The sequence below is a fragment of the Pelobates fuscus genome, chromosome 3 (genome assembly GCF_036172605.1).
Source record: "Pelobates fuscus isolate aPelFus1 chromosome 3, aPelFus1.pri, whole genome shotgun sequence".
In the NCBI taxonomy this organism is placed as follows: domain Eukaryota; kingdom Metazoa; phylum Chordata; class Amphibia; order Anura; family Pelobatidae; genus Pelobates; species Pelobates fuscus.
This window is the reverse complement of record NC_086319.1, coordinates 244,888,472-245,032,650: the sequence shown is the minus strand read 5'-3', so window position 1 is coordinate 245,032,650 and position 144,179 is coordinate 244,888,472. Positions and strand designations below refer to the sequence as shown.

Below are 144,179 nucleotides of genomic sequence, written 5' to 3'. Positions count from 1 at the left end.
CATGGGTGAGTGACAGGATTGGAGGAGTTATAGTAAGTGTGGCAGGGTGAAGGGGGTGACAGTGTGTGGTAGGGTGACAGTTACACAGACACACAGGTGCATACACTGACACACATGCAGATATACACTCAAACCCACACTGACATGCATGCAGATACACACCATATAACACATACAGATACATACATGGACACACATGCTGATACACAGACACACATATACACACTGACACACATGCAAATACAGACAGACAAACTAACACACATATACATATATACACACAGACACACATGCAGATACACAGACACATAGAATGACATACTGTGAGATACACAGAATGACACTGCTATAGATACAAACACTGACACAAATACAGATACACAGACACACACCAACACACATGCGGATACACAGACTGACATACAGACAGATTCACAAACACTTATGGGCAAACATTCAAATACACAGAAAAAAAACATTCAAATACACAGAATGACACTCATATAGATACAAACAGTGACATACATAAAGATACATAGGGCACAGACTGACATACAAATACGCACACATACAGATACACATACACAAACACACACACAGACACACACATACATACAGAGACACTCACACATACATACAGAGACACAAATACATACATACAGAGACACACACACACACATACAAACATACATACACACACATATGCAAAATGTTTTAGTCATCCTCCTATTTCCTACCTTTTAGGTGCAGGAGGGATCCAGTGGCTGGCTCAGGCTGATGGAAGTCAAAGTCCCCACTCTTACTCCCTCCTCTCATACTCCTCTTCCTCCTGCGTGGAGCTCTGTGTAAGCTGGGAGGAGTGATAAGGGCAGTCACTTCCTCCCAGCATCTGATCTCGCCACAGGTAGCCCGGTTACGCTGTTAAATCGCCGCAGTGCTGACCGGGCCCCCTGGAAATACTTTGCCATCGGGTAGCCCTAGCAGCATGGGCCACCTGATGGGCTCCTGAATGCGCGGCAATGGCGGTTCTACAGTTTGGGCCGGGGCTACAACACATGGCCAACAGGCACCCCGGTCTCAGGAGTTCACAGGGTGGCCGGGCCCCCTGGAGTGACAGGCCCGTCACAGCTGCGACCCCTACGACCACGTAGTTCCGCCACTGCACTTGAACACATAAAGTGGACCACATGTAATCAGCATGCATTCATTATTTATGCTGTTTTCAGTTAGTGAAAAAGTATTTTTTTTTTCTCCCAATTTATTAATGACAGTGGCAGAACTAATGTAGAGAGGGCCCTGGTGCAAGATATTTTTGGAGGGGGCCCTTCGAGCGAAGGGTGGACAAAAGGTAAATCCCAATTTGTCATACAACTCCCTTGATGCTATGCCAGTTGGAGATCTATCATTCTCCCTCCTTGCAGGATTTTATTTGTGAGCAGTTTTTGTGAGTTTGAATGGAAGAATGTTTTTGCATATTTATGTGTGTGCATGTAGGTATGTATTTATATGTATCTCTCATGCCACTGTTCGGTTCTTCCAAACACCAGTTTTAACAGCTTATTTCAACCAGTTTATAATCAATCTATCCCTTCTCCCTCTGACATGTTGTTATTTCTCTTGTGTGTCTTTACCCATTCCTTATAGATTGTTGACTCTTGTCTGTTTTATATTCCGTAGGTAAATTACTTGTTGTCAAATATCCTCATTTTATAATTGTAGAATGCCATGGAATATGTAGGCGCTATATAAATGATAATAGTAATAATACAATGGTGTACTTGTGTGTAGTGTTTGCATTTGAATGCAGGGGTGTGTTGGTAGTGTTGGCATTGTAATGCAGGTGTATATTGCTGTGTAGTATTGGTGTTTGATGCAAGGGTGTGTTTGCATGTAGTATTGGCATTTGATTGCTGGGATGCATGCAAATATACACCGCCGCATACACACATATGTACACAGATATACAGACACAGGTACACACACTGACACACAGATGTACACACACATAAGGATGCACACATTGACACATACGTATGCACATAAATGTCTTACGTTTTATATTTATAACATTAACTTTTGTATGCAGAATGGTATCTGTAACGGCTACCCAGGTAGAGAGAGGGTATCTGCCGTTAGAGACGTCCTTTTCCCTGCAAGCTGCTGTGGAGAAGTAAAGCTGGCGTAATCCCATCCACGATATCCAGAGTGAGAGTCAGGTTCAGCTGAAACAGAGCAGAGTAATATTCCCAAATAATCCCCTTCCAAGAACGAGACGAGGCTACGTTTTGAAGGGTCAAGAAGAACTGAGGACTGGAACATCCAGCCTGCTTTTTATTACAAAAAAGTACACACAGGACACACCCAGGGGGAGGTTGAAAATAACCAATCATATGCATGGTAACACCCCCACGTCTCCTCCCCTCAGATAAACATATAACATAATTATAACATACAGAATTTTACCCAAGTTCTGGATGTACCCCAAAAACAGGGGGTACACCTTTAAGTCCAGCACCGCTTGATAGGTCTTGGTTAGGGGAACAACATGTCCAAAGTTCAGCTCATTCGGTTGAGGGGTTCGGGAGTTATGGGTCTTTGAAGTTTTGACCGACCGCATGGATTTTCTAGCCGAAAAGAGTTCCACAAGTTTAGACCCTGCGGTCGGTCTTCGTTCGCCTGTTAAAACTCCACGAAATCCTTGACATCCATAATTATCTGGGTGTTCGCTGAACTCCCCATAGAAGATTAAGTGTAACTAGCGAACGGCCCGTTGTTCGGTAGTTCCAGCACGAAGTTCTGGGCGCATGGAGGTCTCAGCGGTGTTCGCCTGTTTGCGTATCCGTTTTTAGTTCCATGCGTTCACAGGCAAACACCGCTGTTTGTGTGCAAGATGGCCGCGAACACGTGTAAGTCCCGAAATGGCGGCAACCTATATTTTACACACGAAGTTCGTGCTGAATGATACGAACGGCTGGGAACAAGCTGGGAGGTAAAACATGCTTTTATCACACATCAAGGCAGTCCGGTGTTCGGTAGAAATATACTGATAAATAAACGAATCAAACTACCGATTTATACTGTCATTCGCTGTCTTATTCCACAGGGCTTAGGGGATGATGGAGTTCTGTTACAGTATCTTTCCTGTAGTCCTGCTGGTAGGGACTGATGAGAGTGTGTGTCTGGGCTCTCCTTGTTCTCCCCACTTCTGCCTTTGCCTCGTCCTCCTCTCTCTCCCATGCGTGCTCTGTATGTATCTGGGAGGCAGTGACAGGCTATTACTTTCTCCCAGCGATGTTTAGAAATGGCCAATGGGTGGCCCTAAGCCACCTAATGGGCACACCCAGAGTGGCTGCACCATCAATAATACCAACTCTGATGTATGACACAATAAAGTTAAATTTTTTATAAAAAAAAAAAAAAAAAAAGCTTATCAGAATGTTTCTTTGGAAGCTTTTACTGCCAGGCTGTAGCTTACAACTGCAATAAATAATTCACTTAAAGGACTAGAACACCTAAAGTGTTTTGGCTTGAAGTGCTTTATGTAGGAAGAGTGTGTTCTCAATTTTAATTTTAAAAAACTGCAGATTTCTATAGAAATTGGCTTTTTTTTTTTTTTTTTTAATTAGCCTTGTTACACTCCCTGTCTGTCAATGAGACAATCGGTCCTGTTGCTTCAGAGCACCGGCCTTTCAAAGACTTCTCATTGAGCTGAATTGGGAAGTCTGTGATTGGACAGCCACAGAAAGTCTGGGCTGGTGATGAAGGCTTGCAAAGGCTTGCAAAGGCAGCAGACAAGAGATCTGCAGCTTTTACAAGCATTTTTTAGATCTATCTCAATAAAAAAAAGAATAATTAAATGCATGCATTCTTTCATTCCTTAAATAGTGTTTTTCCCCTTTTTATTTGGGCAGTGGAGTGCCCCTTTAATAACGTATAATTCAAAGAAGTTTAACTGTTTTCAAGTTCATAAGATTGTTTATGGAAGTCACTTTGTTTCATGATTCATAGTTCATATTACCGTATATACTCGAGTATAAGCCGAGTTTTTTAGCACATTTTTTGTGCTGAAAAACCCCAACTCGGCTTATACTCGAGTCAATAGTCTGTATTATGGCAATTTGCATTGCCATAATACAGGCAGGGGCTGTGGGGGCTGTGAGAGAGCGTTACTTACCTCTCCTGCAGCTCCTGTCAGCTCTCTCCTCCTCCGCGCCGTCCGTTCAGCACCTCGGTCAGCTCCCAGTGTAAGTCTCGCGAGAGCCGCGGCTCTCGAGAGACTCACAGTGTGAGCTGACAGAAGAGCTAACCGGACGGCGCGGAGGAGGAGAGAGCTGACAGGAGCTGCAGGAGAGGTAAGTAACGCTCTCTCACAGCCCCCACAGCCCCCACAGCCCCCACTGAACTGCCAATGCTGGACCACCAGGGAAGGAGAGCCCCCCTCCCTGCCATATATCAAGCAGGGAGGGGGGACAAAAAAAATATATATTAAGAATAATAATAATGAAATTAAATAATAATAAAACAATAATAATAATGAAATTAAATAAAAATAATAATAAATAATAATAAAAAAAATTAAAATAATAAAAAAAAATGAAAAACAATTGCCCACCCCCCCACCAAGGCTCTGCAACACACACTGCACACACACACACACACACACACACACACTGCACACACACACACACACACACTGCACTCATATACACACACTGCATTCATACACACACACTGCATTCATACACACACTGCATTCATACACACACACTGCATTCATACACATACACACGCTGCACTCATACACACGCGGCACTCATACACACACGCGACACTCATACACACACGCGACATTCATACACTCACACTGCATTCATACACTCACACTGCATTCATACACACACACTGCATTCATTATACACACACTGTAAATAAATATTCAATTAATATATTTTTTTAGGATCTAATTTTATTTAGAAATTTACCAGTAGCTGCTGCATTTCCCACCCTAGTCTTATACTCGAGTCAATACGTTTTCCCAGTTTTTTGGGGTAAAATTAGGGGCCTCAGCTTATATTCGGGTCGGCTTATACTCGAGTATATACGGTAATTAATATTTCAACTGAGCACATTAAAACATACCCCTTCTCTCTTTCTTTGCTTCCCTCAGTGGCCCCACCTTAAATCTACAACTTGATGCAGATCAGCAAAACAGCAGTTTCAAAACATGAAATGCATTAAACACAATTGGAGTTACCTTATTCAATAAATCATGAATCAGAGGGAACTTCAAATGGAATTGCAAATGTTATGCCAAAATAGCAGTTTGAAATTGTCAGTAATTTGGCTATTAACCCATTGTGTCCATTTGTATTTCAAATTTACGGTTGTTTTCATGATTAATAAATAAAACTCTGTATCTTTAGCTTGAGTTAAAGTGATATTTTCAAAATAAATAAATATATTTAAATTAATAAATATCTTTAATGAGAACCTATTCCTCATAAGTGACCATATTATTTATTAGGTTTTTTTTTTGTGTGCTATTATTTATTCTATTTATTTAGAGTGCTACATCTGGTACGTTTTAAGGTAATCACTGTAAAACAAAGAGAATTCTTAGTCGCCAAGCCCAGAACCTGACTTATTTATCTATCATACACAGAACAATATGATTTATTCTTTCAGGAATATGACCCCGAATTGTATGCAGGTGGGAAAATAACCTTTTTCCTTCCCGTCTTACAGTCTTGAGATATTTTACTGAGTTATAAGAAATGAAAAGTGCAATTAGGAATGCCACCAATGGGTGTTGTAAACGGTTTTATCTACACACTGAGGAAACACATTGAATCGAGTTGATGTAACTTGGCACAAACCCCAAAGACTTAGAGGCTTGTGCTTTGCTCTTGAGAGACTTCTGTCCAACAGAGAATAACAACAACAGCATTTATAGGAAATTTCTGTACTAAGTGGTGACAGCCAGATTATACACAATTGCACAATTAGAGGGAGCTATGGCAACTTCTAAAACCTAAGAACGTCAAACTTCTGAGTCTTCAGATAGTCCTGGTGTAAAGTAAAATATAGGGAAATGGCTTGGTTCTGAATTATACTGCACTAAAGTGTGAATTCAAAGTGGATTTCAAATTTAAGGCCAGAGAAGCTGGCATAGCTGAGTTTTAGAATGATTCCAGTTTGGATATTTTGACCTTAAATTTAAAATTCACTTTTGCCACGTAATATTTATGAATACTGGGAACTCCCAGTCCTCCCTTCATCACCCCATAACACATTGATGATAATGAAACCCTTGGTGTTTTTTTTTTCCCCAAATGTGGGCATTAATTCGTTTCTGAAATCTATTTAAAATTATTTTGGGAATTAATATGGGTATTGTACGGAATAGAAACAAAATTGTAGGTAATAAAATCATCTTCACTGAGTTTATGCAGCATAACCAAGAAGTTCCCCTCTCTTCCATTGTTCTATAGTTTTATTAATAAACTACCAAAGAAATTCTCCACAATTTTTTTTTGTTTGGAAGTCGCCAGATGAATACCTAAGTATGTAAGTGTATCCTTCCTCCATTCAAATGGATATGCTGTAGTTAAATGTACCTTGATTTTACTTGGTAATTGTATTGGCAAAACACGAGTTTTGACAACGTTATTTTTATACGTAGAAGCAAACTTCCCCATATTGGATAAGTAGTTTCAATATTGCTGGGAGTGAACTAAAAGGCTGGGTAACTAGGAGAAGGACATCGTCCACAAAGAGAGCAATTTTTGGGGGACCAGTTTTTGTTTCAATGCCTTTTATTGCCTGGTGTTGTTTTACATGTTGGATGAATGCTTCTCAGGCTAAAATGAAAATCAATGGTGAAAGAGGACATCCCTGCCTTGACTCATTTGTTATAGAGAACTCCCGTGATGTAAACCCTGTGAGTAATATTTTCGCAGTTGGAGCTGAATATAATGATAGTATCCCCTTTCTAAATCTAGCAGGCCAATGTAGATGGTCAAAGGCCTTCTTGGCATCAAGGGCTAATATGAGTCCTTGTTTCTCCTCTCTTTTCATAATTTCTATTAAGTCTAAAAATCTTCTAGAGTTGTCCCCTACCTGTCTTCCTGTCCCCTACCTGTCTTCCGGGAAAAAAACTTGCCTGTTCAGGTGATACAAGCCCAGATGATAGGGGCTTTATCCTTTGGGCCATAACTTTGGCAAATCATTTTGTATCTGCATAAAGCAAAGATATTGGGGCGAAGGAATGGGCAGCTAGTTGGAAGTTTACCGGGTTTGGGAATAGTAATTATATTTGCTTCTAGCATCTCCTTATATATTTGTCCCGTATCTAAGATGTTATTAAATAAAGCAGTTAAGTGGGGAACGATTAATTCCCTAAATTTAGTATAATAAAATGAGGAGAATCCATCAGGTCCTGGAGCTTTGTGTCTTGGAGTATTTAATAATGCCATTTGAACCTCCTGTTCTGAAAACAGGATATTAAATGCCTTTGCCTGTGTTGAGGTTATCTGGGGCAAATTTATAATTGGCAAGAATTGATCTATGGTTTGCTGTGTGGGTTGTATCACCTCTTTATTTTGTTCGAAATTATACAGTTGTTCAAAGAAAACTTCCCATTCCTCAAGCATTTGTATCGGGTTATCTACTCTAGTGCAATCTAATCTTTCCAAGTATGGAATCTTAGATTGTAGGGGCTTTTTGATTAATGAGATTTTTTTTATTTCCTCATTTGCCTCTCTGTAACCTGGAATTAAAGTTTATCTATCATGGTTCTCACCGTAACATCCAAACAAGGTCGCCCAGAAGTGCCCATAGAAGTGCCCAAGTTTCATAGATGCTTCCCACCAATCTTTGCAGATAAGCCATGGGAATCTGTGGCCCACCTGTGGATTGTCAGAGGGGGAAGAGATCAAATTATTACCTTGAGATCTAATAGATCTAGTGACTGAGGCCAATTATCCATTTAGAGCTGCCCTTTTTTTTTTTTTTCTTTTCCTGTCTTTCAGATTAGTTTTATTTATTTTATTTTTTTCCCTTCTTTCCCCTCTTTTTTTTTTTTACATTCCCTTTTTGGTTCAAATTTTCTTAAAGGGAAAGGTTTAAACACACTTAAGTCCATCTTTTCCAATACAGTTGAGTCAAGCCTTTATTTAAGTTTCTGTACCCTTGTCCACTCCACAGGTAGCTTCCTTTTCGATAGTGTTTTCGGAGTGTCTCTTTCCTCTTCCAGAAGTCCCCAAGAGCATTAAAGTTTGTAACCTTCTTCCGGGCTGTTCATTATATTAAAGGTGCCATTCTGCCATATAAGCACTGTAGTAGGGAATCCCCATCTATAAGCCACTTTGTTGGTGCAACGACATTTAGTGATATCTGCAAATACTCTGTGACGTGCCATTGTGGTGTCTGATAAATCAGAAAATAAAGACACCTATGAGTATTTTACTGGTACCATTTCCATGTACTGGACTGACAGCACAGCTTCTCTTGTAGTATAATAATGTAAACAAATGATAATCTCTCAGCACTTCCACTACCATATTCTTTGGTTTAGAAACTCTATGCGCCCTATCGATACGAAGATCTTCTTTCTCTAATGTCGGCACTAATGCCTTAAACAGGGCCTTCAAATAGTTCATTATTTTGGATTGATTCAGGTACCACTCGCAGGCGTAAGTTATTGCGGCGGGATCGAACCTCCAGATCTGTCACCTTTTCTTGCAAGTGCCTCAAATCTGTTTTTATATTTTTTAATGTATTCACTAACTCATTATTTACTGCACAAAGCTCCACTGTGTGTTATTTCAGGGCCCCTGTCCGGCCCCCGCAAACTCATGAAGGTCTGCTTTTAATGTAGTGCGTAGATCAGCTAGCATCTTTGTTTATTTTCTTTCAGAGACAGAAATCTCCTCAGACTGTTTTAAGGGACTCTCTGATTCAGAACCTCCCTCTGACTCATGATGAAAACACAGTACACCCCCATCCACTCCTCGCTTAGCCTTTTCCCTCTCTTTTTTTTACCTTGGCAGAAAAGGTCTGTGTTCCTTTGGGCCTTTTGTGGGGCCATCTCTGTTCAATCTGGGTAAGTAGTTTTCTTTTTTCCAGGTGGTGGGTGGTTTTCAACCATGGTAGCACACCAGCGCACAACTTGGTCAGCAGCTCCAACAAGCAGTGCCAAATACCAGTCTCCCGTCTGGACAGCAGCCCTGGCTAGTAGTGTCTCCACCTGCAAATATCCTCTCCGATAGTTCATCAGCAGGCAACAAACTGCTGTCTGACAGTGGCAACACAGTGGCAATACAGTGGCTACACGTCCAGGGCAACAGCTTCAGCAATGAGTCTTGATGGTAAATTATTTTTCTAATTGCACAATAGTGGGAAAACTCTCTCATAGCAGCTCGAACACACTCTGTGTAAACTCACAGCCTCCTCTGCCATGGAGAAATGCTACATACGTCTGCTCCCGCATGCCAGAAGTCCCACCCCCGGCATCACCCGACAAGCTACAGAACCCCCAGAGTTCCGAGATCCAATCATGGACTGACACTACTGCTGTCACACAGAAAATTGCTAGCACAAGCAGGACTTTCAGAGAATACAAAAAGATCTTATGATAGAGTCCATTTCTGATTTCCAGATAACAAATATGTTCTTGTTCAAGACCCTGGTTGCGTTGACTACTTTTTGTCATTTCACACTTAAACTTTCTCATAATACTATCAAATTATATCTCACCGGAATTAAACTTCACATGCTCAGCTCCTTTCCCAATACTAAACCTTTCCTATCCTCTTATCCTATTAAGAGTGTACTTGAAAAAAATTCAGAAGCTTAACTTCACTCAAACCCCAAAACGTTACATATTGATTTCAAGTTCCTAGCAATCTCAGACTTACTGGACCCCACCCCCTTCAAACAACATCTTAACGTTCTCATTTATGCAGCTACTTACTTGGCTTATGGTTCACAGGAATTCACAGTTGCTAAGTATTCAGATTCTAGTAAATGCCTTAAAAAACAAGATTTAGTAAAGACTAATAATCACTACATTCTATATCTCATACAAACAAAGACTAGTCAAACAGGTCCTTAGGTTGAAATTCAATTTTATACATCCATTTTTTTTTTTTTTAAACCTTTATTTTTGAGTCTTAAAAATATTGTATGTATTCGGTGGAAACACACCGACAAAACAGTTTGTTACAGAAACAAAAAACATAACAAGGATGCGATTAGCAAACCAGCATATAGTATGGATATAGCGGCAATCGTTCATTAACATGCATCCGGATTTAAATGGTGTTCAGTAAAAATACTAAGTGATCTCGCCAAGTCCCTTGCAGACAAATTTTTGCACGTGTCTCCTCTCTCCAAACCTAAATTTATCCTTTGCGTTAGTATTCTGATAGGTTAGGGATTAACACTTCCTCTATCTCAGGACACGCCTTTAATACTATTGCATTGTAATATGTTTAAATACTTTTTTTGTGCATATATATTCTTTTTGCCCTCTTTCTTATGGGTCTAACTGCCAATCGATTTCTGCACATCATAACCGACTTGCACCCTTCTACTAACTCACTTCCTAATTTTATTCTTATCTTTATTCTGTCCCCAACCACAAATTATATATCATTTATTTATATAGCGGATTATAGCGTGCATATGTCTGCTGTGTATAGATTGCATATATTCCATGTAGCATATATATGTAAATATCAAATATTGAATATTGTGTATAGCCTATATGTATTGTACATTCATATATTGCATTGTGTATATATATAGTATATAATGCACATAAGGATAATTATAGTACATAGGTATCTGTGTGACTTTAATATGTCACATGGAACAAGAGGCAGAGCCTCCCCCCTCCAGCTGGGACCAAAAACAGATTGTGTTACAGTCTGTCAGGCTGAGATATCTGCCTGGTCGATCTAGATATACTGTTGTTGTCAAGGAAGACTTGCAGATGGGGGAAGTGAAGTGTAGATATAATGGTGCAGTTTGTATATCCTGATGTAAAGTGAAACATAAAGTCAGTTGCTCCTGCTTACATCAAGAAGAAGTTTGCTTGTCTCGTTCTTTGCTGTAACTATCTAAGTTCTGCTATAATGTGATCGCTCATAGGATAATCGCTAGCAGTTTTTAGTTAGATAGGATATCCTGGGGAGATCAGGGTAGTATGTCATGTTTTTTGCATGTGGATAAAGCGATTCCAAGCCCAGGTCATAGCGATTAGCTGTGCAAGCTGACGCAAGTACCCACGGACAATATTAGACCTGAATTAAGTAAGAGGCAATTATTTTTTTATTTTATTTTTTTATGAATAAAGATAAGGGGATTTCCCAGGGCTTACATTTTTTTTTATTGCAACAGGAATTAGGTTTATTTTAGAACATAATAATTTTTTCTTTGAGGGGTCTTTTTATTTACAGATCATGGGTAACACCACGGGTGCCTGGTTCGCCCCAGTTATGCCAACACCTACATGAGGAGATAGGAGGATCTTTGTGTGGTCGGGGCATGACTGGAGGGAGAGCCTGGTCCTATGGAAGAGATACATAGATGACATTATCATGTGTGAAGGGGTTCAAGTTCATCGTTTCAGTCTTGTGTTAACTATATTTAAACCAAAATGAATATAATTCAACCAAAGGGAAATTCATTTTTTGGACATCACTCTTTTCTGTGAAGGTCAGCTCAAAACTAAATGTTTTTTAACATGTACAGATGGGAACAGTTACGTCCATAAAAAAATAGTTGCCACCATCAACCCTGGTTAAAAGGAACGTAACTGTTCTTTTAGAGGATCCCATTTTTGGAGAATTGTTACCAAAATGACAAACTTATATACAAGAAAAATACAAACGTAAAAAATCTGTTGGAACCTAGTTATGCCAATAAAAGAAATTACAAGACAACAGAAATAAAGGACTCTAGGGGATGCAATAAATGTAAGGCATGTTCTTCTGTAAATTTGGGTAAAACCACCGCCTTTGTTAGTTCAGTTACGGTACAATCTTTTCAGTCTCAGTTGTGTCGGTTTTAAGAGTCTTTCCCACTGAGATTACCTCTAATTGAAATTCTTTGTATGTAACTTTATTAGAAGTATTTGAGAACCAGAGGAGAAAATGCGTAAAAAGTATATAGAAGAGAAATTGTGTATAGTAAAATGTGAAAGACCAATCTTTAGTTGGTCCAGTTTTAAAGGGAAGTTAGTCCCTCCTTCTTCGATGGCTTAGCCAATAATTGCTATGTTTTGCAATCGGGGGCGTAATACAATTCCTCAAACACATATCCATATCCTTCTGGAGATACGGTCTCCAGTACTGCGTACAACACTCCAAGTGAGGTCTCTCCAGTGTTCTGTACAATGGCATTAACACTTCCCTCTTCCTATTGCTAATACCATTCTCTATACAACCAAGCATTCTGCTAGCATTTCCTGTTGTTCTATTACATTGCCTGCCGACCTTTAAGTCATCAGAAATAATCACCCCTAAATCCCTTTCCTGTTGAGATTAGGACTCTATCAAATATTCTGTACTCTGATCTGGGTTTTTACGTCCAAGATGCATTATCTTGTACTTATCTACATTAAATGTCAGTTGCCACAACTCTGACCATTTTTCTAGTTCACTTAAATCATTTGCCATTTGGCTTATTCCTCCTGGAACATCAACCCTGTTACATATCTTAGTATCAACAGCAAAAAGACATACCTTACAATCAAGACCTTCTGTAATATGACTAATAACATTTTTAAAGAGAATGGGTCAAAGTACAGATCCCTGAGGTACCCCACTGGTGACAAGCCCATGCTTTGAATATACTCCATTGACTACATCCCTCTGTTGCCTGTTACTCAGCCACTGCCTTACCCATTCAACAATATTGGAATCCAAACTTAAAGATTGCAGTTTATTGATAAGCCTTCTATGTGCAACAGTGTCAAAAGCCTTACTGAAATCTAGGTAAGCAATGTCCACCCTGATCTATTATTTTATATATGTATATTGTTATTTATACATTTATGATTTCACTATTTTATTCTGTTCAGTAGTTACAAATTATTAGATATGTATTCAAGTTATAAGGATATGAGATTAACACTATTTATGTTTAGGCTAATGGGGGTTTTGTCTCTACTTGGGAACACCAGGGGAAGATCGTGACTTTGCTTTCCTCCATTTGGCTGAGATCGAGAAGGGAACACATAGAAGTGAGTCACGAAACATGGCAGTACCATTCTAAACAATGTCGGAGGACACAACTGATGGCGATCGGAGACTGTTGCTGTAAGAGAGCCATCAACCTATCTGGAGGCGAAAGGAGAAGACGTCCACCACACCACTAAGAACTTCTTAGGGGTTATCCCTATTTAAAGATATATGGGGGTAATGAGATTTGGCTGTGAGGGTTATTTTATAATTGTGATTGTTTTTAACTATATTGAGCCCTGATGAAGTTCTCAGACGAGAACCTCTTTTAAATTTATATGCCAATAAATATCCGTTTGGAAGATACTTCTGGATTGAGTTGTTGAAAAATCTGTCAGTCCATTCTGTGGCAAGCACAAAGGAGGAGTTTCAGCCCCAAATTGATATCGAGGGTGGCACCCCTAGGTCGTTTTAATCATCTCAAATTTGTGAGTGCAATTGAAAAATCTGTTTCTTTGTTACAGACAATATTGCACTGTTATATCCTTGTTTTTAGGTACATCAGCGGGATCCTTACATTTTCTGTGTTGTATATATCTTTGTTGGTCGGTTACCACCTAGGAGATAACCTTGGGAGGCTGTGTACCTATAAGTTACGTTGATTTATATTTTTTTACAATTAACTGGGGTCACAGGTGGAATTGTTATATTTGTACATGTTTGTAGAACAATCTCAATTTTTTAAGAAGCAATTTTATCAAAAGGGGTGTAAAAAGGAAAATGTGGAAAAACAATTTCATAAAAAGAAGCTAATCGGTGGTTGATGCCTCGTTACGTTGACAGCTAGCTCGACGGCTCCTCCTTTTCTCCTCGCATGAAGATGGCCGGCGGGACTTTGTACACATACCCTGATAACTGGAGGGCATACAAACCCCTCATCGCTGCCCAGTATTCAGGGCTTCCCATCAAGGTCGCTTCCTCGCCTCCAGAATTTCAATTTGGCGTAACAAATAAGACACCAGAATTCCTTAAGAAATTCCCACTTGGCAAGGTCCCAGCGTTTGAGGACATTGACAGCTTCTGTCTGTTTGAAAGCAGTGCTATCGCTCACTATGTGGGTAACGATGAACTCCGTGGAACATCCCGTGTACACCAGGCTCATATCATTCAGTGGGTCAGCTTCACTGAAAGCCACATTGTCCCACCAGCTAGTGCCTGGGTGTTCCCACTGGGCATTATGTAATACAAAAAGTAGGCAACAGAACAGGCCAAGGAGGAGATGAAGCAAGTGCTGGCTGCACTAGATTCCCATCTGCAGACACTAACCTTCCTGGTTGCGAGAGAATCACTTTGGCTGACATTAATGTAGTGTGCTCACTCCTGTGGCTTTACAAACAGGTTTTGGATCCGTCCTTCCGCCAACCATTTGGCAATGTCACACAATGGTTTGTAACTTGTGTAAATCAACCACAGGTCTGTGCCATTCTTGGAGAGGTGAAGCTCTGTGACAAAATGGCTCAGTTTGATGCTAAGAACTTTTCAGAGCTTCAGCCGAAGAAAGAGACCCCCAAGAAGGAGAAACCACCAAAGGAGCCAAAGAAAGAAAAGGAAGAAGAGAAGCAGCCTCCTGCTCCAGCTCCTGAGGAGGAGATGAATGAGGCAGACCAGGCTTTGGCAGCAGAGCCCAAATCAAAGGACCCATATGCCCACCTCCCTAAGAGCCTTTTTGTTATGGATGAATTCAAGAGGAAATATTCTAATGTAGACACCCTGACTGTGGCTCTTCCTTATTTCTGGGAACATTTTGACAAAGAAGGATGGTCAATCTGGTACTCTGAGTATCGCTTCCCTGATGAACTGACTCAGGCATTCATGAGCTGCAATTTCATTACAGGTATGTTCCAGCCACTGGACAAGCTACGTAAAACTGCCTTTGCCAGTGTCATTCTCTTTGGCACCAACAATGACAGTACTAGCTCCCGAGTGTGGGTATTCCGAGGTCATGACCTTGCATTTACACTGAGCGAGGACTGGCAAATTGACTATGAATCGTACAACTGGAGGAAACTGGATTCCGATAGTGAGGAGTGCAAGACTCTTGTGAAAGAATATTTCTCATTGGAGGGAGAATTCAAAAATGTAGGAAAGCCTTTCAACCAGGGCAAAATCTTCAAGTGAGGTCCTCAAGGAGGGCAAGCAGAACTGTCATCTAGAGAAATGTGGAGATGTATTGAAAAATATTCTTTTCATGCCCAATGTTTTAATTTAACAAAGGCGATAAACGGAAAATAAACTCAGTAAAAACATTTTTTCAAAAAAAGAAGCTAATCAAAAACGAGAAGAGCTATCAAAATATAAAGAAAAGCAACATCTTTTAGTAGCTGATCATATTAGTTTTATTTTTTTAATTCACATAGTTATGATCTCAAAAAAATGTAAACAAACACTGGCACATCCTCAAACAAAATAAAGAAATAGATGTCTATACTGGATAAAAATAAAAAAGAAATGGTATTCAGAGGAGCTAGCAATCTGAAACAAGTTTTAACGAAAAGCTGCATTTTAAAAGACAATTTAGGGTACACGGGTCTTACAGGTAAATACATTAAAGGTTTCTTTCATTGTGGACACTGTAAGGCTTGCCAGGTAACACCAGTCAACACCAAGAAGATACATTATCCTCCAAAACTAACAATAAAGAGTATAGGATCAATTTCTTTATTATGTGTAACATATGTCACGTTATGTCTATTAAAGGTGGGCTACAATATGTGGGAAGGACCACAAGACCACTAAAGATAAGAATGAATGATTACCCCCCTCCTGTTTGCCCTCACCCTGGAACCCTTCCTGGAGGCGGTCAGACGAGACGGGGGTATCACGGGGTACAGGCTTGACCACACGGTACATAAAGTAGCCGCATACGCGGACGACATGCTATTTTTCCTGGACAACCCCACAATCTCATTCCCCAACCTCCTCCGAGCCTTCAGGAGCTATGGCGACGTCTCCAACCTTAAGCTGAATATGAGCAAGTCAGAAGCCCTGCCGATCTCGCTCACAACAGAGAGAATCACACATCTACGTTCGCAGTTCCACTTCTCATGGTGCGACTCCAAAATAAAATATCTCGGCGTCTGGCTGCCCAACGACCTGACACTCCTATATCAGTTGAACTTCCTCACCATACTCTCAGTCTTACAGTCGGACCTACGGCGATGGAAGGGCCTCTACGTCTCCTGGTTCGGCCGGATTAATGCCGTAAAGATGAATGTGCTCCCGCGCCTTCTGTTCCTATTCCAAATGATCCCCATTACTATACCCAGAACGTTCTTCCAAACACTAAACGCGGCGATACGACAATTCGTATGGAGCAGGAAAGTGAGCAGAGTAAGCAAGACGCTGCTAGAGCGACCTAAATCCCGTGGGGGCGCGGGTCTTCCGTCCTTCCAGGGATATTACCACGCAACACATTTACTCAGGGTGATAGATTGGCATGCACGTCCCACAGCAAAGCTATGGGTCCCCATGGAACAAGTGCAAGCTGGCGGCACGCTCCCCTCCCACCTCTGGCTCAGCTCCCTCACGCTGGGATCGGGACAACCCGCTCCGGGTCTGGTGCTCACTACGTTACTCACACCAACTCACCACCACAGACGGCCCCCTCACACCCATCACACACAACCCAAGGGTTGGGGGGGGACTCACGCCCGCAGACCTACACTCATATACTGACACAGACTGGCTCAGCTTCCAACAGCTACTGCAAGGTAACCGACTCAAATCCTTGACGGATATCCTGGGAGATAAGACGCCCACAGGCCTAGATCTCCTCCACTATTTTCAAATACGGGCATACTATGCGACCTTCCCAAACAAACAGGGCCTTCACAGACCCCCCACACAGTTTGAAACCCTATGCACAACCCGATCTCACCTGGAAAGGGGAGTCTCCATGCTATACGCAACCCTCCTTAACAGTGAACACCAGACACACCCCAGATACGTAACTAGATGGGAGAAAGAGTCAGGGACCATGCTCACAGACCAGGAATGGGATAAGATATTTATATTGACGCATAAATGCTCCATCAGCTCCAAATTCCAGGAGACAAGCTTTAAGATTCTCACACACTGGTATAGGACCCCAGATGTTCTGCACCGTATAGACCCAGAGATGCCAGACGAATGCTGGAGATGCGGAGCCCCTGACGGCTCCTTTATCCACATCTGGTGGAGCTGCCCCGGCATTGCCCCCTTCTGGACAATGATTAGAGAGTCCATCCGACTCATAACAGACATTGCCCTGCCGCTCCATCCCCTCACCATGCTCCTACATCACACAGACATGTCCATCTCAGCATACAAAAAATCCCTAATAAAACAACGACCGACAGCAGCCATTACAATAATCCCAACTAGGTGGAAACAAAAGGATGCGCCCACACTCCGGCAGTGGATGGACAGGGTGGGGGAGATATACCACTTGGAATCACTCACGGCAGCACTACATGACAGACAAGAGAAATGCACCCGCACTTGGACGCCATGGCTATGGTACCTCACGATGGACGGGGCGGGGAACCGAAGGCCCTCACCTCTCCCCTCCTTACCCTCCCTTTAACCCCCTCCCCCCCCTTCTCTACCCAACTGACCTGAGGGACGGTTATGCCACCGCCCAAGAACTGTCCATCCCAACCCGCCACACGCCCCCTCAAGGTTGACCCCGTGATAACACTCACGAGTCGAACCCTGGAAAGGTGGACGTCAGACCCCCCGAACCGAAGAGCCACTCATACCAGAACCACCTCGATAAGACACCACACATTTCCTGTTCACACAGACCCCATTAGCTGTGCCACATATACCAGCTTAACCCACGGATCCCAGACCAAGGGGCTGCTGTCCCTGCCACCACACCGATCCGAACTCCAAGGTTGGAGTACACCGACCCTTCCGCACCCTTCCGCAGGGACCATACCCCGACACGACCTGTACCACGGAAGACAGATGCTATCACCCTGATTTTACACAGCTGATTGACCCGACCTCAAGCTCCGCAGTAACACCTCCCCAACACGACTCACCCACACCCCCTGAAACGCCTTGATCACACTAATCTATCTTTAAGTCACCAAGATGCCGAACGGCCCCCCACACTTACCACAGCTCGTTCACTGTACGCTGTTCGATAGTGTAATGTATAAGGGATTATACCTACGTTCCCCCCCTGGTTTGATCATCCGTTTGTGAAAACAGTTAACTGCACTTGAACTACCATTAGTGACTACTTGTTCCCTATTATATCTTCTAAGAGGTGCCCTGTGCCTCGAGTTTATTGTCTTGCTTGTTGTACAACCGCTTTAACCTATCTTGTTGCTGTTGTTTGGTATGACTGCATTTTACATCACCTGTACAACGTGAACTAAAATAAAGATTGTCAAAAAAAAAAATGAATGAATGATTACATAATAAAATGTAAAAATTAAGTTTTAACTCATTCAGTTTCAGCTCATTTTAATAAAATCCATAATGGTGATTGTAGCTCACTATAGGCTCTGGAGACGGGGTGACTGTGGCATAACTACTACTCATTTGTATGGTTTTTTATTTCCCCTTGTTCGCAAATCATGTTTGAGCTTGATTAGAAGAGTGTGCCTGTCCCATTCTGAATGTAATAGAAATGAGGCTTAGTTATTAATCTGTGGGTAAGTGTTAGTGTCTCTTTAATATGATACTGGAGCACTGGGGGGTTTCTTGAGGGCTGATGACTATTCATATCAAAGGACACCTTATCTAGGAGGAAATAGGACATTTGGCAAGTGAGAGAGTTGGTTTATACTGAAGCCAGACTTCCAGGCCACTTGTGAGACTTCTTACACCTTGTGGAGTGGCTCAGTTGGGGTCCCAGCTTCAAAGAGGAGTTTGGATTGTAAGCTCTGATCTCCCATGTAATCATGGAGGAAAAGCCCAGTATTAGTATGGGAGACCCCATGTAGGGGTCTGTGCTTAAAAGCCGTGTGTGTTTCAATAAAACTCAGTTCTGTTGACTCCCAGGACTGGACAGGATGTTTCATCAGGTTACTGGGGGAATGGATGTCTGCTTGTTTTAATGGTAATAGAGTGGTTGAAGGAAAGGAATTAGCAGAGGTAACCAGCCGGGTTACATGTGGTCCCCTACAGTGACCATTTGAACTTATTGAATAAAACAGAAATTAAGTGAATTTTTGAATTGGAGACCCACTCTCCAGAAGGCTTAAACATTGATTTTAAAATGTATAATTATATTAGCTGAACAGAAATGAGTAACATATTGGATGTGGATTTTATTATTATGTTGGTTTATATATTATTGTTTTAGCTGTTTATTTTAAAAAAAAATATTGCTATCATATGAGATGTATATGTATGTATGTGTGTATGTGTGTGTGTGTGTGTGTGTATATATATATATATATATATATATTACAAAATCCAGAGCACTCACCTATCCACTAAAGCGCAACTTCAATGTTGACAGATTTTATAAGGTTTTTTTTTTTAAATCACCTAATCTAGGCAAAAAATTATGGGGGTTTATTTACATTATATGAGCATACATTGCATAAGCCTGCCACAACGTCAATGTACCCCATCTTTCACAGGTCCTACTTCTCTTGAGATTAACCCACCTACTTGGGGGAAAAGTTCCATCTGGGGCTCTCTGCAGTACAAGGCTAAATAGGGCCCTGGGATGAGGCACCTGTGACAGAGAGGGGTGCAAAACCAAGGAGTCCCAATATGGCCGTTATAGCTGAGGTGATAAACTCATGCAGCCGAAAGAAGTTCCAAGATGGCCACTGCGGCATTTCCGGCAGAAGCTACAAATGCCTTGATGGCCATGACGATGTGAGCACAACAGCTGCAAGATGGCTGAGGTAGCTCTTCAGAAGGAAGTCAAAAATTAAATAGTACACCTTCGGGTGTGCCAATATGGCCACCAAAGAAGCAGAATCAGCACATGGCGGAACCAGAAGTGATGTCAGCAGGAACAGAGATATAATATATACCCTGATCAGCCACAATATTAAAACCACTGACAGGTGATGTGAATAACATTGTTTGCATTGTTACAATGGCACCTGTCGAGGAGTGGGATATTTTATGCAGCAAGTGAACAGTCTAGAATTTTATGTTTTGGAAGCAGATAAAATGGGCAAGCAGAAAGATCTTAGTGGCTTTGACAAAGGCCAAATAGTGATGGCTAGATGACTGGGTCAAAGCTATTCCAAAACTGCAAACCTTGTGGGGCATTCCCGGTATGCAGTGATTAGGACCAACCAAAAATGGTGCAAGGAAGGACAACTGGTGAACCAGTCAGGGCCATGGGTGCCTAAGACTCATTGATACAAGTAGGGATCAAAGGTTCTCCCAGTGATTCCCAAGCTAGTCCTCAAGTCACCCCTACCAGACCAGAATTTAGAGATTACCCAGTTGTGTCTAAGGTGTTTTTAGAAAAGAAAAAAAGCACCTTAGACACAACCGAGTAATCCCTAAATCCTGAACTTGTCGGGGCTAGCTCATCTGGTCCCACCATACAGAACAGCTGTAGCTCCAATTGCTGAAAAATGCAACGCTGAAAATGATGAAAAGGTGTCAGAACACACAGTGCATCACAGTTTAATGTGTGTGGGACTGTGTAGTTGCAGACCGGTCAGAGAGTCTATGATGACCCCTTAACCACCACCAAAAGTGACTTCAACAGGGACATGAGCATCAGAACTGGGCCATGGAGCAACAAAAGAAAGTTGCCTTATCTGATGAATCATGTTTTCTTTTAAAACAGGTGGATGGTTTGGTGTGTGTATGTTGTTTACCTGTGGAAGAGGACAGGAAGATGCACTATGTGAAGAAGGCAGGCCCGAGAAGGCAGTGTTTTACTCTGGGCAATGTTCTGCTGGGAAACTTGGATGTTACTTTGACATGTACCATCTATCTAGACATTGTTGCAGACCATGTATACTCCTTCATGGCAATGGTGTTCCCTAATGTTAGTGGCCTCTTTCATCAAGATAATGCCCCCTGCCACACTGCAAACATTTTAATCAATGGTTTGAGGAACATGGCAAGAGATCAAGTTGTTGTCTTGGCCTCCAAATTCCCCAGATCTCAATCAGATTGAGCATCTGTGGGATGTGCCGGAACAACAAATTCAATTAATGCATGGAGGCACCACCTCGAAACATGCAGGACTTAAAGGATCTACTGCTAATGTCTTCTGTCTAATGACCTCTGAATGTGTATTGTGGAGTCCATGTCTCAACGCATCAAAGCTGTTTTGGCAGCATGAGTGGGATCTACATGATATTAGGCAAGTGGTTTTAATGTTGTGGCTGATCAATATAAATATAGATTTATTTATTATACTGCATCTCCTGTTTTTTCCTCATATTCCTCATTTTTTCACTGGATCTTTGAATAAAATTAACATTTAGTGTCTAGCCCCCAGCCATCAGTCATCTTTTTTCCCATCAATCAACTCTTTTTGCTGGCAATACGGGAGTAATTCAGAATACTGACTCCCCCATAAAATGTTCTGCATTGTGCGAATCGGATACTCAGTAACTCTGATCACCGATCGGCGCAAATTTAGCCGAATTTCAGTTCAGTCTGAAACAATTCTCTAAGTCTACTGATTTATATTACATACCCCAAGTACCCAAGCAGTGTTAGAATAAATTATATAGTGAGAAAGGCGTCCGGTTTATGACATCTATTAAGTGCTCCTTAAGTGATTGATTTTACAAACCTGGATTTACACTTAGAACATCTCTATTACAGTCTTGTTAGCATTTTAGCAAATAACATGTGTGTCTCTATGTTTATATATATATATATATATATATATATATATGTATGTATGTATGTATTTGTATATGTGTACATAATTTGTAGTGTAAGGAAACTATCACATAAAACTCTTAAGTCCTCCTTCATTAATAGCAAAGACATGTCTGCAGACTGGGATAAGGACAAAGGTATTCCATATTAGTATGCTCAGACACATAGAATGAAGCAATGCATAAAAACACTTGAAGAATTCCACAAATACCTATGTTTAAAGTGGCAGGCATGCCAGTTCTGTGTAACCCCTTAACTGCTGTCAAAAAATCAAATACATGGAGGCACCACCTCGAAACATGCAGGACTTAAAGGATCTACTGCTAATGTCTTCTGTCTAATGACCTCTGAATGTGTATTGTGGAGTCCATGTCTCAACGCATCAAAGCTGTTTTGGCAGCATGAGTGGGATCTACATGATATTAGGCAAGTGGTTTTAATGTTGTGGCTGATCAATATAAATATAGATTTATTTATTATACTGCATCTCCTGTTTTTTCCTCATATTCCTCATTTTTTCACTGGATCTTTGAATAAAATTAACATTTAGTGTCTAGCCCCCAGCCATCAGTCATCTTTTTTCCCATCAATCAACTCTTTTTGCTGGCAATACGGGAGTAATTCAGAATACTGACTCCCCCATAAAATGTTCTGCATTGTGCGAATCGGATACTCAGTAACTCTGATCACCGATCGGCGCAAATTTAGCCGAATTTCAGTTCAGTCTGAAACAATTCTCTAAGTCTACTGATTTATATTACATACCCCAAGTACCCAAGCAGTGTTAGAATAAATTATATAGTGAGAAAGGCGTCCGGTTTATGACATCTATTAAGTGCTCCTTAAGTGATTGATTTTACAAACCTGGATTTACACTTAGAACATCTCTATTACAGTCTTGTTAGCATTTTAGCAAATAACATGTGTGTCTCTATGTTTATATATATATATATATATATATATATATATATATATATGTATGTATGTATGTATTTGTATATGTGTACATAATTTGTAGTGTAAGGAAACTATCACATAAAACTCTTAAGTCCTCCTTCATTAATAGCAAAGACATGTCTGCAGACTGGGATAAGGACAAAGGTATTCCATATTAGTATGCTCAGACACATAGAATGAAGCAATGCATAAAAACACTTGAAGAATTCCACAAATACCTATGTTTAAAGTGGCAGGCATGCCAGTTCTGTGTAACCCCTTAACTGCTGTCAAAAAATCAAATACCGTAGCTAGCATTGTAACAAATAAAAGAAAATGTAAACATGTTAAATCCTGATACATTTTATATCAATAGAATTACTATTGTAGTTTGTATTATTTTATATTAACATTTAATCTTTTTTTATGTACATCAGAGTGAATATTCCACAAATTTTTTTGTAGGCAGACACTTGTAGATTTGGTTGTTTTTAAAAAAGCATAGTTACCTTAAAAATTATATTATAGATAGGTTAGACGGTATCGATTCACATAACTAACATAACTGCAATTCCAAATGCCGCTGGACATCTGAAATCTGGACTGAATATTGACCAGCTGAAAAAAATACTATTGGCTCACCTGCAGATAAAGCAGCCGATGGGAAACCTTTAAATAACTCTTGGTGGTTTGAGGGTTAATTATGTGGTGGTTGGACAGACCTTGCATGTGGCAGGTGAAAATATATCTACTAATTAGTTAAAACTAGAAGGCCCCCATCCCATGGAGATGGTGTCAGTTAACCCCTTAAGGACCAAACTTCTGGAATAAAAGGGAATCATGACATGTCACACATGTCATGTGTCCTTAAGGGGTTAAATAAATAACAGAAGAGAACATAGTTCCTCCCATCAATAATAGGAGGTGGGCAGATCACTGTCCACCTGCCTGTCCCCACCTGTGGCCAGCGGTTGTGGGCTACTTAAGAAAATAAAATGGGGGAACATCCTAATGTCCCTGCTGTGCGCCAACACAGGGTCAGCAGGTACGGGATATTACAATTATACCAGGGGAGTACATGGTATTCCCTCTCAAGTCCTCACCCATAGGTAGCAGGTGGGGACTATTATAATAAGAACTGGGGGGACTTGTGAAATTTTCATTAGTTGCATCACTTATGGATTTTAAGGAAATTGGGGAATTCTGGTGGCCTGAAAAAAATAAGAGTTAGAAGAAAAAAAGATTTTAGGTGGTAAGTATAATTTTTTTGACAGGTCTTAATGCCTTGCTATAATCAGGGCTAGGAGGCAGGTAGGGTAACCTGGTGTAAGGAAGGGGAACCTTAGTCACCTAAGGATAGGTAGGAGGGTGGCATTACCATTAATTGGGTGGGTTGAAAATGGCATACCCCCTCCCATTGTATTATTATTTAGAGCCACCGCCCTCCAGTGGTGGCTGTGGGGAGGACATTAGGATATGAATATTATAATGAAGGAACCCACAACCAATGGGTGGGGACTATTATTATTATGGCTCCCACCCACAACTCCTAGGTGAGTCCTGCTATTGAAGGGCCATGGCGGCTGATCAAAGATGAATAGTGAACCACAGGAAACAACTCCCCCTGCACTCAACTTCCTCAGGGCTATCCGACCATCCATCGGAGAGGTGCTCCGTGTAGGACAAACACCACATATCTGTCCAGTAAACTAAGAAATTAGAAGACAGAGGCGACTCTCACAGGTATTGATGGTGATAAAGGCTCCATAGAGCTGAAACATTGCACCTTTTTTTAGGGAGTGGATAACTCTCCAATAAATCCACCATCAATACCTGTGAGTGTCACCTGTGTCTTCTACTTCCCTGATCAAAGATGTCCATTGGGTGGCCCTAAGTGCATGGAATATACCTAATGGGTCATCTGTGTTTGCAGGCCCCTGTGCAGGAGCACCATCTACACCAATGGTAGTTCAATCACTGAGTAAGCTTAAGATCTGATTGAAAAATAAACTTTCATGCAGGTAGTGTGAGTCACACAGCTACACAGAGCTACATTCATGTATTCACATCCCTACAGTGTCAGGGTGTCAGGGCACCGCGGGCGGCTGTAAGGGGAGGCTGCAATCCACTTGCAGCACTCACCCTCAGTCCCTCGCCACCCGCGGTCTCCCCTTCCCCTACCTGTCAGCAAGCGGCGTCCTCTCAGCTCCAGGTGCCGCTCGCGTCCTCCTCCTCGCCTCCCAGCGGCAGCATGTATAACGCTGCACGCTGGGAGCCCGCACGTTTTTAAGAACGCCAGGGTCGGTCATGTGACCCGGCGTTAAAGTCACAGTACCATAATCACAGTGGGAGGTGTAAATATCTCCCACGTGTGATTGTTAATTCTGATTGGAAGTTATCCAATCAGAATTAACCATAGGATTTATATACTTACCTTTCCTGTCTCTCAGTGCCCTGTTGTGGTCTTGTGATACCTGTATTATAGTCTGTTCATGCGTCTCTCTGGTTACTGATTATTTGGCTTGTTATTCCGATTTTCCTGTATTCTCCATTCCTTTGACCTCGGCTTGTTTCTCGTTCTCCTGTTTAATGGCTCCCTTTACTTGGCTTGTCTCCTGACTATTTTTAGTGTGCTTAACCCGGCCATTCTAAGGACCGGTATTGCACCCTTTACTTTCTGTGACCTGTTAGCGTGTTAGGTTCCCGAATCGTGACACAGGGCAACTCATCAATGCGACAATATAATTAACCAGTGATTCCCATCTTCTGCCCACTATATGTAAAGTAGTTCTATAACAGGTCTGTTCAGCTTCACACACAAAAATATACAGATTAAGCTATTTTAAGTAGTTGATTGTAATGGAAACCAGATCCTTTAGTGTCAAAGTGCTGATTCTGCTGCTGACCCTGAGTGCAATCCAGATTTAATTACAGCTGTCATACTCCCTTGGGATGACAAGCGATGCATGGTTTTAAACATTGTGAAACTAGGTGTTGCTGCACTTACATTTGGGTAGGTTGAAATACATATTAACAAGTAGTGGAGTTTAAAAAGATTATGCAAAATTTGGTTAAAAAAAACACCAGGCTTCATATCTGATTGCTACTAAAATCTATTTTATGATTTTTTATTTATTACTGGCATTTATAAAGCGCCAACAAATTCTGCAGCGCTGTACAATTGGGAAAAAGACAAAGCACAATAAGAACAGACCGATACAACAGGTAGAGGGCCCTGCATGTGTCTCTCCAACCCTCTGAGTGTCTCTGCCACCCCCAACCCCGGTGATCTCTTCCACCTCCATATGTCTCTCCCACACACCAGAGTCTTAATCTGTCTCTCCCATGCCCCAAGTATCTCTGCCACCCTCTGTGTCCCTTCAACCCCTCTATTTATTTCACCCACCCCCAGCCCCTTCATGTGTCTCTCCCACCCATGTGTGACAGACCGTGAGCTTACAATCTAAAGGTTAAAATGGGGAGATGAGACAAGAGGTAGCAGAGGAATTTGTATGTGATGACAGAGAAAGTTAATGGTATAACTGCAGCAGCTGATAACATGTGAAGGTAATAGAGAGGTGATTGACTTTGGTTTCAAACAGCTTGAGATGCATGCTATTTAGTTAGAAGGAACCAGGGCGGTTGGGTAGAGCAGAGTCAAATTGAATGGCTTTCATTTAGCAGGGACGAATGGTTTGGGTCTTTTAAGGCTGCAGTGTTCAAAATTAAATGATTAATGTAATGCCTCCACTTGTGGTACAATTAATGGTCGATGGCTGTACAAATATATAGTAAATCTTGCCATATCCTAAAGAGGTTTTCTGACAATGATTTAATAGGAACAAGCTAAAACAGTGCACAAGAGAATACTGAGAATGGACAGCTGAAATAGCTTGCCCTTCAGTGGGTTCCAGTCACTTTCTCTTTGAAAGCTTGAAGCTCTCTTTGAGCTAAGCCCAGTGGAGGAGGACTATGATGAGTTGTAAATTGACACATGCATTAAAATTTTATTTACTATTAACGGTGTCACACTATTTGTTATAATTCTCTTTTTTTACATGTGGAGCAATATACATTTGAATCTACATTTAAGAAAATTTGGGTCCAGATATGAATAACATCTGTTTTATTTTATTATTCTATTTATATAATTTAATTATTATTGCTTTATACACGCTCCACTATTTTCTAAGTTTAAGGTGCTTTTTTTGTTGTTTTACCAACACCAAATTGTGTGTATATAGGAGGATTATATAAATGTGTTTGTAGCATTTTTATGCACGAAGTATCAATACACTATGTTTTTAACTTTTTTTTTTTACAGTTCCAGGTTGACTAATGTAAATTCTTTGTAACTGAGTGGTCAGTTGACGCTCTTAGCCAATGAATGTCGGCTACTCCTTCCCCAATGCAGATACTGGAAGTGCATCACTGGGCCACCAGGGAACATTGAAGCCCAGTGGGTTCAGGTAAGAGGGAAAACAGTTGCTAAATGGTGTCAGGGTACTTTTGGCATCATAAATATTACAGTGGCTTTATTGGTAATGATGCTTGGAGTAACTCTTTAAGACAAATAGAAAAGGATAACAAATGAATCCAATTTAATACAATCACAAGATCTCAGAAAATTTGTGTATACGCAAAAACAGTGTTCATCTTAAAAATCAAACATTTCTTTATTAAGCAGTAATAACCCTATATATTGGATAAGTTCATAACACAAATTAATCCAAAGTGAAACTCCAGTTTCTAATTCTATCTGGAAATATTGCATATTGATAGATGTCTGCATCCTGTTTTATGTGTGGCTACAAATGCAGAATAGCCCTATATAAAAGTATGCACTTCGCTTTCAGAAACATCCTGGGATTCCTGACTCCAACAGGAAAAGCTACATGTCTTTCAAGTTTCGTGCTCCCCTAGCCTCCCTCTTTCTTGCCTCTGGTAAGGGCATCATATTTTTGCTCTTATCATTAACTATTACGGTAGCTTTATTTACAATTTTCACAGCTCTATGAAATGGTACAAAACATTGCAACCAAGGTTCCCTTACTAGCATGCAGAGCTCTGTCTTCATAGGTATTGTTTACAAGAAATACTAATAAAATGCCTTCCAATCCCTAAACCAAAGATTACTGTAATTAACCACCTCATAACTGTAGAAAACCTACTTATCCCTACCCGGTGGAAAAATTCTGTAGCCCCATCAGTGCGAGAGTGGATTCAAAAAGTAGAGTCCTTAAGACTGATGGAAGAAATCAATTATTTTCTAAATCACAAATAAACTCAATATACCAGCATTTGGGAGCCCTTACTGAAATTTCTTAGGCAGAACACTGGTTTTTAACAGACATCATTTGAGACCTGATCGCAATACCTACCTTCAATTATTGTTAGCATTGAAATTTAGACATTAATCTCAGTTACTAATAAAATTCCTCACAAAAAACTGGAAATTTGCCTACACCTCCAACTTTCCCCTAAGCAGCCTGGGACACTTTTGGTCACTTGGTTAACCCCTTAAGGACACAGCTTCAGAAGCTTGACTTACGCTTAATGACACAAGCTATTTTTGCATTTTCTTGCTGTTTGCGTTCAACTGCAATTTGCATCTCTCTCATTTATTGCACCGGCACATATTATATACTGTTTTTTAAAGGACAGAAAGGGCTTTAATTTGATATAACATATATATATATAAATGCTTACTTATTATAAAAAAATACAGAAAAATGCAAAAAAAATGAAAAATATTGTTTTTTTTTACAGTTTTTGCAATCATAATGTGTGCCTAATTAGTGCAGGTTAAGGAAAGTAATTAAAAATAAATTCATTTATTTGTTCTGATTTACAGAATATATAATGTGTCTGGGATTTTCAGGTTTGTTTGGTAGTTACAGGTCACAAAGCACAAGGAGTAAAATAAAATTTGAATGTGGAGCGATTTTAGAATTTGGTATGTTTGTCTTGTAAGCCTAATGGCCATAAAAGAAAACAAAATTCCCACACAAAAGTATATATTTATATAAAGTAGACATCACAGGCTATTTACCTAAGGTTGTTTTGACACTTTCTACGTAGCCATTTTACCGCCAACCTCTGCTAAATATTGGAGTAAAATTGTGTTTTTGGGGGGTTTTCGCACACAAACGTATAACAAAGAACTTCTCATGTGTATTTTGTAAAGTTGGTGTGTGCTATTCCTGTACAAAGTTTTATTATGTGTTCAGTTTCTTCTGCTGAGTACAACGGTACCCCCATTGTATGTCTTTGGCACTATTTTGTGAAGCTACAGTGCCATATAGGAGACCTGTCCTTTTCAGTATTCACAGTAGAATTTTGAGAGAGGGATTTAATGAGCCTATGCTTCCATTTGGGGTATTATAACAGTTTGACTGTTCAAAACCCCCCACAAAGGCCTACCATTTGTAAAAGTAGACACTCCAGGGTATCTCATAAGGTGCATATTGTGCCTTAACATGCCCCCATTTTTTTACCATTACATGTCAAAGTATGTGGTAAAAAATAATTTTGTGCATTTTTTACATACGGATTGCATTTTTGCTGGGCATTTTGTATATTTCATATGTGCCACTAAGTTCAAACCCCCCAAATTATGCTCAGCTAAGTCTTCTGAGTAAAAGGACACCCCCATTGTATGTCTATGGCACTATTTCGTGAAGCTACAGTGCCATACAGGAGACCTGTTCTTTTCAGTATTCACAGTAGAATTTTGAGAGACGGATTTAATGAGCCTATGCTTCCATTTGGGGTATTATAATAGTTTAACTGTTCAAAAAAAAAAACCACAAAGGCCTACCATTTGTAAAAGTAGACACTCCAGGGTATATCATAAGGTGCATATTGTGCCTTAGCATGCCCCCATTTTTTCACCAATATATGCCAAAGTATGTGGTAAAAAATAATTTTGTGCATTTTTTGACATACGGATTGCATTTTTGCTGGGCATTTTGTATATTTCATATGTGCCACTAAGTTCAAAACCTCCAAATTATGCTCAGCTAAGTCTTCTGAGTAAAAAGACATCCCCAATGATTGTCTTTGGCACTATTTTGTGAAGCTACAGTGGCATATTGGAGACCAAGCCATATCAGTTTTTACAGAACTTTGAATTTTGACGCTGGGCCTATGTGCAATTTCCAAGCATCTTCACAGGTTTTAAATTCAAACTACCCCACAAAGGCCTACCATTTCTTAAAGTAGACACCCCAGGGTATTTCAAAAGGCATATTTTGAACCTTAGCGTGGGATCATTTTTCCGCTAGCTTGTACCAGGTGTAGTGGTCATAAGCGTTTTATCTGCCTTTTTGACACACAAAGTGAGTTTGCACAGTATATTTTGCAAACCTTATGTGTACCACCACTCTATAATACTTTATATGTTGCTCAGCTATGTCGGCTGAGTACAAAAATACCCCCGTATGTACCTTTGCCAGGTATATGTGGACATCGGAGGGGCACATTTGGGACACAGCCATTCCATTTTTTTCAAACTTTAAATTTTTACGCTGTGCCCATGTCCCATTTTAGAGTATTTTACCAGGCTATATAATCCAAATACCCCAATAAAGCCATACCATTTCTTAAAGAAGACATCCCAGGGTATTTCAAAAGGCATATTTTGAACCTTAGTGTGGGATCATTTTTCCGCTAGCTTGTACCAGGTGTAATGGTAATAAGCGTTTTTTCTGCCTTTTTGACACACAAAGTGAGTTTGCACAGTATATTTTGCAAACCTTATGTGTACCACCACTCTATAATACATTATATGTTGCTCAGCTATGTCAGCTGAGTACAAAAATACCCCCGTATGTACCTTTACCAGGTATATGTGGACATCGGAGGGGCACATTTGGGACACAGCCATTCAATTTTTTTTCAAACTTTACATTTTTACGCTGTGCCCATGTCCCATTTTAGAGTATTTTACCAGGCTATATAATCCAAATACCCTATAAAGCCATACCATTTCTTAAAGAAGACATCCCAGGGTATTTCAAAAGGCATATTTTGAACCTTAGCGTGGGATCATTTTTCCGCTAGCTTGTACCAGGTGTAGTGGTAATGAGCATTATTAAATAATTTTTTTTAACTTTTTAAAACTTTTTTTACTTTTTAAAACTATTTTTTAAACTTTTGTTTTGCTTATTAATTTTTTTAAAGTTTCCTAAACTTTCGTAAAACTTTTTTTTACAGATTTAACATTTTTCTAAGCTTTTTCTTTTACCGTTAACCCCTAACTAGCAGTAAGCAGCACTAACAGTAAATTCCCCATTTTCCCATAACTCCCACCCACCCCAGCTAGCAAAATATTTAATTATACAATATTTAAATTAGTTAATTAAATAAATTTAACCCCTGAGGGTTAACAAATAAATAAAAGTTAATCGTCAGGGGTTAAAAAAAAATTAGATCACAGTATAATACTGTGATCTGTATTTTGATCACTGTTGGCAGTGATAGACTGGCAGGGAAGGGGTTAATTTTTATTTGGACTGGGTAAAGGGTTTATTTTTTTTAATTTTTTACTTAAACGTTATTAAAGCTTTTTTTTTACTTAATTTTTTAACTTTTTAAAGCTTATTTTAACTTTTTTTAACGTTAACCCCTAGTTAGCCTAACACTAATTCCCCCAATTCCCCGCTAACTTCCACCCTCCCCAGCTAGCTAAATTTATAATTTTAAAATATTTAAATTAATTAATAAAATAAATTTAACCCCTGAGGGTTAAAAAAAAAAGAATTAACCCTCAGGGGTTAAAAAAAAATCAGATCATATTAAAAAGTAATCCCTGCCAATTGATCACTGTAGCCAGTGATCAATTGGCAGGGAAGGGGTTAATTTTTTATTAATATGGGTAAAGGGGGGTAAAGAGGGGTGGGATTTTAATTGTACTTTATTTTTTTAACACCAGGGGGCAGGATCACTGAAGATCCGTCTCCCTGCACTTCACACTGAACCCGGAAGTGCAGGGAGGCGGAGGTGAGTATGCAGAGCACATGTGCCCGCTCAGACATGCTGTCAGAGCGGGCACATGTACAGGGGCAGCCCGATCCGGTGCTCCCGGTCTGCCTCTAATGCAGAGGCAGACCGGAGCACCATTAACCCCACGATCGCCGCGATTGCGGCGATCTGGGGTTAATTTTACCGCGTGACGGACGAGGTCCGTCATCCGTTGTTAAGGGTATCCCCTGGATGACGGACCTCGTCCGTCACCCGTCCTGAAGGGGTTAAACTAAGAATAGTCAAGAATGTTATTGACGCTAATATTTAGTTCATTTTTTGTATTGTTCAACACTCTGAAATATCATATCATAGTCTAAGTTGCTTTTATCGATCAATTTTATCGATCAAACATCAGAAGATGTCACATTATCTTTAATTGCAACCAGGATTGTAAAACGACACCCATTTGACACCATTTGACACCATGTTCATAGTTTCAGACCTTGTAGTATCTCATTGTACAATGGTCTTTCTGTGATGCACTCTACAAACCTAAATACTGTCTGGGGATGTATATCTTTGGTGAATATAATAAAATGTAAAAAATAAAATACAAATAAATACTATGCACAAGGGATATAGCAACACCAGGTTATCATTTCAGTCATTAGTTATGGTCAGTGAGGTAAAGCTGTTACACTCTAAGCAAAGAGAGCAATTGGTCAACATCTGGAGTCAACATCCATCCTTTACCGTTAATGAGAGCAAATAAACTAAAACAGGGCGCAACATGACATGCTCAGTCCTCGCTTTTCACGTCTTTAAGTTTGAAAATATTTAGCAATTCCCTAGATGCTCTGACTCTCTGGGAACTGTACCTAAGACACTTGGGACTAGATTGTTCTCTTTTATGAGGAGTTCCAGTATTTATTTAGTGAATTCAGCTGAATAACACACCATGGAAAAGAAATTCTACAATATCTTGATTTCAAGGCATCATTGCATCATACATATGCCTTTACATCTTCAGAACCAGGGACAAATTCTTGGTTTCAGTGATATGTTATCACCATACTCACTGCAACTTGTTGTAGAGGCATATGGAATCTTTTCCTGCAAAACTTAGAAAACTTCACCATTTTCATTATCTTTTTAAAGCATCGCTGTCACTGTCTGGGGACTTCGCTGAATTCGCAAAGACCCCAAAGGTGACATTGCCACTGTTGGTCCAGTACCTGTGGGGATCAGGTAATGGTGAGAATAATTAGCTGAACCTGTCCCTTTCTTGCGTTATCTTTCTTTAATGCTTCAGAGCCAGGAGCTGACATCACTGCTGTACACTCGGTACAGCATTAAAGGCCTAAACACAGCATTAAAGGCCTAAACTTCAAAATTTGACCCCTGCATCAATGGGCTGCCGGAAGGTGGGGGCGCCAAGAAGGGCCCTATCACACAGTTTGTGTGTGTGTGTTTGGGTTTCTGTCAGTGTGTGTCTGTGTGTATGTCTGTCAGTTTGTGTGTGTGTATGTGTCTGTCAGTTTGTGTGTGTGTGTATGTGTCTGTCTGTCAGTGAGTGTTTGTGTGTCTGTCAGTGTGTATATGTCTGTCAGTGTGTGTGTCTGTCACACATGGGAGAGACACATGGAGGGGCTGGTGGTGGGTGAAACAAATAGAGGGGCTGGGAGGGACAATGTGGGTGATAGAGATACTTGGGGCGTGGGAGAGACATATGGAGGTGGAAGAGACCACCGGTGTTGGGGGGTGTGAGAGACACACGGAGGGTTTGAGAGACACATGCAGGAGCTGGGGGGGATGAGACATGTGGAGAAACTGGGGGAGAAATTAGATACATGGATGGGCTTGCTGGGGGGGGGGGGGGTGAGACACATGGGATGGATGGGGGGATGAGACACCAGGGCCAGGTGGTTTCTAGTTACACCTCTGTATCTCTCGACTGGGTGGGAATTTCAGTGAAATTCCAATACAGTCAAAATGAGTATTTCATAAAGATTCTATCTTTCTGAAATACTATTTTTTTCTTGGGTATGGTGACAGTGTCACTTTAAGCCACAACAAGTCAACCCCCCTTTTTAACTAATGTCATATCAAGCATTGTTCTTCACTGGTCAGTGATCACACTAGCAGTACAGTGTAATGAACGCACTTCCTGTTTATTATGTGCAAGTCAGCCTCTGTCATGAGTAGGAGCTGTGGTGTGGGCACTATACTTGCCCAGTTAAAATATTGTTATTTTTAGGATTTATATAGCGCTAACCTGTGATGGACCTTCCGGTCACCTAAACTGGATACATGTCTCCCCGACCCTTTACCTTCTACCAAAGAGACTAAATTCACTATGGACAAGCCCTCCAACCCATGTCCCCGTGCACAGCACCCCTTCCTGGACTATTCCATTGTGTGAGTCACCCTGTGTCCATTGTGGGTGCAGGGTGTGTGTGTAATGTGGTTATTTGGGGTTAAATGATAGTGTGCTCCCCTGTCTTGCTAATGCTTGCAATCAACTAGGTGGATTTGGTTGTGGAGCCTGTACAGTGCCACCTGTTGGTTGCAAAGATCTAGCAACGGCTGTATGCACTACCTGAATGGCAAGAAGTGCTCATATTCAGTTAGATTTGCATATTGCTAATTCTGCAGGCAGGAGAGATGTTTGGTGTTTAATATTGTCTTCCCCACCCCTTTATAAATATGTTGTTATGTTATTATAACTGCCTGTATGTTTTCTGACATGTTTTGGTTATTTGTATTTTATTAAATGTGTCACAGCAAGCTTTATGTAATGAACGTATGGGCTAGTCCCAAGTTAAATATAGTAATGCATGTTTGTTCCATTTGGAACTGAGTGTTGTGTGTGGATTCAGTTACGAATCCAGTCAGGCTTTGTCAACTTGTGCTGAAGCATTCTAGGGTCCCTGCAAGCAGCTAGGAAGTGTGTGGGATGGAGTACAGGAGCTCCATCACACAACCTATTCCCCAGCGCTATACATTATGGAAGGGGAGATTTACCAATGAAAGCGACAGTTAGAAAATGTTACAGGAACAATAGATTGATGGAGAACCTGCTGGAAAAAAATAACAATCTAGATAAGCGATTACGGTCATTGTGCTTGAAGCGTCCCACATAGAGTCAGGATTACTATACAACAAGGCAATAACTAGAGAAAGTGATCACCTGCTAACAGCATGTTGGGTGTCTAGTACAGAGAAGATTTGTTAAATCACTTTCTGACTCACCATTATAGCCTGGTGGTGCAATGTTTATAGAGTTTCTGCCTTTTACTATTTAAACATAACTCTCACAAAATGTTATCAAGATTTGAACGTCTATAAAGCATTTTTAAAAGAAGGGTTGTAATAAATTGCTGTACATGCAAATTCCCAAAATATACACTTTGCTAGTACAGCTGAACACACCATTAGAGTAAGTCAATGAATTCTGTTATGGAACAGCAAGACCTTTAATAGAGAGTGAAATTGGAGAAGAATGTGTGGGGTTTACAGCTTTTATCTCTAAAACAAACAGAGAATTCCTTAGAACTGGTGCAGGAATTAAACAATGATCCACTTGGGGAGGATATAAGCTGTTACCATGGGAATTTACAAGCTGCTCTGGTTGAGCTGGGTGGGGGGGGGGTGGAGATTGTGTTCAAAAGGGCAAGTGGTCTTTGTGTGAAATAATTTGCATTTGGTGGGATATACTTAAACCCAAGCCTTTCCTACACTATTTGCAAACCAAGGTATTCTATTAAGAAATAATTTATTTTAGTATAATTTGGCTGTAGAAGGAGGTTGATGTGTTAAATAGGCATAATATAGATGATTACACCATTCCCCTTTGCAAAATTTTAAATAGACACCAAACTCTGTTGTAAATTGTAGGCAAAATTTGCTCATTTGTCAAAATCTCTCCAAGTCACCTACATAGAAACATAGTAACATAGAATGAGACAGCAGATAAGAACCATTTGGCCCACCTAGTCTGCCCAATTTCTTTTTTTAAATACTTTTTAGTCCCTGGCCTTATCTTAAGTCTAGAATAGCCTTATGCCCCACGCATGCTTAAACTCCATCACTGTGTTAACCTCTACCACTTCAGCTGGAAGTCTTTTCCATGCGTCCACTACCTTCTCTGTAAAGTAATACTTCCTGAAATTCTTTTTAAACCTTTGTCCCTCTAATTTAAGACTATGTCCTCTTGGTGTGGTAGTTTTTCTTCTTTTAAATATAGTCTCCTCCTTTACTGTGTTGATTCCCTTTATGTAATTAAATGTTTCTATCACATCCCCCCTGTCTCATCTTTCCTCCAAGCTACACCTGTTAAGATCCTTTAACCTTTCCTGGTAAGTTTTCATGAACCAGTTTAGTAACCCTTCTCTGGACTCTTTCCAAAGTATCAATACCCTTCTGAAGATATGGTCTCCAGTACTGCGCACAATACTCCAAGTGAGCTCTCACCAGTGTTCTGTACATGAGCACTTCTCTCTTTCTACTGTTAATGCCTCTCCATACACAACCAAGCTCACATTGCTTGACAGCAGACTCTATTAAGTAGACTCTTTCAAGTAGGAGTTAGAAAATCAGGAGTTCATTAGAGAGTGGTTTGTATTTTATTTTTGTTTAATCTAATTTATTGCCCAAGTTTTAAAAAAATATATATTATTATATTAATTTAATTTTTTCTGTGTTCTGTTTTTCCCCTCCTTTGTGCTGCTGCTTGTTTAATTGGGGGGAGTGTTCATTAATTGCCACCTGTGTGGGATTTGTATTCCCATATAAGCACACCCCTAACTCACTGAGCTTGCTCACATTGCTTGAAAGCAGACTCTGTTAAGTAGACTCTTTCAAGTAGGAGTTAGAAAATCAGGAGTTCAAACAAGGGGTTTAAACTAACAATGTAATTGTTTTACTGTTCTGTATCTGGGGAAATGAGTGTTAGCAAGATTGCTGGTTTGACTCAACCCACACATTGTTGCATGTATGCATGTCTGGATGTACCCGTCCAGGGTCTATACCTCTGTGATGGTTGTGTGCGAGAGGCTTTTCTGGAAGCTCAAATTGAAGATCTCGAGAAGCAAATTGCAACATTGAGGGAGATCGACAATCTTGAGAGGAGTCTGCTGCTCACTGAGCAGAGTTTAGTGGGGACAGGTAGTGGAGAGGGAGGAGATAAGACAGATGGGGAACAGACACATAACTAAGTGACAGTGGGGCGAGGAAGCGGGGGGGAGGGAAGAATAAAAGGATAGCTAGTCCTGATTTAGTGCAACCTACCAGATTTGCCCATTTGAGTGAAGATATTGGGAGCATCAGCTCAGGAGTAGCTGTATTTGAGGAAGCTGTTACTTTTAAAAGCCGAGGTAACAGCCCCTCTAGTACGGGTGAGGATGAAAATGTAAGGAAGGCTTGACAGGTTGTGGGGACTATATCATTAGGAGAGTAGATAGGGCAATCTGCCGCTCTGATCGGCTCAACCGGACAGTTTGCTGTCTGGCGGGTCCTCGGGTCCGGCATATTGCTGACAGAGTGGATGGATTATTGGGAGGGGCTGGGGATGAACCAGCGGTCATGGTTCATGTTGGTACCAATGACAAAGTAAGAGGAAGATGGAAGGTCCTAAAGAATGATTTCATGGAATTAGGTAGCAAACTTAAGAAAAGGCCCTCCAAGGTGGTATTCTCTGCCAATCATTCTGACGTAGCGGTTCACTCCGCCCACCCTTCTCACACGTGATCGCACTAGCGACACGTCATCAATGACGTCTTTGACGTTCACTTCAGGGATTGGCCAGCCTACATTTAAATACCGAGGGGAGACCGGGCGGCAAATTCTAGCCCCTGACGAAGGAGTATCATACTCCGAAACGCGCGTCGGGTTTCGTTGCAGGTGGATTCCTCACTCACTGAGCACTCACTGAGCACTATGCACGTGGGAATCCCCTTCTGATCACTTTTATTATTTTTCCTTTTTTCGTTAATTTGATGTTTGTTCATTTGAACTTACAAGCTGGACTAGTGTAACGGCAGCTCAAGGGGACAGTCTGCAGGGCTTACTAGCGATAGAACACCCACGAAGGTGTTGGGGGGAGTTTATAGGAGATGAGATTTAGAGGATCACTGGGTATTGTAACCTAACTCTAACATATAAACCATCACACATCCGTTTAACCTCTTACACCCCATAACTATCCTATTAAGCCTCTGTACAATGGACACTTGATGTCCTTTTTATTACTGTGCAACTCTGTCCCTCTTTACCTAACCGTCCAACCTCTGTAAGATTCAAAGGTATCTAATCTACTACGTTTTTCCCTTCGTTTCTCCTATGTGGACACCGAACAGGGATATTTACACAGTATAGCATTTTTTATGCTTTAATTCCTACCCTGGTGTTCAAACATATCCACTGGGAATTTCGCAGTTGGTTTCACCAACATTTATTAGACACTGCCCCATGTATTCTTTCTCCAGTCTGCTCAAATAAAGTTACAGTTTTTACTGTTTATGCCAGGATACATATCTTGCTAGTGTTTCTAATATTGTTGTGTGTAACTTTTAGATACCTAGTTACTTGGACTTAACTATAGGCATATCTCTATATTATACATTGCTTTATTTTTTCTTTAATATACCAGGTTGATTGATAGCTCTTTCTCTCCCTTCGCTTGGCTCTGCAAGTGAGAGTGGGGGGAGCTGTCTAATCTGTTCTATCCTTTGTAAATTGTTTATCCATATCTGGGTTCAAGCCCAATCTAGGTGGAACTGGTACCACCACCCTGGCCCGTCACCCCAGTCTCAGATTCAACAGTTTGCTGGTCAGAGACAGGGGTACTTCGTATCTAAACCTCTCATTCTCTGAGATATTACCTGTGCCACGCGCTACAGTAGAAAGGCAGCTGGAGATTAGAGAGGTCAATGCATGGCTGAAGTCTTGGTGCATGAAGGAGGATTTGGGGTTTTTAGAGCACTGGGCCGACTTTGTGCTTGGGTACAACCTTTATAGCAGTGATGGGTTGCACCTAAACGGGAGAGGGTCTGCAGTGCTGGGGGATAGGATGGCTAGAAGGTTGGAGGAGATTTTAAACTAGTAGTAGGGGGGGGGGGGGTCATAGCAATCTACAAAATGGAGATAGGACAGAAAGAAGATGGGCTTTAACTCAGTATAAGGGGTGGAGACGGGGGAAGGGGCAAGCTCAGAACAGAGAAGGTATGTAATGTTGATAATTTACAAAAAGTACAAGTGACTCATGATATTAAATGTATGCTTACTAATGCAAGGAGCCTAAATAACAAAATGGGGGAACTAGAGGCAATAGCATACACTAAACCATGGGTCGTCAACCTGGTCCCTACTACCCATTAGTGGGTGTTTCAGGATTCCAGGTGGGAGGTAGGGATTTCGGCTGCTAAATCCTGCGTTTGAGAGAGTGGGTGGCAGGGCCAGACTGGCCCAGCTGGGGCTGGGCTGACAGACCTAATGATCATTCTGATAAATCCTCCCCTCGGATTGTGCCAGCCTGTCAGTCCGAGGGGAGTGAGGATGGAGGAGCTGGGTGCTGGTGTGGCTGCCAGCGGCCGCAAGGAGACCTGTCAGTCTCCCTGCACAGTCTCCCTGCACAGTCTAAAATCATTTCAGCCGCATTCCCCGCCCCCAAACGGGAAGCTCCGCCTCCCACCCACAAGCTCCATCCCCATGCACATTACTGGAAAGCTGCCTACCGGACCAAGAGGACACTGAAAAGTATTTACCTTTTTACAGCCCCCTACCCACCATTCAGATGCCCCCCACCTCACAGACAGTCACCCTACCCACTATACAGCCCCCTATCCACCTCACAGCCCCCCTACCCTCTATACAGCCCCCCTACCCACCTCACAGCCCCCCTACCCGCTATACTGCCCGTACCCGCTATACTGCCCGTACCCACTATACTGCCCTTACCCACTATACTGCCCCCCTACCCATCTCACAGCCCCCCTACCCACTATAGAGACCCCCTACCCACTATAGAGACCCCCTACCCACTATAGAGACCCCTACCCACCTCACAGCCCCCCTACCCACTATACAGCACCCCTACCCACCTCACAGCCCTCCTACCCACTATAAAGCCCCCCTACCCACTATACAGCCCCCTACCCACTATACTGCCCCCTACCCACTATACTGCCCTCTACCTGCTATAGAGCCCCACTACCCACCTCACTGCCCCCCTACCCACTATACAGCCCCCTACTCACTATACAACCCCCTACCCACCTCACAGCCCCCCTACCCTCCTCACAGACCCCCTACCCACTATACATCAGCCTTACTTTTGTACATTGCCCTTAGGAAGGTAAAAGAAAAGCCTAAAAAAGGAGATAAAAAGGAAAAGATCAAAAAAATAAAAAAAGGGAAGAAAAATAGAAAGGAGGGAATAAAATAAAGGTGGAGAGTACTTGTAAAAAAGGAGAACAAAGGAGCAGAGTACTTGTAGCATAGGAGAAAGAAGCAAAATAAAAAGGAAAAGGAGAGAATTGTTGTGGGCTAGTAATAGCCTTCCTGCTGGGCATTTCTATAACAAAGGTTAAAAAATAGGAAAAAGGGGGAAAAAAGGCGGGGAGGGGAATTGAGGAGGGAGAGGAGGGGAGCTGACGCACAGATGAGAAATCATATTATGAGCAAACAGAGAAATCGTCTGAATATCACCGAAAGAGGAGACCTTTGTTTGTTCCTTACGAAAATCGAACCAGATATCGAATATTTAGTCTCGCAGCATCAACCTCAAGGATCTACTTTTATCACTAGTGAAGGTAATTTCAATTTACTTTATTTTCTCATTGAACTTTATACAGTTAAAAACATTTTAAACATGCATAAAGTAGAAATAAAAAGATTAATGTACATACATTTATTTTATTTTTTAAAACACCCTCCTTTCTAAAAAATATTCTGCACTTGCACGAAAACTGGTGGGCGGTAAGGAAATTTCTCCATAAAGAAAGATGCATTAGTGGGCGGTAGGTAGAAAAAGGTTGACTGCACTAAACAATATGACATAATAGGAATAACTGAAACACGGTGGGATGAGACACATGAATGGGCAGTTAACTTAAATGGGTACATGTTATTTAGGAAGGATAGGAAAAACAAGAAGGGTGGAATGTGATGAGGAAAATGGAATGGAATGGAAGCTTTGTGGGTAAATATCTGCTTGGGGCAAAAGAAGGGAAATCAACTATTGGTTGGGATATGTTATAAACCACCTAATATTAATATTGATGAGAAACAACAGCTGTTTGAGCAAATTGAGAAAGCTGCAAATCTGGGTAATACTTTAATTATTGGAGATTTTAATTACCCGGACATAAATTGGGACTGTGGGACTAGTAGCTCAGCAAAGGGAAATAGGTTTTTAAACTTGTCAAATGACACCTTCATGTCACAACTTTTACACGCACCAACAAGAAAGTAGGTGAGCACTTGGGAAATAGTGATCACAATATAGTGTCCTTTGAAATAAACTCAAAAAAACTAAAGCACATGGGGTATACTAAAACATATAATTTTAAAAAGGCAAATATCTATCTGGCTTAAAAATAGAGTACAAAGAGTTGTCATTAATGGTAAATTTTCAAGCTGGACAGAGGTGGCAAGTGGTGTCCCTTAGGGTTCTGTTCTGGGACCCCTTCTAATTAACATGTTTATAAATGATCTTCAAAAAAGCATTGAAAGTCATGTTTCAGTGTTTGCAGATAACACAAAACTCTGTAAAGTAATACAATGTGAGCAAGATATTACTTTGCTGCAGGGCGATTTAGATAGACTGTGGGACTGAGCACTCAAATGGCAGATGAAATTTAATGTTGAAAAATGCAAAGTTTGCACTTCGGCGTAAAGATTGCACAAGCAAAGTATACTCTTAATGGAAGCGAATTAGGGATTACAACACACAAAAATTGTTGGGAATTGTTATAGACAACATACTATGCAACAATGTGCAATATCAATCCGCAATGTCAATCAGCAAGGTCAGTAAGGTATTGTCATGCTAGATAAAGGGCATTCATTCTCAGTATGAGAATATAATTTTGACTCTTTATAAATCACTGGTAAGACTACATATTGAATATGATGTGCAATTTTGGGCACCTATTCTAAAAAAGGATATTATGGCACTAGAAAAAGTGCAGAGGCGGGCTACAAAATTAAAACAAGGAATGGAACATATCAGCTATGAAGAAAGGTTAGCAAATTTAAACCTCTTTAGCTTAGAAAAACATTGCATGAGAGGGGATATGGTAACATTATCCAAATATATTCGGGGCCAATACAAGCCATTGTGTGGAAATCTATTCACAAACTGGACTTAACATAGGACACGAGGTCATGCGTTTAGACTGAAAAAAAGAAGATTTCGTCTAAGGCAAAGGAAAGGTTTTTTTACTGTAAGAACAATAAGGATGTGGAATTCTCTGCCTGAAGGAGTGGTTTTATCAGAGTCCATACAGATGTACAAACAGCAACTAGATGCATACTTGCAAAAACAGTATATTCAAGGGTATCATTTTTCAATGTACGGTAATAGCTGCTTGATCCAAGGATAAATCTGACAATCTGCCATTCTGGGGTCAATAAGGAATTTTTTTCCTAGTTTGTTGCAAAATTGGAAGTGCTTAAAACTGGGTTATATTTGCCTTCTTTTGGATCAACAGCAAAAAACAAATGTGAGGAAGGCTGAACTTGATGGACGCAAGTCTCTTTTCAGCTATGTAACTATGTAAGCATTCTGCTAGCATATACAACCAAGCATTCTGCTAGCGGAATGCTTGATTGTATAGGAAGAGGCATTAGCGGTAGATAAAATAATCAATTGGCTATTTTTGCCTACATTTTGCAATTTGGTTTTCAATTCAATATCATTGAGTGTTATGTAAATAAAACCTACAATGCATAAGAAATATTCAGCCTTAAAGCCTTAAATTATAATTGTTGGATATTTCCAAATGATTTAATCATTTTGGATAAACTTTTAAAATTATTTAATATCATGAAGAAAATGTTTACATTTTATATCATTTTGATATATATTTTTTTATATCTGATTTTTTTTATATATCTTTTTAAACAAAAATATCTAATAATTTGGGAAGCTTATCTAACAATATTAAATTGGGGCCTAGATTTGGCAGAATTAAATTACTCACTGAGAGTAGATCATGAGAAGAAAACATTTGAAAATGAAGTCAAAATGTATATTTGAAGTGTAAAGTAAATAACATATTAAAACATATATACAGAACTTTCTCAGGATGTTCACTTAGTTTAGCTCAAAGTTAAAGGGATTTGTTGTCAAGCAAAGTTATTCATCAAACCATTCTATTCAGGCCAAAATAGCCATACTAGAAAAATTCTCAAACTCATCTGGTTCCAGCTCTGCTTTTGCCTAAAATTTGCTAATCTTGGCAACTCCCCAACTAATCCCTTGTAAAGTGGATAACTCCCAAAGTCTAATCATGCTATGCCTAGCTATAGCTCTGTTTTATTATTATGTTTAACTCCTTCTGCACAATGGTTTCAGCAAATACAATGATTTATTTTAGTTATTTATTACTGGTATTTATAAAGTGCCAACATTTTCCACAGCGCTGTACTATTGGGAAAATTCAATACAATAAGAACAGACCAATACAACAGATAGAGGGCCCTGCCCGTAAGCTTACAATGATATTTTGAAACTTGCAGCAGATCTATCATGAAAGGGTTAAACATAAAAAATGCAACATTTCCAATTTATATTGCCCACAGTATACTTAAAATCCTATTAATATTGTTGCAGAGCACATTTTAATAATTTTTTTGCTATTAGCTTTCAACCTCAATAAACTGTTGTTACTTTATTCAGATATGGTCACATTTTGTCAGTCTAATGCAGCGTTTCCCCATTGGTGTTCCGCGGAACACCAATGGGGAAATGCTGCACTAGAGAACAAAACTGGGGTTCCGCCGTGAATTGCCACATCAGAGATGGCCGCCACTTATTAAGAGATTGCAAGATGCAGATCTGCATGCCTGCCCTCAGCCCACCCTCTGTCAGCCCGCCCTACGTCAGCCCCTCCTCCTCAGCCCGCCCTCTGTCAGCCATCAGCCACTTCATATCCACTCGGTGATAGGAAGCATTCAGGCACTCAGATTACAATTCAAAGGGAAAATTATTTATTTTACTTTCATTTACACTGATTACTACCCTTTAGATTAGTGTCCATTGTGGCATATGTGGATAGGGTTTTTTTTTTATGGTTTTTATGACTGTGTGAAAACAAGTTACTTGGGTTGGGCTTCTTATACTTTACTTTTGTTAAACTGTTTTAAAAATTATTTTATTTAAAATATACATATATATATATATATATATATATATATATATATGTAGTCTGCTTACTCTCTGTATACATTAGTGATATGCTAAAAAAAACTATCTATAATGTTATCTGCCAGTTTTGACCCAAATTGTCTGATTTTGCCCTCTTCCTCTTCCTGTGCCTCATTAACCCCTTAACGACCAAACTTCTGGAATAAAAGGGAATCATGACATGTCCTACATGTCATGTGTCCTTAAGGGGTTAAAGGCACTATTGAAAGTAACACTATAGTCACCAGTACAACTACAGCTTATTGTATTTGTTCTGGTGAGTGTGGTCAGTTCCTGCAGGCTTTTTGCAGTAAACACTATCTTTTCAGAGAAAATTCTGTGTTTACATTACAGCCTAGTGATTACTCCACTGGCCACTTCTCAGATTGCTACTAGAGGTACTTCCTGGGGCAGTGCTGCACAGTGTGTAGCCCTGACATTCAGTGTCTTCATCCTCTGCATGGAGACACTTTGATTCAATGCATCTCTACGAGGAGATGCTGATTGGCCAGGGTGGCATTTGGCTTTGCCCCTAGGCCTGCCTTCTTTGGCTGAATTGACAATGTCAGCCAATTCAATGTTTTCCTATGGTAATGCATTGTCATTGGCTGAGATCATCACTTCTAATTATGTCAGCCAAGGAGGTAGATCAGGGGCAGAACCAGCACCAGCAGACTGGAATAAAGGTTATGGTGAGGAGGGGGAAGCTATATAGTGGTTTGTTTGTTTTAGGGTCAGGAATATGTGTGTGTGTGTTCCTGACCCTATAGTGTTTCTTTAACCCCTTAAGGACCCACGACATGTGTGACATGTCATAATTCCCTTTTATTCCAGAAGTTTGGTCCTTAAGGGGTTAAACCTTGAACTATGAGTTCCCATGAAACATGGCAGACACAGCTTTTCCTTCTAGGTCAGGAATCCCAGGATGTTCCTGTAAGGGAAGTGCAGACTTTAAAATAGGGCTATCCTAAATTTGTAGCCAACCATAAAACAGGATGTAGACATCTATCAGTATGCACTATTTTCAGACAGAAACAGGAGCTTCACTTTGGAATAATTTGCATCCATTCTTAGTATATAAAGTTATTACTGCTTTATAAAGAAATGTCTTAATAAAATGTTGGCTTTTTAAAAGGAACATTGTTTTGCATATATAGGGATACTCTGAGAGCTTGCAATTGTATTATATAGGATTCATTCATTATCCTCTTCTATTTGTCTTAAAGAGTTACTCCAAACCACTGCAGTACTTAAGCTGGACTGCCCTGGCCTAGTTTAGCTACAGTTTGCCCCATTACCTGGGTTCCTACTGGGCTTCAATGCTCCCTGCTGGCACAGTGATGCACTTCCAGCTTCTGCAGAGCTGTAGAAGCCACAGCAGTCAACATGTATTGGCTGACAGCGTCAGCTGACCACTATCCCTCTTACTTGCATAGAATTTACATTAGCCAACCTGGAACGCTAAAAAATAAAATAAAACAACACTGTGTAGTGATATTTATTGCATAAAAATGGTACAAACATGCGTATAATCCTCCTATATACACACACTTTGGTGTTGGTAAAACATTTTTTTTATAAATAATGGCGTGTGTATAAAACAATAATAATAAGCCAATAGTTACTCACTGTGCACAACTCCTCCAGGTCAGAACCATTTATGATATGTGTAGTTGTTCACACAGCCTGCTTTCTCTGCCACTATGTCAACAGATATTAAAGGAAATAGAGACGTGTCTGGTCTCCGCATATGTGCCTGTCTTTTTGTATGTCTGCTTGTGTGTGCTTGGCAGTGTATGTGTGTTGTTACGGCAGCCCTGCCTGAATTCAGGTCACTTCCTTCCAGCTAACCAGGATACAGTGCGGTGACAGCAAAGGGAGAGAAGAGGGCAGAAAGAGAAGTGGAGAATGAATTGCGAGAGCTGGAGAGCAGCCTCAGACTCCCAACAGCTTCTGCTGATTCAGATCCAAGTGGTCTCCTAGGGAAGCCACCCTCCTGCACCAAAATGATATGGAAACAGGAAGGTGGCTACAAAAACGTGAATTATGACCTGAGTGAGTGAGTGTGTGTGCCGTTGTGTGCATTTGTGTGTGTGTCTCAGTGTATCTGTATGTAAGTGTGTATCTGTGTCAGTGTGTGTCAGTGCATACATTCCAGCATGCTAATGCCGTCATTACACCCAAATGCATGCCTGCATACAAGTCTCAACACTACATCCAAACACACCACTAAATTCAAATGCAAACTCAACATAAAAACACACCACTGCTTTCAAGGGGCAACAGTACATACAAAATCAACTCTACATTCACACACACATACATCATACACAAACATGTTTACATTCAAACACACAAATGCTGCTCGGTGCTCATAAATTCAACTCTGCAAGGTTAAACAAATTGTGTATCCTCAGCTGGCAATGCAGTATGGGAGATGTACAACAGATGGGGATCTACCTGTGTCCATTCTTGGACACAAAAATGTCTTGAAACAGGGCCTCTCTACATTAATTCCACCACTGAAGCACACATATGCGGTCCCACAGTTATCAGTAAGCTATTGCTTCTGCCAGCTCTACGAAAGAAAAAGGAAGGAATCTGCAGCTCAGATTTAAGCCAGGGCCCTCACATGCCCTACATCTTTTTTCCTGCACTACTCCTCATTTCTTCTTTAAACTTATTTAGGAATACAAAAAATAATTTTACCACCATTGCATGGCTGGCTGTGGTGGTTCTGAAGCCAGTCACAGCTCTTCCTTTGGTGGTTATCTGCTGAGGGGACTTAGCCCTCTGCTCTGCTGGGGCTGACAGTGTCAGTAATACAGCAGGTTGTGAGAGGTTATGATTAGTGTCGGAACTGCAGCGGTCACAGAGGTCGCAGCTGCGTCACTCCAGGGGGCCCGGACTGGCTGCGGACCCATGTGACCGGGTGTCCGCAGCCATGGGTTCCAGCCCTGGCCCGCGCGGTGTAACCGCCATGGCCACGTGTTCAGGGGCCCATTGGGTGGCCAATGCTGTTAGGGTCACCCGATCGAAATGAATTTCCAGTGGGCCTGGTCAGTGCTGCGCTTTAACAGCGCGACAGCTCCCTCTGATGTCAGCCGCTGACACGCTGGGAGGAAGTGACTGCCCCGGTCACTCCTCCCAACAACCACCGGGAGTCGCGCGGGAGGAATGAGATGAGGGAGTCAGAGTGGGAACTCTGACTCCCATCAGCTTTAGCCACTGAACCCTAAAAGGTAGGAAACCGGAGGGTGACTTAAACATTTTGCATGTGTGTGTATGTGTTTGTGTGTCTGTATGTAAGTTATGCCCAGTTTGCGCATTGGCAGATAGTGCAGCTGATCACTCTTAGTGCTGCACCACTAGGCTTAGCTCATTTGAAATAGCCTCTGCCTTACACTGAGCTGTAGTGGAGGAAGGAAGAAGCACCTAGGAGACCCCAAGTAAGAAGTCAAACTGTTCTAAAATGGTTGACTCCTTATAATAGGGAGTAACAAACAGAAACGTGTCAAAATGCAGCTGTGACACTTTTTATACATAGTTTCTAAACACAGGGCTGATTCTAGGGTCACAGACGGCTGGGTGCAGAAATATTTTTGGTGCCATTACCCCACCCACGCCCCCATATGGGCGTGGTCATGTTACTAACACCTCCCCCTTTGCAAATGTCCAGGCATGCATGTTTCTATGGCAACGACTCCACCTCTCCATTTATAAGCCCAACCTGTTTTTCTAATCAGACACACACTCACTGATAGTGACATACACTCACTAAGAGACAAATACTGACAGACGCACACTTTCAATGACAAACACACAATCTCACTGATTTTAAACACACTCACTGGCTGAAAGATAGACCCACTCACCTACAGACACACTCACTGACAGACACACTCACACATTCTTGCACACGTTATTGCACACTCTTACAAATTAATTTTATTGTTTTTGATTTCTTTTTTTTATGCCCATCCAGCCTCCCTACCTCTCCTTGGAGTTCAGCGTGGGGCAGTGCTGTAATCCTGCCTTACTGAATAAGTGCCACTTTGGGGGGTGTTAAGATGGCCAGATGGCCACTTCCTGGGCACCCTGTGAAAGGGCTACTATCAGTGCCCCCCACCTGTGGGTGTCCAATCACAGTGCACCCCGTGCACCCACCTAAGATCGGTGCTGCCCAAAAAGATCATTAGGGGTCTATTGAGAGGGGATGGTATAGCAGTTTAGCCATGCATTAGGGTGTGCCTGGAAACACCTCTTGCACACCTCTATGCTCTTCTTCAATCTATAGAGAATCATCAAACATCAAAGTTTAATTAATTAAAAAGCAAGTTGCAACATTTTGGCAAAATTGCCAAGCTGACCTAAGGAGACTTAAAGAACCTTTCCATATATGCTTTTTGCTTAAATTTTGCAATTAGAGTTTTTAATTCACTGCCACTTGAAATTTAATATATAAACCCTTGGTTTTTGCTGTGTAGAACAGTTTAGTTCAGAGACGGGAAGAGTTGCATGTACATTTCGTGTTAACTTTTCAGCATTTTTTATTTACAAATTGATGAAATCAAAACATTTCAAAGGGCTATTCACTAATTTCAAAATTCAAAGTGAATTTCAAATGTAAGCTCAGGATAGATGAAATGGAAAAAAAAAAAAAACATAATTCGGCTATGCTTCCACATCAGCTACTTTGACCTTAAATTTGAAATTAACTTTGAATTCTCACTTTACTGAATAACCCTTTAAGTTGAAAATAAAAACATACTAAACAAAGCATAACCACAATAAAAAGAAAGCACTTTTTAGTTAGAAAAAAACATTGTATTTTAAATGTTATTTTTGCTATGGAAGGATTGGAATACGTTTAGATTATCCAAAGCCTCAGAAGAGACACAGTGTGTACATTTGCAGGTAGCTGGAGTAACACAGCAATTAATACACAAAGAGCACATAATCCTATAACCCTTTGTGTTGCAAAGTCCATGTGATAATGCTTTCTGGAAGATCAGCAGTGCATGAGTCCTTGGTAAATTCATCCAGTCCTTCTCTGGTTAAATAAGTGAATTAACGAATGCTTCCAATTAATCCCACTCCTTATAGCACAGGGGTCCAGATGTTTGGAGCAGATTAGAGCAGCGTGTCTGCCACAGTATTTCAATGAGAAAAGGCAATATATATATATTTGACATATTTAAACTCTGTTGAACACCCTATCCTCTCTAATTATTGTTTTCCCAAAGAACTTCCTCCCCTGTTCCTTTCATGAGTAATTTCCATTGAACTCGCGTCCTGCAGCTATCTCGATGTTCACTGCAGAAGGAGGAGTTTCCTATGTTATTGTTTTTGGGGGGAAGGGTCCACCCAATTTTCCTATTGGAGAGAAGGAAAGATCTGTCTATGTCAGATTTCCCTTTTTTATCCTCCCAAGGAGCAGTGAGGCAGGACCAGTGATACATTCTGCTTGGAGATCAGATGTACATTCTATTCAGGCAGTCTGCATCAGCAGCCGGGGATCTTCATCACTCTAGCAACCTGGCCAAACATTATTGCACTTAGAGCACCTTCTGGATCACAGTGGACACAGAGAGATCCAAGGGACTAGGACTGGTGGAAGAAGAGATCAGGTGGCGGTGACTGAGCAACTGGAGGACAAAGTAAAAGAGAACTGTGCAGAGGGACCCCTGGATATTATAGGGTCCTGTTTAGGGAGCTTGTACGTTGGAGAAGCTTCAAAACAATTTAGAAGCTCATCAGCTGGCGACAAGCTTGCAAAGACAAGTGTTTGAAGAGCAGAGATGGCTAACGTGAAGCTCTTGCTGGGACTCCTGTGGGCAATAGGTAGGTGCATGGACATCCTCCTTTGAAATACTTTGTTAAAACTTCCCGCTCCACAGAGCCCATCTTCTCTCGTGTTGTGCTGATTAGTCACACAGCCATGCAGTGAGCTGATACCCAGTGCATGGTAAATAGGGGGAGCTTATTGTCATGCTTTCCCTGTTGTAGAAGGAGTGTTGGGTAGTGCTGCTAGTGCAGCATGTGGGATTCCTCTCACCCCCTTCCTATTGTCCCTGTGTCTGGTTGCCTTTAACCCCTTAAGGACACATGACATGTGTGACATGTCATGATTCCCTTTTATTCCAGAAGTTTGGTCCTTAAGGGGTTAAGATTAAAGTCTGACATGAAATGCAAAGAACTCGTTTTTGTTATCAGTCTGGCTGTATAGTTTGATAAAATTGTATATATAAAGTATCGTATCGTGGTCACTTTTGTAAGCAACACTTTGTTTAAACAGATTTACTTACCTTTAGTATGCAGCATCCTTTTTTTTAATGGATACTGCAGGGGGACATGCATACAGATTTGTAGTGTTATTTATAAAAAAAAATATATACAATTCAGAGATGAGTTTTTAAATAGGAGCAAGCATCAGAAACAGTGATATTCCACCCGCTGCACGTTTAAAGTTTATTCCCAAAGTTGATCTTTGTGCGCAGTTTCACCTGTCTTCTTGCGAGCAATAAGTTCAACATGTTTAATAGCAGTCCGGGGGTAAAAATCTAAAAGTGGTGCAATCACTATGGAAACCAGTGGAATGCTTGTGCTGATTGGTCAACATTTTTCTTGGCTTGCACTTTATAAATAAAATCAGATAACAATAGTCTAAACTGGTCTCTCTCTCTCTCTCTCTCTCTCTCTCTCTCTCTCTCTCTCTCCCCATCTCTCTCTCTATATATATATATATATATATATATATATATACATATACACACACACATAGCCCTGCCTTATGAATATATATATTCACAAGGCAGGGCTATTTAAATGAAGAAGCAAATCAGTTCTAGTATGGCACTCATCCACAGCGTTTTATGATTTTTGTCAAATAACATTGGTAATTATACAAACTGAATACATATTTAGTGACACTGCCTATGGGTTTGCAATCTAGATGTATGTAATCAAATGTATCATTGATTGTGCCAGTATAAGCAGTACATTATAACAATTAGTATACTATGCACAGTCAGTATGATGAAGATGGAATCTGGAAGCAAGTCTCTGCAGTCACTTTGCACTGAATGTGGAGAAAACTGTGAGGCACTGAGTGTACAGTAGTAATGTATAGAATAGAGACAAAATTAGGCTGATATGCAAGAAGTCCATTGATTACGAGGGATGGATACACTGAAAATATTGAATTAGTTCACAAAATTGTTTTCTAATTTGTTTACTTGAGGACAAGTGGAAATACTTTCAGAATGTTATGTTTTCAAATTGCACAAAAGCTAAAGTTTCAAAACTTCTCTTTAATTACTTCTTGCTATTTGGAGTTGGCATTGTAGATTTCTGATGTGTAAAAAAAAGTACAGGGGGATATTTCACTAAATTGTAAATGGTTAGGAATTCAAAGTACATTTCAAATTTAGTGCAGAAGATCAAGTGAAAATGGAGATGAATTGGATAATTCACTAAGAGGATTATTGGCCCCAGAACAGAATCAACTTTTTCTATTTCAGCTATTTTTGCCTAAATTTAGAAACTTACAGTGAATTAACTTTAAATTCCCAGTAATTCTCCCTGAATATCCGGTCAGTGTTTCTGATCTTTCACACTGTAGTAAATAACCTTTACAGGATTTAATATTCGTATTATATTTAATGTAACTGCATCGCACCCAATTAGTTCAGTTGCTGACATCAAATATGGAATTATTTGAACTAGAAACTGAGGTGAATTGACAAAAAAAAATTAAGAATTATATGCCAAAATATTTAAAAAAAATTGTCATTCTGGCTGTTTTTTTTTTCACAGAGATTTCTAACAGGTGTCAGTATTTTAGATTTTCAGTGAGAGAAAACATCTGTTTCACTTGACACATGCGTCAAAATCACAAAAAGACTATCTATATCCTTAGCCTAAACATGCACTGTTGGAGCATACGCATCAATTTTGAGAAGTGAGATATTTAAGAGGGTATATTTTTGTTAAGTTTGTATCACGACACCCTATTTTATGTGTTTCTGTGTGAATGTGACTAAACTAATTTATAAACTGTATGTGTGAGTCTATAAACCATTTGATAAGATCTTGTATTTTTCTACACCTTAGTTTTAAAAATGTAAAATGTGTCATTTTTATACAGTACTTTGAGATCCTTCTGACTTCTGAAAATAATTTTTTAGAAGTAGTTCCACATTTAGTTGTAGAATACAAAGAATAAGAAAATATTGTGCTGGTTTGAAAAATCAGTGTGAAGTAGAAATGGTGCAGATTTTTCTAATTCAAAATGTTATCCGAAAGAATTTTTTAGCCTAAACTGTGTGAATCAGTTCTCCTGTTACCGCAAATTCCTACCTAATGAATACAACTCAGCCTATTTGGAAACAATTTATCAATATGGAGGTTGTTTTATTGAGGGAAATTCACAAATCTAATGTACAGAGCTCTCTAGTATCCATCCAAGAAATCACTAATTGAATATCTGCCACTTTCTCCATGATCCGTACACTGTTAACACCGAAAACAACCAAAATATGAATCCTTTTTCTCATAATGTCCCAACTGGATTATTACAACTCCGTGTTAATGAGATTACCTTTCCATTGCCTATCCCCTTCAACCTTTCATAAACACCTCTGCTTTTGCCCCACTCATCGGTCATCTTCCGCTTTGCCCCTTTCGTCATGTTCCTTACAGGTTCTGTCACTTGCAGAATAAAATACAAAGTTCTGACCACTGATTGCTGAGCTGTGATACTGCAAATCTAAAAACTCTGCTCTTCTTTTCACAAACTTTATCACCTGCCCTCTTCATTCTATCTAGGACTTGCACCTCTCGTCTTCTCTTCCATTTCTGTTTCCAGGACATCTCCCCACATTCCATAAAATTAGGCAATCGTTGAAAACTCACCTATTCAGAGAAGCTTACTACATCCGTATCATCTGAGACCTATACAGAATTCTAATCCACAGAGTAAATCCCCTATCTGTTCCTACCTTGGTCATCACTTCCAGAAGTGTCCCCTGCAACCTGACTTTCCACTACTTCACAACACCCTTACTAGGGCTTAAAATTTAAAAATGTATAGTACTCTGCTACTAGTCAGGTCTTAAAAGCTACTCACCATTGCAAACCATAGTATACCCTTCAAGGGTGCTTTTCTACTTGCCAGGGCTAAATTTTCACTCGCCAATATAGATAGTGGAAATTTTGAATCCTGTTGTTCTTACCTTTTGCTTCTGTCATTCATTTCCCTTTGTAGATTTTGGGCTTGCAGCAGTAGGGCTATCAGTTTTTCTATTCCAGTATGTAGCCTTGTGAATGTTATGTTTTACAGTATCTAATGTTAATCGTCATTAACATTAGATACTGTAAAACATAACATACAACACTGAAACACTGGGTTATTGTGTTAATAACCCAGTGTTTCACAACATTTATTCCTATTTACATCTTTACACATTTGATTTAATCAAAGGCAACATTGAAATGCCTTTTCATTCATTACATTAAGGATGCCATGGTCCTTGAGAGCTATAATCCTCTAAGATATTTAGGTATTCTCTACTAAATAGGTAAACAGTTAAATAGACAGTCCAGACACTATTAGCATAAGTAAGACAGTAGTTATAGTGCTAGGACGTTGTCCCTTTTCAACACAATGAATGCTTCAAGTGGTTTCCCAACTGAAATTGCAACTTATAATGACTTCTCCAGTCTCAACATTTTTCAACCCAATAGAATCCCTTACAACAGCACAAATGCAAAACAGGTATTGTCTCAAGCATACCTGATGCAACTAATCAAGGCTTCAACACTTGAAATACCTGAACTGGTTAGGGGTTGTTGAGTGTCACATTTGACTGCATGTTAGAAGTTAAGAGAATATATCATCAGCCTTCACAAACAAGAAATAGTATACAAAAATATAGTAAAGGCCCTGAATGTTCCTAGAGACACAGTTGTAAGCATAATTTGCAAGTTCAAAGTTCAAAGAACAGTGGTTACACTACCTGGACCAGTCAGAAAAAGGAAGCTATCAATGGCTGCTACCAGATTTCTGAGAAGGCACCTTGTAAAAAATCCTCGAGTGACTGCAAATGATCTGCTTGGTGATAATAGGAACTGAAGTCTTAGTAAGCACAGTAAGGCGCGTACTAAAAGTAGGTGGTTTCCATGCCAGAACTCGTAATACGTATACAACTGCTGATCCAAAAGTACAGGAAAAGTGTACTCCAATATGCCCAAAATCATATAAATAAGCCACAGAAGTTTTGGAATTCTGTGCTGTGGAGCGATGAAACAAAACTGGAACTTTTTGACCCAATGGATCAGCGGTATGTCTGGAGGAAAAATAATGAATCAAATGCTGAAAAGAACACTCTGCATACAGTAAAGCATTGTGGTGATTTGATGATGTTCTGGGGCTGCTTTGCATCCTCTGGTATTGGAAACAAGATGGATTCATTGAAGTATCAGGAAATCCTAGGAGAAAACATTATGCTATCTGTGAGAAAGCTGAAGCTTGGGCGTCATTGGACCTTCCAACAAGACAATGGTTTCGTGCATCTCTCAAATTTCACCAAGGATTGGTTGCAGATAAAGTCCTGGAAAATTCTACAGTGGCCATCACAGTCACCTGACTTAAACCCCATAGAGAATCTCTGGTGAGATTTTTAAAGAAGACAGTTGTAACACGCAAACCCAAGAATAATACTGAACTGGAGGCCATTGCTCATGAGCAATGGGCTAAGATTCCTCAGAAACACTTCCAGAAGTTGGTATCTGGCTATGCATCTCATTTGCAGCTGGTCATAACAGCAAAAGAGTGCTCCACTAAGTACTAAATATGCTTGCCATGAAGGGGTTGACTACATTTGAGAGTGGAGAAGTCTTTATAAGTTGCATTTTCAGTTCAATTTGGTTAAACCACTTAAAGCATTTGTTGTGCTGAGCTATTTCAGTTGCTTTTGTTTGATTTGTTCATTGCAAACACGTGAGAGTCTGTAAATTTTGACACTAAATCTGATTTATAAATGTAGGATGAATAATTTTGACTTCAACTGTATATCCTAAAATGGTCCAAATCATAACTCCACTCAGCTAGTGCCAGGGATATGTGCGTCCTCATTTAACTGTACAGATATTTAACCAGTCTAGTTGATCAGGGCTCTTGCGTGAACAATGAAGGTGGGCAATGGACAGGGGAATGGTGCTGTGTGCATGCTCATTGACAGACTAGCTTTATATAAAGTAAAGGTGGATTTCTGTGGTCTGAGTATGCAATGACTGCTCATTCTATAGATATATTTGGATGGCCAAATAAAGAAGTTTCCTTTAAGGACCTTAGAGACTAAGGGTGCAGTTATAATGCTCAATATATTATGACGTTAAAGGAACACTTCAACCACCATAACCACTACAGCAGGCTGAAGATAGTCAAACAGTTTACTAACAGGTTAATTTCTTATCTGGGATCTGCCAACTGCCTCTCCTTGCCTCTCCTCTGTGTGGAGAGCCTTCTAGGAGCTTCCGGTAGCACTCTTGAACTAAGCACTGCAATTTATGACCATCTCATTTGCTGAGAGCATCAGCCAGTGGGAACTTCCAAGAGAACATCTGGCTGCAGAGAGACAAGGATTGATGCCCAATAGACTCGAGGTAAGGAGTCAAATCGTTAGCAAGCAATTGAATACTTACAGTGGGGGAGAGGGTGTACCAGGGCACTCATAGCATTAAATCCACTATAGAGAGTGCTTTAAAATGTGAGCTTGCGAGAGCATGCTCTTTACACTATACCAAAATAATAAACTGTAGTGTTTATGGTATTGGAATTTTTTTTTTAAATTATTTATCAATTGGCAATGCATGTCTCCCAACCATCCCAAATTTGTCAGGACAGTCTCAATTTTCTGGTCCTGTCCCACCTTAGTTCCCTCATGTCATGCTAGGAATGGTTTTCAGTAGACGTGCTTGTGCTATGATTAGCACATTAGGACTCGAGCACTGAAATTGTGCTCCATGCAGAGTCTGCCCTCAGTGGACCAGCCTGCATGATGGACAGGTAGCCTGGTGTGCATTCACATCAGGCTGACCTGCCATTAACTCTGATGACTCTCCCGCCCCCTTTCTGGATGGGTTTTTACCCTTTGGAGGTGGATACTCCCTCCCACCCATCATCCTGAAGAATTACATTGCTATTGCTTTCATTTAAAATCTATTGTGAAGTTGAATCTTTTCTTAAATTGGCAATGTCACTGTTTGGTGACTTTTCCAAATTTGCATAGTCCTCCGATGGTGACATGGCTGGTGGTGATCCGGTGGTGTTCGCCACCATCTTGATTCAGCAGGGTCTTCTTCGGCACCAACGTCACTGCTGTACTGTCGCACATGTGTAAGAATACAGCATTGAGGTCTATGGGGGCGCAGGATCCTCCATAGAAGCAGATAATTCCCTGCAGCCATAACTGATGAAGGCTGCAAGGATTGACTCTGTGCTCCACCTGAGTCAAAGAAAGTCAGGTGGAGGAGAAATACAGAGTACCTAATTTCAGTGAACTTCCAACACAGTCAAAAGTAGTTGTAATGGAACTCCCTGTACCCCTGGCTGGGTACCTCTGTCAAGGACCGTTTCCTAGCTGGAAACCTCAGCACTTCTGCCTGCAGTCGCCGTGGCTTGACTGGGGTCCGTGAGCCGTTCCCTCCTGGAACCGAATGTGGAACTCGCTCTAGCAACCCCCAGGCACTGGACGACACTCAGTCCTGTGAGCTCTAGTCCGTACAAGGACTTTTCCCATTGAATCCTCCACACTGGAACAGTGATCAGTTATTAGCCCTTTCTCCTCCCAGTAACCAGACGACACATAGTCCTGGGAGTACAAGCTGGAATCTTTTAATCTAGCCAGATGGCTTGCTTTTATACGATAATCCCTTTCCTGGACCTGAGAGGGGATTCGTTACCAGTCCCAAACTCCTCCCCTGTGCCTAGGAGATAATTGAGTCAGGAACTGAACTAACTCAATTATCTCCAGACACAAAAAAACACAATTCACAGACATCCCAAAAATCCCTTTAAAATACACAAAATAAAACAAAAAGTTGCATCCCCTGATAGCGCCGATCTGGGTGACCAACATATCGAAAAATCACCCAGATCGGTTCCGGGTTCGCAAATTTCCTGGAAGTCCTAATTTGACCAACCATACATGAGGTTCCTGCCCAAAATAGTTCCATAAGATCAGGGCTAGCAGTCGGTCTAGTTCGGTAGTTTGAAACCGAACAAACTACCGAACATAGTCAATATTCTTACCCTGGAGCTTGTTTCCCTTGTTCGTGGGAACGTTTCCACCTAACAGTGTCCTCCTAAGTGTTGTAGAACCGAACGCAGGTGATGCTGGAAGTCCAGCTGTGTTCAGGAGTTTCTGTGTCCGTTTTCAGTTCCATGAACTCGACAACCAAACACCGCTGCCTGTGTTCGTGCGAACAAGATTGCCACCACCTCTTGTTCGTCCATAGGAAATGCAGCCACCCAGACAAACACTTAGAACACTGCGGTGGAAATTGCTACAAAGTAGCAATTAGGCTTAACAAGCTACCGGGTGGTCTCCGGTTCGTGCGGCTGTTCGGTTCCCAAACCATATAGTCCAAATACACGAACAAAGACTTTTACAGTGCAAATTACAGGGCCTATAGTCTAAGGGCAGAAGGCAGGCAAGCAGGCTCCTCCAGGAGCTCGTGGCAAACTAACGTGGGAAGGGGAGTTTGTCACAGTAGTATTTCATAAATATTCTATCTTTATGAAATACTCATTTTTGTCGGGTAGGGGGCTGACCGTGTCACTTTAAATAGTTTATTGAATTAATAATGAAATTGTAAAAGGAAATTTGTAGATTATACAGTCAACTGTGGTGAATTGAAAACTGAACTTTAAAAATTCAAATTGTCAATTGGCTATCAATTGGGGTCTAGAAAGTGAGAATGTGGGTTGCTGCTTGAAACCTTTGTTCCAAAAATTGAAATAGTGGGAGTGTGTTGGGATGACTGCACAGTTCTGCAGAAGTAAGGCTGCAGACAGGAATTTTTGCTGTCCCAACACAGACTGGGACGGCTTATTAGGATGGTATCTGAGACTGACCAGGCTGCCAGATTGATATCGCTGGAGGTATTTTCCACTGTCAATGAGTGAGATTAGACAGTGATATTTATTATATTTATAACACACTCTGTTATATAGGATTGAGCAAATCTTTACTGTGAGTAAATATGTGAGTAAATATAATACCTTTTCGCATATGATTAAAACCGAGACAAAGATTAGCATATCCACAGACGCAAATTTTTCCATTCAAGCACACATATCTGGAGCTTATTTTAAGCTCCACAAAAAGGTTATAAGTGCATTTCCTTTGTTTTACTTGTAATCACCATCAGAAATACTACACCATATTCCGTTTTAGTTGTCCTCTTGTTTTACATATTGCTTCATCTTTATTTAAGTTGAGGACACTTGTGAAGGCGCTGCTTCCCTGCATTCCCTTTCTATTTGTTTATATTTGCCCACCTGGCCAAAGGTTGCCAGCCTTTCCTTGCCAATCAGTGTCTATAACTGACTTGAAAAATGTGTCAACCACAGCTAATTATGGATAAATGTTGCAATAAAGTTTTCAATGCACCAATCTAATCTAATTTAATGAAGCTAAATGTCAATCAAATAAAATCCAACTATCAACAGAAATGTTAAAGGGACACAATAGTCACCTGAACAACTTTAGCTCAATGAAGCAGTTTCGGTGTATAGAACATGCCCCTGCAGCCTCACTGCTCAATCCTCTGCCATTTAGGAGTTAAATCCCTTTGTTTATAAACCCTAGTCACACCTCCCTGCATTAGACTTGCACAGCCTTCCATAAACACTTCCTGTAAAGAGAGCCCTATTTAGGCTTTCTTTATTGCAAGTTCTGTTTAATTAAGATTTTCTTATCCCCTGCTAATGTTAATAGCTTTCTAGACCCTGCAAGAGCCTCCTGTATGTGATTAAAGTTCAATTTAGAGCTTGAGATACAATTATTTAAGGTAAATTACATCTGTTTGAAAGTGAAACCAGTTTGTTTTTTTCATGCAGGCTCTGTCAATCATAGCCAGGGGAGGTGTGGCTAGGGCTGCATGAACAGAAACAAAGTGATTTAACTCCTAAATGACAGTGAATTGAGCAGTGAAATTGCAGGGGAATGATCTATACACTAAAACTGCTTTATTTAGCTAAAGTAATTTAGGTGACAATAGTGTTCCTTTAAAGAAACCTAAAAAGAAAAGTTACATTATGTTACATTGTCCCATCACTTTAATCAGCTGTCATACTCAGCTAATCAATGCCATCCAAATTTGGATAAAATTGTTATCTAGTGACATCTGGGTCCATGGTATCTGGGGGACTCTGCTTGTATCAAAACTGCTGTACAATGGTTTAATACTGGGCTAGAGGATGGTGCCAGCAGCCTAATAGCGCCATAATAGTGGTCCACCACACCCCTTTGTACGCTACCGCCTACCCACCAACATTGGGAGACATTCTTGTCACCAGTGAAGCTCAAAATGACCAAGTCTTCCCAAAAAAGGGTCTGGCTCCTTACTGACAGGACCTGGCAGGGAGAGTTGCTGAAGAACTCTCTGCAGGATCCAACTACTCGCTGCACAGTGCATTTGCGTGTTCTGATGCTAGACACCGGGGAACTAAAGCGGGAGGGAGGATGGGACAGGACCCTAAAAACTAAACTGCCCTGCTGTGACTGTTGGGAGGCATGAAACTGGGCTAGACTAGGTGGGTTTGCAGTGCAAAATAAAATGTAGCATTTGTGTGCAAGGTACTGGAAGGAAAGGAATTACCAGACATATTCCCTTTTGAGTCAAATGATTTGAAGAAAAATTAATACATTTTCCCTTTAAAACTAAATGTCGTTCATAATAGCAATTACTTCATCTAATTTAGATTTCAGTGAAGTGCACCTGGCGTGTTATATAACTGCATACAGGGTTCATACAGTGGCAGACATGTAGCCTATGGCTCTCAGTCCTAAGATACCTCACAACACTTAAAAAAAAAAAAAAAAAAACACTGAAGAGAAATAGGAGGTTTTTTTTAAGTTATCTTTTTCACCTTTATAAGTGCACGCTATGCTGGCTCAACACATTATTGGACTAGTATAAAAAAACTTTTGTGCAGGGCTGCTTTTAGTTCCCAGTCCGACCCTCTTTTTCTCCTTTTTTCTTGTACCCACCTGCCTCAACATTCGACTACTTTGTCTTATAATATCAGGGCTTAATTTTAATCATAACAAACTTAAAGAATAAATTGCAAATTAAATGATATTTCATAGTTACCATTAAATTAGATATATTTAAAGATAGAGCATAATGTTTACAGTGATAAAATAAACATACAAGAGTATTAAGTGTTTATTTAGTGATCATCATTTAGGGGTTAATTTGGCAAGAACAACATGTGATTTACATCAGAACTCTGGATGTTGAAAGATAACTTACTAACTAATGAATTGCTAGTATTATTTTGATTCTATGCCACTCATAGAGATCTATTCAAACTATACCTTTATAAACCCTGTGCTTTTATCAATAAATTGATGAATTGTCACATTAGACTAGAAACTCTGTCAGTTTGATTATTCTTCCCAACCGGTTGAATAAACAAGGGTCTATCCATAAATTGTTCCATTCTCCAGGTTAAGAGATGGTTGGCTAACCATAAGAGGAGTCAGGGCAGGAAAGAACCCTAACAGGGTGCTAGGCAGCTGATTTGTAAAATCTGTGTGAGATCAATTAAGGGCAAGAAAAGTGGTAAAATTAAATAAATCCTTGCTGCCAGGCTCCCAGAAGACACCCCTTGATATACTGTTGCTCAGGGGCTCTGTGAGTTTTCAACCCACTTCTGCCTTATTGTACCATAACTACTACATTAATCTGTAGTGGAGATGGTGTGCGGTGTGTACCTTTAATTGCCCTATAATTGTGTTATACAGCAGAGTCTGTAATTTAAGGAGGGATGGACTTTCCTGCACTTTGCTAGGTAAGGTCAGGCTAAACATTCTCTTCCTGTCTGCAGTACATTCCCAGTTGAACAGGATGTATGTGCTCAACACAATGTTACTTAGTAACACACTATGTACTACAACAACAAAAAAAGGATACACAGCAGATAACTCATTTCGTGTTTGGATAGTGTCACTATAGCTAGTGTAGTTATCAAGCTGAGGGAGACATTTATGGGTTTTATATATTAAATTTAAAATGTGTAACATGCATGATTCAGTGAATAAATGTGGCAATTATGTGGCAATGGTGGCCTCTACCCATTACTAAATAATTGTTTTAATTACTGTCTTGTCATGTCCCAGCCAAATTCATCCACATTTCTACGAGAATCATAATTTTGGTGGCAAATAGGATTTTCATATTTTCAATTCATCTAAAGCTCTATATGAATGATTAAACATGGCCTAATAAGATAAATAGCATATATTATTGGTGAATATGTATGCACACATTCTGTACATTATGCTGGCTATTGGAATGTGTGAGTGGCTGCATGCCTAAATCACTTGCGCAGTGTCCCCAAAGCATGATGTATGATGTTGTTTGCTTGGTCAGCTACCAGAGTGTCGTTGTCATTATAGCCACTGTGGCAGCTGTTAATACATTCTGACCTATACATATGCCAGCCTTTTAGCTAAGCCAATACAGAGCAAAATATTAGCACTACAAGAAAGGACAAACCTGCATGAGACATGGATTGTAAGGTGCCAAATACATTAAGGAAATAGGTACGAATAGTCTAGTCCAGTGTTTCCCAATTGGTGTTCCGAGAACAAAATTGGGGTTCTGCAGTGATTTGCCAATCGACTGGCCCATTAACTTAGGGCCACCCGATCGGTATCACTGAAATTATTATGTATTATTGGATGCTGGGAGGAGCTGACAGTGTGTCACTTCCTCCCAGACTTGGAGCGCGCCGAGCAGGACAGAGAGAAGGCAGTAGCCAGCAGCACCCAGGGCCAGTGCCTCCGTTAGGTGAACTAGGCATTCGCCTAGGGCGCCGGCCTGCTGGGGGCCCCCACAGGCATATTTCCTGGTGGGCTCCCCCTGTCTGGGTCCACAGTGCTGGGAGAGCGGCTCTTGAGCTGCCCCCTCCCCAGTGCCGAGCTGCACCTCCAGGCGCCCAAATGTGGGGGTGCCCAGAGGATCCCTGTCACAAGGGGACCAGGAGGTGGCCATCTGGCCACTTCAGGTCACCCCCGAAGCTCTGCTAGGTAAGGCAGAGCAGGCATCTGCTTACCTCGATGGCAGGTGCCTGCTCTGCCAAGAAATACCGGTCAGCGGAGGAGAGGGGGACAGGAGTCAGGCTGCTCTATTGTGAGAGGCGAGGGAGGCTGTTCTTGCAGCTTCCCACTCCTCCTTCGCATGCCCTGTGTGATACCGGGAGCCGGAATATGGCATCATTCCGGCCCCGGCATACTAAACAGCGCGCTGGAGGAGTGAGGAGCTGCCCCACGCTGGACCCCAGGAAGGTAGGGAGGCTGGATGTCTGAGTATGTGTGTCAGTGAGTGTGTGTGTCCATCTGTGTCTGTCTGTCAGTGAGTGTTTGAATGTCAGTGAGTGTGTGTGTCACTGTGTGTGTGTTTGTCAGTGAGTGAGTGAGTGTATGTATGCCAGTGAGTATGTCAGTGAGTGTATGTATGCCAGTGAGTGTCTGTGTGTGTCTGTCTGTCAGTGAGTGTATGTCTGTGTGTGTGTCTGTCAGTGAGTGTGTTCGTGTCTGTCAGTGAGCGTGTCTGTCTGTCAGTAAGTGAGTGACATGAGGGGGCGGCAAAAATTATCTATGCCTAGGGCGGCAGAAATCCTTGCACCAGCCCTGGCAGCACCCCAGTTCCCCAGCATCCCACTCCAAGACCCAGCAGCAGCAATCCAATACCCAGCTCCAGCACTTCCACACCCAGCACTCCAACACCCAGCAGCAGCACACAGCACACAGCAGCAGCACTCCAGCACTCAGCTCCAACACCCAGCAGCTGCACTCCAACACCCAGCATCCAACACTCCAAAACCCAGCAGCATCACCCAGCACTCCAGCACCCAGCAGCAGCACTCCAACACCCAGCATCCAGCACTCCAATACCCACGAGCAGCACTCCAGCAGCAGCACTCCAGCATCCAGCACTCAAACACCCAGCATGCAGCACTCCAACACCCAACACTCCAACACCGAACAGCAGCACCCAGCACTCCAGTTCCAGCACCCAGCAGCAGCACTCCAGCACTTATCTCCAACACCCAGTATCAAGCACTCCAGCACCCAACAGCAACACTCCAACACCCAGAATCCAGCACTCCAACACCCAGCACTCCAACACCCAGCAGCAGCACTCCAGCACCCAGCATTCCAACACCCATAATTTCAGCACTCCAACACCCAGCACATCAGCACCCAGCACTCCAACACCCAGTACTTTAGCATCCAGCACTCCAACACCCAGCATCCAGCACTTCGGCATCCAGCAGCAGCACCCAGCACTCCAGCAGCAGCAGCACTCTAACACCCAGCAGCAGCACACAGCTCCAACACCCAACAGCAGCACTCCAACACACAGCATCCATCACTCCAACACCCAGCACTCCAATGCCCAGCATCCAGCACCCAGCAGCAGCACTCCAGCACTTAGCTCCAGAACCCAGTATCCAGCACTCCAACACCCAGCACTCCAGCGCCCAGCATCCAGCACTCCAACACCCAGTACTCCAACATCCAGCACTCCAACACCCAGCTTGCAGCACTTCAACATCCAACATTCAGCACAACAACATCCAGCAACAGCACTCAGCAGCAGCACTCCAGCATCCAGCACCTCAATACCCAGCATCCAGCACTCCAACACCCTGCAGCAGCACTCCAGCAACCAGCATCCAACACCCCAACACCCAGCACTCCAACCCAGCAGCACTCCAGCAAACCAACAACACTCCAAGCAAGTCACCCTCCTGCAGATAAAAGGTAACTTAATGGAGGGTGACTGCAAATATAAATATTATGACCGGTGTGTGTGTGTATCTGTGTGTCAGTGTGTTAACCTGAGTGTGTGTATGTGCCGGTGTGTGTAACTAGGTGTCAATGTGTGTATCTGTCAGTGTGTGCATCTGTGTCAGTGTATCTGTCAGTGTTTCCATATGCCAGTGTGTGTATCTCTGTGTCAATGTGTAAGTGCCAGTGTGTATCTCTGTGTCAATGTGTGTATCTGATTGTCAATGTGTGTATCTACGTGTATGTGCCAGTGTGGATCTGTGCCAGTCTGTCAGTGTGCATGTATGTACCAGTGTGTGTATCTGTGTGCCAGTGTGTATCTGGCAGTGTGTAACTGTCAGTGTGTGTACCTGTGTGTCAGTGTGCATGTTCCAGTGTGTATCTGAGTGTCAATGTGTGTATGTGTGTATGTGCCAGTGTGTATTTGAGTGTGTATGTGTGTCAGTGTGTGTAGCTGTTTGTGTATGTCAGTGTATCTAAATATGTGTGTATCTTTGTGCCACTGTATGTATCTGTGTGTCAGTGTATTTGTCAGTGTGGATATCTGCCAGTGTGTGTGTATGTGCAAATGTGTCTCAGTGGGTGTGGATATGTCAGCCTATTTCTATGTGCGTTTCTCTTTTTAATGTGCATGTATATCTATGTAAGTGTGTATGTGCAGACATCCCAGCAATCAAACACCAACACAACATGCAAACATAAACATGAGATACAAAGACACCCCTGAACTCCAAATCTAAAATTAGATACTAACACTAAAACACACCCTTCACTCAAACACCAATACTACACACAAATATACATCCGCATTAAAATCCAACACTACATCCAAACACACCACTGCATGTAATTGTTAGCATAACATACAAACTCACCCCTGTATTAAAATGCTAAACTGATGTACAAACACCAACTCTACACACAGAAGCACAAGGCTGCTCCTAAGTACTTCAATCTGTTTACTGTCCGTAGAAATTTGCCAAATATATAAAACATTACGCTCTGTTAACTAAAAGGTTTATGCTACGGCACAAATGTTTTTGGGGGGTGCCACGATGTTGATACACTATGTCAAAGGGTTCCACAGGAAAAGTTAATTAGGATCCCCTGGTCTAGTCACGTAGTTAAATATTGTTTTCGTTTCTGTGAAATAAACAACCTGTAGAGCATTTTAAGATCAAATCCACACAGGAAAAAAAAAAAAAAACAAGCAAACAATGAACATATTTCTCCATAAAACATGGGTTCATCTACAGTAGTGAATGGACAAAATGCTGTGAAAATTGCCAAAATCTGACAGGAATACCAATGCTTATAATAACTAAAGCCATCTTGAAATTCGCTCAAATCAACTGAATCTGCACCAGTCAGCTGGATGCATTAGGTGTCTGGATTAAAACCAGAGCTTTTTACATCCAACCCATATATAACATATCCTGAATGTTCATCAAGCACCAATTTTAAACTAAATGGGAACCAAATGCATCCAACTTGATGCATATTTGCAAATTAGAAGAAAGCAAGAGAAACAACAATTTTAAGTAGTATTTGCCCACTGACAGTACCAGCAAGCAAATAGTTTGGATTCTTAAATTCCAAGCCCTGATTTTAAACATCCAGACTTAAGCTATCTTTTGTTCCGGCTGAAATTCATGCTCGTTTGGAGCCTGCTCTGCAAAGTAAAAAAAATGGTGGTGTGAACATTGTCTAAAATTTTGCAGTCTAAATGGCCATTTGGTGTAAATAAATAGATTGGCGAATAGACCCCTTAGACCGGAAACCTATCGTATGCAGGATGCAAAAGGAGGAGAAAAAAAAAGTATAATTTATTATTATTATTTTTAAATGTGTATAAACCCTGGGAAATGCACTGGTAGACAGAGTTCATGTGTTCTCCATACGTGTCTAACAAAATAACAATCATCCGATTGAGAAGGCTGTAGAATGCAAGCCCCGTTAATCACATGAAAAACAAAGAACAATGTTTTACTCAGTCACAGAGCAGGTGACAAATCTTTACTATTCAAAGAAAATACGTGGAAAATCTGGAGCATACATAATATAAACAAAATAAGAACTACGTGGAAAATCTGAGCAAAGTACCGCACTGGAAACTTTTTTTTATGATTATAGACAACAGGTTATACAGACATTTGCCACCTGCAGATTTTAATCCACGGATAGCAACAGGGTTTCCACGATTAACACAATAAATAGTTGGGGGGTTTATTACTGTACATGGTAAATGATCTTTTTCAATGGTATACAAATGGTGACATTTTGCATTATATAGCAAAAACAAAAAAGTAAAGACAATAGTTATTGTTGTGTTAAATACCTGTTTAGTAACTATTTGTAGAAAATAAATTGCCTGCATGTCAGGGAATTAACTTGCAGCTATATTTACTTAAGCCTGGGGTATAGGTGAATGTCTGGATAGCTAAAAGCGAAAAGCTGAAAACAGCTGTGTGTGCATGATCAGCTATTCACTATTGTCAGAGTAACTCTTTTGGCCTTAACCCAAAAAGGACCAATGACATTTGAGGACTGTTGGAATATGTAGAGTGGTTAATAAAGACTTGGTTGAGGAGCTGAACACAGGGAAATTGAGATATCAGTTTTCTACCCAGTTTAGAGTAGTCCTCCATTTGTATTGAATTGGATTGGGTCAACAAAAAGTTTAGATGTCGAATATTGTAAAAGTGCATTGATTTATGACAAATGTTACTGTCTGGTGTAGGTGCAGAATAACAGTAATAAGCAATCCTAGGAGTATTTGCAGGGGTGTTGCTAATGGGGACTAAATGGAGTCCTGAAAAGCCCCATGTATAATTTCTTTATAAAATTGTTATGTTATTACTACTTTTTTTAGTACAAGTTTTTCTCAGCAGAACTCAGCAGAAGCTTTTTACAATAATACATTCTCCACATTCTACATAAGAGCTCATCTCTACTATAAGGGACTCTCACAAACTAACTTTGTTTTGGATCATCCCCAAAATGCTTTGAACTTTTTGGAAAGTGAAGCTGGAAAATGTGGTTCATTTTATCTGTGAATAATGGTGGGAATGAAATCGCACAACATGCTTTCGCTATCATGAAAAAGCTTAGTGCTCTGTCCAGCAAAGATACGGTATGTCCAGTCTGACAAATTGGATGTTTCTGGAAAAAAATGTTTTGTTTTTTTTTCCTTTTTCTGGATTTTATGAGATAAAAGAGATCAGTAACATTGTATAACCAGCTACCATAAATAATACAAGTATTTGTTTTCATTATAAAATCTGGAAGAAAAAAAAACCTTTTACTGTTGCCTTCATGTAATATTGGAAAAATGTGGTGGAGGCAGGTGGGGTACACAATAAAAAGAGTGGGTACCACTCTTGATGTATGGATGTGATTTCTCTTGTAGTACTTTAAGAAAGGAAAATGATCACCCAATAAGACTAAATATACTAAAAGCAGTAATAATATCAATACAGCTTTTTGGTTATGTGACTGTATTAAGACAGAGATCCCCTACTTCAGGGACCAGTCTGTACTATGTTTAAAGTTAGCCTGCTTGGGCCTAAAACTTTACATTCACATTGAATTCCCAGCTATTCATAATTTAGCAAGTAACCCTGTACTACATTGTACTGTTATCTTGTGCAAGTCTATTGAGGGTTCAGCAGTTTTAAAAAAAAAAAAAAAAACATTCTCATAACACCACTGCCACCAGCATGTGCCATTGACTTATGGATACAACTAGTTTACACAAAAATCTAGCCCTACCATACGCAAACCATACAAGAAATCACATTTTGCCTGCTTAGACATTTTTTAATGATCTGACCCTGACAATTTTCTAAATATTAACACTTTATGCTTAGCAAGATACTATCGAATGACCAAACCATTCTAAAACCAATAAATGCAAACACATAGCTCACCAGAATGTTAATATATATGTCATCTACCTCTACTGTTTGAGTAGATATTTCAGTTATGTACTTCAGGTATGTACTTCACAAGTAACGCCAAGCCTCCATAGCAAGCCCGTAACCAACCAACAAAATGGTTGTCCATGAGTGGTTTACTGACTTTGCTCCTCTTCCTGAGTTGTGTTTCAAAGCTGTTGTATACAGCAGACACATACGCAACCCATGTATAAAGTGGAATTATGGCAAAAATGTGTCTCTTTGTTAAGCTCATCTGCATACGCCTACCCAGAATCCCTTGCAATAGTCAGAGGGAAAAACAAGACTCATGGCTTGACTGGTGCAATGTATTATATATATATATATATATATATATATATATATATATAAACAGAAAATATATCGGCACTCCTAGGTTTTCCAAGACAATATTCTTTATTCCAGATCAGTACATCAACGTTTCAGCTCCAGCCTGGCTGTCCTGATGAAAGCTCCACAATGGAGCTGAAACGTTGATGTACTGATTTGGAATAAAGAATATTGTCTTGGAAAACCTAGGAGTGCGGTTTTCTGTTTATATCTTTGAGCAACCAGAGCACCAGGTACTATCACAATTTTGTTAGAGTGCAAGAGCTTTTTTGATTTATGATATATATATATATATATATATATATATATGACTTAAAGAAAATTGTCCAAAGAAGAAGATGACTTTTTTCATGTGGATATGAGTTGTCACCCTATGTGGATGCACATCAATATAAAACAATTCTAAAGCACCAATTTTGGATGTTGAATAATGAACTGTGCAGCTTCAAAGGACAATATACAGAATGCTGTGTAATGATTCATGAAAGCCAAATTCTGTCCGTGCAGCTTAATCCACCCAAGGAAATGACTTACATAGTTGAGGTTCGCTGACTCAGAACGTGCAGCATTGGATTTTCTGGATGTAATGTCCCATAATACTAATTGTTTCTTCTTTATACCTGTATAATAATGTTACTTGCCAATAGTATTTAACTAAACAAATGTATAGGGTCCACATTAAGGTTGGCAAAAATGACAAATGAACATGGGTTCTAAGAACAGATAGATTTTTTTTTTCGTAGGGACACTTGGGAGGTTTGGTAAATTGTCAAAGCAAACTGGTTATTTCTTTATATTGTTTTTTTTTTTCTGGGGTACTCTGTTTTTTAACATCTTTGCTGTTTATCTATATGTTTCCGATCTGCAAATATTTAGCTTCACCAGCATTTGGTTCCCATTCCTCTAATAAATAAACTTATCTTTGTCAATCAAACATTCCGTATGCACATCTAGCACAATATCTCCATGAATCTCATCTACAGTTTAACGAACATGTTACATTTGAATGTTTGCATGTTTGAGTGGTTACTACTCTCTATCCTGCATTCTAGACTTAGGCTTACCATTATCTGGATCAGAACTAGATTCTCTCAAACAGAGGAGAGGTGTGTTATTAAATACTGAAGCTAGTGATGTAGCTATAAGCATATATATCTAAGTCAGTGTGTTAGCAACAGCATTGGGTATAGTTGTGACATATGGTCCTGAAATTGCCTGACCTAGAAAAAACATATGAATTCTTTTAAAACACTCACCTCCTGAATATTTGCTTTGTTGGTGGCAGTATTTGCTGTGTTTTCAAAGACGTATATAAATATACAGTTAAATATATATTACATAAACTCAACCTAATGACCTCAACTACTGTATAAGTAAATATCGCCTATCGCATAACATACAAAAAACAAGTAAGACTTATTCATTAAAACCAAAAATAATTACTTGGGGTGTAAAAATAAAAATAAAATTAACATAACAGATTTAAATGGAGGATGAAATCAATGAGAAAATAGGTTTGTTCACTAATAAGTTGACAATAGAACTGTAAACTGGGCTTGTTCATAATATATACTAAATTCTACATCAAAAGAGGACTGGATCTTGGCTTGGATTCACTTTTATACAAGGTAATTTTAAAGTTTGTGGAGACTCGCAAATCTTCCATTAGTATCAAACTCCAACAATCTGACTCCAAGTCTCTTACCTCGTGGTACACACTACCTGCAGCTTAGATTTAAAAAGGGGAACCAAAGCTATCTACTTGAGGTGTAGTCACCAGGGAGCTACCCTGCATTATATCTGGTGGTTATACACCACTCTACTTAGCCTTACTCAGAATCTGAAACGATGATATGAAATATATGTCTATTTAATACTTTTGGACACTCTACGTGGAGTCTCTGTGTCGGACTCTCCACTGGGAGCTTTGACAATAGGCCATTGCTATCACATAAAAGGGGGACTTAATGACCCAGTGTCTCTGCCATTACCCAGTGTTTCTAAATTGCATGCATGTGTAGTTGACATACAAGCTTTTCCCATTCCACGTATGTTTTTGAGAAGAGTTTAAAAAGGCAAAAGTGCTCTCCTGTCCATTTCCTTCCCCTTTTTTTCTCTTTTATTATCCCTCCTTGCGATATCGTCTTTGCATGCAATGTTTTTTTTTCCACAGCTCTTCCTCTTCGCTGTCTTCTAGATCCATATTTCCTTTTCCTTGAAAAAACATTTGTGTTACTTACAAACTTTGTTTTATAGTTTGCACTATGCCATTTTAAAACGGCAAACTCAAATCATTTTTTCTGATATACACATAAAGCCTCATTATAGTAATAATTTTGCAAACAATAATTCAGGACACTTTTTGTATATATATATATTTCAACTTACTCAATAAAAATATCAGCTTTAAAGAAATATTGTTATAATATCAATAATAAAAGTGTTGTTGTATTTTTAATTATTTTGCCAGTGTATAGCCCACAACAGTAAAGATTTCCACAGCCTCCAGTTCATCTTGCCATAAACTAGCTATACAGTATTTCGATAAAGCAAATGTTAGATTAGTGAATTATGTTTGTGACACATCAGAAGTTATACGCAATCGTCAAGATGCACTGGTTAAAATTTGTTCACTATGTGTTCCTATCATGTGCTGCAATTGTTACAGTAAAGTAGGCTGGGTTTACATCTACATCCGGCCTTTATGTAATTGTTTCTTTATTTAGAGAACTGCCAATTGTTCCTGAAGATTTTGGACATTGTAGAATCCTACAGAATAATTTAGCTATTCCTGTGCCCTTGTTCACCTCTTGCCCCTTTCCTTTTGAAAGAGTTATTTTTACAACATATTCAGGAAATGAATCAAATAGGTTCCCTCCCTTTGGCAAACTCCCTTGAATTGTATGAAGAGCCATGAAAAAAGATCAATTACGGGTACCTTTTGAACTTGGATGGTATATTTAAAGCATATATATCATTTGTAAGAGACAAGTATACAGTCATGGAAAAATGCACTCTTTTTTTAATTTTATGTTTTTTCATATCAGGACACAGCAATCACTGTTCCTTACCAGGTCTTTAAATTAGGTAAATACAAGCTAAGACGAACAACAGCAACACATGACATATTACACTGTGTGATGATTTATTTAACAAAAATAATGCCAAAATGGAGAAGCCATGTACTAAGTACACCTTATGACTCAATAGCTGGTCGAACCACCTTTAGCAGCAATTACCTGAAGTAATCGTTTTCTGTATGACTTTATAAATCTCTTGCATTGTAATTTTGTCACACTTTTCTTTACAACGGTGCTTCAGTTCATTGAGGTTTTCAGCTCTCTTAAGGTCTTGCCACAGTATTTCAATGTGGTTGAGGTCTGGACTTTGACTTGGTGATTACAGCAGCCATTCTGTCGTAGATTTGCTGGTGTGCCAGAGATCATTGTCCTGTTGCATGACTCAGTCTCGGGAAGGCTTTAGCTGTCAGACAGAGAGGCTTACATTTGCCTCTAGAATACTTTGGTATACAGAGGAGTTCATGGTCGACACAATGGCTGCAAGGTTACTTGGACATGTGGCTGCAAAACAAGCCCAAATCATCACCCCTCCATCACCATGCTTGACAATTGGTATTTCGCCAAACATGGCATTGTGCATTATAGCCAAACATCTCCACTTTGGTCTTCTCTGTCCAAAGGACATTGTTCCAGAAGTCTTGTGGTTTGTTAAGATGTAACTCTGCAAACATAAGCTGTGCTGCCATGTACTTTTTAGAGAGAAGGCATTTTAAAGTAAACACTGATTTTTAGAGAAAAGGAAGTGTTTTCATTACTGCCTAGTAACACCTCCCCGCAAAGATGCACTGATTTAATGCATCACTATGAGGAGATGCTGACTGTTGCAGGACGTATTTTTGCATGCGCAATAAACCCCCTAATGCGTTCCTGTAGAAAAGCATTGGATTGGCTGAGATCATCAGTTTGATGATCTCAGCCACGGATGCAGAGCAAGGTGGGCCAGAATTGGCGAGACCGGTGACTAAAGTCACCCTTTTACGACAGGGGGTCCAGAATACCGGTTTGTGTTCCTGACAGTATAGAGTTTCTTTAATGTGTGTAGAAACTGCTCCACGATATTTAGATTTGCGACTAAACACAAATCTCAGTGTGTATTCAACGCATATTTCCTAATAATATAATTCTTAAAACATATAAGCAACTACATCTGGTAGTACCCCTTCATCTAAACACACCACCAGAAATTCTCCTTTAGGTGTAAATCTCACAGGAATCATTCTCTAATACAAAGGGAAGATTGAATTATAGATAGACTTAATATGGATGACCGTAGTTTTGGGTGGCAATACACATTTAATCCTACCTTAAAGGGGCTTTCTCACCAACACACCCACTACAGCTAGATCTAATTATTAGGTTGCCTACAATCCCGTGACTCTGTCTCCCAGTTTAATATCAAACTTCTGAATTACAGTTTGATAAAAACTGGGTCTCTTTCCGGCATCTGCATTGATAATGCTACATTAATACATTCAATGTCAATATCATTAAATCTGGACAACCTTGATTTACTGAGAATGCTAGGGGCAGGTGAACTTGGAAGAGTCTCAGTCTATATCAAACCTTTCTTAAAGGATATTTCCATGCACTATGACAACTATAACACACTGGTAGCCCCCCTTTCCCTCAAAATATGTTGTCAAACTGTTTTAGAACATTTTAACGGCTTACTTGGCATGTGTTCTCCACTTCTCTGCAACTTCCAGGTGGGCTTGAAGCTATTAACTCTCCTGAACTAAGCCCTATAGGGCAAGCTCAGCCTCCAGGAATGTTTAAAGCTGTTAGCTGTCTTAAATTAAGCCCATTTGCTGATTGCTCTTTCAATGAGATAATCATTGTATCAGGCTTACCTTGGCGGAGCTGATTAAACCTCCTTCCAGGAGCTTCTGGCTCCACATGAGGACATGACTGACCAGTCCACTGCCTGACCATCCTCAATTGGTTTCAGTACTTACCTCGGAGGGTTCAAGGGCACTCCAGGCACCATAACCACTATAACATTCTGAATACCATACGTCATATATAAATCACTGATTCCTCAGATAAATATTATTGTCAGAAATGAGTTATCCAAATCAGTAGTTACACAAAGGTTATACATGTTTGTGTAGTGGCTACAGATGTAATCTAACAATAGGATTTGTCAGTGATGCAGAGGGAGAAAGTAGGCTCTTTGTAACAATGTACTTATTTAGTCCTCTCTGGGCCTGCTGGCTTTAGGATATTCTGTAGTCACAGGAAATTTTGACAAGTTTCTACAAATTCCAATTATATTAGTTTTACAAGTTTTTCATTTTAATAAAATACATTATATTTCTTCAAAGGTCTCCTGTGATTCCTTTCCTGTCTACAGTGTCTGTCATCCGGTAAAGGAAGCAGTGTAATTAACCCAGGGAGGTGTCTGCTGTTTGTCCCTAATGTGACATTATTCATTTTTTTTTATTATAACAATGGTTATGTTTCTATAAATTACATATCCAGTTTCAAAAACTAATTTTTAGAAGCAACATTTCTAGCTTATAGTGATAAGCTGGAAAAAATGTGATCCTATGCATTCCAGTCTCGACATAAACAATGACTTCATTTGAATGATCAATATGGTTCGTACATAGGGTTGACTGTAGTGAAAACAAGAAGTGCCAAAAGGTTTCCCCCAGATATTGTAGAAGTGCAACTCCTATAAAGAAAGGTTATGTGTTATCCGTTACTGGATCTGTAGACCGGAATTTACAATAAAAGTTAGGGGCTGAGCACCATATGGTACCATTACTTTGTTTAATCCAGAGATGAGCTTCTGACTACAATAGCGGTATCTTCTTTTATTGTAGTGCTACTTAAACTCCTGTTTTCTTATTTAGTATGCATCTTTCAATTCATACAAATTACTACCATTTCAAAGTTACATGCTTTACTAACCACTTTATTAATAATTAAACTAATTACTGTTTTGTCATATTAATAAAAATGTTTTCCATTACTAGATCTAAACCTGGACACGAATAAAGCATTTTAATGTATTTTCTGTAAATACCTATCTACAGTGTGAATAAATGGATGTAGAATAAACTATAATATTACAAGAAAATGTTGCACAGTAGATAACTAAATCCTAAGAAATTTAAATAACTTACATTTGTATTTTTTTTTGTACCAACTCTGTAAATAGTAGACCAAGTCAATATATGTAGAAGACATAGCTAGCTTCTTGCCCCATTACCTATTTAATAGTTGGTCCCCAATGCATCAGATCTCAGTAAAGTGTCATAATGTTTAATTATTATTGAAAATAGAAGATTGCATGTATCATAACTTCTGTGGATATTCATTTATTTGTAATGCATACTTTTAAGTAAATTTCTATTTTCTGTGCATCTCCTGGCTTAACATTGCTCTGGAAGAGGCCACCTTTAAAAACCATTTGTCCAGAACTGCCAGGTACTGGATAAGTGGTGCAGTGCTTATGACCAAAGAAGATTTTAAAATAGTTGTGTCCATATAACAGAACTAAGCTGCAAAAAACTGCAAGTAATGTATGCATTATAAAATAATACACACAGGAGCTATAATACATATTATTTAAAGCAGCTTTGTCACTTCTCACTATTCATAAAGATACATGCGTTGGGTAACTAAATCTATTTTTCAGTGCACCCCCAGACTCTAAATGGAGATGTCACCTTTGAGGGACTTTACAAAAGTTCATGTTTAAAGTATTACCGTTTTCCTTTTTCGTTCAAACTGATCACAACAAAATTTGCAAGTCGCCAAAAAACAAAGAGGTGATTATGTTTCAAGTTCACTTTAAACATAAATTGGGCTACAAAACATTGTGTGGTCTTCCAGCTGACTTAGAACAATGAAAGAATGCAAGGGGATGTGAGGAATTCAAAAGAATGGAAAACAAAAAGTTTTGCTTTTCAAAATGAAGTGCTATTGGGACAGGGGAAGAAAAGCCTTTCTAATTTTGGTTTGCTTATCAATGGGGACCAATCAGCTTCTGATTACCCTTTTACAACGTAATGATTACGTGGAAATCTGTTCAAAAAGATCTATGCCTTTAATTGTGAACATTTGCTTTTAACTGTGGATATTAAGTATTTTATTCTTAACTTCTAAAGTAGCTAAATAGTGTGCTTTGTGATCAGCTGATTTCCACCACATATTAGCACATATTGCTCGGAACAAAAAAAAAAAAGTATTGCTAAAACCTTATTAAACCGCTTATTAGAGACCCCTTTTAATACTGAAAGAGGAATTAAGCAGGGATATAAGAAATAGCACTAAAATTACATATTGGTAAGGTCTGCTTTGGAATACAAATACATAAGAAATTCAGGCATTTTGGAACTAGAATGTGCTCTCAGTTTAACTTTTAACACCTTAGTTGGGCAAGTTTATCTCCACGTTGAAACTGTAATTACCTTAGGTTTTTTTGTTTTTTTTTTTGGTCCTATTTTGTTTGTTGTGTCCTGTAATGCTTGTCAGTTTGTCTAACATGAGCGTTTTGTTTCTGTCTTGTTCTCCTATAGGGCTTTCTGAGCTCTTATGTCACAGAGTTAAGGGAGATCTCATTAGGAATTTGAACAATCCAGTGTTGCTGTAGCACACCAGAGACAATTAGTGCTTTTTCTGAAATATTTTACAAAAATGTTTCTAAACATACACTTTATTCACTAAACACCTGATTTTGTTTGAATGGACAAAATCCGTTGAAAACGACCAAAGTCCGACTGCACTGGCAATTGTCGGAGATCCTAAAGTCAGATGATTCTGTATCATTTGTTCAAAAGCATTTAAAAAATCAGTAATAACTGCAATATAAAGCATAGAAATTGGACATTAATCAACAACTGCACTGTGTTTTGCAAGTGAATTGGTAACTTAAAGTACTTTTTGGCTGCTGGCAGAACTAGCAGCTAGAGGGCAGATAGTTAAAAAAGAAAGCTAATTAATTGTGTGGCAGCTAGCCAGCAAATGCTAGGCAGCCTCCACATTAACCCCTTAAGACCGCAGCCAAATGTACAAGTTGTGATCAAAACAAAACGTAAACAAAGCCTGGCATTTGCGCTATATGTCTGTGCAACCATAATTCACCTCTTTCATATTACATGCACCCCCCCTTATTATATATCATTTTATTCAGGGGAAACAGGGCTTTCATTTAATATCAAATATTTAGCTATGAAACATAATTTAAAAAAATGGGAGAAAATAAGAAATGTTATTTTTTTAGTTCTACGTGACATTTTAACTGTCAATGTCATAATACTGTTTGCTTTTACTGCAATAAAATACACATATTTGTATTCAGCAAAGTCTCACGTGTAAAACAGTACCCCCTATGTACAGGTTTTACGGTGTTTTGGGAAGTTACAGGGTCAAATATAGCACGTTACATTTGAAATTGAAATTCGCCAGATTGGTTACGTTGCCTTTGAGACTGTATAGTAGCCCAGGAATTAAATTTACACCCATAATGGCATGCCATTTGCAATAGTAGACAACCCAAGGTATTGCAAATGGGGTATGTCCAGTCGCGAGACTTACACTGGGAGCTGACCGAGGTGCTGAACAGACCGCCGCGGAGGAGGAGAGAGCTGCAGGAGCTGCAGGAAAGGTAAGTAAACTCTCTGCCAGCCCCTGTCTGTATTATGGCAATGTAAATTGCCATAATACAGACATTGACTCGAGTATAAGCCGAGTTGTGGTTTTTCACCACAAAAGATGTGCTGAAAAACTCGGCTTATACTCGAGTATATACGGTATATATATAGTGATATATACGTATATATTTATGTATATAGATATATATATTATTTAGTTCTACGTGTATTTTGATATAAATATATATATATATATATATATATAACGGAAGATTCAAAGATAGCACTCCAGGGACTTGATAAAATGTAACTTTTATTTTACTCACTAAAACATCAAAGGTGTCAACGTTTCAGCTTGATCCCCTCAAGCTTTCGTCAGGACATGTCCTGACGAAAGCTTGAGGGGATCAAGCTGAAACGTTGACACCTTTGATGTTTTAGTGAGTAAAATAAAAGTTACATTTTATCAAGTCCCTGGAGTGCTATCTTTGAATCTTCCGTTGTATTTTGGCTGACAAGCACCGGGCATTGGACTACGGATCAGGTGGAGTGCAAGATTATTTGGTTTTTTTATATATATATATATATATATATTAATATCACAATACAGTTAGAACGAAATAACACACATCTATATATTTTTTTATTATTTATTTTTAATTATTTTTAAAATTGTATTTTTTTACGTATTTACAAATTTATTTTTTTAAATTATATATAAATATATATATATATATAACAATAATTATATATATATTTAATCAGTATCAGTCTACGTGTAATTTGATATTAATATATATAACAATAATTATATATATATTAATAGTAAAATACACCTAGACAGTGTATGTGTGTGTATGTATATGTGTATATATATATATATATACTTAGATCATATATATATATAATATATATATATATATATGATCTAAGTATATATATATTTTTTACACTTATTTTAACATTTTTTTATTTGATTTCAGCCAGCAGGGGGACTACCTGTCATTACAATGCAGTGTAGTGGCAATGCAGCAGGCAGCTATCCCGGGCATGTGATTGTGAGGTCCTCGCAAGGACCTCACTCTCACATGGCCGGGGGGGCTGCTGGAGGGCGGACATGCCGCGGGGGGCTCCCTGGGTGTCCCCCCAACCTCGATCGCCGGCGTGGTATCGCCGGCGACTGGGTAAGTAAAAAAAAAAAACGAGGGCGTACAATTACACCCGGCGCGTTTAGAGCCACTTAAAAAAGGACGTAATTTTACGCCCTCCGGTCTTAAAGGGTTAAAGAAAGTTTTTTTAAAATATTGATTAATAAAAAATATTATGAGGGTCATTGAGACCCCCATATTACTATACTGGGTGTATTTTACATCTATAAGCCCCCACTTGCCATGCGACCAATCAGAGAACTCATATTGTGTCCTTCTCGGTTTACTATTATAATTAGGGCCCCCACCCACCAATAGGTCCTTCCCTATGATATCAGAATTATCCCCACCAAATCCCCATAGTATGGGGCATTTTCTAGAGACTGGACAGCAAACATTTAACAGACATGTTTGCTGAATTCCTTGATTTTGCAGTCTGAATGCCCCTGTACCAAACGGGGCAAAGCCATTTGCAACTGTATGGGGTCATTCAAAGTTTAATGTATAACCCCGATGGATAAAGACATTAACAGGGTTATTTACTAAAGTAAGAATTCAATGTGAATTCAAGGTGAATTTAAAATCTAAGGTCAAAAGAGCAGATCTGGCTTTCAGTTCAACTTTGTATATTGTATATTGTACAAAGTATATTCAACTTTGTATAACTGTATATTGTTCTAGTTATTATGAAGATGGGATGAGAATGCAAAATATATAGGTGTATATGTATATATAAATGTGCGTATATAGATGACATGATCTGTCCACTGCCTAGGCAGATATCATATTTTTCGAAACTGACACTCCATGGTAGTTAACATGTGTGTTGATTATGTAATGCACAGTTTAACAACATCATGCAGCATGGGCCACCTATATAGACTGGTTAGAGAAGTGGTAATGCTAATGCCTTAGAACTGGGAAAATCAGGTATGATTCTGGTCAGACCACCTCTCCAGTAAGTGTCCTTAGGCACGACACCTAGCAATATATATCTGCCTACCTCAAATCGTAATGGATTGTATGAGCAGGGCCTTCTTTTCTTCTAAAAATTGTAAAGCCCTGTTGAATATGTTGGAACCATATAAATACTAATAATATTCACGGGGCAAAGCTGACAGCCCGGCATACATGTCCTATTTTGCCACAGATAACCACAGAAGTCAGAAATGACTCTTATTTTTGGTCCATTTCCTCTCCTGATTTCTCATTATCAGGAAACTAAATAGCAGCTCCTATCTGGGTAGACCAGAGTTTATATGTAATTTATAAATGATAACTCTCTGGGTTTTGATGACATTGATAAATCACTCACTCTTCCATATGATCTATACAGGGCTCAACATTTTATTTTGTACTTTCACTAACTGGTAGAAAATGAGCCCTTGTGAGTTAATTTTGCAGTGTTTTGTCAATTTAATGGTCTTAATATATAAAGCGGAAGCAGTGACCTTCTCAGTTGCATGCACAGCACACAGCAGAAGAGGTTTGGCACTGGGAGCATTTCGCCACCAGTAAACTCAATGTATGGGTTGTAGCCTCTTAGAATCAATTGTTCTTCTGTTTAAGAAACGTTATGTCGGTTAACAGAGTACTGCAGGAGTGAGGCAGCAGACAGGAATTATGCAGGACTTATGCTAATCCAGCACTGGGTGGATTTGTGCTTGGGCTGGTGGTCTCAATCTTAAATGAACTCTAAAGGCACGATAGCCGAGAGGCCAATTTACACAGTTTTTAATGCCACCTCTAGTCAATCTGACAGCAACTATAGGGACTTCCTGGATTCAATTCAGCAAAGTTTGCATGATTGACGCTCACTGACACTGGATGCTACCCATGGAGCTACACCGATTCAATGCACCTCTATGAGGTGATTACCTCACATGCACAGTAGCCTCCCAAACTTCACTTATGCCAAAATCTTGACAATCTTGGTGTAACAGTGCAAAAAAATGAAAACAAAAGGTACTCTATGAACTACATATTTCTCGCCCTATATTCTCTTTTTATACCCCTGCATAGCTGAAGGAAGTAATTGCTATGTAAACTCTTCATCATCATATTACACATGGGTAAACAACTACAATATTTAGGCCTGTATTATTTCCTAAAAAATAGAACAAAAAAGTGCAATATAAAATTAAATCGTCTGTATGACACCAAATATTAAAAGTCCAAAGATAAAAATTATTTATTTTTTTAGCTGCCAGACATAAAAGGTTATTCCAAAACCTATGTGATAGAATGTCCAAAAGTAGATAAATGTCAGCGCTGTGCAATAGTCCCAAATAAGGGTTTGTGGGGAAGCTGAGTATTGTGGTAAATGTGTATGATTTCCACCTCCACAGTGGTGGTTTAGGAAATTAGGAGTATTCTGTGTAAACTTTGTATCCAACAGCAGTGATCACAGTAACGTATCCTCAAAGATACAAACCAAGCAAAGAAAGTGCAACACAGTTTATTAATATCATATAAAAATAAAACTCCAAATACACAGTAAAAAAAAATGGTGGAAATCATACACATTTACCTCAATACCTCAATACCCAGCTTCCCCACAAACACTTATTTGGGGCTATTGCACAGCGCTGACATTTATCTACTTCTGTATTATTTCCTGTTTACTAAGCCACACCTACACCTCCTAAACCATATTAAAACACAATACCATATGCTAATAAATACATTCTAAAATACACTTCCAAACACACAGAGCAGGGAAGGAAAAAAAAAAAGAATATAAAAAAAAAAAACAGAAAAAAAAAAGCTATGTAATGTTTCTTATAGCGTTCTGGCACTTTTTATGCATAAATAAATCTGTTAGAGGATCAAGTAGGTAAAAGGAATAAGATTAACACAAAGATTTCAAATTTAATTATTTTTTATATATGTATTATACTATTAGTTTGTCAAATTGCATCTCTTAGATGGTCAGCACCTTTCATATATCCTATGAGCACGACAGCAATACATATAGACAAGCCTAATCAAGTAATCTACTAATAACTACATTAAGCTTGTCTTACTAGCAACTGCCAGTCAGGGGAAGGGGCAAGTCTCGTGGTAGTCCTGAGGGGATCAAATATTAAAAACAAAGACCTTCATTAAAGCATGGGAACCCTGGGAAACATATGAGAACACCTGATGGGAAGCATCCGCTGTGCTCCTCCCCCCACTCCCCTCCACCTAGAGGACCTATGGATGCTCCATGTGCTGATGCCGACCAGAGACCCCTGACCCTTTTCTTCTCTACACTCTTTTCTTCCCTTTCTTTTCTCCCCTTTGTCTCCTCTTGACTCTCTCATATCCGAGCTCTTGGGATTCTTTATTTCTCCTAAAATCCCCGAAACTCGGGACAGATGGTTGTTCAGGTTCCATCTTGGCATGACTACAAACCTAGTGAAGACAATCTCTTATTCTCAGAGCTATGTTTCTGTATTAACATCGCTAGCAACCTAGATCTTATACTCCCTTACCCGGGGGAAACCTTAATGCCACTACTGCAACGCTTGTACCATAAGTGATCAATGTTCACCCTCCTCTGATGTCTATTGTCGCACATCTTGTTCTTTTATAATGCGACCCTATATTTCTATTATATATGCTGAGATATATACCCTCTATGATGTCTCCCATGCTTTTTGGGGGGAAAAAAGAAGTTGGGAGTTTTCCTTCAAACATTTGTTAAAAATTTGGTGGTGAGAAACTTTTAATTCTGGCTGGCATCTTAGGACTTCTTAGAGGTTATTATTTACAAAGTACTTAACCTCCTACGTCTTCTCTAGTCTGGTCAGCCTATGATTGATAGTAGAGCTGCAGGAGCTGCTATACAGTGTGTATTACTCATTGCTGTCCCTGCTCCTTTTGCTAGGCATTTCCTGTGTGAGAGGCTGTTAATGGGCAGATGGAAAGTGATCACTTTCTGTCCAGCCTTCTTGTCCAGCCTCACACACACCCTCTATAACTGTTCCTGCAGCCATGCTGTCAAGCATTGGAAGCGGACTAGACTATAGAGGACACTGGAAATGGCTCTTAGAACCTATCTCTCAAATAAAAGGCACATTATAAGTGCTGAAAACAGGCGCTTCCTACAGAACATGCCCCTGTAGGTAGATGCCTTCTCTGCTTAATAGGTAATCAGGCTCTGTTGATATCTCTATACTGTATGAGGTATGTCCAATTTTCCATTCCTCCCAAAAATATATAAATCCAAAGTATAATTATGTTACTTGTTTGTATCACATATAAATCTCTTATTAACAGGTAAGTATTTGAATTAGTTGAGCAGGCAATAAACTAGGGTTATTAGTGAGTAGCCTACAAACCAAAGTCTGTTTCCTGGTGATGTCACGTATTCTGAGTCGAAAATTAAACATCTTTGATCTGCAGACCCCCGAGGCTTCAAATTGTTTACTAGTAACAAACTGCCCATAAGTAGGAGTAGCACCCATTTAATTTTTGATGACAGATACACATTCAATGGTACTTATTTTTTTATATAAACATATGTTTTATGGTGTAAAAACTGCATTGAGAATGCCCTATAACTAGTAGACTGAAACATTTATATTTTTAAATAAAAGATCACAGTGTGTCTGCATTCACCATTCTATGTTCAAATGGCCAACAAGTACACATATAAGCATATGAAGTTCATTGATTATATTTTTTATTGTATTTTTTTCATTTTAATTGCATTTGATTATGAATGTGTATGTTTCATATAAAATTTTGACTTGATTATGTGAAATGTGTTAATTGTTCATCTTGCACTCAAAAAAGCAAGGGTGCTTTGAATTTCTCAGTGCATGAATTGTTGGCAAAAGATAAAAAAAAAAAGGCTAATCCAGATTAATTGAATTTAAGACATCTCCAAACCTTCTCAAAGTCTTATCCACAGTTAATGCTGATGCTGTTTTCATTATATTTCAGTCAGTGAATAACCTTAAAAAGCATTGAAAACAAATATTACTAGGAAATAACTGACTATGAAAAACTTCTTTAGTTATAATTCAGTTAAAAATAATTGTTTGGAATAAACTTTCATTAAAGAAAACACTACAATGACAGAAATAAAAACATGTATTCCTGTCACTATAGTTCTAAAGTTACTATTTAGGTTCCTGGTCCCTCTGTAACCAGTGTAGAAGGTGAGTTTACTCACCTTTATTCCAGCGCTACGCGGGACTGCCGTGACTGACTCCGACCCTGGCCCCGATCCACCTTCCTGGCTGAGGTCATCAAAATTGATGATCTCAGTCAATCTAATGCTTTCCCATAAGAAAGCATTGGGAGGCTATTGCGAATGCGCGGCAAAACGCTGCACTGGCCAATCAGCATCTCCTCATAGAGATGCATTGAATTAATGCATCTCTATGGGGAATGTTTAGCGTCTCCATGCAGAGCGTGGAGACACTGAACATCACTACTGCACAACCAGGAAGCCCCTGTAGTGGCTGTTAGAGTGACTGCCACTAGAGGTGTTCCTAAGCAGTAATGTAAACACTGTATTTTCTCTTAAAAGGCAGGGTTTACATTAAAAAGCCTGCAGGGACATGCCAAAGACATCATAACAACTACATTAAGCTGTAGATATTCTCGTGACTATAGTGTCCCTTTAAGAGCAGTGGCATGAGGATAAAGTATGACCCAGGATCTATCTAATGAGAGATAATTAAATGTAAGTAGAGAGTGCTCCCTGATAGGATCTCTAATAACAATTTGTAATTAACATTTGACTCCAATTAATCACAAAAACACTACATATTGCCTTCCCTCTTTCTCCATCTGGTGGGATGTAGGGTGGAGGAGGGTAATAAGGTCAGGGGACCTCTGGCCCAGAAGTGGTTACAAGGACCATAAATTGGCCATGCTCCTAGTCACCTACCCTAAAAAAGACATATTAAGTGTTATATACACTGATTAGCCACAACATTAAAACTACTGACATCAAAAACAAAAGCAAAACCAAATGTGAGAAAGGCTGAACTTGATGGACACGTCTCTTTTCAGCTATGTAACTATATAAGATGAAGTGAACAACATTGCTTTGGGGACAAAGAGTTCAGGGTGTTCATTTGGCCTCTAAATTCCCCAGATCTTAATCTGATTGAGCATCTGTGGGATGTGCAGGAAAAAAATGCCAATACATGGAGGCACCACTTTGCAACTTGTAAGACTCTGCCACTCAGCATAGTTAATGGAAGAGGAGAAAGAGAATCTCTTATTTTATTCACTTTTTTTAAAAAAAATCTTTATCAAGTACATTACATATATTTTATGTTTTCATCTTTTTATAATAAATACATCTCAATATAATTGTATACAAAAATGTTCAGATTGTATCTTGAGTCATTTTAATTAGACAAATGCATTACCCTTCCCCCTACCCCCCACTCCCTCCACACCCTCTGCTGTCAATCAGGGAATATTGCTCAAATAAAACATCAGAAAACCTTTATAGCCCTACCAATTAAATTTTCTCCTGTGACCCAATTTCTCCAAATATAAGCTTAGTATATTAGAATTCATATTTTGTATCCACAAACCTCTCTTCATCCCTATTTGATATAACAACTGGTTATCCGCTTCCTGCCAAATAGGAGTATCCATTGTCCTCCAATGTCTGGCAATAACAATCTTAGCCACCATAAGAATATGTATAGCAAAGTCATGACTATATTTCGACCATGATCTTAAACCTATGTGGAATACAAATAATTCTGGAAAAGAAGTAATCTTCTTCTCACTAAGGTAGGCCATTTTAGTCCTTATCATTTCCCAATATAACTGTATTGATGGGCACCACCACCATATATGCATATAATCTCCATTATTAATTCCACATCTCCAACAGTTATTTGATAATACTGGGTATATCCTAGATAGAAGCGTAGGTACTCTATACCACCTATTCCTAATCTTATAATGAGTCTCAATTATATTTAAATTATGTATAAGCTTGTTAATATAGCTTAAACGGTACATACATTCTTCTTCATTGATTAATATATTTAAATCTCTTTGCTATTTTTCCATGGTTTTTTATTTTTATATTTTCCTCCACCCCTTCCATTATTCTACTACAATGTGCAAGCAAACCCTTATTGTTCTTTTTTGAAGAAGATGATTAGTTAATCTATCTATTTGATCTGTATCTCCAAGATATAAGTGTTTTTTTTTTAATATCCTTTTTCTCTCAGATAGTTAAATATTTAGTTGTTTGATAAACCATATTCCAGTTGTATCTGACAGAAGGGCTTTATATCATTATGAGCTATAATATTCTTAATTTAATTTAACTATTCTTAATTTTAGCTACACCCAGTACTTTCCATCATTCTAATTGTATATTTTGTATGTTATATTTTAAAATCTCAATATCATTGTCCAAATCACCTTATTATTTAGGCCCATGCTTATTCTGATCTTGTTCCAATTTTGGGATATATCCAATATGGTTCTCGGGAACAAATTTTGATTTTGACTTTTTCTTTTTATTTATTTTTTGTTGGATTTTATCCAACTGTCGGTAGTTATCCAAAAAAATATATTTAGATTTTGATTATTCAATACATTTTGTTAAATTTTATACCAAGTTGCCAAAGCACTACTATTTTGTTGAGTTATTATAGCATTGTTTAGGTTTTAGGTTTTAACATCAATGTCCTAGCATTTATTCTTGGATTTTTCCCCTACCACACAAATTTTCTGAATGCTGTCTGTATCATTTTTAACCAGGCCTCTGTGAAATTTAGCGTAATAAGTCTGAAGAGTAGTGATGTCGCGAACATAAAATTTGTTTGCGAACGGGCGAACCGCCATAGACTTCAATAGGCAGGCGAATTTTAAAACCCACAGGGACTCTTTCTGGCCACAATAGTGATGGAAAAGTTGTTTCAAGGGGACTAACACCTGGACTGTGGCATGCCGGAGGGGGATCCATGGCAAAACTCCCATGGAAAATTACATAGTTGATGCAGAGTCTGGTTTTAATCCATAAAGGGCATAAATCACCTAACATTCCTAAATTGTTTGGAATAACGTGCTTTAAAACATCAGGTATGATGTTGTATCGATCAGGTAGTGTAAGGGTTACGCCCGCTTCACAGGGACAGGCCAAACTCCCCGTTTAATGCACCGCAAACAACCTTGTCCTCACTGATGTCATTGAAGGTATTTTCCTCCACCCAGCCACGCACAACACCAAGGGTCCCTGAAAGGTGACAACAAGCCCCCCTGTATTTTTTTTTTTTTTAAATGTACACTACTGTTACACCAGATATGAGTTGCACTGGTGTGACACTGTGCTCTGGCAGGCCCTGAAACACACACGTGTGAAGGAAACTGAATGCTATTATATTACAGTCAAAAAAGTTGTTGTTTTTTAAATGCAAGCTATTGTGACACCAGATATGAGTGGTGGCACTGGGCAAGTGGGCACAGGCAACTGCAATTCAATTACACAGAAAAAAAAAAAAAGCAGACTGATGTTCTAGCCCTGAAAAGGGCTTTTTGGGGTGCTGTCCTTACAGCAGAGATCAGATGAGTCCTTCAGGACTGTAGTGGACAATTGTCAGGATCGGGACAGGGATCCAACACGCAGAGTACAAACAGTAGCCAGATACGTATACCGGACCTTAGAATGGCCGGACTAACGTAAGTAGTACAGTATAGAATGGTCAAAGACAAGCCGAGGTCGAGGGTAACAGAAGACAGGTAAGCGAGAGACAAGCCGAATCAAGGGTAACAGAGATAAGCAGAGTAAGGTAAACAAGCCGGGTCAAAACCAAAAGGGATAATAGAATACACAAGCACTGAGTGACTAGAACAAGCTAGAACCACGACAGGGCAATGAGCTAATGAAAGAAGCTCTGTTAAATACCCTGTTCAGAGCAGTAACCACACCTCCAAGGCGTCCTGATTGGTCCTGCAGCCATTGACTGACAGGTTGTTCCGGGGGAGTGTCCTGATGACTACTTCCTGCCTAGATGCTGTAAAAGGCAGTCACTCCCTCGCGGCCGGCCTAGCATGACCGGATAGACCGCGGGGAAGGGAGCCATCAGACCGTCTGGATGGAGGAACAGCTAAGTCTCTACCTCTTTCGGAGGTAGAGACCACAGGTACCCTGACAGTACCCCCCCTCTCAGATACGCCCACCGGGCGGAATGAACCGGGACGAGATGGGAAGTGAGAGTGATACGCCCTGCGGAGACGGGGAGCATGAACATCCTCCTGAGGTACCCAACTCCTCTCCTCAGGACCATATCCCTTCCAATCAACCAGATATTGTACTCTCCCCCGGGAGATTCGAGAATCAATAATAGAGTTAACCTCATACTCCTCCTGACCCTCCACCTGAACGGGGCGAGGAGGGGCTATTGTGGAGGAAAATCTGTTACATATGAGTGGTTTCAGCAATGAAACGTGAAACGAGTTCGGGATGCGTAAGGTATTAGGAAGAGCTAAACGATACGCAACTGGATTGACACGGGTCAGCACCCTGTAGGGTCCAATATAACGAGGAGCGAACTTCATGGAGGGCACTTTTAAACGGATGTTCCTCGTGCTCAGCCATACCCTATCACCTGGAACAAAGACCGGAGCCACCCTTCTACGTTTATCAGCGTGTTTCTTGACCAACATAGAGTTGTGCACAAGGATTTGTCGAGTTTGATCCCACAACTTCCTCAAATTGGCAACATGAACATCAACCGACGGCACCCCCTGGGAAGGGGAATCCGAAGGAAGAATAGACGGATGAAAACCATAATTCATGAAGAAGGGGCTTGAATGAGTAGAATCGCAAACGAGATTGTTGTGTGCAAACTCCGCCCAAGGAATCAAACCGACCCAATCATCCTGGTGTTCAGAAACAAAGCATCGTAAATATTGTTCAATTTTCTGGTTGGTACGTTCAACAGCTCCGTTAGACTGAGGATGATAGGCAGAAGAAAAGTTTAATTTAATACCAAGTTGAGAGCAGAAGGACCTCCAAAAGCGGGAAACAAATTGGGAGCCTCTGTCCGATACAATTTGAGAGGGTATCCCATGTAGGCGAAAAATCTCCTTAGCGAATATCTCTGCCATATCGGGAGAAGACGGGAGTTTAGGCAGGGGAATGAAGTGTGCCATCTTAGTAAACCTGTCAACCACGGTGAGGATAACAGTCTGTCTTTTAGAGATAGGTAGATCGACAATAAAGTCCATGGCCAAACAGGACCATGGTTTTTCTGGAACCTCCAAGGGTTGCAGGAATCCACATGGAAGCGTATGGGGTTGTTTGGTTTTAGTACAAACTTCACATGCAGCGATGAACTCCTCAATATCCCTCCGTAAAGCAGGCCACCAGAAGTCCTTAGAGATCAACGCGTAAGTTTTGCGAATACCAGGATGTCCCGCCATCTTGCTATTATGTAAACACTGTAAAAGTTCCAGTTGAAGAGCAGGAGGAACTAAATGACGGCCCGCAGGAGTCTGTTTAGGTGCTAGATGTTGCAACTTAATGATCTCGGCCAGTAATGGAGAATGAATCCTGAGATTCGTATTAGCAATGATATTGCATTTCGGAACTATAGAAGAAAGAACTGGTTCAGGTACAGTAGAAGGTTCATATTGGCGAGATAATGCATCGGCTTTAGAGTTTTTAGAACCAGGTCTGTAAGTCAGTACATAATTGAAGTGAGTCAGGAATAAGGACCAACGAGCTTGTCTAGAGGATAAGCGCTTAGCCTCCCCAATATAGGACAAGTTTTTGTGGTCCGTCAAAATCGTAATAGGGTGTAGGGTCCCCTCCAACAAATGTCTCCACTCCTTTAAGGCTTTAATGACTGCTAACAGTTCCCTTTCCCCGATGTCATATCTGCTCTCAGGCCCAGAAAATTTCTTAGAGAAGAAACCACAAGGGTGTAACGGTTTATCCACCCCTAACCTTTGAGACAGAACAGCCCCAACTCCTGTCTCAGAGGCATCGACCTCGAGCAAGAAAGGCAGAGTCGTATCAGGATGGACTAGAATGGGAGCCGAGGCAAAAAGTTCCTTGAGAGTCTTGAAAGCACCCAGAGCTTCCTTAGACCAGAACTTAGTATCAGCCCCTTGTTTGGTCATATTGGTAATAGGCGCAATGATAGAGGAATATCCTTTAATGAAGCGCCTATAGTAGTTGGAAAAACCAATAAACCTTTGGATAGCCTTGAGTCCTTTGGGCAAGGGCCAGTCTAAAATAGATTGAAGTTTTACAGGATCCATTTTAAAACCCTCCCCAGAAATCACGTATCCAAGAAAGTCTACCTGAGACTGATCAAAACTGCACTTCTCCAATTTGCAATATAGACCATGTTGCAGCAGCTTGTGTAATACCTTTCTGACCTGTCTATGGTGAGTCTCAATCTCCTTAGAGTGAATTAGTATGTCGTCCAGGTAAACAATAACACAATCATGCTGAAACTCCCTAAGTACCTCATTAATCAAATCTTGAAATACTGCAGGAGCATTGCATAGTCCAAATGGCATAACAGTGTATTCGTAATGGCCATACCGGGTATTGAATGCCGTCATCCACTCGTGACCTTGCTGGATTCTCACCAAATTGTAAGCCCCTCTGAGATCTAACTTGGTGAAGATTTTGGAGCCCTTAAGACAATCAAATAACTCGGTAATCAGTGGGATAGGATAGGCATTTCTGACAGTTATTTTATTCAAGCCTCGGTAATCGATACAAGGTCTCAGCGTGCCATCCTTCTTCTTAATGAAAAAGAACCCAGCCCCGGCCGGAGAAGAAGACCTCCTGATGAATCCCTTTTCTAAATTCTCCCGAATATACTCCTCTAGAACCGAGTTTTCCTGAACAGACAAAGGATATACATGGCCCCTCGGAGGCATAGTGCCGGGTAGAAGCTTAATCTTACAGTCAAATGACCTGTGTGGAGGCAAAGAATCGGCATTCTTCTTGTCAAACACTGCCCTTAAGTCTAGGTAAAGGTCTGGTATTTGTCTTTCGGTGGACTGAGTAGGATTCTCCGGTATGTTAATATTAGCTAATGGAGAAACCTTGCACAAACACCGATCCTGGCAGCCCTGGCCCCACGAGAGTATCTCTCCTAACTCCCAATCGATAATAGGGTTATGTTTCTTCAACCATGGGTACCCCAGAACTATGGGAACGGAAGGAGACGAAATGAGCAGAAGAGATAAATTCTCCACGTGTAGGATACCCACATTTAAATTAATGGGTATGGTCTCACGAAAGATAACAGGGTCTAGTAGTGGTCTACCATCTATGGCCTCAACGGCCAAAGGTGTCTCCCTTAGCTGGGATGGGAAATTGTTCTTACTAGCAAAGGCTTGGTCGATAAAATTCTCAGCAGCACCGGAATCTATCAATGCCATAGCCCTTACTACTTCCTTCCCCCAAGTTAAGGAAACTGGTAGCAGAAGCCTGTGATCTTTATAATCAGGAGTAGAGGACAAAATAGAAACACCCAAGGCCTGTCCTCTAGAGAGACTTAGGTGCGAGCGTTTCCCGGGCGGTTAGAACAGTTCGAGAGTAAATGACCCTTGGCTCCACAATACATACACAAACCCTCTCTTCTCCTGTGCTGTCTTTCCTCCTCAGAGAGGCGGGTATACCCTATCTGCATAGGTTCAGTAAGCAAAGATATCGTGGAGTCAGGACTTGGAACAGCGGGAGCTAACCTAAAAGAAGGTTCCTCTCTCGAGTGTTCTGTCTCTCTCTTAGACGTTCATCTATACGAGAGATGAACGAAATTAAATCCTCTAAATTCTCAGGGAGTTCTCTGGTAGCAACCTCATCAAGGATTACATCAGATAGGCCATTCAAAAATACATCCATATACGCCTGCTCATTCCACTTGATTTCTGCCGCCAGAGACCTGAACTCTAGTGCATAATCCACCAGTGTTTGGTTCTCCTGTCTCAGGCGCAACAGTAATCTGGCTGCATTAACCTTTCTACCTGGAGGGTCAAATGTTCTTCTAAAAGCAGCTACAAATGCGTTATAGTTATAAACTAATGGATTATCGTTCTCCCATAGTGGGTTGGCCCATCTCAGAGCTTTCTCAATGAGTAGGGTGATAATAAATCCTACTTTTGCCCTATCTGTAGGATAAGAGCGAGGTTGCAATTCAAAGTGGATACTAATTTGGTTTAAAAAACCACGACACTTCTCAGGAGCCCCACCATAGCGTACTGGGGGGGTAATGTGAGAAGAAGCACCCACTGTGGCTACCTCTAGACCTGAACCGACAGGAGAAACATGGGTATTACGTATCTCCTCTGGTGGGTTATTGGCACAAGCTAATAGAGCCTGTAGCGCAAGCGCCATCTGATCCATTGGCCCTGTCGTAATGTCAGGATCGGGACAGGGATCCAACACGCAGAGTACAAACAGTAGCCAGATACATATACCGGACCTTAGAATGGCCGGACTAACGTAAGTAGTACAGTATAGAATGGTCAAAGACAAGCCGAGGTCGAGGGTAACAGAAGACAGGTAAGCGAGAGACAAGCCGAATCAAGGGTAACAGAGATAAGCAGAGTAAGGTAAACAAGCCGGGTCAAAACCAAAAGGGATAATAGAATACACAAGCACTGAGTGACTAGAACAAGCTAGAACCACGACAGGGCAATGAGCTAATGAAAGAAGCTCTGTTAAATACCCTGTTCAGAGCAGTAACCACACCTCCAAGGCGTCCTGATTGGTCCTGCAGCCATTGACTGACAGGTTGTTCCGGGGGAGTGTCCTGATGACTACTTCCTGCCTAGATGCTGTAAAAGGCAGTCACTCCCTCGCGGCCGGCCTAGCATGACCGGATAGACCGCGGGGAAGGGAGCCATCAGACCGTCTGGATGGAGGAACAGCTAAGTCTCTACCTCTTTCGGAGGTAGAGACCACAGGTACCCTGACAACAATGAATACACTAGCCTAGCTATCGATTTCCCTATTAAATCAGCAGCAGCTACACTGTCCCTCCTCTCACTAAGAATGCAGCTTCCGGGGGTGGGGCCTAGCTGTCATGGAGGAAAGACGCACTTCGTGTGAGCTCCCTCAATATCTCACTTTAAGCAGCTATCAACAAGCGAATTTCACCCCAGAAGGGGATGACCCAGCAATGTTGCTCCTACCTGACCGACCCGACATGCTTAATAGCGGTCAGCAACTCGACAGAGTCTTACTTACCTCCGCGTGGCAAGTGGGGCCTGGTGCTCACCGGGCGGGAGAGGCGGCCGATCTCCCGATCCTGGGATGCCCAGGAGCAGCTACTTCCTGGCAGGAGCTCCGTTACCCCCCCCCCCCTCAGACCGGTGGGGGTTATCCCGGTCCACCTCTGAGAGGCTGTCTTGAGCTAATGGACGCACAGAGCACAGCCGCCCAGGCTGACATACTCATCTGCGACTCTCCCAATATGGCGGCAGCCGCGTGTCCTCCTGGTACCAGCAAAGCATGGCAGGATATTGAGTCTAAGCTGGACAGACTCTTTAATCAATTTTGGAAGCAAATAACAAGCAGGAAGCCCCAACAAGCTCCACCACAGCCCCAACAAGCTCCACAACAGCTAAGCGAAGCAGTCCCCATTAAAATCCACCAACGCAAAAGGCGTCGAAGACGGGACCGGAGGCACAAACAGAAATGCAGAGCCTGCCCCACGTCAAGCACTCGCCTCCACCTTAAGCCACCACAATCCCGCACCGGACGTGAAGCCCCACCAGGACAGATCCGACCACCCGACAAAACAAGTTTCCACCACCTCAAGCCGCGAACCCGGCACTCAGCCAGAGACTTGCCTTTGTTGTTCCAGGTATCAGGGACTCCCAGGGTCTGCACCTGGTGCCCAGAAGGGATCGGATGAGCACAAGCAGTAAACAGCAGCCTGCCAAGCATGTCCCACTATAGCCGATCCTCCACACCATGCCTTTTATCACATGAACTGCTCTCTGCATATTAACTAATCGTAAAGTAGCAAGCGTTTAAACATGTCATTATTTCACCTCCTAATGAGTTTATTGTCGTAGTTCCTTACATGCCTTTACCTTAACCGTTCATGTATTATGTTATTCACTAGTCTCATCTCATGGGGCGACTCACACTTGATTTTCAACTAGTGGTGGAGCTGCTGATATAAATACACAGTTGATAACGTGCAAGCTACACCCTAAACATGACAGCCATCTTTCACAACAATGTACTGCTATATACTCATACCCTCAGTGCAACTAGCCATGATATACGCACATTCAGCCTAGCATGCTCAAATATAACACACTTCTGTCTAAAAAAAAACAAAAAAGAATGCAGCTTCAGAATTAATCTAAATTGTATGCTGTCTAGGAGGTGGGAGGGTTTGGGAGGGAGGGTCTGCTGCTGATTGGCTGGAATGTGTCTGCTGACTGTGAGGTACAGGGTCCAAGTTTCCTCAATGATGACGAATAGGGGGCGGACCGAACATCGCATATGTTCGCCATCCGTGGCGAACGCGAACAAGCTATGTTCGCCAGGAACTATTCGCCAGCGAACCGTTCGGGACATCACTACTGAAGAGGTATACCCATTTTGGCAAGATATAAGATTTCAGTATATTTACTCTACCCCACCATGAAATTGGGATCTTTTTCCAATCATTTAATTTTTTTATTCATCTGTTTTAACAAGGGTAAAAAGTTTGGTCCGACAATTGTTGTGATATCTGAGCTAATTTGGATTCCTAAATAATTTATTGAGTTTGATTCCCACCTAAATCCATATTTATTTCTCAATATTTCTCTACCAAGCGCAATTGATTTTTCAATATTCAATTTACAACCTGATATCTTTTTTCACAATATTCATTTTGGCCTCCATAGAGCTACATGGGTCTTGTAGTGTTAAGATAACATCATCTGCATATAAATATAGCTGAGCTTGCATCTGACCATATATAAATCCTCTAATTTCCTTATCTTCCCTTATGGTAGCTGCCAAAGGTTCCAATGACATTATGTACAATAGAGGGGACAATGGGCAGCCCTGTCTAGTTCCATTTCTCAATGTGAACCATTCAGAGCTAAACCTTCGCCAATGGACTTGAATACAATGCCATAACTGCATAAAAAAATTGGTCCCTCTAAACCATATGCCATCAGTGAATACCATAGATATCTCCAGCCAACCCTGTCAAAAGCTTTCTCTGCATCTAATGACAGGGTTAGGAGAGAGTTCTTGTTTTTTTGTTTTTTTTTAACTATTTCCAGGATATTTATTAGTTTCCGAATACTAGTTGTTGAGGACCTGCCTTGAACAAACCCCACCTGGTCCGGATGGATTATTTCCCCAATAATTGTATTTAAACGAACTGCTATGATTGAAGAGTACAATTTTATATCAATATTTGAAGCACGATTGAAAGATAATTAGAAACATCCAAGCTGTTTTTATCTTGTTTCAAAATTGGTACTATATTTGATTGCAGCATTTCTACTGGGATTGGATTTCTATTTTCAAAATCATTAAAAAGTTCAACAAGTTGGAGTTTAATATTTTATTTAAAAATGTTATAGAATGTATTCAAAAATCCATCCGTGCTTCCCAGTTTTTCTCAGTTCCCAAACTTCCCAGTTTTGAGGTTCCCAATAGCTTTATATCCCTCTTCAGCTGTAAAAGGCAAATTTAACAATATCAGTTGCTCTTGCGTTATATTGGGGATTTTACACTTCATTAAAAATTCCTTAATCTCGATCTTAGAAGGCGCTATTGTTAAATTATATAAACTTTTACAGTAATCTTGAGAAGCCCACCCTATTTTCTCAGGTATCATAAGAGTTTTTTTCTTCATATTTTATTTTAGAAATAAACTTATTAGATTTTTCTTTTTTTATTTGATTAGACAATAATTTATCTGGTTTATTACCCTTGTAATACCATATTCTTTTTCTATTATTTAGCCTTTCATTTATACTTATTATTAATGCCTCGTTGATTTGTTTTTCTATTTCAATGATTTTTAATGTATTATCCCTGGAGGGAGTCTCTTTATTTTGAAGGCTTAAGGACTCTAACTGTAAGTATAGTTCAGCCCCAATTTTTATTAGGTGACCACGTATTACACTTTTATAGGCACTCCATATTGTAGACGATCATATCTCTTCATTTTTATTTTCTTTAAAATATAGATCAATTTCTGTTTTAAATGGTCTACATGTTGCGATTTATTTAATAAGTAGTCATTTAATCTCCATGTAGAGCGTTTATTACGAAAATCAACTTTTATTTGAACCATAACAGCGCTATGGTCTGTCCAGGGTGTAGTAATTATTTTTACTTTCTTTACTTTTTTAATGAACCCAATATTTGACATTATATAATCTATTCTGGAGTAGGTATACATCGTCTTGGAAAAACAAGAAAGATCTTCCATATTGGAATTAAAAACGTTCCATACATCCAGTAGAGCAGAGGTCTTAATCAACTCTCTTAATCTTTGTACGTTCTTGCATGCATTTCTATCTATACTTCTCCCTCCTATAGAGTTTCTGTCCCTATCTGGATCCATTAAGCAATTAAAATCTCCCAATAGTAAGGTATCTCCCTGTTTAATTATCCCTACTTTACTCAACACTTTTTAAATAAATTTAATTGGAGAATGGTTAGGTTTTTAAAGGGACACTATAGTCACCAGAACCATTACAGCTTAATGTAGCGGTTCTGGTTTCTATGGCCTGTCCCTGCATGCTTTTCAATGTAAACACTGTCTTTTCAGAGAAAATAAAGTATTTATATTTCTGTCTTAGAACACCTCTAGTGGCAGTCACTCAGATAGCCACACACTCCACATAGATTTATTTTAACCCCATAGTGCTAGGAATACGTTTGAATTCCTGACACTATAGTGTTCCTTTTATGTGTTTATAATGGTGTAATTTCCAGAGAAATGGCGTTTCCCTTTTAGACATTAATTTAATTTGTATTCAGACATATTATCTCTCCTCTTCTTTTTGTACTTTGACATTCTATCTTTGTGTTTTGGTAACAAATGTAAAATGATTTAAATGATGAATCATTTATTTTATAGTCAAACTCAAAGCATCTTTCAATGATAGCTTCTAGAATAAGTGTAAGGAACATGTCAGTACTATTTATTCAACAAAATAAAAATTAGATAAAATGTTTTGTTTACTGCTAGAAAGGTAGGCATGTCAACAAATATGGTGATAAAAGCCATGACAGCAACAATCTTTACCGAATACAGTGTCGGAAAAAGGTTTCATGCGTTCTAACATGGTGGACCAGAGTGATAAGAATAGTACAATGCATGATGCAACATTGCCTGGCTAATAACAAAAAGGCTTGTCTTATCAGGGCTAGTCTGCATGTTTTAAATTGGTTTAAAAGGGAAAAAATACAATTCTGTTATTATCCAAAAAGCGTTGTCATTGAAAAGACATCCATTTAATATTTTTGGATACACTTTTGAAATTATGTAATATTTTATTTCAAAAACGTTAATATTTTTATATTTTTTTAAAATATTTTTTTAATTTATATTTTGAAAATTTATATTAAAAGCTATTCCAAAAAGAATAAATCAATTGAAAAGCTTATAAACACATATTAAATCGAGGCCTCTGTACATTATTGGTAGGTATCTTAGATTGCACAAGTCTCTTACATATAATTTCATTTCCCCACTGTAAAATGTATGTAGTTCCAGTAGAGCACATTACTGCCCAGCATGAATTCCACATAAAGGAAAATGCAGCTCAGTGTTTATATTAAAGGAACACTCCAAGCACCATAGCTACTGCAGCACACTGTAGTGTTTAAGGTGCCACGGTGCCTGACAAGCTCCAGCTCTTTTGTCAATGAGAGCCAATGCTCTTGCTAGGAGTTTCTATTAGATTATTTGTCCTAAATCGTGCTCCTGGGCCTGCTGATAGACTAAAAGCGAACATCTAATCGACTTAACTCAGAGGAAGGGACCAGGTCCCAGCAGACCCTAGGTAAGAAGTAGTGATGTACCGAACTGTTCGCCGGCGAATACATGCGCGGTTCGATCCGCCCCCTATTCATCATCATTGAGTAAACTTTGACCCTGTGCCTCACGGTCAGCAGACACATTCCAGCAAATTAGCAGCAGACCCTCCCTTCCAGACCCTCCCACCTCCTGTACAGCATCCATTTTAGATTCATTCTGAAGCTGCATTCTTAGATAGAGGAGGGAAAGTGTAGCTGCTGCTCATTTGATAGGGAAATTGGTAGCTAGGCTAGGGTATTCAGTGTCCATTACAGTCCTGAAGGACTCATCTGATCTTTGCTGTAAGGACAGCACCCCAAAAAGCCCTTTTTAGGGCTAGAACATCAGTCTGCTTTTTATTTTTTATTTTTTTTTCTGTGTAATGTAATTGCAGTTGCCTTCCTGCCAGCTTCTGTGTCAGGCTCACAGTGGATACTGTGCCCACTTGCCCAGTGCCACCACTCATATCTGGTGTCACAATAGCTTAAGCTTGCATTTAAAAACCCAATTTTTTTTTTCACTGTAATAGATTGAATAGCAGTTAGTTGTCTGCAAGCGTCTGGGTGTCAGGCCTTCAGCGTGTACTCTGCCAACCTCTGCCAGTGTACTTTGCCACTCAAATCTGGTGTCACTATAGCGTAAACGTTTTTCACTGTAAGCTAATAGCAGTCAGTGTCCTTAAAGCGGGTGTCAGGCCTTCAGCGTGTACTCTGCCAACCTCTGCAAGTGCACTTTGCCACTCATATCTGGTGTCACTATAGCGTGCCTTTAAAAAGAAAAAACGTTTTTCACTGTAAGCTAATAGCAGTCAGTGTCCTTAAAGCGGGTGTCAGGCCTTCAGCGTGTACTCTGCCAACCTCTGCAAGTGCACTTTGCCACTCATATCTGGTGTCACTATAGCGTGCCTTTAAAAAGAAAAAAAAGTTTTTCACTGTAAGCTAATAGCAGTCAGTGTCCTTAAAGCGGGTGTCAGGCCTTCAGCGTGTGCTCTGCCAACCTCTGCAAGTGCACTTTGCCACTCATATCTGGTGTCACTATAGCGTGCCTTTAAAAAGAAAAAAAGTTTTTCACTGTAAGCTAATAGCAGTCAGTGTCCTTAAAGCGGGTGTCAGGCCTTCAGCGTGTGCTCTGCCAACCTCTGCAAGTGCACTTTGCCACTCATATCTGGTGTCACTATAGCGTGCCTTTAAAAAGAAAAAAGTTTTTCACTGTAAGCTAATAGCAGTCAGTGTCCTTAAAGCGGGTGTCAGGCCTTCAGCGTGTGCTCTGCCAACCTCTGCAAGTGCACTTTGCCACTCCTATCTGGTGTCACTATAGCGTGCACCCCAACACAACACCCCAAAATCTATGGAAACCCCTCAAGAGTCACATCCCCAGATAACCCTGATCTAAGTGACCATCATATCCAAAAATCACTCAGATCGGTTTAGTGGTTTGGATTTTCCATGGAAGTCAACTGTTGGCCGACTGCACACGTGGCTTCTGCCCAAAATAGTTCCATAAGAAAAGTGGTAGCGGTCAGTCAATTTCAGGAATAAAAAAACTGAACAAAATACCGAAACCTATCCTTTGGCTCCTAGGTAGTGATTGTTCGCCTAGTTCATGCGAACAATCCTACCGAATGGCACTCTCCTGACATGAATAGCAACAAAGTAGGCGTTCGCGAGTTAGTGTCCAATTTTAGTTCCATGCACTCGACGACCAAACACCGCTGCCTGCGTTTGTGCGAACAAGATGGCCGTCAACTCAGTTCCCACATGTTCTTGCATACGAACGGTGGCCACCCAGCCAAACATTTAAAATTCATAGTGTGAAAACGCTGATGGAGGTGTCAGGAGAGGCAATAGGGGTTAACAAGCCCGGAGGTGGTCCGCAGTTTGTGGGTTTGTTCGGTTCCCGAACAATACAGGGAATCCCCACGAACCAAGTCTTTTAAAAGGACTTTTACATGGCCCATTGTCCTTGGGCAGGAGGCTAGCCAGCAGGCTCCTCCAGAAGCTCGTTGCATAGGTATCTTTGCCACAGAACTGAAATAAAAAACAGTATAATGCAATAATGTGCAGTGCTTTGGGTGCTTTTGTTTGTTTGCTTTTATGATGACTACTAGTGAACATATGTTATTGGCTAAAACTAAAACTAATGAAGCAAATTTAATATAGTTTATTTTTTGAATGATTACAATAATTCAGTAGGTGTGTGCATTTGTTTTTGACTAATTTGCAATTTGTCCAAATATAGCGGGATCAGTGCCATATGGACGTTTAAACATGTAGACAAACTAGCGCAATAGACAAGCATGTTTGTTTGCTTTGATATTTGGAGTTTCACCAGTGGCACCAAAAAATGAGATGATGATGGGAGAAAAGATGATTGATAACTAGGGGACAGTCACTAAATGTTGATTTGGTTAACAGATCAAGAGACAAGTGACCAATAAAGAGTGAAAAAGAGGAGCTGTATTTAAATGATCCATATTCAATATACAGTATGTAAACATGTAAATATATTTATTTATTTATTACTAATCTTCCTCTTTTTCTTTCTATTGGTTACTTTTTCTCACTTGATCTGTGAATCAAGTGGCAGTAAAATGCGCCTGTCTGTGTATTGCAAAATAGATACATAATATTTACATTGTTTCATTGTGCCCTTTTTCTCTTTACTATCTGTTTTACAGTGTTATATTCAATAAACATTATGTTTTTATTGTTAGTAATACGGCTTTGTTTTACTTTAAAATGTGTTCTATTAAACTAGAAATTCTCTAGAGTGATTTATTTACAATAATACTGTACCCTTTGTTAATGGGATTTGAGATTCCCACCAAAGTCTAAATAAAATGTGTTTTCATAAAGTATTGATGTTAACATTTATACCAAAATAGTAAAATTTAAATGGAAATATGAGATCAACAGTATTTTTCTTGACAAATTTTAATGGTGGAATTAAAAAAAACCCACTGTATTTCATTTCCTCGTAAAATTGGCACTATAAGCTAATGTATAGTTTTCACTTTTATCATGTTATTTCTTTTTGCTATGTTGTATACTTTTTCCCCTATTATTTTAAAAAGGTCCATACAGCACCTGGTTTGCTGATTCTACACGTACTAACTTCCACGGCGTAAGATGCATTGTCCTCACACAGCTGTTTTCTTGTCATTCTGAGGAGCCCACCCTTCTGATTTGTTTTTTCCCATGTCTTAACCTTAGAAGATATTGAAACCTTTGCCAGCATTGTACATGAGACTGTGTCTGCCTGCCTGTCTGAATGGGGCGTGCTCACATAATTTCCTACAATATTATTTTCAACTTCCCTTTTCACTATTTATAGATGGGAGACAATGTAAATTATTTTACATATACTATGAAAAGGCTCCATAACTGGGAGAGATAAGGACAAACTTGTTCTAAGAGCATAAAACCTCACAGTTGGATAGGTGTCAATAATAAACAGAATTATTTTTGTTTTGCCAGCTGAAGGATTTTACTTCCAATGGTGTAGTGTCATTATAGAAAGATACAAACATGTGGTTTATCTGTGTATAGATCACATTTAAAGATTCATTAAATACACCGAAAGAACATAACTATATTCATGCTAAAAGCATGCAATGGTGATGAGGCTTTGTCAAATTATTCTTCTGTAATGAATTTTTATCAACTCATCTTTCAGGATGTGGCACATCATTAGGTCAAGATATAACAACAAGCATCACCTCAGGAAGTGGTACTTCATTAACAGCAGTTGGAACTACAACTAAAGAAACCACCACGCCAGTTCCTACTACACAAGGTCCTAGTGCAGCAAATAGTGCCACCAACACACTTCCTGTCACCACCATACCACAGATAACAGATGCACTTTCAACAGTAAGTGATAAACCAACAAGTATTACCTCCAACAGTGCCATTGTGCCACTTACATCATCTGCTTTGACTGTTACTAAAAATGTGGACACAAGCAATCTTACTGGAATCACGACAACTAAACCAACAACCGAACAAATCTCACAAATTACAACAAACGCAGGTGAGTAACATGGAGAAACTTTAATTCATATAACGGAGTGGCAATGTTTCAGACACAGATAGATAAATTGGAATTTTGTCTTCTAATGCAGGCGTGTTATGAGTCTAAGTCTGGATATGTATGTAAACACAGCAAGGCTGGACACACACAATCTTGCCAGTGGGTGTGTTTTTGGAGACATTATGGGCCTTTTATTTTTTTATGAAACCATTGACCTTTTTTATTTCCGAATAAATGCCAATCAGAGAGATTAGTTAATGTTTAATGAAGCTGTACCTGATGGTCCTGGGTGAGAGAAAACGATCGAAGGTTTCACCAAAATAAAGTAATCACCCCGTGGCTTCCTGAGCAACCCTTAAAGAGACAGTCCAGACACAGTACAGAAATGTTAAAGAGACACTCTGGGCAAATGAACCACTCTTAATGTATCTGATAGAGTGTGTCATTAATATGAAAATACTGTATTTTTTTGGACGCTGAAATATGTATAGTTTTTGCAAACAGCATAAAATATTTTGTAGCATTGCGCACTAAAACCTTTTCATTACTCACACCCCCTATTTTAAAACACTTGCTTCATAACTCCCATATATAACTCCCAATATATATATTTCACATTTAGAAAATATATTTCACATGTTAGCCTGTCTGTTGTGCATTTGCCTCCCTATGCAGGTAGGTATACTTCCAAAGCAAAGTAGCACAATACTGAAAAGTAGGTGGCCCCACTAAGAGTGCACCTGTTGTATATACATCATTTGTGTCACGCAGTGATTGCCCTCTCTCAGTGGTCTATTTAGGATTTGTGCTGCCCTAGGCAGGACAGTGCTCGGGCATCCCCCCTAATTTAAATTTTACCCAACCCTTTCTGTCAAGGCCGCACTTTGACTGACAGACGCTCACTCACTGACAGACGCACACTCACTAACAGACGCATACACTCATTGACAGACACACTCTCATATACACTGACAAACAATGACACACACACTCACTGATTTGACACACTGACAGAGAGACACACACTATTACTTGGACACACACTGACAGACTCACACTCACTGACAGACACACGCACTGACAGACGCACGCACTCACTGACCGACACATACACACTCACTGACCGACACACACACACATTCACTCACAGACACACACTCACAGACACACACTCACATAGACACAGACACTTACAGACACACACACACTTACAGACACACACTCACTTACAGACACACACACACACACATTCACTTAGACACACACACTTACAGACACACACACATACACACTTACAGACACACACACACATTCACTTACAGACACAGACACACATACACATTTCTCCCAACACTCACAAATTATTATTTTTTTTTTTTTTTAAATTGAAATCCACCAGCCTCCCTGGGAGAGCTGGAGTGGATTGCTTACCTGTGGTCCAGTGGGGCTGCTGGTCGGGCAGGCAGGGGGCGGACAGGAGCTTTAATCTTCCTGCTCATCTCCCTCGTGTGCCGCTTAGTAATGCCGGGAGACGGAGTGACGTCATATTCCGGCTCCCGGCTTCATTATGCGGTGCAGAGGGAGCTGAGCAGGAAGAGCTCAGGTGAGCATGCTCCCTCGCTGCCCACCGCCCGCTGCCCACCTCGGGGGGGGGGGGGAGGGGCTCAAAAGTGGCCAGCTGGCCAGGTCTTGAGCCCCCCAGGACATGAGGCAAACAAGGGATTTGCCTGGGCGTTTGGGGGCGGCTTTTTTTGCCGCCCCCTACAAAGTGCTGCCCAAGGCAGATGCCTTGTTTGCCTCGCGGAAGATACATCCCTGCCCTCACTTACAGAATATAGAAAACCCACAATGGAGAGTCATATGGCATATAGACATATTGCCGTGCCCGATAGATAGATAGATAGATAGATAGATAGATAGATAGATAGTATCTATCTATCTATCTATCTATCTGAGTCAGCAATAGCCAAGGATTATAGAAATACAGATATAAGAAGCCATAAACAAGCCATGTCAGGATTCCAGAAATGCATAAAGCCATTAAAAGCCAGGGTCAGTATCAGAAATACAAGGGAGACTTACTGAGCACACTACCACTTACACCACCACCCACAAAAAGGTAAGAGTGAGTACCCTGGACGCAAAACCCCAGGGGGGTGCAAAACGCATCCAGGGTACTCATGCTTACCTTTTTATGGGTGGTGCTGTAGGTGGTCTTCCTCATGTCTCGCAGCAGCAGGTATCACAACTACGTAATATTTAATTCCCTAAGCGTTCCTTTTTTTTTGCAAGTGTGTTGTCCTTGCTTGTGATCATCTTGTGATTATTATATGCTGTTTGCATTACTCAATATTCATATATTCAGCTTTTTGGAGTGCTGCCGTGACTTTTTTCTGCCATACATCGCTGCAATTTTTATATCAATAAATGTACACATTTTCATTATTTCTGTGTATTTTTCTGTAGATCATCATTACTCCTGAGTGCGGACCGCATTTTGTTTTTTTTGTTACTTACCGCATATGTGGGATAGTCTAGCACCAGAATTAACCCTATCAAGGCTTGATCTCAGGATTATTTCACCTGACATTTAAGACATTTTACTTGGAGTTGCGATATTGTCTGTGGGTGGGTTTCATACCACACCCACATATTTTTTGTAATATTTTGTCCCATTTTAAACATCCCCTAAAGAAAAAAATGCACCTGGTCGTGTAAAATGTAGAGAGTAGTGCTTAATTTACCAAAGTAGTTTATTGTTTTAATCACAAGATATTTTACAAATTATACGCAACAAATATTAGTCAGTAGTTAACTGATGTACTATGAAGTGTTATGGAGATTTTTTTCTGTTCTATATCTTGATTTGTGACATTCAAATTATATTATTTTTAGTTTAATTATTACTATTAATATTAAAAACATCTACGGATGAATGGATGGATGGAATGACAAACAGAGCTGTGTCTATTAATATCTATATATCTATCTATCTACCTTAATAATGGATAAATGGACTGAATGACAGACAGACAGACAGATAGATAGATAGATAGATAGATAGACATGCTTGTAAATAGTTTATTGTGCTTTGTGTACTAGAAAGATATTCCTTGCTACAGTAACATCTTAACTTTACATATTTCCGTAGCAAACACTGCAATAAGCAATGCAACAGGACCTCAGCCAACATCTGGGGCTCCCAGCCAGCTGTCTCCTCAGACAGAAAATTCGACATCAACTGGGCAGAATCCACCCAGCAACACAACTCAAACACCTGTACCAAATGTACCCTCTTCAACAAGTTTAACCAGCAACAAAACACCTGAAACTCCTAACAAGACCCATGAAAGCACTACCAAATTGACATCAGTTATAACAAACCCTAGCCAAATCTCTCCAAGCCCAAGCCAAAATGTTACTAGCACTAGCCAAACCTCTGTAAGCCCTAACCAAAACATTGCAAGCACTATCAATAGCCCTGTACATCCTGCTGTTTATAAAGAGACAACAGCCTCTGTCAGCCCAACCTCTACAAGAAGTGTAACTCCAGGACTCGGCTCTGCTGTCCCAAATATTAACAAATCCACTATGGCTTCTGGAGAACACTTTCAGGTAAATGTACAGTAAGTCTGTTAATAAGTACTTCACATGAATATTAAATATTAAAGGGTTACTCTAAGCACCATGACCACTTCACTGATTTGAAGTGATCATTGTGCTTTTAGTCTGTATAAAAGAGAGAAAATGTACTTTGCTGCCAGAGAAGAAAGCCCATCTACTTCCAGCATCACCATAAGCTTGCCCAGAATGTCTCTCCCTCTCCATGCCACACAAGGCCTCCCCTTTCAAATGTTGGAAAGTATGATTTTACTAATAATTGCAACTTGTGCTTACCGGGATTCCATGTGGGCAAATTAAGTCTGATAAATAAGGAAACTTACAGAAAATAAATCCACAATGTACTAAGTGTTTTTTTTTTCTTTTTTCTTTTTCAGATTATTTGTCAAAACACAATTTTCAATGACTCTCAACTAAAGATAATAGTAAAAAAGGACAGCACACAGAAATGTGTAAGTATTGCATGTACTTTATATTAAAAGCATGCAGTCTCACTGAAAAAAATATTATCCAATGTTTAGTATTGTTATTTCACACACTCTATTATTAAGATTTGGTCTGCTTTTCATTGATTAGATTTTTTTCTTTTCATTCATTTATGTAATTATTATTTTTTTTCTGCAAGATGCCCAGTATATTTTTCTAATTAGATGTACGGTATTTGTTTATTTTTAGGTATATTTAAATTGATATATAAATAACTGTGAATATTACATATTTGTATAACTTTTTGTTATATAATTTTCCCTCTCTTTTCATTTTGGGTTAGACATTCTCATTCAAAAATTATTCTACATATGTTTGCCTAGTGTTTTTTTTTTGTTTTTTTTAATATAATATAAAAAAACAAAATCATCAGTACATTTATGTATCAGACAGAGTCCTATTTATGTTCTGGTGACATAGTGCCACCTGGTGGTGGTCGGTGGTCTAGTTCTAGGTTTAGGCTAGCACTATAGAGTCCATGAACCACACCACTCCTAGGCAGGCACGTAACTTGCTTCAGTGGGTGAAAGGATTAGAAATCACTATTAGTATATCCTAAATAAGAAATAGTTATAAAAAAAAAATCTCTTAACACCACCCACACTTATAAAGCTGCCATCACCAAGGCAATTTATAAATAGGGTGCCTTAGGTTACCCCAACAAATCATATTTAAAAACTCTAAAAAAACACATTTTATCAAAATGTCTACAGATTCACAGTACTATTCTATGAGTCTTTTCGGTAATGTGGTTCTCATACAAGACGAAGGATGAACTCATCCAAGGTTGTAGGCTGGCCCCCTGAGGAGAAGTGGGGGAGTGCAGGAATCCCATTTCTTTTATGTATTCCAGTATTACAAAAAATGGCTGAAAATGTACAATGCAGTATATTAATCTAGAAGTGTTTCTGATCTCTTTGTAACAAGGTAATATCATCGTTTAAAACAGACAATTAATTTCAGACTAAACATTATACATATGTGATACGTAATGCCCCGAAAAACAGAATAGTATCTAAAATTTCCAAACTTTTCAATGAACCTTTACTGAACTTGCAATATAAGTGTTGTGCCATTTGTCAAGCTCTCTCAGACACCCTAACTAATAAGGTCTAGTAATTAATTATAACTGGACTTCAGATGCCAAAATTCATCCACCCACTGTTTGGTATATAAAACATGACTTTATTGCTAAAGCATTTCAAGGTATTTTCCAGACACCAACAAGATGTAATTTCAAAACAAAGTATAGGTGGTCAATATGAAGAAAAGATAAAGAGAGTGTGTCAGGTTGCTAATGGAAAATGGGGGGTAACCCCTACATAAATAACAACTAAGAAGAAAGAGGTACAAGCAAACCTAGAGGGCACAAACAATCTAAATGATATCCCAACAGGTTTCTAGTACTGTTACTGCAACCCATAAACTGATAAAATGTAACTTTTAATTATATAGTATTAAAAAGAAAGCAGGGTCACTATGTGAAAATAAATCATAGAAAAAACGAGGAGAAAAAAGTGTACAATGGGGATATTTGCCAGATAGGTGTCTCTCCTATGGGGTAGTGGCACCGGTGATGCAGGGACTTCAGGGGTTAAAGCGTAGCCAGTATGTAATAGCCAAGTATCGCCCCCCAACTCCTATCACCCAGTATCACAGTTATAGCAAAACCCCAATCCCTCAATTGTAAACTCATGTAGTCAGACGTTCTAAATAGCTAACTATCTAACTATCTGAATCTCGATCTAAATAAAATAAATTTAAGAGGGTGGCTAAACTAGGAGAAAGGTAACAGCTGCAGCATGGTCCCTGTCTAACTCCTTCACCCTCAACTAAGCTTGTCCCGACGCGTATTTCGTCGAATGTCGGCTCTTCCAAGGGAACCGAGTCTGAGTGTAACCGTCATTTAAATATCCCGTCCGCTCTGGTGATTGGCTGCCGATCTTGCCAAGCCGAAAGGGGGGGGGAGGTGGAGCCTGACTCTTTCAACAGTTAACCCCAAGTGACTCGGTGTACTGTGAAAGAGATTGATTGTATAAACTGAATAAAATGAAAAGCTTTATATTGAGATGATGTAATCCAGTGTACCTGCTTTCTTTTTAATACTTTATAATTAAAAGTTACATTTTATCAGTTTATGGGTTGCAGTAACAGTACTAGAAACCTGTTGGGATATCATTTAGATTTTTTGTGCCCTCTAGGTTTGCTTGTACCTCTTTCTTCTAAGTTGTTAAAGTATAGGTGGTGCTCAAGAGTAAAAAAGTAGATGCAACTAATTCACCCAAGTATATTGTCACTAAATATACTTAGAGAAAGAAAAACTGTGTGAAGCTGAAGAAAGGTGATAAGCGCACACAAATAAAAGGAATTGTTACCTTATACATACATTCCTCTTTTTATAGATAACACAAACATTTACTATACAGAAATAAAAATAAAACAACATAGTGTAATCTGTATAAATGTTTCTGTAAGTACGGTAGGTGTCAGAATTAGGAACACTCACGATTTTCTGAGCCCATTAAAGTTGGCTCTGGACTTATAGAGCATTTATGTATCCTTAAAGACACAAGGTAGCTTCCTCCAATAATGGTCCCACAAAGTGCAAGATTGCTGGAATCAGGAACTCCAAGAAGAAGTAAGTTGCTAAAAACTATTTATTTTGATAAAACAGTAACATAAAATATGCACAACGCGTTGTAACCCTACAGTGGGTCTTCCTCAGGTGATGTTGAATATTGCACTGGTCCAAACATGCTTTTATATATATATATGTATATACTAATTGAAAAAAAAAACACTCCCATCTCCATATATGGTCCGGACCGGATACGTATTTGCTACTCCCAAAATGGCGACGTTTCAGGTTTGTGCACAGTGTCTCCGCCATATTAGTAACCTCTGATATGGGTAATCAAGTTAAGCAAATAGGAGATGGACATTTAAAATATAAACACATAAAAGAAAAAACTCTTTCTTATCCGAGGTTCAGTTAGTTGAATACTCTCCAATGTCTTTTTCAATAACCTCTGTCGTCGTGTAGATTCCATTACATCATTTCCTGTGATGCATCTGGTTTGTATGTCAGTGCCAATACGTCACTTCCTGTGACGTCTATGAGCAGAATGATTTTCTCCAACAAATAGTTGCATTGTCCAAAAATGTAATCGTTCAAATAGGTGACTGATACAAATGAAGTCCAGGAGTCTTACAAGCCCGAAGCCACGGGTGCCATATTTAAAAAGGTATAAATCCGGAATTACATATTAAAGAAGGGGCAAAAAAATAAGAGTTAAAACATAAAACCATAAATAGTAATTACTTAAACAGAACACTTATCCAAAAAAGGGGGATTGTTCTAAAATATATACATTTAAAACTTGAAACCCAAGATAAAATAATAGCTCTCAATAGAGAAGGAGAAATAAAGGGGAAGAAAGATATTTCATAAGATAGGTTTGATTTCAAAATCAATGTTTAATCCCTTTGATGCTAAAGTGCGTAACCTGAAGATCCATTTTGATTCCTGAATACTTAACTTCTTGGCAATATACCCCCCTCTCCAGTGCATGTTCACTTTATCAATTGAACAGAATTCTAGATGTTTAAGATCTGACCTATGTTTTTCTAAAAAATGTCTAGATACACTGATTTAAAAAGCCTTTTTGGATGTTTCGGGTATGTTCACTTATTTTTACTTTTATTGGTCTAGATGTCTTACCTATATACTGTAGTCCACAATTGCACCACAGGAAATAGATAACTTTGTGGGAGTGGCATAATTAAATAAAGGATTTAATTTTATACTCTTTCTAAGTGATTGCAGAATAGAAATGTAAAAAAAGTATTGGATATTTTCGTATTTTAACATGCATTACACATCCCACAGTGGAAAAAAACCTTTGTGCTCTTGAGACCAAGCTGTTAAAAAAATCCTAGGCACATTGTCTTTTACAAAACTTTTGGTTAAAATTTGTTTCAAGTTAAATGCACTTCTAAAAATAAATCTTGTTTTTTGGCCAATGTATTCTCGTATATAATCCTTATGTTGAAGGAAGTGCCAATCTTTATTGATCACTTTTTTAACATTGCCCATGTTACTAGAAAAATTTTAAATAAATGGAATTTGTTAATTTTTCTTTGTTATGTCTTTCTTTTTATATTGGAGCAAAGGGGATCTGTCTAATTTGGTGACTGTGTTTATATTATTTTGTAAATCCTGGCTGTCGGATCCATTTTGTCCAAACTATTTTTTTAAAACAGCAGACTGGGTAATAAAATCTGTCTGATTGGTACAATTTCTGTGAATCAGCAGGAATTGTCCCTTAGGTATATTCGACAACCAGGGACGGTGATGACAACTATCCAATTCAATATAACTGTTGACATCAACCTGTTTAAAGAAAGTGCGAGTCATAAGTGCATTATTGGAAATATAAATATTAAAAAAATCAATGCTCGTATTACTGACACTTTTAGTAAGAGGGATGCCCCAATTATTGGTATTAAGATCATTTTAATAAACATTAAAAGACTCACTAGATCCCTTCCAAATGATAAAAATTTCATCTATATACCTTTTATATATGACCAAGTTTGTGCCAAATTTGTGTCCCTGATGGATAGAATGTTTTCACCAATATGCCATAATAAGGTTGACATAACTTGGCACAAACTTGATCCCCATTGCATTGCCTTTAATTTGCAATAGGAAATCATCTTCAAACCAATAATAGTTGTGATTTAAAATAGTTTTAATTCCTCCTAAAATGAATGTATTTTGGTTCTCTTTATATTTAGTGGATGAATTTAAATAAAACTCCACAGCCTCAAAGCCTTTTTCATGTTCTATAATTGTATACAGGCTGGTAACGTCACACATTATTAAAAGGTAGTCTTCATTCCATTTAAAATTATTTAACATATTTAAAAGACACATAGAATCCTGTAAAAATAATGTGGCTGTTTTAACTAAAGGTTGTAAATGAAAATTGATATATTGGTACAGCGAAGATAAAACTTAATTTATCCCAGACACTATTGGTCGACCCGGGGGATTGTGTGGGTCCTTATGTATCTTAGGCAAAACATAAATTACTGGAATCTTGGGATGTTCTAGATACAGAAAGGAAAATTATTTTTTTAAAGAATATTATTTTCCACACCCTTTTCTAAAAATTTCTTAAAATTTCCTTTGATATCATTGGTGGGGTCTTTCTTAAATTTTCTATATGTGGTTTCATTTCCAAGTTGTCTTTTTATTTCTTGTAAATATGTTTTTATCTAAAATAACGAACCCCCCTTGTCGGCTGGTTTAATGATAATTGAGGGGTCTTTCTTCAGTAAATCTATAGTTTTTCTTTCTTTAATAATTTTTTTAGAAAAACATAGGTAGGTCAAATCCTAAACATCTAGAATTCTGTGCAATTGATAAAGTAAACATGCATTGGAGAGGGGTGGGTGGGGGGGGGGGAATATTGCCAAGAAGTTAAGTATTCAGGAATCAAAATGGATCTTTGAGTTATGCACGTTAGCTCCAAATGGATTAAATATTGACTTTGAAATCAATCCTATCTTATGAAATATCTTCTTTCCCCTTTATTTCTCCTTCTCTATTGAAAGCTATTATGAACTCTTTTTCATTTTTATCTTGGGTTTCAAGTTTTAAATGTATATGTTTTAGAACAAACCCCCTTTTTTGGACAAGTGTTCTGTTTTAGTAATTACTATTTATGGTTTTATGTTTTAACTCTTATTTTTTTTTGCCCCTTCTTTAATATATTATTCCGGATTTACCTTTTTAAGTATGGCACCCGTGGCTTTGGGCGTGTAAGACTCCTGGACTTCATTGGTATCAGTCACCTACTTGAACAATTACCTTTTTTGACAATGCAACTATCCTTTGGAGATAATCATTCTGCACACAGACATCACAGGAAGTGACGTATCTGCAGCCGACATACAAACCCGATTCGTCACAGGAAATTACGTAATGTAATCTACACACACGACGACGGAGTTTATTGAAAAAGACCTTGGAGAGTATTCAACTGACTGAACCTGGTATTAGAACGAGTTTTTTCTTTTAGGTGTTTATATTTTGATTGTCCCTTTAATGGGCTCAGAAAATTGTGAGTGTTCCTAATTCTGACACCTACTTACAGAAACATATATACAGATTACACTATTTTCTGTTTTATTTTTATTTCTGTATAGGAAATGTGTGTCTTGCACGTATAGTTTGATATCTTTAACTTTGAGCTATATGACATTGAGGTGCAAGTGACCACTTAGCTCTAATTCTCTGTAGAAATTACATGAGCAACAAAAAAAAAAAGTTACTGGACCCTGCGGCAACAGATAAAATAATCATGAAAGATTCCTATCACAGTATCAAGTATCATCATCCTATCAAGCAATGGACAAAGGATACATAACAGTGATAAATTCCTTAAACCGGCACTGTCATGCCAAACTTTCCCCAATCGCTTCCTCTTCTCTCCCTCTCTCAGGATCTGTTCTTCTTTTTTTCCTATCTGATCTAGTTTTCTTTAAAACATAAGACAAAGCAGGGACTACTTTGTCTTTTGTATTTTTCCTATGCTTAACCAGCTCAAGTGGGTCAGAAAAATTTCCCCACAATTCTCACCCTTTCCTCCGTGATCTCGCGATGCCTGCTTTTACTAATCCTGAACGTCCTGTCATATAGACAGGATGTCGGCAAAGCTACCGAATTTTGTGCTAACAGAAGGAGAACAGTTTGTCCATTCGTGTTAGGATGCAATTCGAGAATTTTTGTTCGGATCTGAATTTCATTCAAATGAATGAAATGCCGATCTATTTGTGCCGCGAGTAGATACTCCCTGATTCCCACGGTATTAGGGAGCTATCTTATAAAAGGCTGAAAGACCAAGATTGGTCTTTTAGCCAAATTTTCTAATACTAAATAAAGATTACTTAGTATTAGTAATTAAGGGAGATTAAAATCTCCCTTCTGCCCCTACTCGCTATACTGCTATACCTACTCGCTATCCTGGCTGCTCAATGTTCACTGTTGTGTAAAAAAAAAAAGTCCCGGGGGCGTGTCCTGGACGCGGACAGGAGCAGTCGCATGTAGCTGGAGCTCCGAGCCGCGATGGCTAAATAGGAGACATTACCACAGAATAAAGCCGACTAACGAAACCGAAAACCGCTGTAAGCCGCCAGAATGTCCCAGCCAAAGAGTAAGAGGACCGGAGAGAGGGGAGAAAAGAGCAATTTCTTTGCCTCGAGGACAGGACAGGGTAAGGCCTCAAACCAGGCAGAGCATGTCCAAGATGGCGCCGGCGGGGAACTCGAAACAGACCCCTGCATGGCGAGAACGAACAAAACAGCCCACTAACCCACAATACTCTGAAAAGACTTCTGGAAGAGATGTCTGACAAAATAGTGGGGAAGATGGACAGAGCCATCAAAGATTTAAGTAAGGAGATACAGGAGATAGGCCAGCGCACTTCGCGCGCAGAGGATCAGCTCTCAGAAATGGCGGAGGCTCACAATTCCCTGGCTGACACTGTAGAGGGCCTGGGCGCAAAATTGGACAACCAGGACCTCAAAATTGCGGATATTGAAGATAGGGCACGCCGCAATAATCTGAGGATAAGAGGAGTGACGGAAGCGGTTAAAACGGAAGACCTCACAGCCCACATCACGGGCTTGCTAAGAGAATTAGCCCCAGACCTACCACAAGACCTGCTCCTGTTGGATAGGATCCACAGAACCGCCAAGCCAAAATTCCTACCGGCTGACACACCAAGAGACATCCTACTACGCATGCACTATTACCACGCCAAGGAGGCGATACTCAATGCCAGCAGAAAACGGAAGGACTTACCAACGGCGTATAAAGGGACCACCATCTATGCGGACATATCTTCATATACCTTAAAGAGAAGACGCGATTTCCGAGACATAACCACGCTGCTCAGGGACAATCATCTCCCATATAGATGGGGCTACCCCACCAAACTTCTGGTGATGAGAGAAGGGAAAACCACCGTCATGGACTCCCCGGAGGACGGCCTAAGAATTTTGCGGGAATGGAACATGGCTGCCATGGCATCGGAGGAACAAGAGAGGAATAAGACCAAGGCCCCACAGGAATGGAAGAGGGCGAAAAAGAAATAAGAGACAGAGACTTTGCTTGTGGAGGAGGTCTGGCGCATTAACGCACGAGATGGCCAACTAAGGGGTAGGGTAAAGTACTGTATTGTAACCCGCACATGGTATAACTCATAGGCTCTTGAGTGAGTAAGGAGATTGATAAGGGCCTCTAATTTATAAACGTGTACATTAAAAAGTTCTCAGAGAGTCCAGGGGCCCATAGAGTTTAGGCTTCTATCTCCCACCCTGGCCAGCTGGTCGTAGTGTGCCAACTCAACTCATCCACATGACCGAGATGCACAATTAGAAACGCATCCACATGCGCCCCATCCCAGACAGGGATTTACTATAGCGGTAGATAAAGCTAAATTGAAACAATAGAAGAAAAAAAAAAAAATAATAAAAAAAAAAAAGAGGAATGCTTACTATCAGTTTAATGTCTAAGGCTTTAGACAAACGTTGGATTTCTCCAATGTATAAAACAAAATATAGCCGTAGAGGGAGACAGCTCCCTAAGGACGTGAGGCCATAAGCCTCTACCCCCAAGGCACGAAAATGCAGTGCCACGCCGATTCAAAGGCAACACCAATTGATAGGAATGTTTATGTATATATTGTTGTTTATGTTACTGTATTGTTGTATGTTGTTATATACCATGTTTTCACCCCACATGATGGGCTAAGTATTACTAAATTGACATCAGGGTTAGTGGGTAACCCGACTCCAACACTCACAGGGGTACTGACGGGACCTGGAAACTGCCAGACCACTGTCACTCAATGCTCCGTAACCTCAGAAGGACAAATAACGTACACACACAGGGCCACACTGCTAGGCTTGATCAAGCTGGGAAGAGCAGGTACCCTTCTAACCGTAGACCAACACGTGAGATATAAAGCACACTACACTCATAAACCACCGTGAAGCTATGTACATTTAACGTCCGAGGCCTCAATGCACCAGTTAAGCGCCATTAACTTAACAGGGAAGTTAGCGCCCTAGGAGCAGATATATTATGCCTCCAAGAAACGCACTTCAGGCACAATGACCACCCAAAAATATTACCCATAGAATACCCACACCAATACCATGCCACGTCTCCCACGAAGTCTAGAGGAGCTTCCATCCTAATACACAAAGCAGTCTCATTCACGCTACACACAGCAGTCGTAGACCCGAACGGTAGATACGTCATAGTCCAGGGGCTGGTTAATGACATACTATATACCATTGTAAATATATATTCCCCAAATACAAACCAGAGGAATTTCTTGCACAAGATCCTAACCAAAATAAAGCAAACCCAGGCGGGTATCACTGTGCTAGGGGGAGATTTCAACCACATATTTGACCCACAACTTGACACCACTCTATCACCCCACCGGAAACACCACCGCCCATTAAAGAGACAATGTAGGGCTATTGCAAAACTCCTGCACAGCCATCATTTTTATGATGCTTGGAGAGTATTGCACCTGACAGAAAGAGCATACACCCACTTCTCGGCAGTGCATAACTCCTACTCCAAAATAGACGGATTCCTACTCTCAGGAGCAGCGCTAGACCAACTCCTACACAGTGACATACAGCAGATCACGTGGTCCGACCACGCACCAGTGACTATAGAACTGAAAAATATCTATGACTTTAAGCATCGCAGCCCATGGAAAATTAACAACTCTTTGTTGAGGGATAGAGAATTTGCCAAATCCCTAGAGGGGGACCTAAAAACATACTTTCACCAAAACGACACAAAAGACACCACAGACGCAACATTATGGCTAGCACACAAAGCTGTAGCGCGAGGCCTGCTAATTCGCAGGGCAACCTACATAAAAATATCACGCCAAACTCAGCTACGGGCATGGCAGAGGGAACTGTATGAGTTGAATAGCCTAAACCAACAGACCCCAACGGCTGAAACGAAAGCTAAAATACAACAAATCACTCAGCTCATGCACAAACAAGCAATAGACACACTGAATTACCACATGCAGAAGCTCAAGATATCACATTACACACAAGGCAACAAGGCAAGCAAATTATTGGCTCAACGACTGAAAAAGAGACAGGCATCTCAGAAAATATCTTATCGCACAGACATATCAGGAACAAAAATCTCCACGCCCAAGGGAATAAGCGAGGTGTTTGCAACATATTATTCCTCACTATATAACATCCAGAACGATACAAAAATAACACACCCAACTAATGTAAGCATAGGAAACTACCTAGACGGGGTGCAACTACCCAAGCTTACACCACAACAACAGGCAACCCTGACGGGACCGATAGAGGCCCAAGAGATAATGGACATAATCAAGACCCTTCCGCCGGGGAAATCCCCGGGACCAGACGGGTTTGACAACCAATATTATAAACAGTTCACCACAATTCTAGCACCCTACCTAGCCAGAATGTTCACAGAAGCAGCCCAAAAGGGCGAACTCCCCAGAGACACACTGTCTGCCCATATTGTCACGCTCCCTAAACCCAACAAGTCTCCCACAACACCGCAAAATTTCCGTCCCATCTCCCTCCTCAACACTGACGCGAAGCTCTTCGCTAAACTATTCGCAAATAGGTTGGGAAACATTTTACCACACATCATACACAATGACCAGGTGGGATTCATCAAAGGGAGACAGGGAGCAGAAAACACCAGGAAGGTCATAAACATCCTTTACCATCTGAAAACTCAGCAGAGAGGGGGACTGATGGTCTCCCTCGACGCAGAAAAAGCTTTTGACCGCCTGCACTGGGGGTTCTGACGAGCAGTGCTAAGCAAGTTCGATATCCCCCCTGGCTTTGTGTCAGTCGTGAGGGCCCTATATAGCGAGCCCTCAGCAAGGGTACTCAATGCAGGGTTTCTGTCCGAGCCGTTCAGGCTCACGAATGGTACGAGACAGGGATGCCCCCTGTCCCCCCTGCTATATGTCTTGGCGTTGGAGCCGCTGGCGGTGAGGATACGGGAAAATCCTGCGATACACGGTATAGAAATAGGGGGGAGGGAGTACAAAACTAACCTGTTCGCAGATGACATACTACTTACACTTACACAGCCGCACATATCACTACCAAACCTACTGCAGGAAATAAAGAATTACGGGGAACAATCGTACTATAAACTAAATGTCACAACAACCCAAGCGATGGGGATAGGATTGCCACACAGCTCTATAGAACACCTCAAACTCCCATTCCCACTGGACTGGAGAGACGACCACCTCACATTCCTAGGTCTGAGAATCCCGAGAGATCCACAAGGTCTCCTGGAACCCAACTATGGAAGATTACACAGAGAATACAGTGACACGCTGAAAAAATGGGAAAACACCTACATGTCATGGGTGGGGAGATTGGCAGCAGTCAAAATGATGTTACTGCCTAAATACCAATACTTACTTAGGACACTGCAGATCCCCCTGCCTAATACGTACCTAAAACGGATGCAAAATGTTATCACAAGTTTTGTATGGGCACACAAAAAAATAAGAGTAGCCACGACGATTCTAACTAAGACTGTGGACCAGGGAGGGCTGGGACTGCCAGACATGCGGACGTACTATAGAGCAGCAATATTATCCACGGCCCTACAGGCCCACGCAGCAGAAAATCCACCACAGTGGATAGAGATGGAATCGACCTGGACAAATCCCAAAGGCCTTAAATACCTCTTGTGGGTACACTCTTTGGGTACACAAATGCCTGGTCACTAGCCACCCCCATATTTAGCATCCATATAGCGCACCCCACCTTCGACCACCGCAAATGGATAGACAGGGGATGTACACTAGTTAAGCACCTGTATAGTCGGGGACACATGAAGCAATTCCCAGAACTACAATTAGAATATAACTGACCGCAAAATATGATATTCTCTTACATACAACTAAAAGGAATACTGGCACACAACACCACCCCGAACACCACGTCACATGCAAAAAGAGTAGAACACGCTTGTCTGTCCATGACCATGCCCAAAAAACCACTCTCACTCATCTATGCAATACTTAATGATCCGAGCCAACAAAAACAGGGGGACAACTTTAGAGCAGCATGGCACAAAGACATGGGTATGGAATTCTCAGACGACCAATGGTCCCGAGCCTTCACGGCTCATAAAGGCAGGTCTCGCTGCTCATCCCATCTAGAACTCATGCGCAAATTACAATACAGATGGTGCCAATCAGATTGGCGCGCATCTATCCCAACTCCCCCAAAACATGTTGGAGATGCTTAACAGGGGAGGGCACAATGCTCCACATTTGGTGGACCTGCCCGCCCTTAGGAAATACTGGAGGAGAGTAGAGGAGACGATACAGGGTGCACTGCAAATCGAATTTGAGCTAAGACCGGAATGCACCTTACTATTCATGTCACTCGAAACCTACACAAAAACACAAGCCAGCCTAATGTTCCACATATTGATCGCGGCCACCCTCCTGATAGCAAGGAGATGGAAACAAACGCGAACACCCAAACGGAATGACTTGATACAACAAATATCACTTAACTTGACTTATGAAATAGGGACTAACCAGCAGTCCCACATAGCAAAACACATCATACAAGCTAGACATGAATGGGAGGTCTTTGTGGAGAAGCTAGGAATAGTGGATGAGTTAGAGTCATAAATAATAGATAAATTAAAAAAAAAAATCAATAGTGAGGGGTAATCATTGTAACAGGAGAGATAAGAGGAGCGATGCTACCAGAGAGGCAGGATAGAGGTTTATGGAACACCCCCACCACTACACCTGATCCAGGGCAATGGAGAACTTGAACCCACATTGTACATAGTTGAGGGGAGTCAGGCCTAAATACCACGAAGAAACAACAAATACGGCAAGGTAGCCGGAAGCTTCGCAAACTCGAAGAAGAGCCCATGGAACTCCTCCCCCCCCCCCTACCTTTCTTTCTTCTACCCCTCCCACACCTCCAGGTCAGAAAACCCCATACCCCCCCTCCCGGAACTACAAGTAAACAGACACGATAACCAAAGAAAGAGATTAGACATCGCAAATTGGCGTAATCGACCTCAGTACTAACAAGTAGCTGCCAAACCTCAGTGAGAACAATGCAAAAGCGAACCATATTTGTGATAGATATCAGGTAGACTCAACAATCAGCAGATGTTCCAAGGCAAATCAACTGACAAATCTTAAAATGTGTAATGTAACCTTTGCATGTATATATCCGATGCAACATGTCTGATACCCTAGGAAACACTCCAAACTGCATGTAGAGTTGTGATGATTCTCATTGTCGAATACAGCAATGTAAATAGCACCAACCATATTGTACATATTGTAATACTGTACCAATTGAACCAAGTCGATTACTAACAAATGCTGGCAATGTGATAATTGTGAATCCCTTCCCCCCTTTTTTCTCTTCTGTATCCCTTGTTCAGACTTATGAAAAAAATAAAAATGGTCAAATTGAAAAAAAAAAAAAAAGTCCCCTACTCCTATGTAAATAATGAAGGGACATAGTGTCCCCCCTCCTGAGCCCCCACCCATGCCATGTGAGTGGGGGCTATTAAACTGGATGGGGGGGGGCTACTGTCCCCCCTAAGTATCAAAAGTGGGGAACCTATTGTCTCCCCCCAGCCCCAACCCATGAGCAGCAGATGGGGGTCAAAAGCAACAAAAGGGGGGGACCTATTGTCTCCCCCCGGCCCCCACACACAAGCAGCAGGTAGGGGCCCTAAGTAACATAAAGGGGCTGCTTACTATTTAGTAGACATGCCCCTACTCACGGCATAGCGAGTAGGGGCATTCGGGAGATCTTAATCTTCCTTATGCTATTATGAGGGTCTTCGTGGGGCATGGGGGAAGTTAGGAAGTGGCGGGGAGCCACTTCTTGTAATACAGTATTAAAAGGAGGGAAATGAGAGCCAGTAGTTCCATCCTTGTAATAAACTAAACAAACAAATGAAGAGGTCTTTGTTCATTCGTTTGAAATTTCTTTTCATTCATTCGTCTTTTTGACGAATGAGTGAATAGACGAAATTCCCGTCCGAATGCCCAAGTGTTTAACTGGGCATGCGCAGGAATGTCATAATGCTATCTAGTGTGGGCAGATGTCGTGTCCCACAGGGCCTTTATCTACCCACACAAAGATGGCGGCGCCCTAGACCTAGGTCTAGGCACAAAATAAAGTTTAAAACAACGGTAATATGGGGGACCTAGGGGCATTTGGGGGTGACTAGGAGGGGAATTAGATGTATTGTAGTCGGGTGGGGGGTTAAATAAAAAAACAGATGCGGCCATGACAGTGCTGCTTTAGTAGAGTTTGGTGTTGGTGAAGCCCTGCACCACCACCACCCACCAGTACTACATGCCGGGATTCCTGGAGTAACTGCAGGCTGTCACTGAATTCTAAAGAGGTTAAAGTTAATCCGAATAGTCAACAGTCACCCACAATAACCTGAAAGTTTGGTGTTCTGTACATTATGTCAGGTCGTTAGAGAAAGATTGAGGTTACTTCTAGGATTTTTAACAGACTGTTAATATCATACATTTTGAAATGGGAAAATGGAGGCTAAATGCAAATACACTTTATTTAGTTTAGTCTCCTTAGCAGCCCTTCCCAAACAACTGGTCGTTACAACTATAGCAGTCTTAGTGTATTGGATAGTAGGTAGTCTGTTTTAATTCTCATTTTGCCAGCTATGAATGTTCCCTACCAAGGGTATTCATTTTAGACATCTCTTAGGTTTTTGTAATACTAGTAGATCTACTTCTAGACACTTAAAAAAAGAACTTATGGAAGCTCTGTAATACCAGCTTATCTTACGTGATGAACAAAAATAAAATAAAGGTTATATATAAAAAAAGAGCCTATGACTAATTTTTGCTGCTTTCTAAATGCCAATTGAACCAGCTCAACAATGACTTCATGCCAATGTAACCTGAAAGTGATAATCCATACCTAATATTTTAATTTGTCTGTTTGGCTCTGTTCCTAAATAAACAAAATCATTACTCATGTTGTCCCACTGTTACATCCAATATATTAATTAAACTTGTCTCCTGATTCATCATATTTCTTAGTGTTCTCAAGTAACTATGCACAGGCATTTCTACGTTATATCACTCCTATTATTCACAGTCACAGTCAATTTCCCTAAGAAAAACATATCTGTATGAGCCACCTTAGCTCCAAAAATCTGTGAGCCAGGCCATCCCTATGACTGGGTAATGAGAGGTTGAGCTCCAAAATCATCAAACTTTCAACAGAATATCTTCCATTTCTTTATTGTTTGGAACTTTTAGAACCTTCTGTGCAGGACAAAATATCTCTGGAGAGCTTTCAGCTCTACATGACATTTCTCGAGGGAGATCTTATTCCTCTGAATCCCTGCTGTAACTCACAGATAAGAATGCAAATGCCCTAAAAGAATACAAATGTACTAAAAATACACACAGTGAGCGGAGATCAGAATCTATTTAAACTTTAAGTTCCCATAGTGCCAGAAAATGATGATCTCCTGTGCAGAGGGCATAGTCATCAGAGATAATGTAAGACATTGCTGGGTCGGGTAGTCTTCTGCATTTGTGTTTCAGGAAAACAGTGATGGGTTTTAAATAAACTGCTGTTCTGCCACAAAATGGATGCCATGGATGCTCAGAATGTTTATTTAATAAGGTTTGGCAACTGCTCAACTGTGTGTGAGTTCACGCAGGATATTTTGCAACACTGCACTGCCATCTAGGTACGTAAAACTCTTCTGCAACTTAGTTTGACTTATAAGGCCTTCTCCCCTGTCTGTTACACAGTGATCTGTGCAGCATGAGGAATCATTTACAGAGATTTGTGTAGACCAAAGTAATGCAAACTCTCTATCCCATAACTCCATAGAAAGCCATTGCCTGTTGTCGTCCTGTAGCTGGTGGCAAACAACCCCATATAATACATACCCATCACAGGCTGAAAATTAATTTGGCCCCAGATGCTGCAGTTGGTCAATCCAGGCCCTGAGATCATTAACAGGGTTCATTAGAAAAGTGAGAATTAAAAATTAATATTAAATATAAGGCCAGAGTAGCCAAACTGAATGCGTACCTGACTTTTCCAGTTTGGTTATTTTGAACTTAAGTTTGAAATTCACTTTTTAATTCATCCTGAATTCTCACTTTAGTGAATAACCCTGCAAGATTGTGGGCTACCAGCCCCAATACAGAGTCACACAGGGCTGGGCTAGCAAAAGCTATTTCTTGTCTGCCACCTCTCTTATGCACTATATGCCAATAGGCATCACAACACACCTCCATCTAATCTCAACTGCAAAGAGATCTGTGAGTGTAATGTTCATGAAATAGACCATTAGATAGTATTTGCCTCAGGTCAAACGTTGCAAGATGTAACCTGCCTAAACACCACACAAACATGCCTCAAATTCCACCAAGACTTGGTTGCAGAAGAAGTCCTGGAAAATTCTACAGTGGACATCACAGTTACCTGACATGAACCCCATAGAAAAATCTCTGGTGGGATTAGAAGAAGGTGATTTCAGCACACAAATCAAAGAATGTTACTGAACTGGAGGCAATTGCTCATAAGCAATAGGCTAAGATTCCTTAGGAACACTGCCGGAAGTTGGTGTTTGGCTGTGCAACTCATTTTCAGCAGGTTATGACAGCAAAAGGGTGCTCCGCTGAGTAATAAAGATGTTTGGCATGGAGGGGTTGAATAATAATGAGAATGGAGATGCCATTGATTTTTCAGATGAATTTGGGGAAACCACTGGAAGCATTAGTCGTGTTGAGCAATTTCAAATGCTTTTGTTTGATTTGTTCATTGCAAAAAGCTGAAAATCTGTAAATTTTGACAATAAACCTGGTGTTTAATTTGGGTTGAATAATTTTGATTGTAACTGTATATATGTAGCACTTAAATGAACACCATATGCAAATAAAGTGCTCAGTGTACTTACCAGATTGCATAAAGTGCATTCGTATTTATATTTCTCAGATAATGTGCTCTCGACTAAACAATGCGAATTCAAGACAATGTCCATATCCTAAATAGTGCTTTACCAAGTGTGAATGTAAGAACTCTTTAACCCCTTAAGGACCAAACTTCTGGAATAAAAGGGAATCATGACATGTCACACATGTCATGTGTCCTTAAGGGGTTAATGTACCTACACATATATAAATGTATCATTAAATATGTGTGTACAATGGAGTTCTTACATTAATTTGGATTGAATTGTGAAGTGGTGTAGGGAGGAGACACAAAGAGTGTTGAAAGCAGTTGATATATTTGTTTGAATGGTAAATGTATTCAGTCTTTAAAAAAATATTTTTAAGTGACTTTTTATTTTACTAATCTTAATTAGCTCTGCATTATGGCTGCAGATTAGCTCAATATCCATAGTTAGGAAATGAAGAAGCCAGTCAAAAACCTGGACTGGGTTTTTCCTGCATAGTCATTGTAATAGAATTTATCTTGCCTATATAAAATACTTTGTACTTGTTCAAAGTCACATAGTTCCACAAATGGCTAATGGTAGCTCATGCTTATCTAGAACAGTTCTGCAACATCTCCACATTTCCATACACACAACCTTAAAGCAGAACTTCAATAACATTTACAGCCAGGAGGGAATAAGCTCCTCTCTGCTAAATTAAAATGTTGAGAGGTATGTTAAAGGGACATTCATCAATTTAAAAAATCTGTCTCATTAAAAAGCTTTATAGTTGAATGAGACCGTTCCTTCACGTTACAGATTGAAAGAAGTAGGTTAATATGATTTTGTTTCCTCATATTTATTTGCTTCTTATTTCTTATGCTTTTTACACCCACTCACTGGGGGAACACTGATCTAACCAATCAGTGTCCTATCCCTAGGAATGCTAGAAAACTGCAATGGGCACTTGTAGTTGGGTTCTCATTTCACCTTGGAGCATCCTGACAGCGGGAGAGGAGAGGGAGCCTGATTAATGTGATCATGCAGAGCAGGTTCTGATGTTGGGTTTCTCTCTCCTGCTGCTGCAATGATGCCTTGTTTCTATCATTAGTGGAATGGTCTGAAACTGCCATGGGTTGGTAAGATGGGGAGGGGTTAAGGAAACTCTCCTAGCTGAGAGGCGTGCCTAATAATGCAATCTGACCAAGTTTACAGTAAGTGTATAAAGTGCTTTTTGAATACTTTTCAAAGTATTTCTTGCTTAATTCTGGTTTGTATATTTGTTTACAAGTGTCTGCTTACCAGTTTAACACATTTTGTGTTTCTTTAAATAGAAATATATACAAGTTTTCATGATATTTGTTTATTGATTTCAGAATAACAACCTAAGTGATGTAAACCTAAAGAGTGCAGTTGAACAAGTGTGCAAAGCAATAAAACCTGGATTCCAGATATCCACTGACAAATGCGAGGTAGTGCTTGGCTACAATGCTCAACAAGATGATCGACTGGCAATAGTGCAAGCTTTGGTGGAAAGTAAGTACATGTAAAATATGAGATATTAATCTGAGTCAGGGTTGGTAACATATTTTCACAATAGTACTGTTTTTGTTCTCCGGTCTTCCTCTTCATAGAGTACATGTTTCGCTTTGCTTCTGAGATATAAGCATATCATACTCGAAGAGTTATTCACTAAAGTCCAAATGGCCCCCTTAACTAATATGTCAAAAATATTTACTGTGTGCTGTGGTTGTAAATACATTAAAGCACAGTTGCTGTGTGAAGTAAAAGAGGTAATTTGTTTGATTACTTAAAAAAGCAAAGATTAAAATAACGCTCCATTAAAAAATGTAACAGTATAGTATATTTAATTTCCAAAAAAAAAAAAAACATGCAGTTATGCAATTAGTTTTGCATGATTTATTTGGGGATATGTGAAATCTAATTTCTGCAGCAATATATATATATATATATATATATATATATATATATATATATATATATATATATATATATATATATATATATATATATATATATATATATCAATAGAAAATTCTGTTAGTCCAATAAAAAAGGTATTACAAGATACAAATTTTAGCTGTTTTATATATATATATATATATATATATATATATCTCAAAAGACAAAAATGGAAAAAGTTGTGATTGAAAATACCTTCCACCTGAGGTCTGTGGATAGTTAATACAATGTTAAATTTAAATCTGCACACTAGTCAAGCCATAAGACTTGCATTTCCCCCAGAAATCACACATTTGCAGTGATGTTACTACCGTTAAGGATTCTGGGTGGGCATATGCAAATTAGTTTAACAAAGAATCACATTTTTCCCTCATTCCATTTTAAACATGGATTTTACTACAGCAAAGGATTTCTGTGGGAAAAGCAAGTCTTATAGTATATAAAATATTGTCTCACAAATTCAGAGGGAAGTTAAATACAATTACCTGCTCCCATAAGCTGTCATCCCACAGCCCCACACCCAGAGACGACCATGGGGTGAAAAAACAAAAAAAACAGAACAACAGAGACACAGAGAATGCCCGATATTAGGCTTTCATTCGAAAGGCCTACTCCTCGCGCTCCCGCCAAGATGGCGCCGGAGGCCCAAAGCAAAGGAAAAACCTCGGAGGAGTCCAAAGATGAGGAAGAGAAAACGCTTCACCATTGGAAAGCAGCATACAATCGGACTCAGATACGGAGGGGGATTCCTCACCGGCGACACGGAGAGACATCAAAAACCTCCTGTAAGACTTCAGGAAGGATTGGAAGGCGGACCTCCATGAGGCCCAAGCGGATCTGAGTATGCTCACAAATAGAGTCACTGAAATAGAGACAAGGGAGGCTGCACGAGACATTCAAATTCAGACTACCCAAGAGCAGATGAAAACACTGACCACTCAAGTCCAGAAACTTACCCGCACGGTCACCGTGCTGGACTCCAGACACAGGCGCCGAAACATCCGCGTCAGGGGGGTCCCCGAACAGATTGGAGGATCGGAGCTGCTCCCCTTCCTACAACGAATGATGACCTCCATGGGTCTACAGAGGGGGGAGAACAATCCGCTGCTGGTGTCGGCATTCAGGATACGTAAGTCAGCGACGGCACCCGCGGAAGTGCCCAGAGACCTTATAGCGGTGACATCCGATCTGGCAGCAAGATCTGCAATCATGTCCCGCTCCAGAGCTACCGGCAACATCAACTTCGAGGGCAGCTTGATAGCGATATATGCGGACCTACCGTTTGAGGTATTAATGGTGAAAAGGAAGTTGGCCCCAACCCCAATGCGACTGCGCGCCGCAAACATCAAATACAGATGGGGTATAGATGGAACACTTTAAGTCCCGGGAGATGACATGATGACCACCCTGGACTCATCCAGATGTGGTAGGAAACCTTCCTCCAGAAGCTGAACTTGACACAGACAACACAGAGGAGCACTCAGCCAGCGAGCAAAACACCCCTAAAGCCAATACCCAGAGACATAACTTACCAACAACAGGGGACTCTACCCAGCGCAGAAGAGTAGAAATAAAACGCCTGGCTCTAGCATAAAGTACCTTCACCCACCTTACACATAGCCTCCTCATAACAATTATCCCTATATACAGGGCGTATAGCCTGCACACAAGACAAACCTGATCATTATACGCATACACGAAAATGACAGAGGTCTACCCCCTCACGACATCCTTGCCACATTCGGCATCACTAAACACAGATATGTACCTTCAGTGCCCCGACTTATATGTGTTGACATATCATTGTTATGTTATTATCACTCATAAAATGGAAAAGTGTTTTATTGCATGTAAACTGCATGTAAACTACAAATTAAAAATAAATAAATAAATATTGTCTCACAATAACTGCAGATCTAGTAACTGCAGGTACTGCAAGACATCTCCTTCTTTCCCAACACAGACCTTCTCATCTGTGCCGGAGAGTAGCAGGGAATAAATTCAGATGCTTGGCTATGTGCATGGCTGTCCAATCACAGACTTCTCAATAAGCTCCATCACAGCTCATTGAGAACTTTTCAAAGGCAGACACACTGTGCTCAGCTCCTCGACACGTCCGCTTGCCTTTGAGATTAGCTAGCTGGAGTTAAAGGACCACTATAGGCACCCAGACCACTTCAGCTCAATGAAGTGGTCTGGTTGCCAGGTCCACCTAGGATTAACCCTGCAGCTGTAAACATAGGAGTTTCAGAGAAACTGCTATGTTTACTGTAGAGTTAATCCAGCCTCTAGTGGCTGTCTCATTGACAGCTGCTAGAGGCACTTCCTCGCTTCTCACTGTGATTTTCACAGTGAGAAGACGCTGCCGTCCATAGGAAAGCATTGAGAAATGCTTTCCTATGGACTGACTGAATGCGCACATTCAGCGGATGACGTCGGAAGAGGGAGAAGAGTCCCCAGCGCCGAGGGAGCCCGGCAATGCAGAAAGGTAAGTATTTAACCCCTACCTCCCCCTTCAGCCCGGCAGGAGGGGGACCCAGAGGGTGGGGGAGACCTAAAGACCCTATAGAGCCAGGAAAACAAGTTTGTTTTCCTGGCACTATAGTGGTTCTTTAATTCAAGCAAAAGCACGATAAGGATCTTACTAGCTATGTTTGGTGGCAACATTTAGCTTACTAATTCATGTTTTTCTTATGTATTTGCCATGTACATTTTGCAGAAATCCAACAGCATTATATTTTAAAACCACCTGTAAACTACCAATTTTGAAATTTATATTTCTGTTATTTGCAGCACATTTAAACGCAAGTGATCTATTTCCGAAGTTAAAGAGCATCAAATATGAGGTAAGTTTTTTTTTTAATTTTGCACAATTACATATGTTTATAAATAAAGGGGGAGGTAACACGCATATACACATGAAGCATTATGGTAAACAGAATATTAAAGGTCTAAAGGGGTTCTAATAACAGTCTAAATAGCAAATTTGGCTTTTGGATGTCACCATAAACCCACATCTCCCTATAATAAGTCAATGTTTCTCTGATATGTGTTTTTATATTTCATAGCCAATGAATAATGCTTTAATGTTTATTGCTTGGTTTGACATAATGCAAGATACACTGGATTAAGAAGATACGTATTTTTTTATTGGTAGGGTTCTATAATGCAATCGCATGGCAATGACATTTATTCTGCTTTATTTCTCAAGCTGTGTAATATGCGTCTATGAAGATTCAGCATGCTAAATACCTGATAGGTAATAATTCGCTAGAGTTGATAGATTATGGTACTTCTCTTTACATTCAGGCTTAGGAATGACCATGACAAACTTTATGATTATATTAAAAATAAATATATAAAAATAATTGCTATACCAGAGAGAGAGAGAGAGAGTGTGTGTGTGTGTGTGTGTGTTTAATTTACTGTTTAATTGAGATGATAACATTTAACAAATGATTCTACATATCAGGGAGAGTCGTACATAGTAATCTTATGAAGCAAACTGGCAAACAGAAAACATTTGATTTTGTGGATTAAGAAACTAATACAATAGCAGTAGCATTGGTATACACACTCTGCTATCCACCAATTGAAGGGTATTGTGCCTATCAATAGCTCTGGGTAGTCATGTGCTCACAAAGGTAAAAGCAGGCTAAACTTAGCATTAGTAGAACAATGCATTAACTGTGGTTTTAGAGTAATGCAATTTACTAAGCTAAATATAAAAAAAAACACAAGAAAAATGAGTTGAGTAAATATTGTGTGTGGCCTCCAATGGGATATAAGACCCAAGACATGAAAAAGACATAAATCAGACAAATAAGACATGAAAACACCCTTTTGCCTTATTGGAATTTATGCAAAAAACGTTCTATATCAGGAACAGTATAATGAATGCCTTATATACTGTGCAAAGTACAAAATGATGCAAGTCTTGTGCTGAGAGTTAATCCTTCTGAATAGCCCGTCGGTTGCGTACTCTGGCATGCTGGGATGCCAAGGGAAGTAGTCTTGCTATGGTCAAGACAGGAACAGCTCGGTGATCGTTCACTCCTACACATTACTAGTGTATGGGTAAAATCCCTCCCTGCGAAAAAGAGTCAGGACCAAGTTAGCTTGTGTTCTGCTCTAGTTGAGAGTTTCATTTCCCAAAAGGGGGCTGTCAAAGTAACCCATATGTTTGGAATATGCCAGTGCCCTATAAATGGAATAAATAAATATGATGCAGCATTTTATATACTGCATTGAGCTAGGAAATTGAGTCTCATATTGTGCATCAGAGCAAATGAATGTAAGCCTAATAGATCTTTCATACGCACATCTCATTCTATGGTTTATATTAACATCACATTTGCCATATTTACATTTCAGGATGGAACAAACATGTTTGCATACGGTGACAAGGTCCCCACAGATGAACTTGATGACTGGTTGAGCATGCCACTTATAATAACTATAGTGAGTTTGGCAGCATCTTTGCTAATTATAGCAGCAATCTATGGGTGTTGGCATCAGAGGCGGTCTCAAAAGAGAGATCAGGTAAAAATTTTGTACAATAGTAAAAATGTTGTGAAAATTAACTCGTTTGAGCTTTATGTTTAACCATGACATCATTGTTTCATAGGCTGTAAGATTGTTTGAGTAGGGTCTTATTCACCTATTTTCTTTTCTATGATGTAAAGCACTGCGGAATATGTTATAGCTATATAAATGCTAATTATAATAATTGCCTCTGCTACTAGTATCACATGTTGAATTATGGACTGCTAATTAAAGGGACAGTATAGTCACCCAGACCACTTCAGCTCAATGAAGTGGTCTGGGTGCCAGGTCCCTCAGGTTTTAACCATTCACATGTAAACATAACAGTTTCAGAGAAACTGCTGTGCTCACATATGGGGTTAATCCAGCCTCTAGTGGCTGTCTTCCGGACAGCCACTAAAGGCGCATCTGCGAAGCTGGAGGCGAATTTCGCCTCCATCGCGCAGTGCATCCATAGGAAAGCATTGAGAAATTCTTTCCTATGGACACTTTGAATGCGCGCACGGCACTTGCCGCGCATGCGCATTCGGCTCCAGTGACGTCGGACGGGGGGGCTGTCGGACGGGGAGGAGAGGTCACCAGCGCCGAGGGAGCCCGGCGCTGGTTTAAAGTAAGTAACTGATGTTTTTTTTTCTAAAAATGGCTATAATGTTAGATTGTATTTATTTGTATAGAATAGACTATAGAATATATAAACTGTATAACAGAACTAGAGTCTGCAAAAGTCTTCAATGCCTTTTTCTAGACTACATTGCTGTTTTAAAAAAACAAAAACCTTTATTTACATTTCATGTGTTTAGTAGTCTAATCCATTTACAACGTTAAACGAGTGTTACAGATCACCATCTTTAGCATATCAATGCGCCACGGGAGGGGGACCCGGAGGGTGGGGGCACCCTCAGGGCACTATAGTGTCAGGAAATCCGCTACCAGAGCTGGAGAATACTTTTCAATCAGGGTTGTAAAACATTATAGATCAGGTTTTAAGGATACATTTGATCTACCCTTTTAGATAATCAGAGTATCAGAAAGAATAAAATATTGATTCACAATTTCTGTTTTGTGTATTTGGATAGAGGCTCACAGAGGAGCTGCAAACCATGGAAAATGGATACCATGATAACCCTACCCTCGAGGTGATGGAGACATCTCCAGAAATGCAGGAGAAGAAAGGAGGTCTTAATGGAGAGCTTGGGGACAGCTGGATTGTGCCATTAGACAACCTAACTAGAGAAGACCTGGATGAAGAAGAAGACACTCATTTATAAACAAATTGGACAAATAAGACATTGGAAAATCCAACACTAAGAGGCAGCACATGACCAGTAAAGCAGATAAGCAGTAACCAATCTATCCCTCTTTAATGAGTGCCAAAAAAGTGAGGAACTGACTGTCTTTTTTTCAGCCATGCCCCCATAATTCAAACTATACATATACACTATTCCTAACACTCAGTGTGATATAAATGCTTCCCGTGAACTCACCACTTCTAACTACCGGTAGTTTGGAAAGGGATACTAATTTTAATCCATCTATGACAGAACCCTTCAAATTTGATGACTCAAAACCTGGATGGTAAACCAGGAAATGAGAAAACAATATGGAGTGCCGATTCTACTACGTTCTAAATATAAAGCACAATCTTTGGGCTCTGCAATGTACAAGTGAAATGTAAAGCAGCATACCAGTGTTCTACAAAGTCCTGAAGAAAACTGGATAAAAAACATCCTGACTTATTTTTATATCATTTTTATTTCTGCTTTTCCATTACACCTTTTCTAAAAACACCGCAAAAAAGTATGACAAAGCAAAGGATTATCAAGCGGTGAAATATCTCCAAATTTGCTTTATTTTGTGTCACAAGAGCGTCGATGCAAGTCTCTCATACAATGTCTTGGGTTTTCTGTTATTGCTTATCTTGTATGAAATGACAATTGGTTCTGTCACTTCAAATATTTAGCTAAAGAGTAAATATTTTTAAAATGAGCGTCAATTTTCTCTCTGTTTCATTACTATTTTTCTTGGGCTAACTGTATCTATGTTCAAAAAATGAATTGGAAGGTGAATGAAATGTAAATAATTTTATAGCTGCAAAGCTTTTTTTGACATATTTTGCAACGTGAATGCCATATGTATTTTTCCACAATTTCACCAACTGCCATTAAAGGCCTTAACAATTCTGCTTCATATAATGTAATGCAAACATTGGTTTGTCTGGAATGAAATATTAGCATTCCATTTGGGAATTCCCAAAAGACACAGCAATGCATTCTACATCAGAGTGCTCTGTGGAGTTTAGAGGACTTCATGACAGTAAGGATTCTGGGAATTATATGAAGCTGTGACAAGTGCCACTGAGAGATCTTCTGTTTCTGAATTTCTTTCATTGTCACGCATTTTGAACTTGACTTGTTTTGCATGGTAGGGCCACTAATTTATACCTTTCTAAAACACTAACTTAACGTGCTACATGGCTTTAAAAACAGGCAAACACTAAATGTGGTTTTTAACTACTTCTGAAGCAATATAAGTTTCGGATTTCATAATATTTTAAATTATATATTTGTATTCCAATAGTTTGTACTTTAATGTTGTTGTATTTGGTCCTGTTGGAAAAAAATACATTAGAAGAGAAAAGTAAAAGTTTATCTTAAACAATGCTTTAAAATAATAGAAATTCTAGCCTTAACACCTATAAATTAATTAAATGACGTGCCAGGGCTTTCATAATATCATAGGATGTGCCAAGTCCTTTGTCCTAAATGAGTTAATCAGTGACAGGTCTACACAGCAAATCTATGCAAAAGTAATACAAAGTATGAGTATGTCGTTTTGTGTTGCTGGTTTGTTTTGTTTTTATTTGGGGGGGGGGGGCGGGAGTTCTTTTTTGTAATTGTAATTGATTCTGTATAAAAAAAATGGACATATCTCAATTCTTGCTTAAGTCAGAAATAGGGTAACCCTTAGAAAAAGGTTGTAATCTACACCTATCTGAAAGACATGTAAAAAGAGTGTGATTAAAAGTTGATGTATGTTTTTTGAAAAAAGAGTGTAAAAAGAGTGTGATTAAAAGTAGCTTTTTTTTTGTGGTAGTATACACTGATGAGACAATAGCCCCAAAACAAAGACACAGAATGTCTATTATCCAGGCCTTGTACAACTGAACAGTCCAAATGTAATGAAATCACATAGAATGGATTTTGCTACATTTTCTATAACTTCCAAAAATCTTTCAATAGAGATGGGTGGGTGTGCCCAGTTTACCTGCGCAGGATTTATTTGTATGTTTATTGTGTATGTTTTATTGTTTATTTCTCCTTATTTTTCTCACTACGTACTTTGTGTGTCTATAGGAATGACGATTTTTCTTGTGCAGGATATCAGTGAAGTAGTAACAAGAGTTCTCACAAGGTGAAATTACTAATAAAAATAGAATTGTCAAATTAAGGAAACATATTCACTAAATAACAAATTATAGTGAATTGACAAGAAACACCGAATTGCCAAATTTGGCACGTAGACCACTTTACCAAGATGAAGTGATGTGGGTATCTATAGTTTTCTTTAAAAAAATAAAATAAAACTTAAACTGTCTTTTGAATACGGCCCTAGAAAAGCATTTGATTGGACAATGGCCAGGACTAACAAGAAATTAAGTGCTGGAAAAAAATAGTGGTGAATCTTCATTAGCTGAAGACGCCAGTCAAGTAAGTTTTTAGAGGTTGGGAAATATTTGTTAAAATTTTAGTAAATGCAGATTTTTTTAATTCTGGTTTTATTTGTTTTGCAACGATTAACTATAATGCAATTTTAATGTAGAATACTCAGCATATATCATATTATTCAAGGGTTGTTAACTACACTAGTTTTGCCCTTTATATAGCCCAGCTCAAAACTCACTTTCCTTTCTGTTTTTGAGAAAAAAAAATTAGTAGTAATGATTGATTTAACAGTTCGTGACAACGCTCCCTATGTTGATATGTTGTAAAATAATTTAAATTAAAAGCCAATTAACAGAAGGCATAGGCAAAATGCAAATTTGTGATAATAGGTGATGCCACCTTGGATTCTACACTATACTGAGCAAACCTTTAAAAAAAACTGTAAACTTAGAGAAGTACTTGAGAAGTGGCCCAAAATTTCTGTAGAGATGTCACAAAAGGGATTGAAGGATATCAAGAACAATATATATTGCACATATGCACTATCTGACTTCTCTCAAATAACCCTTGGAAAAAGGGGGAAACACATGTTTTTTAAAGGGAAGAATTTGACTGTGACTATTGTATTTTGTTTTGTATTCCAGAAATATATTAGCAACTTTGTATTGTATCCTTCAGGAATATGTACTTGATTAATAAGGATTTATTGTTATTGGAACAGGAGTCTGTTACACACTGGAATTGTCTGAAATTGATTGTCACACTACATAATAGTTTCTACAAATTATATTTTGAAAACTATGTAAACTGTTAATAAACTTCTTTTTGCCTATAGTATTTTTTTCTTGTGTGTCATTATTTATTTTAAAAAAAACAGACACACTCACTCACACACACACACACATACACACACACACTTGTGTCATCAATATGCACTGACAGTTATTAATATACACATAGGGACACTACATGCAACTGTTCACACTGCCAACACTAACAGGCAGGTAATAATATTTATCCAATCCAGGTATTCCTTTTTAGTTTGAAGGAACAATCCAAGCACCATAACCACTACATAGTATAGTGCCAAAAATGCCCTGGCACCTCTCCAATGCAAGTACTTAAAATGTTCAGTAATAGCTTGACTTATAACCTGGGGTTTTCTGGTGACCTCTTCCAGACAGTGAATGTTGATGCAGAGCAGGGTTTAGCTCAGAAAAGCTAGCAAAAGCGAGGCAGGGACATTGACGTGCGCACGGGGTGTGCCTGGGAACACCCTAATCAAACCTCCGTGCTGCACTGCTGGCGGTTTAGGCAGCCTTGTGGCCGCCTAAATCACCTTAGGGCAGACTAACATGTCAGGTCCTCGGCGAGGACCCGACACAGGAGGGGGGCCCAGCGGCTTGCCCACAATGCCGCTGGGTGCGAGGCCCCTCCAGGCAGTCTACCCTTATGGAGATCCATCCTGTCAGAGCATTGCTGCGGGTTACCACGGCAATGCTCTGACTGACTGAGACTCAACATGTGGTCTGCAGCTCACTCCCGGCAGAACTGCAGTCTGAAGAAAGAGGGCTCTCACTGGACCACCAGGGAAGGTATTTATGAAACCCCCTCTACTCCTGTTACTGCCCCTCCTCCCCCTCTACCCCCTGTCACTGCCCTTCCACCCCTGACCCCCTGTCACTGCCCCTCTACTCCCTTAACCTCTGTCACTGCCCCTCCACCCCCTAACCCCTGTCACTGCCCCTCCACCCCCCCTAACCCCTGTCACTGCCCCTCTACCCCCCAACCCCTGTCACTGCCCCTCCACCCCCCAACCACTGTCACTGCCCCTACACCCCCTACCCCTGTCACTGCCCCTCCACCCACCTACCCCCTGTCACTGCCCCTCTGCCCCCTCCACCCCCCTACCCTCCGTCACTGCTCCTCCACCCCCACCCCCTTTCACTGCCCTTCTACCCACCTACCCCCTGTTACTGCCCCTCTACCCCATAACCCTTGTCACTGCCCCTTCACCCCCTGTCACTACCCCTCTAATCCCCTAACCCCTGTTACTGCCCCTCTACCCTCTGTCATTGCGCCCCCACCCCTTGTCATTGCTCCTCCACCCCCTTTACCCCATGTCACTGCCTCTCCACCCCCAGCCCCCTGTCACTGCCCCTTTACCCCCTGTCACTCCTCCACCCCCTTACCCCATGTCACTGCCCCTCCACCCCCATGTCAATTTCCATCTACCCCATGCCACTGCCCTTTGACCCCCTGTCACTGCCCCTCTAATCCCCTAACCCCTGTTACTGCCCCTCTACCCTCTGTCATTGCGCCCCCACCCCGCCATTGCCCCTCCACCCCCAACCCCCTGTCACTGCCCCTTTACCCCCTGTCACTGCTTCTCCACTCCCCTTACCCCATGTCACTGCCCCTCCACCCTCCTACCCCCTGTCAATGCCCCTCTACACCATGTCACTGCCCCTTCACCCCCCTTGCCCCATGTCACTGCCCCTCCACCCCCTGCCCCCTGTCACTGCTCCTCCACCCCTTCTACCCTTGTCACTACTCCTCCATCTCCTCCATCCCCACACTCCCAGTCAATACCACCCACACCCTGTCATCCTCATAGACACACCCTGTCACCCCCATGCACACACAACCTGAATCAGCCCCCCGCCACACACCCTGTCACCCCCTACCCACATCCTATCATCCCCACGCACACACACGGTCACCCCATACACAAACACTTTCAGCCCCACACAGCAACGCTCGATTTCATATGGTGCTGGGACTCACGAGAAGAGCCTTCACCCGGCGGAGCTGCAGAGGTGAAGGTTGAGAGCCCCTACAGTGCCACCGGACCACCAGGGAATATGCTGACCATCCCTCCTCCCTGGATGCAGGTAAGAAACATTTGGAACGAAACAAATTGCACGTCTATTTCTTATACACCTAGCTAGATGCCAGCAAGAAGAGGTTTGTACTAGTATAATATTCACCAACCATGCAGCAGACTCCATACCTGTATATTTACAATTAATACCTTTCCCCAGAATGTATTTTAGTGAAGGTTGAACTGATTTATGCTAATGAGCAGTTCTATGAAACTATTCACACTAAGCACATTGTGGCAGGAGAAATTAGATGTTATTGAAATGGGGAAAAAAAAGATCCATTATAAAAAGCAATATCAGTGATGAGTTTGGAATTATTAGTTATGAGTTAATATATATGATTATATTGATTTGGTAAAACATATACAATTCCATGACAATATTTCACGTTTTACAAGAATAGGCTGTCATGACATAAATTAACAACATGTGGAGAAAGATTACATATTGAGACAACATATCACAGCTGGATTTGCTTTTTCTTTTTTTTTTTTTTGCATAAAATACATTCACAGTTTGGACATTTTTTTTTAATAATGGACCATGTCACATGTGGTAATATATGTGGCGTGGGGCACGTGTGTTCTTAGTGCCCTTCAAGGGTATTGAGCAGGAAAAGTATGTATATTATTGGTGGCTTCATGCACCGGGTGGAGAAGCTCTTGTTCTTAGTTAGATATATGTTGTCTATTGATGATTTAAGAAACGGTTAAAGTAGGGATCATAGGATCCAGTTTGGGTATCTGTCACCGCCTGATTTTTCTGCTCAGCGCGATGCATTGGTGATTTAGCATCAGTCAGTGAAGACATTGGCTAGACCAGGTGGGTCCATGGAATGCCACCACCTAGTAGGCCTAAATGGGGAGACTGGAGGAGGGGTGAGCAGGTATATGGGATTTGTCATGGTGCAAACTTATTTTTGGTTTGTGGGAGAGGGGGGCTATTGAGGAGGTGTAATGAAGACTATCGTGTAAGTATGTGCTGTTGCCAATTGGGTGTGGATTGGTTTATTGGTTGTTCATGAATCTCATCCATGGGGCCCACACTGCCTGATAGAGTGGGTTTTTATGGGATATGGAGGCATAAACTTCTTCGATAGTTTAATAGCTTCTACTTTAAAGATCCATTCCCTGGTGGATATAGTGTTGGGGTTTTTCCATTTCATGGAGATGACTAGATTGGCGGCTGTAAAGAGGTGAGTGAGGACAATGCGTTGTGTCTTGAGGAATGGGCATGGGAAGATCAGAAATACCAATGTATGTGGTGTGTGAGAGATTTGGAGTCCTGTCAGTGTTTGTATCATCTTCCCTATGCCCAGTATTTCTGGACTAGTGGGCAGTGCCACCAGATGTGGGGCAAGGTCGCTCCAGGTTGAGAGCATTTCCAGCAAGTATCCGGTGTGGTTGGGAATAGGTTGTGTAATGTAGATGGAGAGTAGTGCCATCTTGAAAGCCTCTTGTAGCCACTCTCTTGGACATTGGTAAAGATCAAGGCTGTGTGTATCTGCTGGAAAACAGTTTTCCAGTGTGTTTGTGTGAGTTGGATACTAAGTAGTGATGTCGCGAACATAACATTTTCGGTTTGCGAACGGCGAACGCGAACTTCCGCAAATGTTCGCAAACGGGCAAACCGGGCGAACCATAGACTTCAATGGGCAGGCGAATTTTGAAACCCACAGGGACTCTTTCTGGCCACAATATTGATGGAAAAGTTGTTTCAAGGGGACTAACACCTGGACTGTGGCATGCCGGAGGGGGATCCATGGCAAAACTCCCATGGAAAATTACATAGTTGATGCAGAGTCTGGTTTTAATCCATAAAGGGCATAAATCACCTAACATTCCTAAATTGTTTGGAATAACCTGCTTTAAAACATCAGGTATGAGGTTGTATCGATCAGGTAGTGTAAGGGTTACGCCCGCTTCACAGTGACAGACCAAACTCCCCGTTTAACGCACCGCAAACAACAGCAAACAGTCCATTTGCACAACCGCAAACTCCCCATTTACAAGGTTGTATACCAAGCTAGCCATGTCCCGTTCCTTGTCCTCACTGATGTCATTGAAGGTCTCTTCCTCCACCCAGCCACGTACAACACCAAGGGTCCCCAAAAGGTGACAACAAGCCCCCTGGGACGCCTGCTGTGTTTGGTCTTCCACCTCCTCAAAGCCACCTTCCTCCTCTGACTCCTCTTCTTCAGACTCCTCTCTCTGCATTGCCTCTCTCTGCGTTATTATAAGGTGTGTTAAGTAGTACTATTCCTAGCAGTTTAATCCCTGTTACATCCCCTATCAGGGGACGTGTATATAAGGCATTGATTTTAGGAACCAGGAGATGGAAAAAGATGCTTGGTCGGTCCTCCTACTTCAAATTTGGGACACTGCGCGTGCAATCTAATGTGCCACCAGATAGGAGTGGTGTGTTAAGTGGTACTATTCTTATCAGTTTAATCCCTGTTACGTTCCCTATCAGGGGACGTGTATATAAAGCATCGATTTTAGGAAGCGGGAGATGGAAAAACATGCTTGGTCGGTCCTCCTACTTCAAATTTGGGGCACTGCGCATGCAATCTAATGTGCCACCAGATAGGAGTGGTGTGTTGAGTAGTACTATTCCTATCAGTTTAATCCCTGTTACGCTTCCTAAAATCGATGCCTTATATACACGTCCCCTGATAGGGGACGTGTATATAAGGCATCGATTTTAGGAAGCGGGAGATGGAAAAACATGATTGGTCGGTCCTCCTACTTCAAATTTGGGGCACTACGCGTGCAATCTAATGTGCCACCAGATAGGTGTGGTGTGTTAAGTAGTCCCCCTCATCAGGCCTTTTTTAGTCGAATGTATCACCCACTGTCAGTCCCTTCGGGATCCAACCCTCATTTATCTTAATAAAGCTGAGGTAATCTAGACTTTTTTGACCTAGGCGACTTCTCTTCTCAGTGACAATACCTCCTGCTGCACTGAAGGTCCTTTCTGACAGGACACTTGAAGCGGGGCAGGCCAGAAGTTCTATCACAAATTGGGATAGCTCAGGCCACAGGTCAAGCCTGCACACCCAGTAGTCAAGTGGTTCATCGCTCCTCAGAGTGTCGATATCTGCAGTTAAGGCGAGGTAGTCTGCTACCTGTCGGTCGAGTCGTTCTCTGAGGGTGGAGCCTGAAGGGCTGTGGTGATGCGAAGACTTAAAAAGCTCTGCATGTCCTCCATCAACAACACGTAAAGCGTCCTGTCCTTGCCGTCGTGGTCGTGGGAGGAGGAGGATTACTTTCACCTCTTCCCCTGTTAGATTCCCGTTGTGCTGTGACATCACCCTTATGCTGTGTAAAGCATACTTTTTAATTTATTTTGGAACTGCTGCATCCTTTCCGACTTGCCGTAATTCGGTAACATTTCAGGCACTTTCTGCTTATACCGGGGGTCTAGTAGTGTGGACACCCAGTACAGGTCGTTCTCCTTCAACCTTTTTATACGAGGGTCCCTCAACAGACACGACAGCATGAAAGACCCCATTTGCACAAGGTTGGATGCCGAGCTACTTATGTCCTGTTCCTCGTCCGCAGTGATCTCTCTGAAGGTATGTTCTTCCCCCCAGCCACGTACAACACCACGGGTACCAGATAGGTGACAATGAGCACCCTGGGATGCCCGTTGTGGTTGGTCTTCCTCCTCCTCCTCAAAGCCACATTCCTCCTCTGACTCCTCTTCCTCACAATCCTCTTCCAGAGTTGCCGCAGGTCCAGCAAGCAATGCTGATAAGGCTGTTTCTGGTGGTGATGGTGACCACAACTCTTCCTCTTCACGTTCATCTATGGCCTGATCCAGCACTCTTCGCAGGGCACGCTCCAGGAAGAAAACAAATGGTATGATGTCGCTGATGGTGCCTTCGGTGCGACTGACTAGGTTTGTCACCTCCTCAAAAGAACGCATGAGCGTCCAGTAACGTGGCAAAAAAGTTTCCAGCTCCGCAGAGGCTGTCCTAGCACCCCAGTCATACAAATACTCGTTAACGGCTTTTTCTTGTTGGAGCAGGTGGTCGAACATTAGGAGTGTTGAATTCCAACGTGTAGGGCTGTCGCAAATCAAGCGCCTCACTGGCATGTTTTTTCGCCACTGGATATCGGAAAAGTGCGCCATGGCCGTGTAGGAACGTCTGAAATGGCCACACACCTTCCTGGCCTGCTTAACCCCTTAAGGACACATGACATGTGTGACATGTCATGATTCCCTTTTATTCCAGAAGTTTGGTCCTTAAGGGGTTAAGGACGTCCTGTAAGCCTGGGTACTTATGCACAAAGCGTTGTACGATCAGATTACACACATGTGCCATGCACAACACATGTGTCAACTTGCCCAAAAGCAATGCCGCCAACAAATTTCTTCCGTTGTCACAAACCACTTTGCCGATCTCCAGTTGGTGCAGAGTCAGCCACTGATCCACCTGTGCGTTCAGGGCGGTCAGGAGTGCTGGTCCGGTGGGACTCTCTCCTTTCAGGCAAGTCAACCCCAAGACCTGGGGAGCTGGGGGAGTGCCGTTGATGTGGAGCAAGACGCAGCAGCAGAAGAGGACTCAGCCAAGGAGGTTATGGAAGAGGATGGAGTAGGAGGAGTAGAGGAGGTGGCAGCAGGCCTGCCTGCAAGTCGTGGCGGTGTCACCAACTCCACTGCAGAGCCACGCATTCCATGCTTGGCAGCCGTCAGCAGGTTTACCCAATGCGCAGTGTAGGTGATATACCTGCCCTGACCATGCTTTGCAGACCAGGTATCAGTGGTCAGATGGACCCTTGCCCCAACACTGTGTGCCAGACATACCATTACTTCCTTTTGCACAATCGAGTACAGGTTGGGGATTGCCTTTTGTGAAAAGAAATTTTGGCCGGGTACCTTCCACTGCGGTGTCCCAATAACTACAAATTTTTTGAACGCCTCAGACTCCACCAGCTTGTATGGTAAAAGCTGGCGGGCTAAGAGTTCAGTCAAGCCAGCTGTCAGACGCCGGGCAAGGGGGTGACTTTGTGACATTGGCTTCTTAAGCTCAAACATGTCCTTGACAGACACCTGACTGTGGGCAGATGAGCAGGAACTGCTCAAGGCGAGAGACGGAGGGGCGGATGGTTGAGAGGGGGCAAGGAGGACAGCAGTGGTTAACGTGGCTGAAGATGCTGGACCAGGAGGAGGATGGTGGCTTTGAGTTTGTGTGCTGCTTGTACTCATGTGTTGATCCCATAGGCGTTTGTGATGTGCGATCATGTGCCTTCGCAAAGCAGTTGTACCTAGGTGGGTGTTGGACTTCCCACGACTCAGTTTCTTTTGGCACAGGTTGAAAATGGCATCGCTGTTGTCAGCGGCAGACACACAAAAGAAATGCCATACTGCTGAGCTCTGCAATGACGGCATTCCGGTGGTGGCAACAGCATGTGCTGATTGACGTGCTGTCTGGCTGACCCCGGGTGCCGATGCATGCTGTCTGACTGGGCCACTAGCTCCTTGCGACGACCTCCCCTTGCTTCCAACTCGTCTCCTCCTCCTCCTCTCTGTCTCCCAATCTGAACTTTCCCCCTGTTCTTCTTCTCGTCTAGCGGGCACCCACGTGACATCCACGGACGCATCATCATCATCAACCGCTTCGCTTGTATCTGACAACTCAACAAAGGAAGCAGCAGTGGGTACAACATCATCATCATCACACCGTACGTGTGTAATGCTGCCTGACTGAGACATATCCCTGTTATTTACATCCTCTGGCAATAATGGTTGCGCATCACTCATTTCTTCCAACTGATGTGTAAATAACTCCTCTGAAATACCAAGAGAAGCGGCTGTGGTGCTAGTGTTGGTGATGGCGGCAGGCGGGGAGTGGTAACTTGAGAGGTGCCCGAAGCTAAGCTGGAGGAGGATGGTGCAACAAGGTTCCAAGCGGAAGCTGTAGAAGATTGGGTGTTCTGTGTTAGCCAGTCAAATATGTCCTCAGAAGTTTTCAAGTTCAGGGTACGTGGCCTCTGAACACTGGGCATTATTCTAGTGTCAAAGGGAATCACAGAACCACGACGGCCCCTGCGGGGTGGCCTGCCTCTGCCTGTCATTTTCTTTCCGATTAGTGGTACTATGCGTGCAAGCTACTGTGACAACAGATATGAGTGGCACTGGTGTGACATTGTGTCCTGGCAGGCCCTGAAACGCACACTCATGAAGGAAACTGACTGCCATTATATTACAGCCCAAAAAGTAGTTTTTTTCAAATGCAAGCTATTGGGACACCAGATATGAGTGAGTGGTGGCACTGGGCAGGCCCTGAAACGCACACTCGTGAAGGAAACTGACTGTTATTATATTACAGTCCAAAAAGGTTTTTTTTTTGTTAAATGCAAGCTATTGTGACACCAGTGAGTGAGTGGTGGCACTGGGCAAGTGGGCACAGTATACGCTGTGAGCCTGACACACACGCTGGCAGACAACTAACTGCTATTCAATCTATTACAGTCAAAATTTTATTTTTTCTTTTTTTAAATGTACACTACTGTTACACCAGATATGAGTTGCACTGGTGTGACACTGTGCCCTGGCAGGCCCTGAAACACACACTCGTGAAGGAAACTGACTGCTATTATATTACAGTCCAAAAAGTTTAGTTTTTTTTTAAATGCAAGCTACTGGGACACCAGATATGAGTGAGTGGTGGCACTGGACAGGCCCTGAAACGCACACTCGTGAAGGAAACTGACTGCTATTATATTACAGTCCAAAAATGTGTTTTTTTGTTAAATGCAAGCTATTGTGACACCAGATATGAGTGGTGGCACTGGGCAAGTGGGCACAGTATACGCTGCGAGCCTGACACACACGCTGGCAGACAACTAATTGCTATTCAATCTATTACAGTCAAAATAGTTTTTTTTAAATGCAAGCTATTTTGTAACCAGTGAGTGAGTGGTTGCACTGGGCAGGCCCTGAAACGCACACTAGTGAAGGAAACTGACTGCTATTATATTACAGTCAAAAAAGTTTTGTTTTTGTTAAATGCTAGCTATTGGGACACCAGTGAGTGAGTGGTGGCACTGGGCAAGTGGGCACAGTATACGCTGTGAGCCTGACACACACGCTGGCAGACAACTAACTGCTATTCAATCTATTACAGTCAAAATTGTATTTTTTTTTTTAAATGTAAACTACTGTTACACCAGATATGAGTTGCACTGGTGTGACACTGTGCCCTGGCAGGCCCTGAAATGCACACTAGTGAAGGAAACTGACTGCTATTATATTACAGTCCAAAAAGTTTTGGTTTTTTTTTTAAATGCAAGTTATTGTGACACCAGTGAGTGAGTGGTGGCACTGGGCAGGCCCTGAAACGCACACTAGTGAAGGAAACTGACTGCTATTATACTACATTAAAAAAAGTTTTTTTTTGTTTATATGCAAGCTATTGTGACACCAGTGAGTGAGTGGTGGCACTGGGCAAGTGGGCACAGTATATGCTGTGAGCCTGACACACAGGCTGGCTGGCTGGCTGGCAGGCAGGCAGGCAGGCAACTGCAATTACATTACACACACACAAAAAAAAAAAGCAGACTAATGTTCTAGCCCTTAAAAAGGGCTTTTTGGGGTGCTGTCCTTACAGCAGAGATCAGATGAGTCCTTCAGGACTGTAGTGGACACTGAATACACTAGCTTAGCTATCGATTTCCCTATTAAATCAGCAGCAGCTACACTGTCCCTCCTCTCACTAAGAATGCAGCTTCCGAATGAATCTAAAATGGATGCTGTCCAGGAGGTGGGAGGGTCTGGGAGGGAGGGTCTGCTGACTGTGAGGTACAGGGTCAAAGTTTACTCAATGATGACGAATAGGGGGCGGACCGAGCATCGCATATGTTTGCCCGCCGTGGCAAACGCGAACAAGCTATGTTCGCCAGGAACTATTCGCCAGCGAACCATTCGGGACATCTCTACTCCTGGGAGGCACACATAGCACTGATACCCAAACCACGCAAAGACCAAACCATTTGTGATAGTTACCGCCCAATAACTGATAAACCTGAAGGACTCATCTGATCTCTGCTGTAAGGACAGCACCTCAAAAAGCCCTTTTTAGGGCTAGAACATCAGTCTGTTTTTGTTTTCTGTGTAATCTAATTGGAGTTGCCTGCCTGCCAGCGTGTGTGTCAGGCTCACAGCGTATACTGTGCCCACTTGCCCAGTGCCACCACTCATATCTGGTGTCACAATAGCTTGCATTTAAAAAACAACAACACTTTTTTGACTGTAATATAATAGCAGTCAGTTTCCTTCACACGTGTGCATTTCAGGGCC

At 40.6% G+C, this 144,179-nt stretch overlaps 1 protein-coding gene and 1 pseudogene across 1 annotated transcript; both read left to right on the top strand.

The window, feature by feature from the left end:
- The first annotated feature begins 14,011 nt into the window (after window positions 1–14,011).
- Window positions 14,012–15,457, top strand: LOC134601046 (elongation factor 1-gamma-A-like; annotated as a pseudogene).
- A 34,356-nt stretch (window positions 15,458–49,813) lies between these two features.
- Window positions 49,814–132,188, top strand: PODXL (podocalyxin like). Its single transcript, XM_063448297.1, has 8 exons — window positions 49,814–50,223; window positions 101,269–101,625; window positions 104,777–105,240; window positions 105,624–105,698; window positions 124,174–124,333; window positions 127,574–127,626; window positions 129,155–129,322; window positions 130,402–132,188. Exons 1-8 carry the CDS (start codon window positions 50,181–50,183, stop codon window positions 130,591–130,593), a joined length of 1,512 nt encoding a protein of 503 aa, XP_063304367.1. The 5' UTR covers window positions 49,814–50,180; the 3' UTR covers window positions 130,594–132,188.
- The last annotated feature ends 11,991 nt before the right edge of the window (window positions 132,189–144,179 follow it).

Excerpts from the sequence above, each read along its gene's own strand:
- PODXL (XM_063448297.1), top strand. The coding sequence starts at position 50,181 with ATGGCTAACGTGAAGCTCTTGCTGGGACTCCTGTGGGCAATAG. Across the intron at positions 101,626-104,776 it reads ACAAATTACAACAAACGCAG|CAAACACTGCAATAAGCAAT; the intron begins GTGAGTAACATG and ends ATATTTCCGTAG. Across the intron at positions 129,323-130,401 it reads GGTCTCAAAAGAGAGATCAG|AGGCTCACAGAGGAGCTGCA; the intron begins GTAAAAATTTTG and ends GTATTTGGATAG.